This window comes from Phragmites australis, chromosome 3 (genome assembly GCF_958298935.1).
Source record: "Phragmites australis chromosome 3, lpPhrAust1.1, whole genome shotgun sequence".
Lineage (NCBI taxonomy): Eukaryota > Viridiplantae > Streptophyta > Magnoliopsida > Poales > Poaceae > Phragmites > Phragmites australis.
The window spans coordinates 5,341,169-5,479,954 of record NC_084923.1 but is presented as its reverse complement, the minus strand read 5'-3'; the positions used below and the strand labels follow the sequence as shown (position 1 = coordinate 5,479,954).

General features: G+C 43.7%; 15 protein-coding genes and 3 pseudogenes across 20 annotated transcripts in view; 10 read left to right on the top strand and 8 right to left on the bottom strand.

Annotated features, from left to right (window-relative positions):
• Positions 1-4,135, bottom strand: part of LOC133911758 (uncharacterized) — an 8,219-nt gene extending 4,084 nt beyond the window's left edge. Inside the window, exons 1-2 of one of the 3 annotated variants that reach the window (XM_062354148.1) lie at positions 3,679-4,135; positions 3,030-3,158 (exon numbers count right to left, since the gene is read on the bottom strand). In XM_062354148.1, the coding sequence (XP_062210132.1) occupies positions 3,030-3,158; positions 3,679-3,936 (387 nt within the window). In that variant the 5' untranslated portion in view covers positions 3,937-4,135. The remainder of the gene's footprint in view (positions 1-3,029; positions 3,159-3,678) is intronic. The other 2 variants (XM_062354145.1, XM_062354147.1) reach the window with 2 other exon arrangements.
• An 8,009-nt stretch (positions 4,136-12,144) lies between these two features.
• LOC133910919 (B3 domain-containing protein Os03g0184500-like) lies at positions 12,145-13,990 on the top strand. Its single transcript, XM_062353156.1, has 6 exons — positions 12,145-12,379; positions 12,504-12,605; positions 13,097-13,128; positions 13,219-13,393; positions 13,480-13,686; positions 13,756-13,990. The coding sequence occupies exons 1-6, from the start codon at positions 12,233-12,235 to the stop codon at positions 13,804-13,806; spliced, it is 714 nt and encodes a 237-aa protein (XP_062209140.1). The 5' UTR covers positions 12,145-12,232; the 3' UTR covers positions 13,807-13,990.
• Positions 13,991-14,122: 132 nt separating this feature from the next.
• Positions 14,123-19,693, bottom strand: LOC133910458 (putative leucine-rich repeat receptor-like serine/threonine-protein kinase At2g04300; annotated as a pseudogene).
• A 6,834-nt stretch (positions 19,694-26,527) lies between these two features.
• Positions 26,528-30,690, top strand: LOC133911754 (UDP-glucuronate:xylan alpha-glucuronosyltransferase 2-like). 2 transcript variants are annotated; one of them, XM_062354142.1, is made up of 3 exons: positions 26,528-26,884; positions 27,003-27,615; positions 29,552-30,690. In XM_062354142.1, exons 1-3 carry the CDS (start codon positions 26,672-26,674, stop codon positions 30,487-30,489), a joined length of 1,764 nt encoding a protein of 587 aa, XP_062210126.1. In that variant the 5' UTR covers positions 26,528-26,671; the 3' UTR covers positions 30,490-30,690. The 2 variants fall into 2 exon arrangements, with proteins under 2 accessions (XP_062210126.1, XP_062210127.1); XM_062354143.1 differs by having other exon boundaries at positions 26,765-26,889.
• Positions 30,691-44,095: 13,405 nt separating this feature from the next.
• On the bottom strand, positions 44,096-47,721 carry LOC133910457 (protein WEAK CHLOROPLAST MOVEMENT UNDER BLUE LIGHT 1-like). The gene is made up of 2 exons (XM_062352850.1): positions 46,717-47,721; positions 44,096-45,922 (listed from the first exon to the last, which is right to left on the bottom strand). Exons 1-2 carry the CDS (start codon positions 47,719-47,721, stop codon positions 44,096-44,098), a joined length of 2,832 nt encoding a protein of 943 aa, XP_062208834.1.
• Positions 47,722-49,667: 1,946 nt separating this feature from the next.
• Positions 49,668-52,599, bottom strand: LOC133910455 (pentatricopeptide repeat-containing protein At3g16610-like; annotated as a pseudogene).
• A 2,434-nt stretch (positions 52,600-55,033) lies between these two features.
• LOC133911753 (cold-regulated protein 27-like) lies at positions 55,034-57,415 on the bottom strand. Its single transcript, XM_062354141.1, has 3 exons — positions 56,834-57,415; positions 55,969-56,380; positions 55,034-55,548 (listed from the first exon to the last, which is right to left on the bottom strand). The coding sequence occupies exons 1-3, from the start codon at positions 56,894-56,896 to the stop codon at positions 55,436-55,438; spliced, it is 588 nt and encodes a 195-aa protein (XP_062210125.1). The 5' UTR covers positions 56,897-57,415; the 3' UTR covers positions 55,034-55,435.
• Positions 57,416-60,309: 2,894 nt separating this feature from the next.
• On the bottom strand, positions 60,310-66,357 carry LOC133911752 (15-cis-phytoene desaturase, chloroplastic/chromoplastic). Of its 3 annotated transcripts, none has more exons than XM_062354140.1 (15): positions 66,021-66,357; positions 65,246-65,488; positions 65,029-65,161; positions 64,823-64,911; positions 64,668-64,725; positions 63,869-64,024; positions 63,080-63,228; positions 62,440-62,559; positions 62,036-62,249; positions 61,861-61,963; positions 61,703-61,750; positions 61,470-61,515; positions 60,866-61,053; positions 60,600-60,762; positions 60,310-60,509 (listed from the first exon to the last, which is right to left on the bottom strand). In XM_062354140.1, exons 2-15 carry the CDS (start codon positions 65,423-65,425, stop codon positions 60,444-60,446), a joined length of 1,713 nt encoding a protein of 570 aa, XP_062210124.1. In that variant the 5' UTR covers positions 65,426-65,488; positions 66,021-66,357; the 3' UTR covers positions 60,310-60,443. The 3 variants fall into 3 exon arrangements, with proteins under 3 accessions (XP_062210124.1, XP_062210123.1, XP_062210122.1); XM_062354139.1 differs by having other exon boundaries at positions 66,079-66,357; XM_062354138.1 differs by having other exon boundaries at positions 66,139-66,357.
• Positions 66,358-67,054: 697 nt separating this feature from the next.
• LOC133910918 (ATPase 10, plasma membrane-type-like) lies at positions 67,055-71,831 on the top strand. The gene is made up of 20 exons (XM_062353155.1): positions 67,055-67,120; positions 67,203-67,322; positions 67,429-67,527; positions 67,620-67,757; positions 67,834-67,968; positions 68,063-68,242; positions 68,449-68,655; positions 68,738-68,857; positions 68,949-69,068; positions 69,165-69,287; positions 69,424-69,528; positions 69,634-69,778; positions 69,852-70,252; positions 70,343-70,375; positions 70,455-70,536; positions 70,630-70,790; positions 70,873-71,046; positions 71,170-71,352; positions 71,423-71,595; positions 71,691-71,831. The coding sequence occupies exons 1-20, from the start codon at positions 67,055-67,057 to the stop codon at positions 71,785-71,787; spliced, it is 2,862 nt and encodes a 953-aa protein (XP_062209139.1). The 3' UTR covers positions 71,788-71,831.
• A 301-nt stretch (positions 71,832-72,132) lies between these two features.
• On the bottom strand, positions 72,133-76,140 carry LOC133910454 (protein STRUBBELIG-RECEPTOR FAMILY 6-like; annotated as a pseudogene).
• A 3,692-nt stretch (positions 76,141-79,832) lies between these two features.
• Positions 79,833-80,811, top strand: LOC133911751 (FCS-Like Zinc finger 17-like). The gene is made up of 2 exons (XM_062354137.1): positions 79,833-80,257; positions 80,381-80,811. Exons 1-2 carry the CDS (start codon positions 79,977-79,979, stop codon positions 80,556-80,558), a joined length of 459 nt encoding a protein of 152 aa, XP_062210121.1. The 5' UTR covers positions 79,833-79,976; the 3' UTR covers positions 80,559-80,811.
• Positions 80,812-88,353: 7,542 nt separating this feature from the next.
• LOC133911750 (ethylene-responsive transcription factor ERF021-like) lies at positions 88,354-89,566 on the top strand. Its single transcript, XM_062354136.1, has one exon. It carries the CDS (start codon positions 88,439-88,441, stop codon positions 89,414-89,416), a length of 978 nt encoding a protein of 325 aa, XP_062210120.1. The 5' UTR covers positions 88,354-88,438; the 3' UTR covers positions 89,417-89,566.
• Positions 89,567-100,594: 11,028 nt separating this feature from the next.
• On the top strand, positions 100,595-102,277 carry LOC133911749 (ethylene-responsive transcription factor ERF073-like). The gene has a single exon (XM_062354135.1). The coding sequence runs from the start codon at positions 100,864-100,866 to the stop codon at positions 101,800-101,802; it is 939 nt and encodes a 312-aa protein (XP_062210119.1). The 5' UTR covers positions 100,595-100,863; the 3' UTR covers positions 101,803-102,277.
• A 4,792-nt stretch (positions 102,278-107,069) lies between these two features.
• Positions 107,070-113,092, top strand: LOC133910453 (uncharacterized). The gene is made up of 7 exons (XM_062352849.1): positions 107,070-107,436; positions 107,570-108,257; positions 108,377-108,447; positions 111,202-111,257; positions 111,599-112,052; positions 112,155-112,526; positions 112,609-113,092. The coding sequence occupies exons 1-7, from the start codon at positions 107,157-107,159 to the stop codon at positions 112,863-112,865; spliced, it is 2,178 nt and encodes a 725-aa protein (XP_062208833.1). The 5' UTR covers positions 107,070-107,156; the 3' UTR covers positions 112,866-113,092.
• Positions 113,093-114,587: 1,495 nt separating this feature from the next.
• On the top strand, positions 114,588-117,873 carry LOC133911748 (eukaryotic translation initiation factor 3 subunit K). The gene is made up of 8 exons (XM_062354133.1): positions 114,588-114,842; positions 115,630-115,686; positions 115,780-115,830; positions 115,928-115,990; positions 116,336-116,386; positions 116,476-116,542; positions 117,128-117,210; positions 117,471-117,873. Exons 1-8 carry the CDS (start codon positions 114,735-114,737, stop codon positions 117,669-117,671), a joined length of 681 nt encoding a protein of 226 aa, XP_062210117.1. The 5' UTR covers positions 114,588-114,734; the 3' UTR covers positions 117,672-117,873.
• Positions 117,874-118,330: 457 nt separating this feature from the next.
• LOC133911747 (uncharacterized) lies at positions 118,331-121,371 on the top strand. Its single transcript, XM_062354132.1, has 4 exons — positions 118,331-118,629; positions 120,296-120,559; positions 120,641-120,812; positions 120,976-121,371. The coding sequence occupies exons 1-4, from the start codon at positions 118,385-118,387 to the stop codon at positions 121,132-121,134; spliced, it is 840 nt and encodes a 279-aa protein (XP_062210116.1). The 5' UTR covers positions 118,331-118,384; the 3' UTR covers positions 121,135-121,371.
• Positions 121,372-121,749: 378 nt separating this feature from the next.
• On the bottom strand, positions 121,750-129,593 carry LOC133911746 (phosphoinositide phosphatase SAC2-like). Its single transcript, XM_062354131.1, has 16 exons — positions 128,947-129,593; positions 128,057-128,261; positions 127,798-127,963; positions 126,954-127,176; positions 126,252-126,328; positions 125,923-126,110; positions 125,745-125,839; positions 125,460-125,593; positions 125,247-125,360; positions 124,511-124,826; positions 123,562-123,683; positions 123,337-123,447; positions 122,947-123,129; positions 122,699-122,857; positions 122,446-122,527; positions 121,750-122,308 (listed from the first exon to the last, which is right to left on the bottom strand). The coding sequence occupies exons 1-16, from the start codon at positions 129,007-129,009 to the stop codon at positions 122,198-122,200; spliced, it is 2,349 nt and encodes a 782-aa protein (XP_062210115.1). The 5' UTR covers positions 129,010-129,593; the 3' UTR covers positions 121,750-122,197.
• Positions 129,594-135,854: 6,261 nt separating this feature from the next.
• On the top strand, positions 135,855-137,521 carry LOC133911744 (uncharacterized). The gene is made up of 2 exons (XM_062354130.1): positions 135,855-136,436; positions 136,511-137,521. The coding sequence occupies exons 1-2, from the start codon at positions 135,874-135,876 to the stop codon at positions 136,656-136,658; spliced, it is 711 nt and encodes a 236-aa protein (XP_062210114.1). The 5' UTR covers positions 135,855-135,873; the 3' UTR covers positions 136,659-137,521.
• The last annotated feature ends 1,265 nt before the right edge of the window (positions 137,522-138,786 follow it).

Genomic DNA, 138,786 nt, shown 5'->3' with positions numbered 1-138,786 from the left:
ATCCACTTCCTATCATAGATGAATTATTAGATGAATTAGCAGGAGCTATATGGTTTACTTCTTTGGATTTGAGGGCTGGATGTCATCAAATCCTAGTTACTGCTGAAGATCAACATAAAACATCATTTCAAACCCATAATGGACAGTACCACTATAAGGTTATGCCTTATGGGCTTACTGGAGCACCAAGAACATTTCAGAGTGTTATGAATGCCTCATTAGCACCCTTGCTCAAAAAATGTGTTACTGTCTTCATGGATGATATTCTTATCTATAATCGGTCCTTGGATGAGCATCTCTCTCATATTCAGCAGGTGTTTGATATCTTGAGAGCTCAACAGTTCAAGATTAAGCTGTCCAAGTGTTCTTTTGGCCAACAAAGACTGAATTACCTTGGACATGTAATTAGTGCATCTGGAGTATCTACTGATCCTTCCAAGGTTGCATCTGTGCAGAATTGGCCTATTCCTGAAATGTCAAGCAAGTACTAAGTTCTTTGGGTTTGACAGGCTACTATAGAAAGTTTGTCAAAAACTATGGATTGATCACTAAGCCATTAACAAATCTATTGAAGAAAGGTGAACCATTTGTATGGACTCTTGTTGCCCAAGAAGCATTTCAAACTCTGAAATAGTCTTTGATCACTGCACCTGTTCTTGCATTACCCAATTTTAGTCAACCTTTTTCCATAGAGACTGATGCCTCTAATAAGGGTATTGGAGCAGTCCTTCAACAAAATGGTCACCCAAAAGCTTTTATTAGCAAAGCTCTTGGACCTAAAAATCAAGGACTCTCCACATATGAAAAGGAATGCTTAACCATACTATTTGCAGTTGATCACTGGCGTTCATATCTCCAACAATCTGAATTCATCATTTACACTGATCACAAAAGCCTTGTCCATTTAGATGATCAGCATTTGTCCATTCCTTGGCAGCATAAGGCTCTCTCTAAGTTGATGGGCTTGCAATATAGAATCTGTTATAAAAAGGGCCGAGATAATTGAGTGGCTGATGAGCTATCCAGGATAAATCTGGACCCAGATGTTGATTGTTTGATGATGTCTTCAGCTCAACCCTCTTGGATTGTGGAAGCGGTACAAAGATATCACAAGGACTCAAAAGACTCTCAGCTCTTAGCAAAACTGCCAATACATTCTTCTCAAGGTCATTTCAGATTAGTGAATGGGTTGATCAGGTACAATGACAGATTGTGGGTTGGAAAGAAACAATCCCACTGTACAGAACAAGATTCTGCAAGCATTGCATACCAGTCCTATAGGAGGACACTCTAGGTTTCTCCCTACTTATATATACATCAAATCTTTGTTTGCTTGGCCTAATATGAAGACTTGTATCAAAGATTATGTGGCCCAGTGTTCCATCTGTCAGCAGGCAAAGCATGAGAGAGTAGCTTATCCAGGCCTTCTTCAGCCTTTACCTGTCCCTGAGCAGGCATGGCAAATCATATCAATAGATTTCATTGAAGGCTTGCCTAGATCATCCCACTACAATTGCATCTTAGTGGTTGTTGACAAATTTTCTAGGTACTCACTTCATCCCTTTATCTCATCCCTTTACCGCTTTGAAAGTAGCAACTACATTCATCAACCATGTGTATAAACTACATGGACTCCCTCAAGTGATAATTTCTGATAGGGATAAAATCTTCACAAGTGCATTGTGGCAAGAGTTGTTCAAATTATCTGGAACTAAATTGCACATGAGCATGGCCTACCATCCTCAAACGGATGGGCAAACGGAGAGAGTCAATCAATGTCTAGAGACTTACTTAAGATGCTTTGTTCATGCTTGTCCTCACAAGTGGTCTCAATGGCTGTCCTTAGCTGAGTTTTGGTACGACACATGTTATCACTCTACTTTGGACAAGACTCCTTTTCAGATTCTCTATGGGCAGGAGCCACGTCATTTTGGCATTAATCCAGCTGAAGCCTGTGCTATCCCTGATTTGGATCTTTGGCTCAAGGAGCGTCACTTGATGACTCAATTGTTGCAGCAACATTTATCTCGAGCCCAGAATAGAATGAAGATGCAAGCAGATAAGAAGAGGTCTGAAAGATCATTCTCTGTTGGAGACATGGTCTACTTAAAACTTCAGCCCTTTGTACAGACTTCAGTTGCTCACAGAGCATATCACAAGCTGTCATTCAGATATTTCGGACCTTATCAGATTGAAGCTGCAGTTGGTGCTATTGCTTATCATTTGAAATTACCTCCATCCAGCTCATTTCACCCTGTGTTTCATGTCTCTCAATTGAAGCGTGCAGTTGATTCTTCTGATCAGCACAACTGGGAGCTTCCTGCTGATTCAAGCGCTTATCAGGTACCTCAAAGTATTCTTGACCATCGAACACATAAGGTTGGCTCTTCTATATCTTCGCAGGTGCTCGTCCAATGGTCGGGATGGCCCAATTCCATGGCGACATGGGAGGATGAACTACAGCTTCAGCAAGATTTTCCGGCTGCACCGGCTTGGGGTCAAGCCGGTTCTCAAAGAGGGAGGATTGTCAAGAATCTTGGCACGGGTGGCGTGAGCTCTTCAGAGGATGCTGGTCGAGCGCAGTCTTCCAAAGAGGTGGCAAGGCACTTGGATGAGTTCGAGAGCTGGCCGATATCCAGAAGGCACGTCCAACGCATAAGGAAGCCCAACCCGAGAGTAGCCAGCCCAGAGTGGGCATGAGAGTGGCCCGAGCCTATGTGGCTTGTAATTTCAGACTGCTAACAGTATTAGAGGAGGGGAATTCTTCTTGGGAAAGGGGGGCGGAGAGAATAGAACAGAAGGCTGGCGGCGACGCCGGCGAGTGAGACTCGAGGGTGGCCGGAACTTCACCAGAATTTCTGAGTTGTAGAACAAATATACACTTCCTCGAATCAAGTTCTTAACACTATGTGATGAGGCCGTAGAGCCAATATGGTTCTTGAGGAACATCATCAGTTTAATTTCATGGTAATCTTTCAAGACTGAAAATAGCAAAAATATAAGACAGAAATTCAAGAATTCTGTTTTACCTGTGTCTCATCTGCAACATAACCATCAGTTGGGCCGATTGCAAAGAACGACGATGTGTAAACTATCTTCTTCACAGTTGGTGTCCTCTTGGCAGCCTTCAACACATTTTCAAGTCCTCCCACATTAACCTGCACCACAGCAGAAAATGCAAATATCTGTTACACGCATTTCTCAAGGCAATCCTATTTAATATGCATTCCAGTTTCGTGCACTGTCTCCTCAGATATTTCTTGCCTTATTTAGTATCTAAAAACAGTACTAAGATGAGGAGAATCTCCACAGTGCCCTGAAAGATAGACTAACTTGAGAATGGCACCACAGTGCCCTGAAACCGCCAAGAGAACAGTTTGGCATATCATATGTTTCGCTAGCAATAAACGCGTCTTTTATGCTAAGCACTGGCAGAATCTCCCGTCTCCAACAGGAATTGGTCTGAGGCTTGTAGATTGTGACCATATCCCAATTGAATTAGAATTACTAAGATTATATCAGAACTGAACAGTTCTCAACAGATTTTCTTCCAATTTGGTGTCCCTCGATTCCAGGCAGCTTAAGCAAATAAGCAGTTGCCCAAAAACTCAGCGATTTGCATATGCTGAACTGAAAAATCAAGCGCCCAAAACTCTTGTTCCTAAGCAATTGCCTTACTTTGAGGAAAACGGAGGGATCGGGGAGCCACGGCTCGACTGCCGCGGCGACGTGGAACACGGCTTCGCAGCCGTCGAAGGCGGCGGCGAGGGAGTCCGCGTTGGTGACGTCGCCGTAGGCCAGCTCGACGCCGGGGGGCAGGCCGGAGACGTCGCTGGAGCGGCGGACGAGCGCGCGCACGGCGTGACCGGCGTCCGCCAGCGCCGCGCACAGGCGGCCGCCCAGGTACCCCGTCGCGCCCGTCACCACCACCCTCATGCCGCCGGCAATCGCAGCAGCGCACCAGCCGCTGATCCGATCCAACTAGCACCACACTCTCTCCTGCTCGAAGCCAAACCCAACAGCTCGGGTGAAGTCAACGACACGAGGCCAGGAGAATGATGCGATTAAAACGAGGATTTTTAGGGATTTGGTAGGACATTATCATCGTTTTAAATGGGATTCGGATTCTCTCAGCCGAGCCAGTTTGTCAGTCTAGCACTCCAGTTCATGTCGGATCACGATCCTCTATTTGACTTCATAAGTTGCGATTTCATTCTAAGGGTCGTCTAATCTATAATGGACGTTTAAGATTAAATCTCAATTTCATAACAGTTAAATATTTTTCATTTAACTATTCAATATTTTTTGGTTTTATAATTAGTTTAACGTTTTTTATTAATTATACAACGTTTTTTATTTAAAGTAAAGTCATGGTGACTCTAAAAGAGTGAAGTAAGATAATTCTGATCTATTTCATGAAAGGAAACCCAACTAGAAATATTTCAGTTTTTGTCACTCAAAAAATAGCTCTCATCTCGCCACTCTCTATCAGTTGCTCTATAATATTTACCACTAATTTCTCATGATAATTTTAAGATTTGCCATTTTCATCAGTTAGCTATATTAATTTACTATTTTTTTATTCACCTAAAACGCAAAATGTTGAACCGCTCGCCCCTCTCCTTGTTTCTCTCATCCCTTTTCTCCTATTTCTTCTTCTATCTTCCACCCTGCTCAATGTGTGTATCTCAATGTTCACACCCACCATCGCCTCCTGGAATGTTGTGGCGGGGTTCAAGACCAGCCATCCTTACTCTATACCATGCGACAAGGAGGCACGGGAGGGAATTGGGCATGAACCCGATGCTCACAGCGCCATGTCGAAGAGGTGGAGGTTAGGGACTCTGGCAAAGCATGTGGCGATGAGGTGCACGTCCTACAACTCCCGTTCAGGGGAGTTCGGGTAGAGACCCGCCACCGCCAGCGTTACATACCTCCATCTCTAATCACTCAATCACTTAGCACCAGGTGCAATAAACTTCACAAATGGAGAGTACTCTATCCTGGGATACAAATCTAGAAGAGACTAGAAGGTTCTAGAAGAAGAAGGGAATGGATTCGGGAAGAAGAATAGAGGAGCCGAGGTAGAAGAAAGGAGTCGTCTCTTTTCTGGTCTGTTTTCAATTCGTCGATCCCTTCTACTGTCAGTGCTTCCTTTCTTGTATTGCTCCCACCAGGAGTTACATTGGCCTAGAGCCCGCCCACTGGCTGCCACGGTCCCTCAAATCCAGTGCCACATCGCCCCACATATCCATGTACATGACAATAAGCCCTATGCCTAGCACCGCGGCGCAGCTAAGGAGGACGCCACCGTGGCCTCCAGGCCCACGGCGCATTGCTACCGGAGCTGGTAATCGATGCACCACAGTCACAACCCAACCGTGCAGCCACACATTGCGGCATCCGAATCCTCCCTGAGCGTCCGGCTCACCGCGCACACCTGCGACGTGATCACGTCCCGCAGACGCCAAAACTGTCACAAGATGGTGCGCAGCGCCAGCGCCCTGTACGTATGTGCCGACCCAGCTGTCTCGAACGACGACACCACCTGCATCTGCATGTGGTACTACTGGTACTGCTGCTCCACCTACCATCCATGACATCGGTTAATCATTAACCAGTTTGACTAATAAATTGATCAACTAATCCGGACCCCCTCACCCGGCCCTGCCGCCTGAGCCCCTGGCGCGATAGGCAACACTTGCCCTGAGTGCACCCCATGGTTGGCCATGGCGACATCCGTGACAAGAAAGAGGCGGCCAGTCATGGCAGTGGTGGCAAGGAGCAACTCAGGGATGGAGAACATAGAAGGAAGGAGAACAAAGAGCAAAATGACCTCGCTACCGTCGGGTTAAATGGTGAAAATGGCAAATCCTAAAGGATCAAGTGGAAATTGTTGGAGAGTAGTGACTCGAGAGTGACTATGGGACGTGAGCCATTTTAGGAGGGACAGAAGCTGAAATTTCCCGACTCAACCACACAGTCATACAGACCATGGCGACTCGAAAGCTTAGGGCTAAAATAAATTCGTCTTTCTTTGCTGGGCTGACCCATTTAAATCTGTTCCTCTTTTTTCTGACTCTTTCACGGAGAAACGCTACATAGCAATTTCATAGTTCCTCATGTGTCTCGAGTGTCAATATGGTAATTACCATTTCACCTCGTGGCATCTCCAACAGTTGGTCAGTTCCCTCTGCCCCCTTCCAGACTTCAAAACCCCGCACTGGCGATCGAGGATCAGGGGTTCAGCGTATGAGGTAGTACGGGAGAAGACGATAAAAGAGAGCAAGCGCCAGATGGAGGCGCTCGATCCGCGCCACCTCTTCGTCGTCATCAAGGAGGCACCCAAGACCTCCTCGCCCATGGTGATGTAGTGATGCCATACCATACTGCCGCTGCTACCCACAACCTTTTGTCTCGGCTTGCTACGTGTAGCCATAATTTAATTTCCTCGTGGTGCACACGAGGCTCCTTCCCTCCCTTCCGCGGAGGTCCTACAACTGATGAAAGGATCGAATGGTCCTAGATGGTGCGAGTTGAATTGGACGCTAATTAAAATTATTTTAACTGAACTCTAGAACAAGTAAACAACATTATCCTACATAAATAGTAAAGTAACTATAACAACAAAATTTGATAAAATACTAAGCAAGAAAACATGCAAGATGCTCAAAGTAAATGCGGGAAAGAAAAGAGATGGACAAAAAGACATCAATTTTTTTCCCGAGTTATCAAGAAGTTGATACTCACCCTAATCCTCGTTGAAGCATCCACTAAGGATATCACTCTTCCTTAAGTCATCAAGACTCCCCTTGAGTCACCAATACTCAAGTGCTCACTATTGATAGCCACTTCTATATCTCTAGATCAACGAGCTTTAAACCAAGCACAGATCTCTTGGGACTCCCATAAGAACTCTAAAAGCTCACTAAGATACCTCCAATCATCAAGACCGGCTAGGTGTTAACAACCACCAAGAATAATAAGCTAATAGCTTCACTTGATCCAAATCAATACTACACTACAACTAGATGCACACTTGCTACTCTTCTTGCACTAATGATATTTTTAATCTTCAATTAAGAACTTTACAAATCACTCTAGTGCACTTCCTACCTCTTGATCACACACTAAGTGTTTCTGCTCTACTGGCTCGCAAGAGATGCTATTGAGACAAAATGAGGGGGTATTTACAGGCTAGAGGTCAAAAACTAGTCGTTGCCTAACCATCCATATTTTTCGTGAACGCTAGATGATCCAGCGTGCACAGGCTCCAGACACCGGACCATCTAGTGTGAATTGTCCACCCATGACTAGCTGTTACAGCCACTAAATCCTCCGACGAATCCTCCGATGCATACGTCGAACCATCCGATGTGTGTAAGATCACCTTCCACTGAACCAAAGTAAATCCCTCTGGACTTTACTCCGGCAATACCTTTGATCATCTTCTGAAAAATACTCCGATGCAGTCAACTTAACCTCGTTGGATCATCAAATGTGTACAAGTATTAAGGCCCACTTCTGAACAAATACTCCAGTGCAGCAAACTTAATATCGTCGGATCATCTGACGTGTACAAGCTCATTAGTGCTAGACCGTCCGACGTATAGTTTTTTTTTTCAGAATTTGTCCAATTCAAACTTCTTTAAGTTCTATCTTCTTTAAAGAGTGTGCATTTATGACTAGTGCTAGAATTTTTAACTCATACATGGGCTTTTCTGAGCTACCTAGTAATTTTACGAGTGTGCATCCAATCAAATCTAGACTCAATTATATCAAAGTACTACTTTTAGCCTCTCTTTATAGTACGATCAAAGAACAAAAGAGAGCATATGCTACTCTAAGTGTACATCATCTTCTTATGACACTTAGAACTAGAAAGTCATTAATCTTGACATTCACATCCTTTGATCGTTCAACCATTCAATTAAGAGATCAAGATCACCCAATAATATTGTGAACTAATATTTTAATTGCCCTTTAAACCAAACTTATTAGTCACAATGATATAATTATCATAATAAAAAACACTTACTACTTACCTATAGGCCTAAATGCTATAGTAGAAGTCAAGTAAGTGGAGCTATCTATCTCTTTTTTACCTCATGATATTTCCTTCCTAGGCTTAAAAGTTGAAATGCACCTATTTGATCATTTCATTTCATTCCTAGTTATTAGGAGTGCAGGTTGTCTATTTTAAGGTGTGTTTGGTTTATAGTATAACATTAGGGCGTGGATAGGATATGATCATCCTAGTTTTTAGATGTATTTAGTTAGATGGATAGGGTGGATGAGGTGGCCAACAGGGAATATTCACTGAGATATTGGATGGGGAGATCCTGGCAAAAAGAGCTGGACCAAGCCATCCAAGATTTGCTCGTCCGTGCTCTTAGTTCTTGTGTGTGTTGTGTGTGTTCATGTTATTTATTTAACTCAATTTTATTTAGGATTATAAGAGTGGTAAGAAATTCTAAATATTTTCAAAGCAAACTAGAGCTCACTAGAAACCTGTTTTAATTGGTTTGATAAAAAAGCTGAGCCAATATTTAATTAAAATTCTCCAAAGAAACCTATTTTTATAATTTCTAGCAATTTTTAATGCCTCAAATAAATTTTCAAAAATTTAGAAAAAAATCACTAATATTCTTCCCATGTGATATAATAATTTATAAAAAATATTTTCAACCCTAGATTATTTGATGAAAAAGTGAGTTCTTTTGTAATGCTCCATTTATATGTATTTTTATCATTTCATATGATATTCTCTTTTTAATTCAATTTGAACTCAAACAAATTCAAATGTACATAAATTCATCTAAATACTGCACAATTAAAGGGTAAATTCACCAGCAAATCATCATAATCAACTCAGCTCATCCAATTCATCTAATCAAACATAAAACTGACTAATTCTATCCATTCAAACCTAATAGAAAATGGTATCATCCCATCTAAAAAAATAAAGATGACCTTATACAATTCAATATTACTCTTCAACCAAACACACCCTTAGCTATCCCAAAATGACCATCCTTTTAACTTTGGTGACATCTGGAAGCAACTTTGTCTACAGTATATATCAACCCGTGCAGCGAAAACACATTCGGTTCACTTTTCGATCGGTTAACTGTACCAATTCCTGTGATTTTGGTAAGAATTGTTAAGAGTCGGAAATTTGTCGGGCACAATAAATTATCTTATGAAATGCTTTTTTTAGGGATCATGTAATCGTGTAAAATGACTGAGACAAAGGGCATTTTACATCGTGCTGTTATGCCTAGAGTCCATGTTATCATCGATCAGAATACATATGTTTTCAGACTTCAGTGACCAAGTAACAACAGGTGGCACCAGATAGCACGGAGAGAATAAAAAGGTTTGTGGATATGTGCAACATTTGGTATTCTGTGAAACTAGTGCTACAGTCACAAGTGATGCTGGTTTCGATTGGTGAGTATTGTCGGCTCCAGCCTGATTGCCACCATTTAATCCAAAAACTAAAGTCATATTCTGAGACAGGGAGTTTCTAAGGCCAATTCGAGTTATCTTGGCTATCTCGGTGAACTTAAGCTTGCTGAAGAGTTCATCATAAATTAATGTATCATAACTTGGTGACTCTGTAATGTTCGAGATCTTCACTTCAAATATGCTATGATCAAGAGTATAGAGAAGTTTGATCATCCTCTCATGGTTAGAGTATGGCAAAACACTAGTGGATCTAAGATTGCTCATAATTTCATCAAAACAAGCAAACATAGCATTAAAAGATTCACCAGATCCTTGTATAAACATTTGGTATTCTTGATTGTAAGTACTTTAGTGTTTAGTCTTAATTTGATTAGTGTCTTTATGGAAGATACTCAGAGTAGTTCAGATCTCTCAGGTAGTACGAATGTACTGAACCCTGTCAAACTCATTTCGACTCAGGCTAATGAATAAAATATTTTTGTCCTTGTTGTTGGCCTCATACTATTCGATGAACTTGAGTCGTGCGAGCAGTAGGGATCTCGTAGTTGGAATCAACTACTTCCTATATTGCACTTTCATAACTTAGAAGATAAGCTTTCATACGCACCTTCCAGTATGAAAAGTCTTTTCCATCGAAAAATGAAATCTTCTCACTTCTCTCCATGTCACATACGGATCACAAAGCTGGTTAAGATCAACAAGTGATTGAATCGACTCTGATACCAATTGTAGGAGCGAGAACGACAAGTAGAGAAAGGTGAATAGGCTACTTATAAATTTTCTATAAAATAGATGACCTACTCTTTGTTCACGTAACGCTCCTCAAAACGCATAAATGGAAGCATAAACTTTAGAGAGAGAAATCGAGAAAGAAAGTTTCGAGACAATATGACTCCATGGATGGAATATGAACCATAAACTCTATTTAAGACCATTTCATGTGTCTTTGAGTACAAAAGCTTAAAACTTGAATAAAGAATAAAACAACACGACAGACACTGAAAGAATCAACTCTAGAGACAAGGGGATTCAAGTCCCTCTCAAATACATGAATATATGAACATTTATGCCTCTAGCAATAAGAAGAACAACCTCCCAAGATTAAAAAAACACAACTCAAAAGCAAAAATGATAATCACAAGAAAATCACAACCGAAAAAAGAAAACTTGCAAACTTGCAAGGGAACCAATAGAGAGACTAAAAGGAGTGAAATTCAAGCATATGTAAAAATATAACTTTATTACTGAAAAAGATCAACCCTATTTTACACAGATGACAAGGAGTTTTCTCTTAAAAAACTCTCACCTATTACATATACTAAACACTCATCTTTCTCTTCTCTAAACCCTAGCATTAGGCTCCCAAATAGGTGGCATAAGAGACTCAAGTGGCTGGTTCTAAAATACACCTCTATTTATATATAGAAAACTTGACACCTAAGTTTTCTAATTTGTTATCAAAATACCTCTCTCTTGTAGTACACTCCTACCTACCACCGAGGATATTTTGGTATATTTCTTGCTCCATCCATCGAACGGCCGCGATGTCTTCACGACTTAGTTTTGTCTCGATGCAAGCTTCATGATGATACCACATACTCCTCGAGTCCTCCCACGGTTTTGAGGCCCAACCGTGAAACCCTCTGCACGTTCTCAAAGTGTTACTTCCCATGTGCTTACACGTTAATCAAGCGTTCTGATATCAACACGTGTACTCCGTCTTACGATCCTAACTGCTGACAAGTCGTCTCCTATTCCCGATCCCTCGGGTCGTATTGTCACTTGCACCGACATCCCTTTCACTTTATCAACACGTCGTCTTCATCTTCTGTTCATATTTTGCTTGACCTCTACGTGTATAGCTAGGATCAACCTTGACTCCGTTCGGCCTCCTTGATCATCCGACACCAAACACCCGCTTAGTCCCAATCACCCGCGTCGACCGCCAAGTTGCATCCGTTAACTACATACTATGAGATAAGCAAGCACATTTCTTCAACTACAACTCTAGTTAATCCATAATTAAAATACTCAAACCAAATTTAAATAATTCAAAACTTAAGAAATCAAATCGATAAACTTATTAATCACTCATCACATATAAAACAAAACATATTTCAACTTGATTTCTCAACTCTGTTTTTTTAGCCTTTCCCAGAAAAACACGGCCAAAAAAATTCCACCCATACTGTCCTACCAATTTTTTAAATATTTTTTAATTAAATTATAAATATATACATCTGGTAGAGATCTATACTCTCGTCGTTACGCCGCTCTTCCGCCAAACAATAAATTTAAAAATTAAAAAATGTCACGTTTCAATACTTTTGAAATTCAAAACACTATTACAATTATTATGAAAAATTTAAAAAAATTATGTGATGTAGATAATACTATCATCTAGCTCTTCAAATATTTTCAACTCAATATAGCTTGTTGCCATTGCAACGAATGACAGAAATCTAGATCTACAATTTTTTAAAACAGATATATATATATATATATATATATATTATTTAAAAATATAAAAATAAAAGTTCCGACTATACCGTGCCCCGCAAATTTACCGTCTTACCCCGCAGCGCCTCCAACGGTCAATTTCCTCTGCTGTCTGCTCCGTCCCGGCCTTCAAAACCCCACGCCGTCCTCCCATAAACCCTCCCCAACCTCGCACTTGCTGTCGTGCTGCTCCAGCTCCTCTTTGCTCCACGTACGGCACGCTTCGTTGAAGGAATCGAGTGGAAGAAAGGGGGAGAGGGAGATGGCGGCGGTTGCGGAGCAGGGGATGTCGCCGTACGAGGCGGCGCGGGAGCGGACGGTGCAGGAGAACAAGCGCAAGATGGAGGCGCTCAACCTGCGTCACCTCTCCGCCGCCATCAAGGAGGCGCCCAAGACCCCCTCCCCCATGGTGATGCCAAGGCCTTCTTTGTTGGTTTCGGCCTGCTATGCACAGTGTCTTATTTGACAGTTTGTTGGTCGCTTAACCTACTGACTAAGGCGCCTTTTTTTTAATTTGGTTTCGGGCTGAGCAGAAGCAGAAGAGGCGCAGGATCATCGAGGAGGCAGTCGTGGCTCCCTCGCCACCCAGGAGGTCCCGGCGGCTGGCTAACCTCCCTGAGGTCAAGTATGCAGAGGTATCTGTTCTTTTTCTTCTTCTTCTTTTTTACCTGAGCTGTTTTCTTTTTAGGCTTAAATAAATGCACCTGTTCGGCTAATTCTAGATATTTGCATTGGTGTGTGCATTCGCTCCATGCATTTTACAAGGTTGTTAAGCATGGAAATTTTGTTGTTAGCTTATAAGATTGTCCAGATTTGCTATGTGAAAGCTCAGCTCTTACAGCAATTTTGTGTGCATCAACCTTTGCTCAGCTCTGTTCATATTATCTTTCAACTGCCTCTTCAAAAAAGAAAGAAAGAAAGAAACTTTCAGCTGTGCCAAATCATGCGAATTTGTTAGAAACTAGGAGTACTAGAATTTAGGAAATTTGACTGACACAATTAATGTGACTACAAAATTCTTCTTTTGGTAATAAGCCTATGGTCATTCTGTATGCCAGTGCTTAGCATCCATGTTATCACCAGTTGAATCTATGTGTTTTTACTGACAAGTAAAATCTGTCAACAGATAGCGCCACATAATGCAGAGAGAATGACAAGGTATGTGGATATGTGCTAGCATTACCACAGGAGCTTGAAACATTTACTTCTCTTGTTAAGTAACGATCCTATTCTTTTATTTTTCTGCAGGTCTCCTTGGAAACCAACTAACAGGATCTACTCGGCAAGGCCTGGATCAATTTCCATGAAAGCTAGGTTGGAGGCAGCAAGAAAAGCTGAGGAGTTGGAATCAGAACTTGACCCTTCATTCCCATCTTTTGTGAAAGCAATGTTGCACTCACATGTGGTGCGAGGATTTTGGCTGGTGAGTATTATACCATTATATGCTCTCCCAAGCAATTTCTTTAGCTCATGTCATATGTATTAATTTTGTTGGTACATGATCAAAAGGGTCTCCCTAGCCATTTCTGTGACACCTACATGCCAAAACAAGATGCCATTGTCACTCTGGTGGATGAGAAAGATGAAGAATTTGACACCAACTACCTTGCCTACAAGAAGGGGCTAAGCGGTGGCTGGGCTGGTTTCGCTTTATGCCATGGATTGCAGGATGGAGATGCAACAGTTTTTCAGTTGATCAAGCCTACAACCTTCAAGGTACAATCTACTGAAACATGGTATCTGAATAATGTTTAATGCTAACTCACCAAAGAATTGCTTTCCCAGGTGCATATAATCCGAGCAACTTCTGATGATGACGATGAGGTAACTGAGTGACTGCACCACGCTACAGCTCTACTACTAACTTATCAAGAACGGAAAGGAGGATTTTGGGTGTGCTTTGGGCTTTATTTGTCAGGACTGGCTGTCTAGCTGTTAATTGTTATGTACTATGTATTTATGTCTATCGGTATTACTAATGAGATTCCAGAGCTGCAGAAATCAAAACTTCAAAAATTCGAGTAATCAACTTTTTTTTTGCCGTTGCATGTTACTATCCTAAAGCAAGTTTCAGAACATGAACGTTAATCTGACTTTTAGATAGATTAAGGAATGATTCATCAACTAAAACGTATCCCTAAACTGATGATATTTGATGCAACATGTACAAAAGGACACAAATGGCTCAAAGGAATGCTAAATTTAACATCTATACCTCACCCGGGTGATTTAGAAGAAAATCTCACCTGTATTTCTAACCATTAGATCTAAGATCTATGGCTTAAACTTGCATCGGATGATAGCAGTAACAAAAATTCAGGTGAGAGTGAGGTGGTTCTCACCCGAATTTTTTCGCTACACCATTATTACTTAAAAATTACATAAAAATATGACTGTAATTTCCGTGTAAAGTAGTTATAACTTTAATATAAGCTAACTGTAATTGATATAAAATTTGTATGTGTGAGTAGTATTAAAAATTAGGGTGAGGAGAGAGAGGCTGAATTGCCTGAATTTTGCAAAAGACTAACTATCCAACACAAATCTTGGTACATATCCAATAAATGAAAATTCAGGTGAGAGCACCCCTTGATTTGCCCAGGTGAGATATAGCAAAGCTGTTCAGCTAACATAAATCAGACATCAATGTTGTCTTCACTCCTCTCCCTTCATCATCAAATAGTGTCGTCGGTATCTATGAATGCAGCATCAGATTGAAATTAGCATCGGTGTATTTCCTCCTTGTCAGCCTCATTCAAATCTGTTCCCCTTAGTCCTGTAAATTATTCTTGAAAATTATATCATGAGGATAAAAGGACCCAAATGAATATTCTCTTACTCTTCAATACCTCAAATTAAGTCCAGCTTTGTTTTTCAGACTGTCTGGTATCTGTCCCGAGAGATTGTTGTTGTTCAGGTATCTGCCGTCGTCCAGACAAAATGCATTAGGCAAAGAAATTAAGGGGGTATTATCTAACAGACATTACAAAAATGAAAAATCGAGTGCTTACAGCTCTTTAAGATTGCTGAGTTTTCCCAATGATGGTTTGATCGTTCCGCTCAACTGATTGCCATCAAGATGCCTTCTCAATGTAGAAAAGTTAGCATAATGAGAAGACTCCTGGGATGAATGGTTCAAGAAGTCAAGCCTGCTTGAACTTACAAGGCAGATAAGGTGTGCATGCTGCTCAAGTCAGATATAGAGCCTAAGAGTTTGTCAGATAGTTGTTGTCAAATTTTCAATTAGAAGGATTGTACATCCTTTTGTTCATACTATTGGCCGCTTATTTTTGTCAATCTTACCTGGTTTTCATCGCAGACAAATTTCCAATGCTGTCGGGAAGCGATCCTGAAAGACCGTGATTTTTTAGATCCCTGTATTACAGAAAAAGGTCATATTATCACACCAACGATCAACATTTTGCTTTTATACGTCATTCTTCCATCCGTACAAGAAGTAGAGCACCAATAATCGACCAAATTTAGCCCCAAAAAAATACACTTTAAAATACTGATGACAACTGATTGAATAGGGCAATCATGGTAATCTGAATTCTTATAGTGACAAGACGCGCGCGGGAGATCCCTCAGAGCACTCAACCCCAGTCCATAAGTTCTGCCGCGGCAAGCAAGGGTCGCCGGCCCAGTCTGGAAGTGGGTTCTTGAAGCTCCTTGCAAGATCTTCCATTGCAACCACTGCGCAATTGGAAGGCCTAGAGGTTCTCATCACCCAAACATTGCACACAAGTCACAAGTCACAAGCTTGCTTCTGAAAATTGCGTACCATCTCTAGTTGCCGTCCTGCTAGGGATGAAAATGGAACGGGAAAATCCCGTTCCATCCCGGTACCATATCCCGTTTTTTTCAGTCTGTTTTTGTTTTTTTTCGTTCCCGTCTATCCTATTTTCGTTTTCGTCCGGCTGAGAAAATATGAAAGTGAAAACGGTAGGGGAGTTTTCCGACCGTTTCCGTCCGTTTTCACCCCTACGCTCACTTATGTCTTTGGTTGAGACTTATCACTTATGTTTATTATATGCTCGAGTATCGAGTTAAGGTTTATGTGGTTCTTTTTTAAGGGTACAAAACATGACGTACATAACCCACTTACATCACACTCACACCTAACGCACGCACACACGTGCATGTCCTAAGCATACACGTTACAGATATATTCTCGCTAAACGGGCACGTGTGTGCATACCCCTAACTACTAAGAAAAAAACCCCGATGAGGCTCGTGGGTCGATCCTAGGGATCGAACCCACGACTGGCCGTCCCTGTCAGTTTGCCACGGGGAGCAAACCAACCGAGCTACTGCTCGGTCCTAAGGCTTATATTATTGTATCTTCGTATCTTGTATTATTTGAGTCAAATATTGATAAAAAAAAATGATATATCATGTGAATCGAAAAATCATATGACATTTTTTTTACTTTAATGCGACTTGCTGATTGGATTGGTTCATTAAACTTATTAATTCAGTATTATCTGAAGATAATGTGAAACTTATACATGTTGACATGTCTTGATGGTTCTATAGGTCGGTGTTTCCATTTTGTGTTTTCGAATCCCGACCGATACCGGTATTTTCCCGATAGGATTGGTTCGTTTTCGACCCTTCGATTATGTCCGACCGTTTTTGTTTTTTCCCGTTCCCGCCTATCCCGTTTTCTTTTCCGTCCGGCAGAGAAAATATGAAAATAAAAACGGTTAAAGAGTTTTTTCGACCGTTCCCGTCCGTTTTCATCCCTACGTCCTGCCACCGAGTGGGACGATCTGGAAGATCTCGCCGGCGTTTATCAGCGGCCGACAGGAGACGTCTCGTTCGGCGTGAGGACGATCTCCGTTTTCCTGGACAGCTGCATCATGCTGGAGTACACCATGACACCGGATGCCGAGGCGTTGAACCCCCTGAAGAACTCCTGCCCGTTCACGGCCACGTCGAACACGCGCCAGCTGTATGGGCTCGCCGTGCGCGAGTCCTGGAAGTAGAGCGCCACGTAGTAGCTCGCCGCGGGCAGCTCCGCCTGCGGCCACTGCACGGTCAGCTTCTTCCCCCGGCTCGTGGTGACCCCGGCCTTGAGCGCCTTGGGCGGCGGCTGGTTCCAGAAGTCGTCCGGTGAGATCTCCGAATGTCTCTCCACCGATGGGTTGCCGTCGTCCGCGAACGGCGCGCAGTACCGGTTGTACTGGTCATCTGGATAGCTAGAATGCCAGCCAGGTCACGTCAGGATTCCCCTCACGCACGCGCGCGGCGCGCACAAACACGTACGCATTTCGGACGTGCGCGCGTACCTGACGATCTCGCCCTTGCTGCCGAACCGGCTGCGAGCCACGGTGCTCATGGCGTACTTGCCGAAGTCCGTGGTGTTGTACATGGAGTCCTCGAGGTCGACGACCTCCAGCGACGAGATGAAGGGGCTCGACGCCGTGTCGGGCCGCCGCGCCAGGCACACACTCATGACCTTCCCCTGCGCCTGCGCCACTATCTCGAAGTAGGTGGACATGCCGCGGCGGAAGTTTTCGGTGGTGTTCACGGCACTCCATCGGGTGCCGTCGACGATCTGGTCGAACACCGCGGGCTCCTTACCGCCGTCGAAGCCGCCATAGAAGTAGGTGGTGCGGAGAAGGTAGCGCGTGCCCTTGACCGCGGGGAGCTCGTAGCAGTACTTGCTCGCGGTCTTGTCGGGAAAGTAGCGCACGGTGGCGAGGATCGGAAGGATGTTCGGCTTGTCGATGGCGGAGACGCTGCCGACGGCGATGAAGCCCTCATCCTGAATCCACTTGATGCTCCCTACCTGAAGCTCCTTGTCCGACCCACATTTATGTAGAACCCTGTCGTCATACACACCAATCAGTGCACGTACTACTATGCTCCATGCATTATTTCACCAACGAGGCCAGGTGAGGACGACAAGAAGAGGAGGGACGTGCATCAATTACTTACCTCTGGGTTGTGGAGCGGCGGGTTGGGGGCGACGAGTAGAGGAAGGCGGCGGCGGCAGCGACAAGGAGGAAGAAATTCGTTTCCTCTAATTCATCTCCTCCTCTTGTAAAAGGAGAAAAAATTCGTTTGAAGTCTCAGACTTAAAAGAGATTCAAACCCACCTCCCCTAATCAGGTAATGACATCTGTCTTTCATCTCCCAACCTCGCGCCCGCTCCACCCGCGCCCACGACCCGAGCAATCGCATCTGTCCGAGCCCTCTCATGCGCACAAATCTCAGAGGAACGCGGATTTTTTCAAAGGGACCTAAGCACAGTAGAGTACCTGGTCTATCGGTTCGTGCTCTGAGATTCGTAGCAGTATTGAGTGAGGTGAGAGATGGAATTTGTAAAATAAATTTCTGAATGGGCCATGCACATTGGTACACCATCCCATTAAGGACAATGGTACACAATTTTTTTTCGATAGAACATGGAGCCTTTTCGTTTATGTGTTTTCATTGTAACCCTTTTCTGTTGAACATAATTTTATTTCTTCATCTTTACATCTGTATTTTTTCATGTAATATACACTTAATAATAGAGTATTTTTCATGTAATATACACTCATATGATAAGTGTGCCATGAATAAAAATAATAAGTTAATTAGATAACATTGGAAATGAATGAACACATGTGCAATGTGCACTAGTCTCAGGTAAAATTTGTTATGAAATCGTAATGTACAATTTTATGTAGACCTCTCCGAAATTCGAATAAAACGTGCATATTAAATTTAACAAGAGCGCTAATTCATATATAATAATTGAAATAAATACCCGCTGACTGTATATATTTCTTCGAATCATACATGAACTTTCATACAACTTCATTTGTTCATCTCAAAAACTTTCTAACAAATTTCAGTGTACATGAACTAAATATTTTATTTAGTGTACAATGAGTTACTCAAAGTGTATTACATTGCATACAAATACATGTCACATGAACTTCCCCTAGGTTCATTTTTTGAGCTAGGTCTGCACCCCAGTTACACGAGGCATGCAGATGAACATGGACAACACCATCTGCATACGAAGATCAAAAGAAACAAGAACAAAATACATAAGAATTTGTGTGTCATGTACTTGATACTTATGAAGACATCAGATGAACAAATGCATCTACACATAGTTGTTCCTTCGCACCACAATCACATGTGTCTCATCTTGTACATATGACATTCAAAAACAATAAAAATTCTAAATCTGCAGACATGAACAAAAAATAAATTCAAATATTTTGATCTGGCACTAGATTCAAACATCATAGGAACTAAATTGATGTTAGATACAATCAAAATTCACAAGATCAGTCCATGATATACCCTTTTGCATTCAAAATCATGAACGAGCATATACAATACACACATGTTTCATCATCACGATTATTTTTCAAACAACCTATTCTCAGTATCTTGCACACGAACAAATAAGAACACAAGAAAATTTATATATGAACACTCTAGATCTGCACAATTGGAGGAAACTATATGAACAAGACCATTTTTTTATGCAGACAATTTTTTTGAACAAACTAAAACATAGGAGCGTTTGGTTGGGGGTGGTCAGATCGGGCCACGCCGAGTGGAGAGCGCTCGGATCTATCTTACCAACTGTTGCTGCTGTTGTCCAACCTCAACTTGCTGTCGCCATTGCCGAGCCTCCGCTCGTTATGTTGCTGAGGTAACCTCGCTGCAGTCGTTCTCACCTGTGCACCGAGCCACCGACCTCCCCCATGCGGTGCCCCAGCTGCGCGGACTCCGCTGCACTGAGACGCAGTTGTAGGCTGTCCTCCACCAACGACAGATTGATGGGCACACCTTAGGTGCGGATGCAGGATTCTCCATTGACAGTCTCGTGTTCGATGGTAGTGGCAGTGGCGGTGGGGACCTCCATTGATGGCTGCTCGATAGCCTCAGCATTGTCGGTGTAGGTGGGGGTAGGTCTAGCCGACATCAAGGTCATGGTCCCTAGATCCGGAGGAGAGGAGACTAGCTAGATCCGACGGCCGATGTCGAGGTCATTGTCCCTAGATTCGATGGGGTTTCTCCGCTCTAATGACACACTACCAGTGCATATTGGATCAATGCGGAAGAGGAGACAGAGCGAGCATGAGAAAAATGAGATGGGAGAGAAGTTCGGCTGACCAATTAATGGCAGCCGCCGTGTCCACCTGAACAAGGCCACCCATGGGCGGCAGATTGCGTGCTACAGCTGTATTAACTCCACCTTCCAGCCTAGGGGCAAATAAAACGGAAAATGTGTCGGCTATGTTCTCTCAAAATGACGAACACGAATCTCAAAAGCATTCAGGATAAGCCGCTGTGGTCAGGGCCTCAGGGGCAGTGGGAAAGTATTTATCGAATCTCAGAGCGCGCTGTCCGTGAGCCCTTTTTCGAAACTGCTACTTAACGAAGTCCGCAGCTGCCCGTGTGCACGGCACAGCGGAGGCCCGCCGCCCGTGTTGGCCCATGAGAGAATACAGGCTAGCCAGCGCGCGGGTGGGCAAGCGGCAGAGGGCGTCGCGGCTTGGGCTTGGCTCGTAGGCCGTGGCTGCCTGCCCACTCGAAACCGCGTCGGCCCATGGGAGAAGGAGAATACTGTTGCTGTACAGGAGGACGTGGTGACCGGTGAAAAAGCGTCGCAGCCGCTCATCCCGAACCCGACACACGGCCTGGTCGGTACTCGATCAGTTCTAGCCTTGTAGGCGCGGCACCACCCCTGTTCATCTCCAGCGCGACAAAACCCATCAAATCGAGCCGTTGATCACATGCTTTTTTCTAATGAAACGACACGCTTCACAGATGGCGTTTTTAGCCGGCTCGATCGTCGGTTGCTGCGTCTGGGCCAGCTGGCGCGGGCGGCAGGTACGCCGTCGGCAGGTGAACTCACACCCATCCATCCATCGGTCGGTCAATCGGTATTCCTTTCCCCTCGAACCCGCTGCCGCAGAGATGCCGAAAGCAATCTGCCGGCGCACCTCGCCGTCGCCGTCCGACACGAGCCATCTAATCTAACAATTGATGCCAGCTCGGAGGGACGGACGCCTCCTTCCAGTTCAGGTTCTCCCATCCTGCACACAAGGGTCACTAGCTAGGTTGCACATTGGAAAAAGGCAGCAACAGAGGAAGACTTGCAGTTCACCCTGAAGATAACCTTTGAGCCACGCAGGCACAGCAGGTCAAGTCATGCATCCATTTCCTTCCTTTCCCTGGAGTGATGTTGCAAGAACCGGTGAACTTTTCATCAAAACTTTCTTAACTGAAAGACAAAGAAATCCATCATCAGAGATTTGGTGAGAAACAGATGTTCAGGTGAGCATCATATCCATGGAACGCAACTACGTAAGAACAGGAAGAATGCCCTGGATCAGGAAAACAAACGAAAAAAAGGCTAGGGGGTTAGGGTAGGTTTGCCCATGGAGTTGTTTTCAGGCTTTGTAACTGTAAGGATCAGTGACATCTTAAAAGTGAATAATTTAGGATTATTTAAAACTAAGCTCAAAACTACAAGATAAACATATTTTAATTTCTATCTAAATATGATCTAGGTTTATCTAGTGCTTCTACTCCACCTAAATAAAATTTTGCACTCTAAAAACCAATCCTACCAACTACTCATGCAAATTCTAGAAAAGTTAAACATGGAAAGTTAAGTGCAAGAAATAAGTGTGAATATAAAGGGTAGAGAGAATACAAACACTTGTTAGACGACTTTTTCTCGTGGTACCGACGAATTGTCGTCCACCCCTAATCCATATTGAAGCCCCACGCAAGGATCTAGCTCCCCGGTTGGATAACTTTGTGGATAGCTGTTAGAGCCCCTCACTCGTAAATGGGACCCCTACTAGGTCTCTCATGTATGCTCACCGTCATCATCACTGTGGTAGTATTTCGCCACTTTGATACGGGTCACTCCTCCCGCTCACAAAACTTACGAATGCTCCACAAACTTCTTGAAAGGTCTCACAAGACAAGAACATTACCAAGCTGTTTAAGTACTAGCAAGCACTAAGAGTAGTAAGTGTGGATCACTCACTTATTCCAAACTTAGCTAATTATCTATCTAGATTCACACTAAGCTTAAACTAACACTAATCATGACATTAATCTTATACTAATTGCCTTGGTCTTCAATGTGCTCAACTTTGTTGGCAAGAACTCCTCTCAAGTGTATGTGTATGCTCCTGAACTCTAGCACACTTAAATGACTAAGTCAAATATATATATCTATAGCCCCAACTTCCATAACTAGCCACTATCTCTCGAACCTAGAAAACTATAAACACTGGATGATCCAATGAACATATTTTTCTTAGCACCGGAATATCCAGGGAGTGAGACAGAAATTAGCCGTTGGAGTCCCCTATCACGTCCTCGGATCATCTAATGGTGTCCAATCTTTATCACTGGAACATTCGGTGAGTGTATCTTGCAATCTCTAAGCTGAGCAACCTCTCTGCATAAACCTTCGGTGTGCTTATCAGAACATCCAATAAATGTACTATTTTTATCTTTCGGTGAGAACAATGAATCATCCAATGAGTGTTGGTGTCTTGACTTCTTTACTTCATCCTTCTCTGGAAACTTGTTCCGGTGCAATCTTCTGGTGCACATCGGAACTTCCGATGAACCTTTCGGTGTTCACATCAGATCATTCGGCGAGTGTAATGCGATAGAGACTTTGTCTAATTCAATCTAACTTTGTCCTAGCTTTAATGACTTTTCTTCTTTGATGTCTTGGATCTTCTTCTGGTCTATTAGGTAACTTTTCTAAAGACACTAGGTCAAGTTACTAAATTCAAACTCTTTTTTGCAGTACAACCAAAAAGAAATAAATCTATCTACATAAGTGATGCTCTTAACGCTATAATCACTTATCTAAATGATAGGTTTTTATATCTTTATGAAGCTCTTCTTTAATATTGATGTTGAATCCTTTGAGGTGTTTGCAACCCGAAGTCCGTTTTCTATATCCATAAGACTAAACATTTATATACTAGCAAACCTTGTTAGTTTTGTTGAACATATTATATTAATCATCAAAACATATTAATCCTATACTAGGGTCATTTGTTTCTCAATAACCCTACTGCTTTTAATCTCACTTTTGTTGCTAAATCTTGTGGGCTCTAGAACTCTTTTATTTTCTTGTACACTGGCGCTAAAAGAACTCTTTAACTGTAGCCTAATAATTCCAAACGCCTGCGACATGTCGTCAGGAAACATACGATTAAAGGACGCAACCACCTTTTCCCGTTCTTCAGCTGTTTCTAGTAATTGTACAAAAGCTAGTGGAATTAGACCTGTAGATTTGATCAAGCGCTACTCTGAAATTCACCTGGTGGCTAAGCTAAGCTAGGTTTCTTTTCTTCAAAACTTTTCTGAAAGATATTGTCGGCCATTATATTTACCAAGGTTGATGGAAAGGAACAGTACATCAAGACCCAAAAAAAAAAGAACTAAAGAATCAGCAGGATATGGAGTAGGAGAACGTCATATGCTCATATGTGAAGTGCAAGTAAAGAAGAACATACTTTCACCAAACAGTACTGGTAGTTTCTTAATTGGTAAAAGGATATGAACTAAGTGGTGCCTAAGCAGTTTTACAAGACGTAGCTAGCACTTCAGACTTCAGAGTCTTTCTCTCATGCTCCAAATCATTTATTAAACCACCCTTTTTAGGTGAGATGTAACATCACTAGATCGAATTCCAAAACGGCTCTTCGATGTTCAGTAGATTGGTTTCACAAATCCTCTGACATTACAGTGGAGTAAAGTTACTGAAAGTGTCGTCGGATACCGAAAGGCGAAAAAATTGAAAGAAGGAAAAATCAAAGTGGAAAAAGGGATCAAAGGAGGCATTCTTTGAAGCATTGGTTCCAACTAATAGGTTGCTTTTGCCCATTGCTGAATCTGTATTCCTTTCTACCAACACTGCGATCCGGGCGTCGTCGTCTTTCCACGTATGAAAATCACGTAGGACTCGCTCGAGCACGACGTGCATGTACGACCCGAATCATCACTCATATAATTCAATTCACCTGTAGCATGGATGGGAGCTTCGTATCAGATGCGATTTGAACCCGCAATTTTAAAACTAAACATAATTTTAATTCGGTTTTGTGTTTAACGCACTTCTCCAGCCATTGCTCATTCATTGCACCGGGATCAGAACAAGAAATTCATCAGGATAATATATTTCCTTTAAGCTTTTGCTGCAGAGACGACGGCACAAGAGACTGAACACCATCATCACAAAATCAAATCGAATCAACAACAGTCTGCCTATGCTTGTAGATTACGTGCAGATGGGATCCAGCTTATCCGGATCCTTTAAGGCCAAGGGATAAACTCAGGTTGGTCCGTGAGATGAAACGTTCCATGCAGAACATAGCTGGATGGATGGGATCAGCTAGGATATATGAGCATTCATTTGAGATGGAGCACTTGAGGACCAGTGAATTTTCGCCTTAACTACAATGTTTACATGTGGCCGGCTAGACATAGATTCGATCTTCAGTTGCAGGCATGCACATCGAAGACAATTAAGATGTTAAAATCAGTTGCTTTTTGTTCATTCTCGGATGCACAGTGTGAAGTACTAATAGTAGCACAGCGGTCACTGTCAGGTCCCTCCTTTTCATTTCCTTAGTTTTGGAGGTCATGCTGGTACCATTTAATCCGAGGCGTTCTTCAGACAGGGACGAACGCCCGAGACTGCACCGACTCGATCAGGGTTACGCGGAAGGACGGGGAAGAGGAAGTGCAGGTGTCCTTGCCGCTGGTCCTTCCTGATCGAGCTCGGGCAACCAATCCGTACCTTGGTGTACAAGTGCCAACAGGGACACCCGGCAACAGCGATCATATCGCAGCTGAAGAGTTCCTGTCAAGAACAGCACCCAAATCACAGGACACGGGTGCAATCGAATTGAGATATGGCTTCTCTGGAGGATGCACCAACCCCAACAAACAGATCATATGGAATGCCTGAATATGTGGCTGTGACCGGCCTGAAGCAAATTATATATGCAGAATGGTGGTTAATTGTCTTGGGTTACAGTATTTTATTGGAGTACTTATGCGTGAAGCTTACCGATAGAAATTGGAAATCTGGAATAGCTCCACCACAAGGTACGAAGGGCATGTCATACTACTTGCAGTTGCAGCTAGCTACATTTCGACCATAATGATTTAGCAATATAATGAATCGCTAAAGCTAACAATAGCAACAAAACAATAACAAGCTGTGTGCATCACATGGTGCAGAAGCTGGACACTCTTTTTCATTATTAAAAAAACAATAGCAGCAAAAAATAATGAGGCAAACCAAAATTCCTCTGAACAAGGTCATAAAGCATGCAGGTAAAGCCACAGTATTTTTTTCTTTCTGAATCATAAAGCATGCAGGTAAAGCCACAGCTAACTTGGCGATTGATGTAGGGTCGGTGCAGAGCTGCAGACTTGATGGTCGAAGTGCTCCTACTTCGTGTACCACTTGAACCATAAACAATGGGAGTAGTTTGTAGTCCGCCATCAACAACATGTACTGAGGTACATGTCGTAGCTGGAGCCGCGCAGTAGCAATTTGTACTCGTGGCCAACTGCTAGCACTTGTTCCATTGCCTCGGTTCCTCTGTCTAGTAATTCTGAAATTTCAATCGAACAAAATGAAATCACCTGTACATTATCCAGTATTAACTGTGGTTACAACTTGATCATTATACAGTGCCAACTAATAGTGTAGTATTGACTAAGAACCTGTAAACAAGTACTTGAAGCACTTCTGATAGGGAATTGCTAGCCCATGCAGATGCACAGGTTGATAACTAGTCCTCCTAATCACTCTTGCGCTCTTGACCATATGAGGAAGTTTAATTTAATTAGCACGTTTCTTAGAGTTCAACGTCTGATTTTGCATTGTAAGCGACAGTGTAAACACAGTGAAGGTGGGGTGGTTAGAGATCCGGCGGATTTCTAACGGGAATTTGTCGACTGTCTAGCTTATTAGAGAGAGGTCGACGAGTGGCGGGGAGGCTGGCGGGGTGAGGGAGTCTCGCGTTAGTGTGCAAGTCGAAGCACAGTGCATCCAGTTCAGAGGAAGAGAAAGAAGATGCACCCTAAAGTCGGACAAACTATGTTTGTTGTCAGAGATTTAGTCCACTTTAAGGCATCTAAAGTATAGCATCATCCTTAATTTAGTTAGTAGAGTAGCGATCGTACGAAAAGCACTCGATTAATCATGCACGGGCAATTAAGCTAGGTGAAAGCTTGTCATCATAGAAGGGTAGTACTTATTAGTCACAAACAGTACTTAGCTAGATGGTGAAAAATCATGACCGTAACTGCACATCACGAAGTACGTCATAAATTAAAGAGAACTCTTGCAACTAGTTCGTGAAACTAAGGTAGCTGGACTGCTGGGACTGAAGTGACAAGTGGTAGCTAGTCTTTGGGGCCGAATGAACCGTGACACGTGGCCCTTGCGTTCGTTACAGCCACCCCCACCTCCAACCACCGCTGATCGGCCGGCCTTACAGCCTTCCCGCGCACTCACACCTCAAGTTAACTCGATCCGTCTCCACGCCACTCCTATATATCCCTCGCATGCAACGCGCCTCGGCTTAGCCAGCTCGATCGATCAACGCCGCCGCGCACGGGGTGTATTGTGTATACGCCGGCTAGTGATCGGTGGTCACTGTACGTAGTGCGTGGCATGGGGGTGACCACCGCCGGGGAGGCGGTCAAGTCTCCGGTGCGGGCCTCGGTCATCGTCAAGCTCAACGCGGCCTTCCTCGCCTTCTTCCTCTTCGCCTACATGGCGCTCCTCCTCCACCCCAAGTACTCTTACCTCCTCGACCGCGGCGCCACGTCCCTCGTCCGCTGCACCTTCCGCGACGCCTGCCCGTCGGCCCAGCTCCCACGGAAGGTAAGGTGAGCCCACCGGTACGTGTGGCGTTCTTGCTCCTGCCGCGTCGGTAAGACTTGGTATAGTCCCGCTTGATGAGCTGACGACAAGCTGCGCTCGTCCGTACGTGTGCATGCAGCTGGGAGGCGTGCCGGCGAACAAGGTGGCGGCTGAGCGGACCGTGAACGCGGGGCGCGCGCCGGTCATGTTCGATGAGCTCCGCGGTCGGCTGCGGATGGGCCTTGTCAACATCGGCCACGACGAGCTTCTGGCGCTGGGCGTGGAGGGCGACGCGGTGCGCGTGGACTTCGAGCGCGTGTCCGACGTGTTCCAATGGTCGGACCTGTTCCCGGAGTGGATCGACGAGGAGGAGGACGACGAGGGTCCGTCCTGCCCGGAGCTCCCGATGCCGGACTTCTCCCTGTACGGCGACGTGGACGTGGTGGTGGCGTCCCTGCCGTGCAACCGCACCGCGAGGGACGGGTGGAACCGCGACGTGTTCAGGCTGCAGGTGCACCTGGTGGCGGCGCAGATGGCGGCGCGGAAGGGCCGGCGCATCGGCAGTGGCGGGGTCGTGCGCGTGGTGCTGCGGAGCGAGTGCGAGCCCATGATGGACCTGTTCCGGTGCGACGAGGCGGTGGGGAGGGAGGGGGAGTGGTGGATGTACAGGGTGGACGTGCCGCGCCTGGAGGAGAAGCTCCGGCTGCCCGTCGGATCGTGCAACCTCGCGCTGCCGCTCTGGGGATCAGGAGGTACGTGCATGCGTGAGCTCATCACCGATTTGCTTGTTCCGGCCTCCGTGCATGCGCGTTCGGTTCGGTCTCGATCTCTCTGCTTCGTGCTTACAATTTTTTGCACCACATGCAAGTCAAAATCAAGCATCTAGTTTTTCCGATACTAACATGCCAGGCAGCAGCAGTAGTACCAACCAAGATAGATATGAACGAGAGACCCGGTCTATTATTTTCTGACCTGTACATGGTGCACCTGCAAATTAATAAAAGAAGACCGACACAACAATATAATGGGGAAATGCTAGGCGCAAACAAATTATTCTGTGCAAATATTGATTATCGTCCGTTTAATCCTAATTGGAATACAAACTTCTTCCCACCTGATCTGCATTGATCTCTAATAAGGGCACACATTTTATTTTATTTTTGTTTGCAAAATGATCTTGGTGGTATGGTGGGAAAAAGAGCTATCTTGGAAGGACGGATGTGAATCAATGTTCGTATCTTTGCACTGTATAGTTTGTTGCACCGAAAATTTTCCCAAAGATAATCTACGTGCAATACAAGAACAAATTTGTGTAGAGTAGTGTTACTTTAAAATTTCACCAAAATATTTACTGATGAAATTAAACAGGTTTATAATGCTTGGTTAATTTTTCATAGTAAATAACAGACAAAAACTATTGCTTGTGTATGGCAAGGCATCTAGAAGAAAATGGGGAATCTTGTCGGGAAATGTTGGAAAAGGCCACGATCGAGTTGATAATGCATGGATTCTCATCATCACTCAGCTCTCCTTTAGTAGAAAAATGCTAATCAGTAGTCCCCATTTATTCTCAACTACCTGACGAATCTGATCGATAGGTCGAGCTAGGCGACGACTGAGGCTAGAAAGAAATCTTCGAACCGAAGCCTCGTACTACCTCATCATCTATCGATAATACAGGTCGATGATTAACATACACTGTTCATGTATGCTCATGGTGATGATATCAACAGCTATTTTTCATAACCAACAAATAAAATTTGCCACCGTTGCTTTCGAAATTAAATTGGAACGGGTTAGATTATAGCCAAAAGGTGGCTAGTAGCCTCAGCACAATAGCGTCGCACCAAAATGGAACTTCTTGTAGTCATGGATCTATCACTGTCAATGCTATCAAAAACGAGAGCCAGTCAGCCAGATCGAACCTGTCCTTGCAAGAAGCAGATAGATGTAGGTGTACCTTCCAATATATATACTGTCATGGCCAATTTCAGCTTCTGGAAGAATCTGACAAGAGGATGAACAGCAGATACATGCGTACGAACTCACAGTACACAGACAGACAGACAACAAGTACTGGTAGTATCTTAAGCAATAAAATGAATTAAGCTAGCCTGAGAAAAAAAGAAATAATGCTGGAGACTGGGGACCCTTCACCTAACATGCTGGGAAGTATTTCACTTCCATCCATCTGATCGATGGATCGAGCACTATGAAGGCATGGCAAATTAATACGTCGACACGACTGGTTAAACTAGATTCGGTTGGTGAGCTGCACCTGCACGCTCGCACCAAATAATACTATCTCCGATTTCCGTTTATTTTATCACCAATAATTTACTAGTAAATTTGAACTTGTATTTTTTGTATCAGTAGATTCATCATGTAATATACTTTTTTAATATTGTATATTTATAAGTATTCGTAATTTTCTATTAAAAACGTACTGCTAAAATTGCTACAGTAAATTATTAGTTAATAGTAAATGAAAACGGAGATAATAATTCGTGCGACTGCATTCTACCAGGTGAGGTGGATGACCAACCGTACTGTACGCAACATCTGGCAAAGTTTATTTTTTCGTGCATGGTTACTTTTTAATTCGACATCTGTGGGTTTGACTTGGCGAACACTTGAGTCTTCCCCCGCTAGCTTTCGGAACTAACTGACGTACGATGACATACGCAGGGATCCACGAGGTGTTCAACGTGTCGGACCTGACGGCCGGCGGCGGCGGGCGGCCGCGGCGCGAGGCGTACGCGACGGTGCTGCACTCGTCGGACACGTACCTGTGCGGCGCGATCGTGCTGGCGCAGAGCATCCGGCGCGCGGGGTCCACGCGGGACCTGATCCTCCTCCACGACCACACGGTGTCGAAGGCGGCCCTGCGCGCGCTGTCGGCGGCCGGGTGGAGCCCGCGCAAGATCAAGCGCATCCGCAACCCGCGCGCGGCGCGGGGCACGTACAACGAGTACAACTACAGCAAGTTCCGGCTGTGGCAGCTGTCGGAGTACGACCGCGTGGTGTTCATGGACGCCGACATCCTGGTGCTCCGCAACCTGGACGCGCTGTTCCGGTTCCCGCAGCTGACGGCGGTGGGCAACGACGGGTCCCTGTTCAACTCGGGGGTCATGGTGATCGAGCCGTCGGCGTGCACGTTCGACGCGCTCATCCGGAACCGGCGCACGATCCGGTCGTACAACGGCGGCGACCAGGGGTTCCTGAACGAGGTGTTCGTGTGGTGGCACCGCCTGCCGCGGCGCGTCAACTACCTCAAGAACTTCTGGGCCAACACGACGGGGGAGCGCGCGCTCAAGGAGCGGCTGTTCCGGGCGGACCCGGCGGAGGTGTCGTCGATCCACTACCTGGGGATGAAGCCCTGGACGTGCTACCGGGACTACGACTGCAACTGGAACGTGGCGGACCAGCGGGTGTACGCCAGCGACGAGGCGCACGCGCGGTGGTGGCAGGTGTACGACCAGATGGGGGAGCTCATGCGGGGGCCCTGCCGGTTGTCGGAGCGGAGGAAGGTCGAGATCGCCTGGGACAGGCACGTCGCCGAGGACATCGGGTTCGCCGACCACCACTGGAAGATCAACATCACCGACCCCAGGAAGTGGGACTGATCGATCACTGGCCTGGTAAATAAGCTCGTGCGCCGTGCTACGTAGATGAGCGTGAGAGCTAGGCAGCAGCTGAGATCGAGCTCGTCACATTTTGATTTGTAATTCGGACCAGGCTAAAGCATGTGTATGCTAATGCTCATCTATCTGCACATCTTTAATTAGAAAACTATACTTAATTATTTATGTTTCTTATTAGACAAACTACCTAGATCAGGTATCGCGCGTTCCCTAGCTCCCTTCCCTCTCTTATGCCTCCATCAATTTTACAACGTGTTACCATTTCTATTTCCCTATAATTTCATAGAGCAAATTGCCACAATTTACAAAAGTAAAATCTATAAGACACAAAGAACAAATTTGAATAAATTTATAAACAAATCAGTACCAACTCTGAAAGCAAGTTTTTTCTAATTTACAAGCATATCCATACATATTCAGAGAGCAAAATTATTCTAATTTATAGGCAAAATACATGCTAACTCAGAGAGAAAATTCATATAAAAACTCAAAAGTAAATTTGTTTATTTTACAAGCAAATCCAAACAAAAAAAGAGCCGAATTATTCCAATTTACAAAAGCGAATTCATATAAAACCATAAAGCAAATTTATTTCTGCCCACGAAGCAAATTCAAGTGCAAATTTGTTTCAATCGATAAGCAAGTCTAGTGAACTCGTGACCAAGGATGAGGTTGCTGCTCCAAATAGGCACCATCAAAGCCTAGGTCGATCTGCATCACCAAGATACACGTGGGACCATGTAGACCACTTACACACCACAAAATGATGATGTTGTTGAAGCTCTATGATCTATAGGAACACTCGTCGTGTATGCTGCAACAACAACTGAGCTTCCTCTTAGGGTGCCTCCTAATGCGCCCTAGCCACTAGTAATCGAACTGTAGAACAAAATTGAAAAGCAATTCAATGTATTTACTCGCCATATTTGAAGCATTGTATAGGAAAATTTCGTACAAATGTAAAAGGCAAATCGATCGAAAATTATAAGCAATTTGTTGCATCTCTGCAAGCAAAAAAGCAATTCGGTGATCTAATATGTAGCTGCACCGGTGTACGAGAATCAGGTCATCGCGTCGTGAGGTCACATGCTAGGGTCAAGGCATGGGCGAAGGAGCGTGGCCGCTGTGGACGAGGAGGTGGCCGCCTGATCCATGACCTCCAGCTCTCATGTCAGGATCTCGTAGACCACGGTCGCTGGGATGACAAGGGCTACCTCCTCCGCAGTTGGCACCACTGAGGCTGTGAAGGCGGACACCAGCTATCTCTCTGTGTCCACTATGGGCAACGGGCAAATCGCTACGGATAGGGCTGCAGCCACCTCCTGCCTCCCGGGCGCTCGCACGAAAGTGATGGCGGGGTCACCTAGGGGTGCACGCGCGAGACGGTGGAAGTGCCGAGGCAGCACTGAGGCACGAAAGCAGTCGGATTTAGCGAATTGGATGCGGGGGGACGGCCGACGAGCCCCCATGAGTCTGGATCTGTTGGGGGGGGGGGGGGGAGAGAGAGAGAGCGAGTCGAGGGTGCGCGCGAGACGGTGAAAGCATCGAAGTAGCACAGAGGCATGAGAGTAGCGAGATCCAGCAAACTGGATGGGGGTGGCCGCGAGCTCCCATGCGCTTGGATCTATTGGGGGGAGAGAGAGCACATGAAGAGCTTAGGTAGCACCGCACCGCAAGGGTGGCCGGATCCAGCTATTCCACGCCGGGGGGATGGCCAGTGAGTCCTCATACTCTTTAATTTGTTGCACAGAGGGGGGGGGGGAGGGATTGATGAGGGAGAGGATGAGTCGATGTCTTTTGCAGAGAGAAATGATGAGTCTATGTGATGAGGAGGAGATTATATATATGTAACGAGATGGATCAGATAGATACACGTGCAGGTGTGTGAGCAAATGCATGCACATTTGGAACGAAGTCTTTACCTTGTAATTTTTATCTCTTCTGTTCATATATACATAAGAGATGGGAGGAGTACGCAAAACTCGGATCGATTGAATAATGAGAAATCTCATCATATGATGTAAGCTGTTCATGTCGTGTAGGTAGATAAGGCTATAATTCGGCCTGGGATACACTGCTGGGCCCATATGGAACAAAGTATCCGGTCGCAGGCTGACCGTTCAGTGCGAGCAGCGTTTGGGCTGCTTTTCCTTTTCCTTTACCTTTTCGTCTCTGAGTCAATTTGGGCTCGGTTTGATATATCATTTGTTTGCAACTGATTTTTTTTTCTGTTTTCTTAAGACTCTGTATCAAACCTCTATTCTTCTTTCTCCTTAATTCATAGGCAGCGCTCTCCTGCCTTTTTTTTAAAAAAAAAATATTTGCAACTGGAACGTTAGAAAACTGCTTCTGGTGTCGACAGGAAAGCACCCAAGCCTACAAAGACCGGCGTCGTGACTCGTGAGGGCTGCGCGTACCACGCTGTGCAAAGCCAGCTTTCACGCGGAGGCTCGCGGAGTCAGCGGTGCGGCGCTGTACTGTACGTGTCAGCGGTGTGACATGTGAGCACGTCCATGGTGGGGTTTTTAGCCATTTTCGAAAATAATTTTTACAAATAAGTCCTTAAAAAGCATTGCATTCATACTATGCCACAATATTTAACGTCCTCGCTTCATCCTACGGCGTATCTAGTATATGTCTAAAAGGACTATATTCGCTATAATCACTAAAAATAAAGAGATTGTAACGAGTATGTTTTTTTTATGTATGTAATTTTAATAATTAATAACAACATAATCAAAGTAAGTGCCAAAATATAAATAAAATTAAATATAAAATACACAAATAATGAATGTCAACAATTTTAAAGTGCACAATAACTTACTTAATGCTGCCTAAATAGGTCGTGCATACTAGGCCGGTCTAAGCCCCATCACTGTAGGTACGATCTATGCATGGTATGATGCCACAAGTCATGCCTGGGCCGAGCACACGGCACGACACGACCCGACTTAGTAGGGCTGGTATGGGCATGACATGGGCATAGCCTGACATGCTTGGGCCTGTCCAGGCACGGTCGGTTCGTTAGGCATGGCACTGTAGTGGTCCCGCTCGGGCCGGTCGGCCCGCTAAGAGCCGTGTGTGTGGGGTCGGCCCGGTGGGCACGGTCGGTGTGAGTGGACCGACTGGGCACGTGGAGGCACGACCGGTGAACAAGTTGAATGATCATCAGTCGACCCATTTAACCTGTTTATTTTGAATTTTGTAGCCATTTTGTGACCGTTTAGATTAAAAAATTGATTTTTTTTGTAAAAGCCGCCAATTTTTAGCTATAAATAGAGAACCACCATGCCCTTACATTCCGTACCAGTAACAACATTTACTTTCTTGTTTCCTCCTCTCATTCTTGTCTCAAAGTTCCTAAGAATTTACAATAATTTGGCAAAATTAGTTTGAATTATTGTCAAAAATCTGAGAAATTCTAACACCCTCATCCTACTGTCTTGAAGAAATCTTGGTAATTTTTTGAATCGTTGTTTTTCTTGTTTCTTCTATTCTTTGTTTGTTATTTGATTATTTTTGACTTTGAATATTTGATTTTTTTAGTGTCATTCGACATTAAGCATGGACGTCAGTGGTCGTGATCATGATAATACGTCCATCAATCCTGATTTTTTTCTTCTAGGACTCAAAGGGGACTACGACTCCTTTGATAGCGGTGCTACAAGTTACAGACCCAACGATGACTCCCTAGCAACACCTACATCGTCAGGCTCTACAAGTGCATAAACGTCAGCAAGCACCGGCTCTAAAAGATCAAGAGCCACTACTTCTGAAGTTTGGTAAGACTCCAAAAAGATCTACAAAGAGTAAGGCAAGGTAAATATCTGGTATGCTAAGTGTTATATTTGCAACAATGAATTATCTGCAAAGCCCTCAGGTGAAATGGAGCAGTCGTGAAGCAAACGATGCTATAGTACACCCCGTTAACTATGTTCGTCATTGAGAGTATGATTTCATCAATGCTTGAAAATAGCCATGCCGCTTCAATGCAAGAGTGGACCTACCACTCAACATCAGTACGTCTGCTACATTTGAAGATTACATTAATCAAGCTCATAATCCTAGATTCACGTATGTTTCTAGATGGACAAGTAGTATGAATATGGTAAAGTACTACAATACGTGTCGTAGCAAGCTTAAATAAATATTGCAAATATATACATTTTTAGTTGTGTAGGACCGAGAATGGCGACTAGAGGGGGTGAATAGGTGCCGAAACAAATTTCTTACAATATTAATGATCTTCTCCTATTCTTTAACCTAACGCACCTCAAAAACACATGCAGAAGCAAGAGATATAAGAACAGATTACAAAACTTCCAAAACTAATGTTCCTTTTTGATGGATGAGAACTCTAGGTTCCATTTAAGACCATATCTAAATTCATAACGCAAGAAAAGCAGTCAATTAGAAGAAAAGCTTCTAAACACAAGAGAATTAATCACCAAAAAAAGAGATTTTTCCAGTTGATGGATCCAGATGGTTGAGATGATTTAAGACCAATTCATATAAGAATATTAACCCTCTAGCAATAAGAAGAACACCTTTTACATGACCCAAAAGGAGCAGCTCTCAAGAAAAACGGAAATCAACAAGAAAACAACAAAAACTTATACCAAAACACGAGAGCCAAAAGCAAGAGACTAGAAGAAGATTAACTCAAGCACATGCAAAAACACTCTCTTCATTAAGCTAAGAGGAACACCCTCTTTTGGCATATTACAAAGTATTTCTCTCACAAAATCTCTCACCTAAATATAGGCTAATCACCCATCTCTCCCTCTCCACACAACACAAGTGAAAAACTATCAAAAGTCTATAAAAAAAACTCTCTAAGGCTACTTCCTCAACCACCAGTCATACTCCTCTATTTATAGGCCAAAGGGGCTTGCTTAACTCTTAAGCAATCCTGTCCCTAAATTACTCTTCCCTAACAATGCACTCTCACCTACCACTTGGGGTAGTTTCGTCTAAAATTTTCTCTATCCATCGGATAGTCATGACGCATTCATAACTTAGCTTTGCCTTGATACTAGCTTCACGATGTTTCCACATGCACTCCATCATTCCACGGTTTTAAAGTAAAACCACGAAACCACCTTACACGCTTCTTAAAGCGTGACTCATTGTCGCTAGCTCTGACCCTATGCAAGTATCCCGATATCGACGCGTGTAATCTGTCTTGCGATCTTGACTATCGGCAAGTCTCTCTCGCTCCCGATCCATCCGGGCCACTTTGTCACTTGCGTCGGTATCCCTTTCGTTTGACTTTGCCAACATGCCATCTTCATCCTTCCTTCGATGCTTTGCCTGACCTCTATTTGCATAAATAGGATCACCCTTGACTTCGTTCAGCCTCCTCAATCGTCCAGCAGCAAGCACCCCGCTTAGCCCCGATCATCCCATCGTTAGCTGTCAAATTACATCTATCACCTGCACAACACAAGACAAGCAAACTCATATCTCCAAACCATCTCTAATTATTTCCAAATCAATATCCTCAGCTTAAGATAAATCCCAGAAAAAATCTTGAACGCCGGACCACAACTCCTTAGCGCCGAACCATCCGGCGTGTTCAACTCCCTAGATTGGTCGTCTTGAATCCTCTCTACAAGAAATAGTCTGACGTACACAATTTCTCATCGCCAGACCATCTGTCATGCTCATTTCCACTAGAAAACCATTTTGCAATCTCTCTACAATAAATGTTCTGGTGTATTTTTCGACGTTCACATCTTTCATCACCAGACCATCCAGTGCATGTAAGTCCACTAAAGCTGATTTTCAACCTCTCTATAAGAAATGCTCTAGCATTCACAGTGCCCATCGTTGGACTATCCGGTGTGCACTTTAGCTTTTTCTTCTGAATTGAAATGCTCCGGTGTGTACACCATCTGAACGCCGGACCATATGGCGCGTTCATTTTCCACAACGCCGGATCATCCGGTGTGTACAATTTTCCTGGACTCGAAAATAAACACATCAACTCCATTTTCTCTACAACTTTAGTTAGTCATGATCATAATTAGTACATATACATGCTCATACAATCCAAAAATTCTTAAACCAAATCAATGCACTTGTCAATCATTCGTCACATATAAACCAAGACATATTTCAACTTGGTTTCTCAAATTACTTTGACCTCAAACATATGGGCAGGTAGAGGTAGAGAGGATTATCTTAGTATGTTTGCTTATTTTGTTAATAATGAATGAGAACTGAAAAGAGAATAATAGATTTTCGGTTGATTGACAACATGCATGCTGGTAAAAATATTGCTGAAAAAAATATCTCAAGTAGTTGAAGACTTTGGTCTCACAAATAAAATATTTTCTATCACTTTAGATAATGTCGATGTAAACTCTAGAGCAATTGATATTCTTACTCCGTTGTTTAGTACACATGTTAAAACTTTTGTGAACTCTGTTGTCTAGAGCAATAGATATTCTTACGTCAACGTTGTGTTTGTCATATTATCAATCTTATAGTAAAATCCAATTTAAATAGGTTATCACAATACCTAGATAATTTTCGTACTGCAATATTTTATGTGCTCTAACCAACGAATAGCAGCAAAAAAAGTAATATTGTGTTGCGATTGGTGTGCATTCACGTAAGTTTACTGTGGATATACCGATAAGATGGAACTCTACTTTCTTGATGTTAAAAAATATTATACCATATAAGAACACATTTGGTGTGTTTATTAATACACATTATTATTAGCATGGGGGTCACACTTTACTCACCGAAGCGCATTGGTATATTACCAAATGGATATTAGAGTTTCTTGATTTTTTTATGATTCAACCGTGAGTTTATCAGGAGTTTATTATCTAATATCTTATTTAGTAGTGCATAGTATTGTTAAAATTGCTACTCATTTAAATAATTATGAAAATGACAATCCTCTAAGAGATTGTGTAGTTCCTATGAAATCTAAATTCTTAAAGTATTAGAAAAAATTCTTTTGTTGTACACCTTTGCGTTTATTTTAGATCATAGAGCTAAATTTGTAGGTTTTTGTAGGTTTCTCTCAATTCTAGTGATGCTCTTAGCCATAATATTCTAATTATTATACTAATATTTATTCTAAGTTACTCAAAGTTTATATTAAATATGAAACAAAATATGACGGAGTTCGCCTGCAACGACCTCCACTAGCACCCACAATAAGTAAGAAGATGAAAACATAGGAAAAAAATATTAGGTGGAGGTTCTTCATCAAGAAGTTCAGACTCTTCGTCACAATCATCTACGAGCGCTGGAATTCCAACATCCAGAGGGAGCTAACTTCCTTCATCAACAATGACATTATCAATCATGAACAAGAAAATTTCAACATACTTCAATTGTGGCATGAGTATAAGATGAATTATCTAATATTTTCACTGTTAGCACGAGATTTATTAACGGTTCCCATATCTACAGTTTTTTCTAATGTTACCTTCAGTCCTACTGAAAGGATAATCGAAGAGAGAAAACAAGTCTGTCAAGTGAAATAGTGAAAATACTCTTCATAGTAAAAGACTACGAACAAGCTGAAGCACGAATGCAACACACTGCAGAGAACACTGAACTTGAAGCTTCATTCAAAAATTTGTATCTAAATGTTGATGATAATGTGTAATTTCTAATTTTCTAAGCTAGGTTGTACTCTTTTTTCCTTTGCTAGAAAGATTTTTAATGAGGCAATCTATCAATAAAGCTCATTTTTTAGAATGAATTATGCGTCCCTATTATTTCTGATTTTTTTTATTTTTCATAATTTTTATTTTTTGTCGAAAATGATCAGGACCTGCCACTCATCTCTCAATCTCTCATCTTGGCCTATAAATAGGCACGAACCATGCATGGAGCCACCATCCCAAACTCCCTCCCAGTGAACAACAAAGCCACTTGCCCACTTCAACAAAATAATTTCATATTTCTATTCATAGATCAAGACACCGAGAACTCAGGTGGATGGTCATAGGTGTGAAAACATTTTGGAGATGTCTTTAAAGAAATTAACAGGGAACAAGTAAGATTTGCTAAGTGTAATATATGCTGTCATGAATTAGGTGTCAGGTCTACAAATGGAATGAGACACTTGAGTAAACATATTAAATATTGGCCAACCTCGACAGTGCGAGACTGATAGCTTGCAATACAGGCAGACGGCCATTGTATGGTACTGGACACGATGTGCTCAGGACAGACCTAGCTGAGAAAGTGAGTTGGAGCATTACCTCTATTAAATACAGAAAATTTCTTGTACAAAAATATGACACATACAGTTTTTAAAAAGAATAATTAGGTGTATTTAACATGTATGTTAGGATCAATTTTATTATGCATGCGGTGATATTATAAGTGATATATAGTTCTATATTGAATAAAGTAATTTTATTGAAATAAATACCAGAGCCTACAAGACAGCGGCGGAAGAACAGAAGAGAACTCCTATGGATCTTCTGGGTACACCACAAGCAATCGACTGGGGGTAATATGACATGGAATGCTCTATCTTCAGTCAACGGTCTTTAGCTTTCTTGAACTCCTTGTAGTCTTCTCTAACTGAGTAGCATTTATTATTAGAAAAAGCAAGCATGAGTACATATCATATTCTGCAAGTGTAGAAAAATATGACATGAGACTTAAGTCAAGAAAAAGTTAGACACTGATTTACTGCACTAATCAACCTTAACCTATAACTCCAAGAATTAGACATCCTATTTACTAAGTATGAAGACACAACTTAAACAAGAGAAACAACTCATCGGATTCTATCTGACTACCAAACTCACTAGATATTCCATATTTGGGCTACCATAAATCACCAGGTAATCCCATTACTTGGCTACTCGATCATTCATACTAGAACCCTGATCCCAATTAATCAAGAAGAAGTCCAAGCTGCTCTTGACCGTGAGCACGGTTGATCGATCAGTTTTATACTTTGCAAAGGTTGCTCATCTTTCCCCACGGGTTATGATTTCATCACCCGTATTACTAGGTGACAGTCTCCATATTACTGTGCCGGCCAAGCACTTACACAATTCCTATGGTGTGTCGCCAAGAGATCACTACAAGACCTTTACAAAGCTCCCGCTGACCCGTAAGCACCCACTGATATTTCACCGTTAATAGTGATTCTATCACTGCAGAAGGCTATCTTGTGCCACTCAACCGTTCAATAGTGCCCACAGAATCAGAGGGGTGGCTAATTAATTGGTTAGACGTTACCCATATAGGCCCTATGGATGGTTACAATTTAGCTTGGTTACATGCTTCAAGAACCAGTCCTTAGGACTCCACATAGGAACAGACACATTCCCATCGCGCAGCACAACACATGCGTCTTCTTGCATCATCCTCAAACCAACCATCTTATTAGGATCCCTATATCATGTTGCTACAAAATTATCATTCCTGGTTCATGGTGCAATAGACATTATTCATGTTCAAATTATAACCCGACCAGACGGTGACTAGCATATCTACCCTTTAACCTAAGGACTCATCAATGGCGACAAGGAAGATGATACAAATACTAATAAACCCTAATCATAGGATTCTAATTTAGACAAGCATATATGAAGGATAAACAACTAACTTAAAATCCTAGAGTAGGTGCAAGATGTTCAAGGACACTTGCCTGGATGCTGCTCATGATCTTCGTAAACTCGGTTCTGGCATATCTCGAAGTCTCAACTTTGTAGCTCATCAAATCTCTAGAAACACCATATTCTGCTCACAAGATCTACCGACAAAAGAGAGAGCACAAAACAACTAAGAAACAATACACTAAACAGAGATAACATATCATAAAAACTTTATGGTTGGATAGGTCATGAGATTAGATGAACCAAGGAGTGCTGTTTGGATTTGAATGAAATTTGTTGAACAAGATTTGAAAAGATGAATTCTATTTGAATCATAAGGGCTAGAACAGAATTAACTATAGCAAGGTTTAACGTGTAAATATCCTAAATAGGAAAGTAAAGATACAAATAAGGGATCGCTAGAGGGGTTGTTTGGGATTCTTACCAAGAGAGAGATTAGAGAGCAGAGCAGGGGAGTTCAGCGTGAAGGAGTCGGCCGACGGTGGGCTCTCGGCATCGCCAGTGGGGAAAAGGCATGGGGTTGATGGAGATGGCGCAGACGGGGTCATCGCGCAGCCATGAACTTGTGGAGAGCTCAGTTTGACCTGAGGTACAGAAGGACACGCACACCGACGAGTTGAAGGCGACGAAGTGTACGATTAGATGGCGACAACAATGGCAATCACCGATGTTGATGTTGGGCAGCAATGGTGTTTCAACAAATCAAGGAGAGCACGGGTGTAAAACGCAAGAAGACAAGCTCGGTTTTATGGTTGGTCTTGTCAGAGAAGTTTCAAGGTAGCGGTCAAAACAGAGATGAACGTTACCATCTTCGATGGTGACCGCACACAGACATAGCAAAGAAGATGCGCGTGTTCTCGTAGATTGGCTGAGAACTTTGAGAAACTAACTGAATATAAACGTTCATATTTCTTGAGAACACAATGCTAGGGCAGAGTTTTGGATAAAAATTTACCTAAAAATGAGATCAAACAGCGGAGATGGGAAGGGTGATGGTTGTGGCATGCTTCGATTAGCAACCATGTTTCGGTTGTGTCGCTACACAACAGGTGAAGAGCTCCTGGGGTCACGTAGAAGACTCTATGGGACACTCCATGACGTAGTCGGTGCACCCATAGGGTCGCTAGATCAACAGGAAACATGGACTAAACCCGCAATGCATGTGCATAACTTATCCAGACAGGGGCAACAGCAACACCGATCGCGATCCCAGTGGCTTCAGGGCTCAAATAGCTGATCTGGTTGGTGAGGGCATGGGGAACATCTAGGGACACATGCTTATCAAAGGGTATGGCGATCCGAGCTCTGCCGTCCAGGGAACACCGATGCCATTAGCGATGGCGCGCCTATCCGCGACGGCGAAGACCATGGCAGCGTGACGATAGATCTGAGGGGATGAGGGTTTGCCTAGGGATCACATGGGACAATAACACAGGGGAAAGGATATGGGGAAGGGGTGGTCCTCACCTTGCTGCGATGGTCGGGGAGGTGGTCGTCGGGGTGCTGAACGGCAGCATCGGCGACAAACATGGCATTGGAGGTTTGGCTCGTGTTTCCATTGCATTGCTGCCGATACGAGTGAACCCTCCTATGTTTGCATATAAGAGATGATGGGACACACCATGACATGGGTGGCACGGCTGGATCTTCCCTGAATCATCAGGAACGCCGATGGATTTTTTGGTTCGTGCCCTGGACGGGAGTAGATGTAGAGCAGCGTAGACGACAACATAGATCCCGGTGTCATATGTCCTCCTCTGGACAAACTATCTTGGAACATGGTGGGGAACAACTTGGGGCACATTTTGGCAAAAGATCAAGGTATTTGGCTGGATGTATCGCCAGGAACGTGGATGCCAACTGATGATGACATGGCTATCCGTGACAATGAACGGTGCCTAGGCAGGGCAGCAACGGTGGATAGGATTTGGGGGAATGAGAAAGGGCAGGGGAGGCATGCTGGACCTATTTATAGAGCTAGGGGAGCCTGGCCACGAAGTGGGGAGAGGAAACGACCGGAGTTGGAAGACGAAATGAACAGGTGGAAGACAAAATGAACAGCTCAGGTTCGAGGATGGTATCTTCACCGTCTGGACTCTAAATTGGACTTTGTTTGACTCTATCTTGTAGTACTCGAAAAGACTACAACTTTGGTATTTATTGGAACTTCTGAAAATGCTATTTTGATTTCCAAAAATGCATCACAAGATAAACTATTCGAATTCAGCCTTATCTGCGCAACAATGATCTTTTGGGCAATAACTCCTAGATCCATTATCCAAATGCGGACTTCCTTATGTGCAAATGGAAGCTCTCGACGAGGCATACAACTTTGTTATTGTCAAGATTTGCATTTGAGCCAGTATTAAACTCCGAAACTATGTGAGAAGATAACGCTGAGCGATAAGGAGTAACTGGCAGCTGGAGTAATAACCATTAGAGACAATTGAAGCGTCGGTTATGACCTTGAATTGAGGAAAATAAAGAGGGAATTGATGAGGGGATTGAATGAGAACAACAACATATTTATTATTGGCAAATAAACAGCTGGTACACCTTAAATTTATCGGTTTTGGGAGCTCCAATGAGCAGCCATAGAGTCAAAAAGGTGAACGGCGTTGTTCATGTCCTCCTCTTAATCTGGAGATGGACGGAGGGACAGGACAGCTTAGACCATCTTTGGTATGGGAAGGAATTAGGGTGAAATAATGATATAAAAATTTAGAGCTTTGGAGAAATGGTAATAAGATATAAAATAAAAGAAATTGATATAGAAATTTTGGATAATATTGGAAAAATGGAACAATGATTTATCCAACATTGAAATTTCTTAACCTATTCTAATATTTTATAAATACATTTTTCATCACACAAAACAAATTCTTTTTAAACTATATAAAAATTAGAAAAACTTTCAATTTTTTTTTAAATATTTTATTATTTTAAAATAGTCATAACCCAAAATCAGAAATTTAGAGTGTGGCAGAGGAGGCGTCGTATGGTGCCATCGAAACCTGGTCAGAAGCATCATGCACTGTCCACAGTATCACGAGATGTCTCCAAGAGACTGAAACAAACTTGTGCACAAGACAGCAAACAAACTTGAGAGATAGGCTCAATTCCACAAATTTTGTCAGAAGAAAGCACTTCAGAATTGAGGGTAATGATTACATATGTGTCCTATGCAATCAAGATGTGGAAGAGACTACCTATCATCAGTTTTTCAGTGTCTATTCAGTGAGATGTCGGACCTACATTGGCGTTAACTGGAATCACTCCATCGATTTTTTTTTAACATGATACAAGAAATGAGAAACATCTTTCGACACTCCTTCATGGAAGTCTTCACAATCGCGGCCTGGAAAATTTAGAAGCAGAGAAATTTGAAGATCTTCCAGAGAACTACACCTGACTTTAGCAATTGGAAAGCTTGGTTCATACATAACCTTTCTTTACATCAGAATAGAATGAATAGTGATCTAAACACCTCGGTCTCCACTTGGCTGGATGGCCTTGTATAGTTTCTTCTTTGCTTCCTCCTGAGCTTTGGCTACTTCTGTTGTACAGGAACTCTCTCTTCTGATGACTCCTTTATATTCATAATTTTTTTTCCTAACAGTAGGGGCATCCCTTACTGTCTCCCTTAAAAAAACAGAGAGAGCAAACAAACTATGCATCGTGCTGTTCAAAATGTCAGCAGCAGAAACCAGATCCAATTGTTTTACAGAAGCATCTTGTCCAGCAAACAAAATACACCCGCAATTTCACTACATAGTTACATACAACACAACAACACGTCATCGAATAAATTACAACTTTTCAAATTTCCCCCTCGCACCACCATAAAAAAACGAAAAAAAATTCACAGCACAAGAGCGAAACATCTTGGAAGATCTGCAGTACGCCACCTTACTGTAAATTTACACACCTCGCTCACGTTACTAACACATCACCAAAAAGGAATGCACATTTTGTTATTTCGCAGCTTTATGCCTCCTCCTGCCCAGGAACGTGATGATGCGCAGGAAGAACGACACCTTCTTTACTTTCGTCGTCTTCGCATGCAAGGCCAAGTCGTTAGGGCTGCTCCTCCCGGACACGTCCGACAGCGGATGAACCAAGGCACAACTGTCTTCTTTGCTTGCGCACTTCGTGTCTCCACTGCACTTGACGATGATCTCCACGGCGTTTGAAGGTTTGGTTTCCGATTTTGAAGCTTCACCAGCCTTGCGGCGCTTACCATTTTCCTCTCTCCATTTCCTCAGTTCTTGCTCCATAGCCAGCTTGCCTTCGGTGGCTCTGTCGGCCTGCTCTGTGGCAGCGAGCAATACCTGCTTTTGTTCTTCCAAGGCCATGGAGATTTCGTTCAGTCCTGATAAGGTGCATGACTCGGACGCCTTGGCCGCCTCAACTTGTGCAATTGCAGCAGCTGTCCTCTCGTGCACAAGCTCTTCTGCCCGATGGGACTTCTCAATCAGAGATGTGTACTCATCTAAGTCAAGCGTGATCATCTCAGGAGAGCTTTGCTGTTCGATGTTTACTGCAGCATTGGTGTCCTCCAATCCTCTAAGAGCATTACGTGCCAAACTCTCGGACTCTTTCGCTGCTTCTGTCTCCCTCAGAACTGCCTCAAGCCTGAATTCCATAGTGCTCAGACTAGCCTTCGCTTGCTCCACTTCTTCCTTGGTCTTTCTTAGTTTCTCCTGTGCCTTGGTAGCAATAGACTTAGCCTTGTCAGCTTCCTGGGCTGCATCTTGCAGAACCTTGGGCAACCCAACCATTCTATCTCGACGCTCCTTCTCCTTGGCCTCAACTGCTTCAAGTTCCTGCTGTGACAGTTTAATCTCCAGCTTGAGAGAGGAAATAGTTATGGATGCCATCGCTTCCTTCTGCTGCATGGTGGCAAGTGTTGCTTTCTCTTTGTTCAACTCTGATTTGAGCGATGCAACAGTAACTTTCAGAGCACATACTTCATCTCTCATCTCAGCTATGCTTCTCTTGTGCTCCTCGAGCTCAATTCTCGATAAAATGTTTTCTTCTTGCATGGATTTATGAGTTTCACTTTCTTGTTCTCGTGCTTTCTCAATTAGGTTTGCCTCCATACAAGTGGCCAGCTCATTCTTGAGATTGAGCAACAAGCTGGATGCTGTATCAAGCTTTGATTTCAGTTGTTCAAAAGAAGAAAACTTCTTGTTGAATTGATTCAACTCCGCTTCTGCTTGCCTAAGATCCTTATCCCATGTAAAGCAATCCTCATCTTGCACCATGGACGTGCCTTTCTTGCGTTCTTCAGCATCATGGCATGAGGCATGAGCCAAATCCAACACGCCCTTCAGTTGTTTGAGCTGTACAGTGAGATCCTCAACTTGTCTCTCAGCCTCTTTGAACAATATGAAGGCTGCCCGAGCTTTTCTAATGAAAATATCCCGTTCGATCAATAAAGATTCATAATCTTCTTGTACTTTCCTTGACTCATCCTCCACAAACTTCAGTTTGGCCACCAATGCTCCGTGCCATTCTTGGATAATCTCCAATTTCTCCTTTACCACAACATTATCATCACTGGTAGCTCCCTCATCCATATCTTTTAAAATAAATTGAAACAACTCCAAGTCCTCCTTGGCATCCACCTCTTCAGCTTGTTGCCTCGCCAGGACATGTTCCAGCTCCTCAATAAGCTTCCTTGTTCTCTCAAGCTCATTGAATACTGACAACTTTGCAGCCTCTACAGCTTCTGCTTGACATTTACATTCTGAAATTTCGTTCTTCATCTTATCAAGCTCAAGTGCGATATGGCCACTCTCCTGGATATACCAAGATTGCTAATCTTAGATAGAGATCATACAGGAAAGGAAGTTAAACCGATGTTTGAAAAAGAAAATAAAAAAATCGACTGGTCATTGACAGTGATGAAAAAAATCGGTTGATCAGTCGATTAATCGAGGATCGGCAGGGCAACGAGTAGATTAGCCTGTTATCAGCTCTAAAATCAGTAGGGCAGCGAGCAGGGCGGCGGAGGTGAGGTTGAGGGAGCAGGCAAAGGCATGACGGTGGGGAGGAGGGAGGAGGCGCGGCGACAGGGAGCAGGCGGAGGCGCGGCGGCTGGGTAGGAGGCGGAGGCGGCGTGGAGGGCTCAGGAGGCGGATAGGGATGGGCGGTGTGAGACTGAGTATGAGTAATAGGAGAGGGTTGAAACCCTAGTGGGTTGGTGGGCTGGGCCAACCCAATTCCTTTCCTTTTTCTCTTGTTTCTTTTTCTTTTCTATTTTTCTGTAGTTTTTATTGTTTACACATCCTTTATACCTACAAAGCTACAACCAAATATTTTGATGTGTATTAATCACAAATTAATGTGCTATTTCATAAATACTGTTATTATTTATTTTATACCAATCGATTAATAATCAACCGATTAATTCAGTTAATCCCCAATTGGAATTAACCGATTAATCCCTACTCCCCGGCTGGCTGAGCAGCTACCGATCACTGATTTTTTGAACAATGGTCATTGATACAAATTAGAGCATGCTCATAGAGTTGTAACAGATACAATCCATATAAATAAAATAAAAGGAAGGGAAAGAATTCTAAGTTACCTGGGCTGGCTGTGTTCTGCGAGTTTTCCAGTTGATGCTGCCACCAAATTTTGAGGCAGCGACCTTTACTGATGCAATGTGGGTCGTAGTATCAACAATAGTTTTATCTGTTCTCAAGTACTTCCCGGTGCTCGATCTGCTCACAGGTGCAGGCACCTTTTGTCGTGTGTCTGCTAGGCTCATTTGGCGCTTATGCAATCTATGCACAACCAGTGGCTTATCTTCTTTCACCTTTTTCAGGATGGCAGGTGGTGTTTCGCAAGTAACCTTATCAAAATCAGTACAAGAAGTATCATCTTGGACCCCTTCACTTAACCTAAGCAAAGACTGTGACGCTGCACAGACGTTTACTTCTGAAGATTCCATTGTGATAGGATCACCTTGAGCTTCCTTTGATTCATAAGCCTCGCTAGAGGGTGATGGAAAACCTTCAGGAACTTCATTGGTGGATGGATGTTCACTATTGTCCGCTTTTAGTGAAAGGGTGACAGTATCACCAACAGGGACCTTTTGTTCCACTAAAATTTCTTGCAAATTGCTTTTGTTGTCAGTCAATATGAGACTCATTAACTGTTCTTGCTGCATTGATGCCTGAAAATTGGCACTCACTGTGTTCGATTTCATTGTGACAGAATCACCTTGGGCTTCCTTTGATTCATAAGCTTCAAGAGAGGAAGATGGAAAACCATCAGGAACTTCAATGGTAGATGGCAATTCACTGTTTTCTACGTTTGGTCGAAGGATGATAGAATCACCAACATGAACCTTTTCTTCAAATGAAATTACTTGCAAATTGCTTTTGTTGTCAGTCAACATGAGGCTCATAGGACGTTCTTGCTGCATCGACGCCTCAAAATTGGCAGTCGCTGTATTCTGAAGGTTGCTATGATCATTTTCATCAGTACCTTCAATTAGCTTAGGCTTTACCAAACTTTGCAAAGATTTTGGTGAGGATAAAGCTACAATTTGAGATGAGTCAGCCTCTTCGATATTCTTTTCTGCCATTCTTCCAAGCCGCAATTCAACAAATTCTATATCAACTGAAGAAGAAACATTGAAGATGAGAATTAGGATGGACAACAAAACAGTCAAAGCCTACACTTGAGTTAATTTTGATTTTACTAAAAGGAAATAACAGATATGTGCACGAACACAAGCTTAAACTGATAAAATGGGTTCATGAATGAAAATATTGATATGTCAGTCTACTGATCAAACTGATGCTGATCCCGAATTAACAAAGGAGTAGTCTTCATCTATGTACACAAGAACATTCAGAAATGATGGGAATTTGATAAAATTTAATTCACAGTGCATAATCATCTTGATAAGCCACAACCATTGACCTGATTGTTTCTCAGGTCAAAGCTCCTTTGAGCTAACTATTTTGGCTCCACAATGGGTATTCAATTATGGGAACATATGAATACCCCCACGATCTTTTTTATCTTTACATGTAAGCAAATTCCATGGTCAAACACAAGAACCCAAGACTCACAAAAGAACTTGAGAACTCTGAACTCATGAAACGAGATAATCAGATCAACTAAAAGAGAGGTGATCAATGTAACAGAAAACAACACATGAAAGGGTGGTATCTAGAAGACAAGTACATCAATCAGAAAGTGAACCAAAATCTAAAGACACAAGCATGAGCCAAAACTTACACAAGAAACACGCACCTCGGTACTTTATCTCGATGATGACTTGTATGTTTTTATCAAAGGAGATTTTGGCAATTAATGCTCGTTCTTGCAGGGAGAAGACTGGAGGCAGGACAGAATGAATTGAAGCGATGGAGAGCCACGTGGGAAGGGGACAAATACCCATATAATAATCACAGGACAAGACTTGGAACTGTTCCATAATCTAATATTTGTTTTGAGTTATATCTGTATTTTTTAAACATTATTTACTCCTTTTTATTGGTGTTATTTGCGCTAGCTGGATACCTAAGGAAATTGTGTGCCACTATGAATAGGAGCAGCTATATTGGCAGATATGCGCATATAACCTCATGATAGTTGGAAATTGTACAGATTTTTGGGCTTCAAGTTTTCCCCTATTGCAGTTTATTGAAGGTTGACATTTTGTTGGATGAATTATACTTCATACAACATATGTGATTTGTGCCCGTAGTTGGTTCAAATCATTGCAAATATGTATGTAAAGAAATTATGTGCAAAATAGGAGCACTTTCTACGTAAGCTAACATGTCTCAAGAAATTAGTTGAATATTCCCTATTTTTGTGAAAAAGCCAAGCCGGAAGTAAATACAGATTGTCTTGATTTCCACGGTAACAAATCACTGCATACCTAGCAAATGAAAAATAGGGAAGTTCATATGTTAAGTAGTAAAAATACTAATTTTTTAGGGATAAGAAAATAATGTTGGAAAGGGCTATTACAGAATAGCAGAACAGTTTTTACTGGCAATAAATGTTGAGGTGTGCCTGGGACGCCTCTCGGGACATTTGACATTTCTACCCCTCCTCTGTCTCTGTCCTACACTCCTACCAATTTGTCAGTACCATGAACCAAGCATTGTTTCTACGTTGCTTTCGGGGAAACAAAAACGAATACTTCATCTGGTTTGATGAATATTAGACCCTTTTGAATAATTCAATGCTACAAAATTAATATGTTCTGTCAGTCTTGTTTTCCTTATAAAAATGAGATACTTTGCAGGAAGAGAGAAGAGTGTTTGTTGCAGTAGAGTCTTCATCGCAGCATGCCCACCTGGACCACGAAAGTAATAACCTGCTAAGGTGAAGTATAGTTTTAAGAGTAACAAGAAAGTGGTGAATCCATACCTGATATGTAGTGGCGCAGCCCCAGCAGAAGCTTGGGGGGGTGCTACTTCTTCCACCTCAAAAGGGTCTAATATTCATCAAATCAGATGGAGTATTCGCTTTTTTCCCAAACTCTGGAGCTTAGTGGCAGCAGGGCTACTATGTTATCCCAATTAAGCTGACTCCCACATCTTTTGGCAATCCTTCTGATTCCATGTCCGATCGTAGCTGCTCATAAAAACTCCAGTTGCCAGCTGAAGCGTAAATGTTAGAGAGCATGACATAAGATCTTGACTTGCCATGCTCAGATTCGATGAGCATTTTCCCTATATATTCGCCAATTTTAGAATTACCATGGAATCTACATGCTCCAAGCAATGATTCAAGCAAACTCTCTAAGGGCCTGAATGGAATTGACCTAACAATATCATATGTTTCATCCAAGTGGCCAGTACGGCCCAATAGATCCACTATGCATGCATAATGCTCCATTCGTGGTGTGATGCCATGGTTTGTCTGTAGTGATTTTGAACAATGCTCGTCCTTGCTCTACATAGCCACTATGACTGCAGGCCGATAAGATACTAACAAAAGTTATGTCATCTGGATCCACTCCTGAGTCTATCATCATTGAGAAAAGATCAAGGGCAGCCTCACCATCCCCATACATGCTGTATGCGTTGATCATTGCACCCCAAGTGACTGAATCTTTTTCCACTGATCTATCAAAGAGCTCCCTTGCAAACGATATGCTTCCGCACATTGAATGCATGTCAATAAGAGCATTGAGAACCGAAATGGTTGCACTAAAACCCTTCTGAAGTATGAAAGACGTAACACATGCTGCGAAATCTGCATTTCCAAACTGTGAACATGCTGAGATGACTGCCAGCATGGTTACTCAATCAGGTTTGACATTACAGAAGAGCATATGCCTAAAGAAATCAAATGCCATATGAGCCTGATTGCATTGATCACATGCAGTCATTCCATACTATAATGTTTCCTTCACTCACCAAACTGAAAATTTTGCTGCAGTATTCTATATTGTTAAACCTGCTGTACATACTCATTGCTGATGTCAAGATGGATGTTTCCAGCCTGGTGAAATTTCGTACTGCATAGCTGTGTATAGACTTCCCTTGCAACTTACAAGATTTAGCTTCTAATCATTCTTAACCATGTGGTAAAACAAAGGCAATATCCTCTCAAATACATTGTTTTTGTGATATCCACTCATCAGAGCATTATAAGTGATCGTGTTCCTAGAACACAAGCTGTCAAAGAGTTGCTGACCTGCTTCAACAATACCACATTTGGTGTACATAGTAATGAGGCATTTGTAAGAGAAACATCTGAATTACACCCACTTTTGATTGCCAAACAATGAACAGATTCTCCAGCTGTGGCATCCTCAGACACAGAGAGGCTGCTGACGAGGCTAATCAGAGTAACTATATCATACTGCATGCCTTCTTGACGCATCTGGCAGAATAGCCTTACAGAAGCCTCTGAGTCTCAGATTTCAGCAAAACCAGATATTATAATGTTCCAAGATATGAACATCCGCAGTTCCATTTTCTGGAATAAGGTGTAGGAAGTTGAGATATCTCTGCAGTCAGCGTACATAGCTACGAGTGCATTCATCACACTCGGGTTGGACTCAAATCTGTTTCTAACAGCATATGCATGCATCAACTTTGCCACATCCAGATTTTTGGCGTGTCTGCATCACGAGATCACATTAATGACAGTTGTTGCATCTGGAGCAACACCTTCGACTTGCATCTTGCAGAACGTATCAAGAGCTGTGTCCCACTCATTGTTCACAAGGTACCCATAAATCATAGAGTTCCACAAGAGAAAGTTTTTCTCGGTAAAACAATGGAAAAGGAAGACAGCTGAATCCAATTCACCAAGCTTCGAATACATGGAAACAAGAGCACTGACAACAGAAACTTGCTCTGTAAGGCCAAACTTGATAGTCATACCATGCACAGATTCACCATGTTTTATACCAAAGGAATGACTGCAAGATGGAAGAACAGACACCACTGTGACCAGATTAGGCCCTAGGCCTGCACAATGCATCAATTTAAAAACCTCAAATGCTTCCTTGCAGTTGCCATGCTGCATGTATGCTGAGATCATGGAATTGCAAGATACCAATTCTTTCACAGGTTGCAGATTAAACACCAATCAAGATGGTGAAAGATCATCCAATGCAGCATACATTGAGATGAATGCAGATGTTAGGGACTCATCAGCAATCAACGCACATTTCAGTGCAAATGTGTGCAGCAAATGGCCGATATATCTTGCTCCAACACCACTGCACATACTACCGACAATACCAACAAGAGTGCTTGCATTCGCCCTCATGCCATTTTGTTGCATCTCCTGCAATGCCTCGACTGCTTCTCGGAAACACCCATTGCACGAGTAACCCGATACCATCGTGTTCCAGGAAATCAAGTCCCTCTGCACCATGCCATCGAACACTCTCCTTGACACATCAATCTGGCCAGCCTGAGCATACATGTCAAGGAGCGCAGTCTGCACACCAACATTGCCCCCATGCCCCGTCCTCAGAACCCTGCAGTGCACCTCTCTCCCCAACCGAAGTGCACGCCTTGATGACCGGAGGGAACGTGAAGTTGTCCGACCCGAAGCCACACAGCTCCCGATAAAGATCAAGAAGCTCTCGGTGGAACCCATGATCCGAGAAGCACTCCAGCGAACACCAACGCCGCGGACACGGGCTTGTCAAAGGAAAGATACCTCTAGACGAGGCCCGTGATGACGGAGGCGTCCCGGGTCGCGCCCGCCACGGCGAGCAGCGCGTGGAGCTCGCAGAGGCATTTCAGCGAACGGGTGTCGTGCAAGAAGCGGGTGAGGGCATCGAGCTGCGGAGCCGCCCTCGTTGGAGCTGATGATGCGAAGGATTTGGCGCGCGATTGCTTGGATTTGTGTAGGAGGCTCGAGATTTTGAGGAATTTGGAGACATAGCTGTGGTGCGTGACCATGCCATGGAGGGAAGGAGCATGGTCTGTATCCTAGGCGGGAAGGGAACCACATGTTCAACCGTTGTTTCTGGGTGTCGCCCTCTTACATAGGGAAAGGGACAAAAGGACTAGAGGGGTAACATGGGGAAATTTCTTGCCAGTTATACTGCATCAAATTCTTATAAAACTCATTTTTTTTCTAGAATACGTAGAAAAGATGTGTAACTTTGAATTAAGAAGAATTTAAGAGAATAAAGTTCAAATACAACAACCTTAGAGTTCAGAGATCCGATCTCAAGCAGCCTGAAATCACTAGGAAGATATTAAAAAAAGAAAGCAACAAGTTCCACATAGGTGATATTGAATCATATGATTGATTCGTAGCTATGCAGGCGCTCCATTGTGATAGATAGGCTCTTAGCACCGGTGTGGCACCACCAAACCATATCCTCCTTGATGAGAGCTATCAAGATATACGGAGGAACGCGCTAATTATTGAAAATGATGGCGTTACGTGAGAGGCATAGTCTCCAATAGGTAAGAAGGATTAGCAAGTCGAATCCCTTGCGTAGCCCGAAGGCCACTTGGTTACGGAGCTGCAACCACTAATCACCCAGAGAAATTTATGTCACAAGCACTTGAATCCCCAAGATCTGGCACCAAGCCTCGTGTGCCAGAGTGCAATGGAGGAACAAATGGTCAATGGTTTCTAGCTAGTGCGAGCAATGTAAGTAGGAATCATCGGACTGGAGACTGTGGCGCCTCCTACGTGTCGCCATCCATAGCCGGTCATGTGGACAAAGCTAGGCGAAGAACTTGACTTTGTAGAGGGCAGATTTTCCAAACAAGATTAGCACCATCCAAAGGGATGGAACCTAGGAACATGGCAAGGTACGCCGACTTGGAAGAGTAAATCCCAGAGCTAGTCCCCTTCCAAACAATTTGATCGCCGTCGTTGGTCAGAGTGGTAGTTTCAAGTTGGTGCTAAATCTTCAGATATTGAAACAGTGCAGCAGGGTTCGGAGGTCTTGAGATGTCACGAACCCAACGCCTATTGTCCAGGTTGTCCTTGATGGTCCTCTTTTTGGCGATTGATGGATCCACACAACTAAACAACTCAGGCGTAGAATTCTTGATTGACTATCCATTAATCCATGGGTCCGACCAAAAGAAGGTGGAACTGCCAGAGCTGACAATGAAAGAGGTTGAGGATTCAAACAAGGCTAAGACCAGACTATCATGATGCAAGGGGAGGTTAGCCCATGGCTTGGAAGGATCAGTGTGTTACCACCATAGCCAACGGAGTCAAGGAGCAATGCCGGCCAGTCTTAAGTCTTGGATGCCAAGGCATCTGTAGCGTAAGGGCCAGCAAACACGAGGCCAAGATAGAGAACTTTTGCCTCTCATCATCTGTTTGTCACCTGCCCAAAGGTAACTCTTTATAAGCTTATCAACTTCCTTGATAACCCAGATAGGCACCGTGACGGATATTAGAGTATGAAGCAGGTTCGACGAGAGGACATACCGCACTAGAGTGGCTCGCCCTGGCTTAGAGATCAGCTGAGCCTGCCAAGTAGGCAATTTGGCGGTAATCTTATCAACTAGCGGCTGCAAATGGGCTTTGCGAAGGCGCCCAGTGGTAAGAGGAATTCCCATGTATTGAATAGGAAAAGAAGTCAACCCGTATGAAAGATTCACTTGAATATTGCTGATCTCTTCCTCAGTGTAGCAAATGGGAACTGCAACACTCTTATCCAAGTTGGTTTTAAGGCCCGAGACTACCCCAAAAAAGTTGAGCATTGCAAGATGTGCTTGGATGTTTTGCTGCGCCGGTGATAAGAATATGACAGCGTCATCCGCATAAAGCGAGCAAAGGTGAAGGATAGAGCTGCGCCCCAAAAGCTCGATGATAGCAGCTTCTCCACCCAGAGACAACATACAAGGAAGAACGTCCATGACCATTATGAAAAAAGGGGGGGGAGGGAATCCACTTGATGAACACCTCTGACATGAAAAATGGTAGGGTCAGAAATAAAATTAAAGAGAATTCGAGTAGACGAATAACTCAAAATACCCTCAATCTAGGCACACCAGCGTTGTCCAAAACCACAAGCTCAAAGGACCTCCAAGAGAAAGGCCCAACTAACTAAATCTAATGTCTTACAAATGTTAAGCTTGAACAAGATCGTTGGTCGGCTCATCTTCTTCAGTAGTCTTACGATAGAGTACACAATCTTGAAGCTGACATAAAATTCCTGTTATAAAAAGTGTTCTTAAAGTGGTAGGAAAATTAAAAATTCTTGAAAAATTAAGGGGAGTAATGTATATGAGATTTTCAAATTGTTGACATTTATACACCCAGAATAGTTTCATGATTTCGACATGAACACGAGATTCATGGTCATTCTACCTTCTTTTTCTACAAAAGAATATGGTTCACCTTCCAGGAAAATGAACATGTGTGCGACCGCGACATCCATGGAGTTTCTGAATTTGGTAATTAGGATGACTCTCAACTCGTGGCAAACTTGTGCATTTCACTCATATTGGAAACAGAAGCTGGCCCAAAGCAGCAGCTAAAAGCATTACATTCATAAGATCAAACTATATATCTCTACCAATAAGTGAGCTCTATTATTCTTCTGACAAGAGTGAGGCACTAAAACAGTACTACTGACAAATAGTAGCAATATACAAAGATACATAACTAGAACCTAATCTTCTAAAATGCCGACACTAATTGCTCCAGTACTAATCAATTACAAAATCACTAATAACTACTATTCAACGCCTTCCTTCGGAGTATCTTGGCTTCCAACAGCTTTTGTGGCTGCAGAAATTTTTTTAGACTTGTCCCATCATCTTAGCACCTTTTAGGATAGTTATCTCAATACCTGCAACAGACTAAGCTAATTTACTTTATCATTCATCACGGTAGCGGGAAATGCTGCTGCTTAATCTCCTTCTCTTGCATGCTTTACTTGATTCTGCTTCAACTTCCACCTCATCGTCAGCAAAATTCTGATCAGAGACCTCTGTAGAGGGAGAAAAGATAAAAAAAAATGGCATTAGAAACAAGTTTATCGCATGATGCTGCTCCTGAGCAGGAGCAGTGTCAGTTGAATTCAACACCATCAATATCTAACAGTTACAAGCTTATGGCTACCATAAGATGAATCAGAAAGAAACAGAACATACAAGTTCTTGGAGCTTAAGCACAATTGATCTTGTTTATTCTTCATGTCTCTTCCATAAAATATATTAGTGCTACGAGTGAATTTTGATGGACCAGACGTCAAATCTCAGGAAGAGCCATGGAATAGATGGACTGTATTAAACTATGAACTGCTAGCTGCATAGCTATTGGGAACACCTTATATCTGAATTGTGATACTTAGTATGGATGATCAGACAACAACAGCAAGCTGGAATGAGATAATAATCAAGATAGCTACCTGTACTTTCATCAAGAAGCTGTTTTTCTCCTTTACAAGCTTCCCATTCCCTTCCATGAGACACTGAAAGCCTCACCCGGTTTGTCTGAGTACCTGATTCATGATCACCCTCCGAAACCTCCAGCCCATCACTTTGCGCATTGCTACCACAGTTACGCTGTCTGAAATGCTGGATCCAGGGGTTTGCAGGTAGGCAGTATTTTTTCCTGCTTTGCGCACAAGAATTAGTCTTCTTCTCATACTTGATGTACTCCCACACACCACCCCGGTGAACCTTGAAGCCTTCACCATTTGCATTGTGTGCATGGTGATTGTACAGTTGATCTACAAAAGATGCCTCCATGGAGCTTATATACATCATGTGTCTCTCATCTGTCCACCCGGGTGACATCGTGTCTAGAATTCGATTGCTCTGTCAAAGAATCAAATGAAACATTTAATTTACAGTGTATAGAAATTGGCTAACATAGTGAAGTAAAAAAAAAGACCCAAAAGTCATGTTTAGGAGCACAGCGGTACTATACTATATCCATGATTAATCATAAGTGAAACACGATAGAGTATATTGTTATTCTACAAAGACATCAGTCCTAAAAAAGACGTTTTCTTGATTCAGACACGCAGCAGTTCATGAAGTTAGTGAATATCATTTTCTGACTTGGAAAAGTGCATGATATGCAACAGCAGTTCGTGCAGTTATTGAATAGTAGTTAACAATATCCTAGCAAATTGCCTCCTAAAATAATTATTAAGAGAAATGGAAACATGAAATTACATACACAACAGTTTAGAAGATTGTAAGGTGATTATAGAAACTATGAACTAACACTATATGCCAACAAAAAAACACTTTCTTCCTTAGTACCTTGGCAATGCCACCGGCGGCTGGCTCGGCATTAATGGGTCGATTCAACGACACATCCCCCATTCGATTCTTTCAATGAGAGAAGGAACAAGCAACGGGAGGAAATAAACCAAGGATTTGCTTCTATTTTCCTGAAACTTTGTCAGATATAAAACGAATTTTTTTGTTCTCTGTTCTGCGATGAACAGATTTCTTCCTTCTGAAATTTTGGAGAAGCCGCAGAAAGCCAGGAGATCAACAAAAAAGCAATTCGGAGTAAGAAATAAACGTGATTATCTTAGAGGCCGGGTGATTATGGATGGACAAAAACAAAGGTGGAGAAGATTGCAACTCCAAGAACCAAGAAATCACAAGAATGACTCCACCTAGGTACGGAAATGACAAATTGTCTTCAGAATTCAGGTGAACTCTTAACCACGCCCCACAAATCAAACAATCCTCGCAAAAGAGAACAAGAAAGATTCCAGATTTAGCCTAGGCTCTGGGCAAACGGCACAGAAGGAAGACGGGCAGAGAGAGGGAGAGAGAGCAGCAGAGAGAAGACGGTGTTGAAGAGATCGGACCCTGGCTCGTCTTTTTCACACTATATACATGCCGGCGCTTTTACACGTGGGACGGGCAGGAAAAATATCTGGGCTCAGATATTTGTTGGCCTCTCTTGGCTCTTGCCGCCAGAAATGGTGAAGAGAAAAGATCTGCACCGGGGGCCCGCCGCCGCAGCCGGGAGAAGAGTGGAAAAAGATCTGCTGGCGCCGCCTTCAACTCGCAAGAAAACGTTGGCCGGCACCGGCAAGCAGGCATGGGCTCAGAGCCTCACATAGTCATCTAGGCTGCCCTTTCGTCGCTGTCGTGTGATTTGATTCTGGATTTAATCTGCCATGCTTTATTCAGTTATTATCCGAAGCAAGCAAGGCGCCGAATGACTCTGGGGTAGCACAAATCTGCAAGATTTCTTGTATATATATTTTTTGGTTTTGGTGCTCTTGTTGAGATTCCCAGGAAGCATTCAGCTAGATGGAATATAAAGGAAAGCATCCGTATGCAATACATATACAGACAGGAGAAGTATGACCTGTGACCATTTCTAATATCTGGCTTAAAGTAAAATTATTGAGACCTAAGAATATACAAGAACAACAACAAAGTTTTTGTTAGTTAGAATAGGCTAAAGATGGAACTCACGATATTTAATTAAAAAGATATGAGAACAATGATAATTAATATATTAATAATGGTAAAAGATAAAATAATAATAGTATAAAGAGACTGAAGTATAAGTTATGGTTTTAATATGTAGATTGTTAACTTCAATACGTTTCTATCCGTGAATAGTTTTTTAAATATTAAATTACTTCAAGTCTCTTTAACTCCTCTCTTATCAAGTTTGATCCACTCCTATCTAACTTCAATTAATATTGAACAAGCTTTTTTTCAATTAGCGCTACTCTTACCCTATCACGTATATCATCATTTTGAATATGATCCTTTCTTGTATGGATATAAATTTATCGTAACATATGTGTCTCTACTATACTAAACTGTTAAACATATCATCTTTTAGTTAACCAATATTCGACACCGTACAACATCACAAGATCGAATCGCTGCTATATAAAACTTATCTTTCACCTTTTATAATACCCTCTTGTCATATAAGATATAAAAACTTAATACTATTCATTAACCCAGTTTTGATTCTACAACTAACCCCTGCCCCTAAAAATATCTCAAGACCAAGTAGACAAACGGTACACAGCTTCAAGATTATCTATGTCCTTTTCATTTCTTTTTGGGAAAACTGCAAACCCCCCCCCCCCCCACAAAGTCACTTGGATTTTGACTTTTCCCCCTCAAAAATTGTTTTGTTGCAACCCCCAAAGTTTGACTTTGTTGCAAAAAAAAAACCCTAAAAATTCAAAAAAAATAAAAAAAATCATTAAAAAATCTAAAAAAACTAGAGACAATTCTAAGACCTTCTGTGAAATTTGTTTTCAAAAATAATATCCTTTGCATCGTATTTCATGAAGAGAAAGTTTGGAAAAAAAAAGATAAATGTGCAACTCATTTATTAACTCATGTTATTTTAACTTTTTCATGTCTACCATTATTTTTCCTACACAAATAATTGTTTAAGTAAACTAATAAAAGTGGTTTCACTAATTTTGGGGGTGTTATGGATTAGTTATGAATTAATCTATCTGTAACACATTTACTCAATCCTGCACGTTACAATAACTATTTCAAGATTTCATGTATTTTTACAAGATAGAGGATCATGTAAGAAGACTAAAAAATTTTGTTTCATGATTTTTGGATTAGTAAATAATTAACTATGCATTTAACTCGAATTAATAAATGAGTTGCACGTTTTTCTTTTTTTTTCAAACTTACTCTCCATGAAATATGATGCAAAGAATATTATTTTTTAAAACAAATTTCTCAAAAGGTCTTATAATTGTCTCTAGTTTTTTTTAGAATTTTGTGTGATTTTTTTAATTTTTTTTGAATTTTTGAGGGTGTTTTTGCAACAAAATCAAACTTTGAGAGGTTTTTTTCAACAAAACAACTTTTAGGGAGGAAAGTCAAAATCTAAGTGACTTTTGGGGTTTTTTTTCATTTATCCCTTTCTTTTTTCTAACACAGAACCTAAGAATATATTCAACGAATGGTACAGCAGCTCAAATAAAAAAGTCTAGGGAGCAGGGCCAGCGGTGGCTTGCTGATTCAGCTTAACTGAAGTACAATGGACAACTCTTCCCACGTGGAATAGAAGCCACTATCTGAAGTACTACAAGATAATATCTGAGATCTCTTTATCACTTCCCCTTTTGCAAAGGTCCAAGAAAGGGTTTCCTTCAAAAAAATGTCCAAGAATGGCTATGCAGGTCGTTTTACATATAACCCTTTTCCAATGTGATATCAGCTCAGTCACAGTTCAACTCTACGGAATTGTCAACGACGAATAGTTGGTGGGCGCCCACTAAATAGAAAATGGCTAGGCGATGGTACACCCCTAGTGAGAAGCGCTCCGTCAGGCTCGCTAGAAACGCAAATGATATTGTTTCTGACAAGCTAGCCCGACGAATGCAACACGGGTTGTACGTATGTTTGTTTTTTTATTTAACTCTAAATTTTATTTAGAAGTAAAAAACGATCTAAAAAATCTAAATATTTTCATAAGCAAACTAAAGCTATCCAAAAAATCTAAATCAATATTTAATTAAAATTCTTCAAAGGAGCCTATTTTATAACTTCTAGCAATTTTTTTTTATCTCAGATACATTATTAAAATCAGAAAGAATTCACTAATATTCTTATCATATGATATACTAATTTATAAAAATATTTTCAACTCTAAGATATTTGATGAAAAAAATAAGTTTATTTAAAATACTCTATTTATATGTATTTTTATCATTTCTTATGATATTATCTTTTTAATTCAGTTTGAATTAAACAAATTCAAACATACAAAATTCATCTAAATGCTCTATTTATACGTTTTAATTTGTTTGAATCTCATACAACATATACTTGTACAAACAACCAATCTCTTCAATCTCTTTCTAGTTAGTCTGAGCACATGCAACCGGGCCCTTACTAACTAGAACTAAGATGCAACAGGAACTTCGGATCGCAGGCTTTTCTGGGCCCCGAGAGATAGCCTGTTATAATCCTGAAAACAGCAAATGTTAAATCATTAGACTGCAAAAATGTATCATATCTGATTCTTTTATGTACAACCAGAACCATGCTCGGTATTTACCTGCACTATAGACTGAGCACAAAGCTTCCCAGATAAAACTGCGCCCTCCATGGAAGCCAAGTATTTCTGTTTCGTGTAATCGCCAGCCAGATAGAACCCTTCAATCGGTGATCTTTGGAGAGGTCGGCAAGGCTCACAATTTGGGACAGTTTTGTAAACAGATCTGTAACAAGCCAGAAAAGTACGAGCATAAGGAAAGAACACATAAAAGTATCAGAGCTACTTATGATTTACTATCAGAAAAGGTCTTTGAAAAATATCCTCACCTCGGTGTCTTCACAATATGATATTTAAGAATCTTTGCTTTACTCTGATCGGCAGCAATTTCATCAGGAAATAACTTGGCTAGCTCTTCCATAGTTGCACGGATGATTTCAGTGTCATTTCGTCCAATCCATTCTTCTGCAGGAGCAAAGACCAACTCCAGCATTGAACGGTTTGGATCATAGTATTCCTGTAAAAGTAACAAAACAGAAGGAAGGAAAAATGTTGAGTGTACATTCATGCCCTCAGCTACCTGACATATCGTTCATGAAACATACACTTGGTTTCCTGACCTATCTTGATTCATCAAATCTACAACACAGCCTCTACTGACATGTCAGCAATGACAAAATTGCTACACTTCAATACATATACGCACTCAGATGACTAAAATTTTCAAGTGCAAGATATCTATATTTGCATTTAATAATGAATTCCTTTTGCGTCGCGTGCACCTTTGGACCTTCTATTGTAGTTAATAAAGTAAATCTAAGGTAGCTATTGTATGACACATCGTGGGGCCCCCAGAAACAACACAAGAGGCCATGGCTCATGCATTCATATGCTAGTGTTTGTGGAATACTTATAAGGTCCTCAAGTTAGTACCTTGCAGGTTACTGACATGTCTGCATAGACACTTAAAAGTGAACTCCTGAAAAGAAAATGGAACAAGAGCAATATAAGGGGCATATGGTATTTAATATCAAAAAGGACATATTCAAACATGCAAGATAGAATGTGCGTAATTTGAATAAGACATGAAACATTTTGATTAAATATCATTACACAGAAAAATGCACGAGCAATAACAGGAAGTGCAATATTATCGAGAGGCGAACCTGCTGAAAAGAAGGTGGTCATATGTGTTTTTCAGTTTTCTGTCAAACCTGGTAATATTCAAAACAACAGAAATACTCAAATGCATGAGAAAGAAGTATACACACAAAACATTATGAAGACATTTCCAACTCAGAACCAGATATTTCAATCAACTAACCATATATGAACATTGATAACAGGAACTCCCACCAACTTCTCCAGCTTCTTGAAATAAGAAATTTCTTTCCATTCTTGAGGTACAAGAAGCTTCAAGATATCAACTAAATCCACAGGCTAGTCAGTTAAATTGAATAGCTGAACAGGAAACAAGAATTCATGGAAATAAATCACACCTGGTGTCGCAAAAACATAAGCATCTCCAGTTATTTGAGATCCGTCACTAAGTGCAAAGTGTTTCACAGTTCCATCAGGATTCAGCTCTATTTTTTTAATACGAGAATTCAGGCGGACCTCACCACCCCTAGACCGAATGTGATCAACAATAGGCATGCATAGCCTTTCAGGTGGATTTCCATCCAAAAATGCCATTTTTGAACCATGCGTCTCCTGCACATTTACATAACGTAATCTTTTTCAGAAGACCCACATGTGATCTTCATGGTGCAAATACATATTAGCCTTTTCCTCAATTGAACAAAGAATATAGGCAAGAAAGAAAAGAAGAATTGACATATGTAAGCTATTTCTCCAAACGGAATAGGTATTAGACAATTACATAGAGCAACAAAAGGTGTACCTGAAGAAATCGGTTCAAAGCAATCAAAATGCACTGCATCGATAGCTCATCAGGATTTATGAAATTGAGTGCCTTGGACATTGCAATAAAAACCTCATCGTTCACTCGATCAGGAACACCCTGTGCTGATCAAATAATTGTATCAGGCATCATATGACTCAACATAAATAAAAGATATCAACATCTGATACCAAATGAGAAAAGGTGAAACCAAATTTGAAGAACACCTGCTATATGTATCAGTTAACAAAGAAACTCTGCTGTACACTTGTGCATTTTGTTCAATTTACACTGTCGCCAAAATTGTGCAACAGACTTTCCCAGCTGGGGGATCATCAAACATTGCCGGACTTCTTTTTTTTCAAGGAATGAGCATTCCTGGATTTTAACTGGAACAGCTAATACATCTATAAGCATTGCTCAAGCCTAAACTTGCACAGAAACAGGCTTAGGACAAAATATAAGATAAGAACTTGAGCGTATGAAGCATTTTTATTATGGACCTAGCTATGCTTATTCTCAAAGAATATGACAAGAAAAGGCAGCAATTTATTGGCAAACAACAAGTTCTCTAGTATTGATGAGATGGTGGCATGTCTTGCACACAGAGAAGAGTCTAACTGATACACTGAACTCATACCTGCTTTTTCATCCACTCTGAAACAGTTAAGCCATCTTGAGCTTCAACATAAGGTTGGCCACCAACCATTGCTGGCAAAAGTCCAATAGCAAACTTCACCTTCTCCGGCCAGGTAAGCATTTCACTGTTTCTCAGTATGGCCCATACTCCTGTTAAAAGTATGTATGGTGAATGATTATCTGGCATCCATTAGCAGAGTAATGCTCAATGATCATGATTTATGATATATACTGAATTTGGGTAAGGGTCCGAAGACCAGGGTGGAGGTGAATTCACCCTCCAAGCTCGCTGGACTTGTTCCAGACGAAACCAGGAGGCTCTGAACAGTTTGCTCTCATCAACGGCTAGGACTCCACAGTAGCTTTTATAACTTGGGCACCGGCTATCCTCTTGAAGAGATAACACAACCGAACTAAACAAAAGAGCTAACAAATCTTATCCCCATCTAACCAAGAGCTAACAAGCCAAACCTTATCTCTTATATCCTAAACAGTGGACTAACAAACTAACCCTTCCTAGGAACATGAGGCTCTGGCCTTTCCTCACGTACAGCTGCTGCTCTGCGCTGGTGCTGCAGGGACGTGCGCCGTGTGCTGCTGTTGTCTTGCCGTAGGGCTGCACACTGTTCTCAGCCCAATGCCCATAACATTTATTAGTGTTATTTCTTCCACTAACAAACCCCCTAATAACATTTATGTATTTGCGAAATGAGAGAACAAACACTATAATGCATTTCTGAATTCTCTAGGGAATCTTTCACAATAACTCTAGTGTTGCATATACTCTTACCATTTAAAGGTGCTGGTAAAGTTTCTGGGAAATCAAACCGGCTGAATTCTCCTGGCTTGTTCGGCATGGCAAATATCATGGAGTGTTCCTTCCATTGCAAACGATCTTCAATACCAAGCTCACCAAACAAATTCTGTATGTTGGGATAAGCTCCAACTTAAACCAAAAAGGTACATGGTTACATACACGCACACGATACAACAACAACAACAACAAAAGCCTTTGTCCCAAGCAAGTTGGGGTAGGCTAGAGATGAAACCCACAAGATCCAACTAAAAAGATGATGTGAAAACAATAATGATAATAAAGGTACTAGTAATAGTAACAAAATAAAAGTAATAAGGTAATACACGCACACAATGAAATGTCAAATATATGCTAGGAAGGGAATGGTAGCAGTCCACTGCTCTTGTGAACAAAAGAACATATATTCAACTATGGCATTATATTATGGGTCAACAATGTTGTAGATAACATTACAATTTGTACTACTGTCTGTGTTAGTAGTCTGCAAATTTTCAGGCTTGAAGAGTTTGGCACTTTTAGTAGTTCAATGAAAAATTCCTTTCAATAATGGTTCTGTAGAATCCATCTAAAAGAAACTCAAGCAACATTAAAAAAAAAAACATGAAAATCACAAGAAAACTGTGATTTTCCTTAGAAGTTTTTGTAATGGTATGCCTTAACAGTTTGTAAATATTAGTACAAAACATCATATTACCTAAAGCACTTCTTATAGAAATAACCTAAATAATGAATACCACGAAGAGAACCTCAGAGGACCAGAACTATAACTTACAAAAAATATGAAGCCCAGTCTCGTACCAATCTCCATCCTCATCCTTCCAAGCAGCTATCTGTTCAATGCATAAACCAAAAAGAATCGTAAAAGGAACAAACAATGAAAATAGTGACTGTGAGCTATGTGATAAGAAATCAAGTAACTTATCTGACCTTTCCGCCCAAAACATCTCTTGCCTCAAGCAATATGGGTTTATGGCCGGCGTCTGCCAGATATTTTGCCGTTGATAGACCAGCTAATCCTGCAAAAATCAAGTCACAAACTACTAAGCTAACAGCCAATTATGGTTGGCCTCGAAGTTAACTAATTTCCTAAAGTTTTTCATCTGTTAGAACATTAATCATGAATTACATCAGACCTGCACCAGCAATCACGACCTGTAATGGTTTACTGGGGCGTTCACTGTTTCTGAAAAATGAAGAGAGCTGTCCAGCTTCCAGAAAGTTTATTGTGCTTTCTAGTGGAGGTCTTGGAAAATCCTGGCAGACAACCTGCAGAAAAGCCAACCAATCATATTTTCACATGAAATACTATGAAAAATATGAAGAAGAAAAAACGGAGAACAAAATCTGAACCTGCAAAGCACCAGATCCACGACATGATCTCTTTCCTTTATTCCTTAAGACTACAGATTTCGAGGCAAAGCTCGTATGGTGACTACTTGTGAAGCATCTCTGAGTAGAAATTTGTCCAGCAAAAGATCTAGCTTGGTTAGCCCCATTAATGTTCATAGATGACAGACAGCCAGTATCCATACTGAAGCAACTCTTAGTAAACAGTTGTCAGCTCAGCTTTAACCAATAAGCGCAGGATGAAGACTGCATAATCAAGAGGAGACATTAAACACACAGTCTATGAGGTTCTTTGTATCAATGTTAGCCAAGTATCATAAGTAAATTGATCTGAGTTGATAGCATAGCCATCCTTTGCTGACAACAATTAACAATGAGGCAAAGAAAGCAGGAAACGCAATTCGGACCTACTTCTAGGTCATTTCGTAGCATCACCACACCACCACCACATATTGAGCTAATACAAACTCCCTCTGAACTCTAAAGCTGGACCAAGAGTTCCAACATATTTTACCACTGCCGGAAGTTCAGAAAAAGTTGATGCGTGCAATTTCTCTATTCTCCTACAGTATCTCAAGTCTCCACCAGACCACCACTAAACCACTGCCCCCACCAAGTGCACTCTTCCGTGCAACTGCAGTCTACCGGTTCCCAATCAATTGCAAATTCCAAGAGCATTTGAAATCCAAACCCTACGAATTTTCCCAACTCTACGGCGTATTGTTTTTTTTACTACCGGCCGGCAGCGCATAAAAAGAAAAAGAGAAAACCATCCCACCCCCAGGAGGAACCGGATCGCTCCGTCGCGCAGGAGTAATCACGACGCAAGGGTGTACCGTTCAGCTACTTCGATGGGTCCGGTAGGGGTGGAGAGAAGCGGGGAGGGGACTACCCACCGGAGGGGAGGAGAGGAGAGGGAGGCAGCGGAGGTGGCTAGGCGAGGCGGGCGGAGTGGCGTGGAGGCAGGGGGAGCCCAAGTGCGAGGAGCTCGTCGGGCTTTAACGCGGGGGGTGATAATGGGCGAGGTGGCGGCTCCCATTTGCATTTGGGGCGGTGGAAAGGGACAAGAGCACGGCGGGGCGAGGGTGAGGAGGATGTGGTGGTAGAGGATGCCTTTTGGCGCCTGGTGCGCGCTGCGTTTCCGTGGTATATACCGTCGGCGTCACGCCAGCCACTCTAAAAAAAAATTGTCCATAACTACTGTTTTAATTTGATCTTATGGATGTAAATATGCACTTTGTTTGATCATCGAGCTCACTTTTTAGTTTGAGCTAATGAATAAGTGTACTGATCAGTATCATAAAATCATCTTTATATGAACAATCAATTATAATCTTAACTTTAAATCCGCATATAAGACCTAAAATTTAATTAGCTAAATAGAAACACACTCAATTACATGTAGAACTAACCAAATATTACTGTTGGAGATGACCTAACACACCCTAACAGAACGGAACGGACTCCGCACGAAGCCTGCCTGAGCCTATAGCCTCGTCAGAAGGAAGGCGACTGTTTGGTTTGAAGTGTCAGTCAGCTGCCTGCCGGGGAAGTTTGAACGGTGGTTGGAGCAGTCAATATGGCGGGTAAAAACGGATGGCAGCCAACTGCCAGCTCCCTCACTTTTAACACCTCAAGATTCAAGAACCGCTGTGCCAATGCTCTGCCCTTCAGATTCTTGAACGGTAAGTTCATTGATCCGTCTTCACATTACATTTTCCCCGTTTCCATGAAGGTGTGATTCAGTTACATGAAGAGCCTACCATGTTCTGCTTGATGAACCGCAGATCCTCGCTCGCGTGGAGACCAGCAATGGGTGATGAACTAGCCAATCCTTTGCTTGGGCTTGAGAAATTCAGCAGCCAAGAGATTGATTTGGTAAGTGCGTCAGTTACGAGAATGCAAAATCCTATTCCACGGATTCTCTGAAGAATATAATGCGTGCATTGTGTGGATACAGGAAAGTCTGCCCCTGGAAGACGTTCTTGAGCAGCTCAACACATCTCGCAACGGGCTCTCATCGGCGGATGCTGAAGAACGCTTGCAGCTGTTTGGCGCAAACAAATTGGAGGAGAAGCGTGTGAGTTGACCATTTTGATTCCCCACTATTTTCCTGGAAGATGTACGTATTCTGAATTCCTGAGTTTCTGTTCTTGTTTTTCTGTTTTTTTTTTTTTTTCTGGCAGGAGAACAAGATTATGAAGTTCCTTAGTTTTATGTGGAACCCTTTGTCATGGGTGATGGAGGCAGCGGCAGTGATGGCATTGGTCTTAGCAAATGGTGGTGTAAGTTTATGCATGGATATTTTTACTGAAATACTAACTTCAATAACGGCAACAAAAAGGAGATCTTTGGTATTTTTTCCCCCTTTGTTCAGAGTCAAGGTCCTGACTGGGAGGATTTTCTTGGAATCGTCTGTCTTCTGGTTATCAACTCAACCATCAGCTTCATTGAGGAAAACAATGCTGGCAATGCTGCTGCAGCTCTCATGGCGCACTTGGCGCCGAAAACAAAGGTTTTGAATGAGTAGAAAAAGGATATACTATTTTTCAGTCTCATCTTGCTGTCTTCATACATTGTTGTCTCTTCAGGTTCTTAGAGATGGGCAATGGCAAGAGTTAGATGCATCTATTTTGGTACCAGGAGATATTATCAGCATCAGACTTGGTGATATTATTCCAGCGGATGCACGCTTGCTAGAGGGAGATCCTCTGAAAGTTGACCAGGTAATTACCTAATTCCATCAATGTAGCAGTTGTTAGCATGCTCAGATCAACATGATTGATATGTCCAAGTAATCTGGTTTTCTTCATCATGCAGTCAGCTCTAACTGGTGAATCCCTTCCGGCCACCAAAAGGACCGGCGACCTAGTGTTCACCGGTTCAACGTGCAAACATGGAGAAATTGAAGCTGTTGTCATCGCAACCGGCATCCACTCTTTCTTCGGAAAGGCAGCTTATTTGGTGGACTCCACAGAGGTTGTTGGCCATTTTCAGAAGGTAATAAATCATCAAAATGTTCAGAATGTGATTTTTTTTAAAAGAACTCCAGTAGGGGAAGCATTATATTAAAGAAAAGAAAACGCACTGTACAGATCCTGCAAAACGGCTAGCCTCTAACAAACAGAATGTGATTTAGTGTGTTTTAAACTTTAATTGCACATGATTCCCAGTGGTTTATGATAATCTTCCTACTGAAATTTCAGGTTCTGACCTGCATAGGGAATTTCTGTATATGCTCGATCGTGGCAGGGGTCATTCTTGAGGTTATCATCATGTTCCCAGTGCAACATCGGTCATACCGAGATGGAATCAACAATGTGCTTGTTCTTCTGATCGGAGGGATACCGATCGCGATGCCTACTGTTCTGTCAGTCACTCTTGCAATAGGTTCTCATCACCTATCTCATCAGGTGTTCTAGGGCATTGTTGTCATATTTCTTCAGATAATAGTTAATGCATCATGCATCCTTAAGTTTGTTCTAATCTTTGCAGGGTGCAATAACTAAACGGATGACAGCCATTGAGGAAATGGCAGGAATGGATGTTCTGTGCTGTGACAAAACTGGAACTCTTACTCTCAACCATCTTACTGTCGACAAAAACCTAATCGAGGTTTTTTAAAAAAAATAAAGAAAAGGAATATCGTGTATTCTTTTTAGGGACTATTGCTGTGCAAGCTGATCCATCCTTTTGGTAACTTCAGGTTTTCAGAAGAGAAATGGACAAGGACATGGTTATCCTTTTGGCTGCAAGAGCATCAAGAGTGGAGAATCAAGATGCAATTGATATGGCCATCATAAACATGCTAGCTGACTCCAAAGAGGTTCTGAACTTCTTTGACTTCTACGCATTCAGAATGGTTCATGTATGCTATCTATACTCATTCTCTCGAAGAAGAATTATACCTTTTCTTTTTCAGGCACGCACCAACATCACCGAAGTTCACTTTTTTCCGTTCAATCCTGTTGATAAGAGAACAGCTATAACATACCTTGATTCCAATGGCAATTGGTTCCGGGTCAGCAAAGGTGCTCCGGAGCAGGTGCTCCTGTATCTTGGATTCTTAGTGCATTTGCCCTCTTTCAGTATAGGCCGTTCTTTTCAGAACTACTATGATGCTGTGGTGACTAAATGCAACTCCTCAAAGATCTGAACTTCTCATGCTGTTCATCTTTCAGATATTAAATTTGTGCTACAACAAAGTTGACATCGCTGAAAGGGTGCAGATGGTAGTCGACAGATTTGCCGAGAGGGGACTCCGTTCACTAGCAGTTGCTTACCAGGTGCCACATCAAATCCAAACTAGCTGATTTGTTGGTCATTACTGCATTCTGAACTCTGGAGTATCCCTAGTTGCTACCTAGCAATCACTCGATGACTTGTACCAGGAGATCCCAGAAAGATCAAGGCACAGCCCCGGTGGACCATGGATCATCTGTGGCTTGCTGCCGTTGTTCGATCCGCCGCGGCACGACAGCGCCGACACCATACGCAGAGCGCTCGATCTTGGCGTCTGTGTGAAGATGATCACTGGTGGGCACGGGCATGAATTTGTGCTCGTCTCTGCAGCATGCCAAGAACTTGATCGGTGGCTCCGTTTGTGCAGGTGATCACCTGGCCATCGCAAAGGAGACCGGCCGGCGCCTGGGGATGGGCACGAACATGCACCCGTCGGCTTCACTGTTCGGCCGTCACAACGGCGAGAGCGCGGCGGTTCCGGTCGACGAGCTCGTCGAGAACGCCGACGGGTTCGCCGGCGTGTTCCCGGAGCACAAGTACGAGATCGTGAGGATCCTGCAGGGGGAGGGCCACGTCTGCGGGATGACGGGAGACGGCGTGAACGACGCGCCGGCGCTCAAGAAGGCGGACATCGGCATCGCGGTGTCCGACGCGACGGACGCCGCGAGGGGCGCCGCCGACATCGTGCTCACTGAGCCCGGCCTTAGCGTGATCGTCAGCGCCGTCCTGACCAGCCGCGCCATATTCCAGCGCATGAAGAACTACACGGTCCAGTTCTTCTTTACATTCAGTACTACACGACACAGTAAAATTCAGTGGTAAAATTGGCTTCCTCTAACTGCTGCTTCATCCCTCCAGATTTATGCCGTTTCCATCACCATACGGATAGTGGTAAGAACCAAATGAATTTTTAATACACGATTCTTCCATTGCAAAGTAGTATCAAATTAATCTTTTTTCAATGATACAGCTAGGTTTTGTTCTTCTGGCCTCAATATGGGAGTACGACTTCCCTCCGTTTATGGTTCTGATCATAGCCGTACTGAATGACGGTGATGCATCTCTGAACTTCTCATCTCATCTCTTTCTGAAATGGCTGCATGATTACACACCAGGTTGATTTATTTGGCGTGTACTCTGAACAGGGACCATCATGGCGATATCGAAGGATCGCGTGAAGCCGTCGCGAAGACCGGATAGGTGGAAGCTGAACGAGATCTTTGCAACTGGAGTTGTCATGGGAACCTACCTTGCATTGGTCACCGTCCTCTTCTACTGGGCAGTCACAAGGACCACGTTCTTTGAGGTAACATCGGTTGCAGCATCAAGGTCTCAACAATATGTTTGATAGATCAACCGACCAAAGCATCGTGTTTCTGAAATTGCAGTCACATTTCAAGGTGAGATCCCTCAAGCAAGACGTCGAAAAGATCTCGTCGGCTATGTACCTGCAGATCAGCATCATCAGCCAGGCTCTGATATTCGTCACACGCAGCCGGGGCTTATCCTACCTCGACAGACCTGGAGCTCTGCTGATCTGTGCTTTCGTCGTAGCACAATTGGTGAGTTTCTGAGTCAATCAAGATGAAGAGTAAACTGCATCGGAGTTCAGCGAGTTCTTGTTTGTCACCTTCTACTGAAGTTTCAGTAAAGATGTGCTTCTAACTGAAGTTCTTGATCTGCAGGTGGCTACCCTTGTTGCCGTCTATGCCACCATCGGCTTCGCGTCGATCAGCGCGATCGGATGGCGCTGGGCCGGCGCCATATGGCTGTACAGCCTGGTGTTCTATGTGCCACTTGATCTGATCAAGATCGCCGTCCGATACATCCTAAGCGGTAAAGCATGGAACTTGCTCTTCGACAGAAAGGTACAGCACAGTAGTTCTTCTTGCTTCCCTCCTTCAGAGTTTGCTCATGCTTGCATCGTTCATGCTTCAGACTGCATTTACAAGGAGGAGAGACTTCGGCAAGGAGGACCGGGAGGCCAGGTGGGCGCTTTCCCAGACTCAGAGAGATGTTCAGCGGAGGGCCTTCTCTGATCATCTTCTCGCCAGTGCAACACCGTCCTCTCTGATCGTAGATCAAGCGAGGCGGCGCGCCGATATCTCCAGGTGAAAAAGCTGTGGGGATTGGAAGGTTTCTTCTTCTTACTTGGGAAATGCCATGGCAGGATACTGAAGAAGAATAAGAGTTTTTTTTTTCGCAGGTTGGGAGAAAGGCACGCACTGAGAGCGCATGTGGAGTCTGTGATGAGGTTGAAGCGTGTGGATTCTCACATCATTCGGACGGCTCAAACGGTCTGATGATCTGCTTGAGCCTTGAGGTGGTGTGGTGTTTTCAGAGTAATAAAGCGGCAACTTCTCCTGAAACACTGCTTTCAAGTTGCACCCTCAGTATGAACCATATTTGCATCCTTATAATAAGGGGATGCTAAATAAAAGAGATTTGGTAGAGCAGATTCATTATCATACCCACCAGAGTTCTCAGCTGATGCAGCACTACTGAGGCTACTTGAAAACTTCATATTCAGCAAACTTGACGCCATCGTTTTGTACTTTTATTTGTCATGTCATTTGCATATGATCTAGCCAAAGAATCTAACAGAATCGAACTAATGTAAGATCAAGGTGCTGCTTTATAGACACAATACAATCATAGAACACCAATCCTTTGTTATCAAGCGAAACCTGTGATTATGTACTGATGAAACCGAAAACTTTTCTGCTTTCCTCTTCCATTTCTCTCCGCAAGGCGCTAGGCAAACAAAATGAAAGCAACGTGAGATGCCACATAAAGGCAAGGGATTTGCTTCTATCATATGAAATCTTGGTCCTGGTCATCTGCTGGCCGAGAAGTGTCTCCGTCGAGCATTCTCTTCGTCATGTTAGCCCTCTGAACAAGCCGAACCAATGCTTGCACCACCTCTGACATTGGTGGCCTGAATTCTGGTTCAGACTGCAACAAGAATTTGGTCCACAAGGTTCAGACGTTATTTAGATGGATACGTTTGTTTCATGTGACTAGTTTCCATAGATGGAGAATGGAACTCCTACCTGGACACAAAGGGCGAGAACGTCAGCAAATCGGGATAGAGATTTGGCTGGGTACAAACCCTTAAGTCCGGGATCGACCATCCTGCCCAATGCATCAATGTCGTGCAGCTGCGGAGTCACCCACCGCACGAGTGACTGCTCTGACCTGGGTCTAGAGCTGTGATGCAAACAGTCACGTAATGACAGATAGGAACATCAATCACCAAATTTATAACTATTCAAAAGCTGAAAATTGGTGATGAGAGATTGAGTGTGTACCCATCGAAAGGCCTACGTCCCGTCAATAGCTCAAGCATGACAACTCCAAAGCCGTAGACATCACTCTTGAGGGTGTACTGACCAGTCATGTCCACCTCTGGGGCTGTGTATCCGGCACTTTGTTCTGCTGCCTGTCGAAGTTTGTTTGACTGTATACATTAAGAGGATGTTTAGTGAGCCATAGTATGTAAAATGCTAGGTTAGAATGACTAGCTCATGCATACCTAAATAACCAAGAACATAAACAAGATGTTTGTTTTTTCTCATCAGTGTAGGTTGGTGTAAATCATCGCAGCAGCTTTTATAGTCTCGTTAAACTGATTTTTTTATAGCTTAGCAACCCAAGAATACTCCATGTAATTAATTTCTTTTACATGCAACTGTGCAATCAGTCCTCTTAAAATGGACGCAAGAGTATATTGATCAGAGCTTACCTGGAATTCAGCACCAGGAATGAAGCTTGCAAGTCCAGCATCTGAAAGGTGTGGATTGAATTCTGAGTCCAGTAAAATGTTGGATGACTTGAAATTCTTATGGACAATGGATGGAGAACATATTTCATGAAGGTACCTACGAATTATATTTCAGGGTCTACATATTTCAAAAGGAACACATAATGTTGCAGTAGATCATGTAATGAACAAATAATCATTGAAGCAAGTCCTGAAATCATTCAGTGAGTATATTTTTGTCAATGTTTAGCCAATAATCCGAGCGAAAGACATGCATAAAAAAAGCCTACGCATGATACGCAAAGATGCCCCCAGCTCAGAGATTCAGACAGCATGATAACTGCAACACAATTAATTTGATTGTCACTAGCAGTAAGATAATAAATTTAAGTTGTGAAGTTAGCAATAAGTTATTTATGCAACTATGTATGGATCAAATAAACAAGGCCCTTTTCCTGTCCAGTTGGATTGGGACACACACGACATGGAAACTTGCACAGTATTCAAAATCATGTACAATGCTAGAACAGCATGTTGACTCAATATCATACCATCCAGAATGACACAGAGTTCATTTTCCACTTACTCCAGTGCACGGGCAGAGCCTAGTGCGATCTTGACACGAGAGTTCCAGCTGAGTGGCTTGCTGTATTCGTCTGAAAGGTGGAGTAGACCATGAAGCGATCCATTCCTGTTGAAATCGTACACAAGCAAGTGTTGTCCATGTTCCATGCAATAGCCCACAAGCTCATTGAGATTTGGATGGTGCAATTTTGAAATGTTTGAGACCAGTTCAGCAAAGTCATCAGATGATTGGAATGGCATCACAGTACTGTCTAGTTTCTTGATGGCCAGAACCTGAATAGAGTAAACAAGAAAAGTGGCATATATTCATTTTATTCAAATGGATATTACTGCATCCATTGTCCGAATCCAGCAAGCCAGGATCATGGACAAGATATGCGCCAGGAGTGTTGCAAACAATCAGTTTTTCTTTCTACATAGAGCCATATACACCTATAAAAGCAAAAGTACAAATATTAGGAGTTAATAGAAGATATGGTACTGCATATGCAAATAAAGCACCAATGAATCGCAAAGTTGATTACTTACAGAGCATCAAGGGGGAGATTAGCTAGGACATTGATATAACCTGTAAATTGATTGTTCTGCAAACATCTGAGAACAAAAGGAATGAGTTAATGCAAGACACTCTAACAACACATGTCTAGGAGATGAAAATGAATCCACATGTGTCCTTTCTTACAAATGTTTCAGGCTTGATAATCCAGTGAAACTTTGTGGTAGGTCACCTGTGAGAGAATTGAAGGAGAGATCCCTGCATCAAATTAGATAAAAAATGATAAGATAATAAAAACACAATGAGTATGAACAAAGATGAGGGATTTTACTAGACACCTTAAGACACTTCTGACAATGCCCACAAAGAAGTACTCACAGTTCTGTCAAACTATAAAGGTTGGAAAATACGTCGGTCATCTTCCTTGTAATTGGTTATGATTAGGGTTTCTGCATATAGAAAGAAAAACTGATTTAGACCTTCTAGATTATATACATTTCAAGGCAAAATGAACTCCTGATAGCAAAGATACTCACAAATACTTAAGATTAGACATTAAGAAAATCGAGTAGGGTATATTTCCACCAAACTGGTTTCCTGCAAGATCGCTGCAAAACAAGAATCATCTAAACAGCCATGCAAACAGAATAGTTTAGAGAAAATTTCAAATGCATGATATCATTCTAGGAGCTTACAGCCTCTCAAGCTTATTAGTGGGAAGATTGTACGGTATCTAGCTTCCACCACCAAGGCTGTTTTGGCTCGTGTCACTGCAACGTTAATTGATATAGGATGATTATCAACCGAACTCCCACACCAAACAAGGTTGAGTGAATGATAGAATTGGGCACTCACAGCTCAACTAACGAGTCAAAGTTATTCATATTGTAGGTCAAATTGCGGACGATCTTGTAGCCCAGTAACAAAACTCTATAGATAAAGGGAGCTGACAGGAGTTCGACTCCTATTCCGCACCCCAAGTCTTCAAAATAGATCGTGCAGTGAAAATGCACATGTAAAAAAAATGTAGGCTAAATTTCCGGAGAATCCGGAATATGCTACAGCATCAAACAAAGGGAAATATAATAAGAGGGAGTACAAAATGAAAAGGAAAGTGCTTTCTTGCCTCGGAGAGTACGCCCTCCAAATCCAATTGATTTATTCCCCCTTTTTTCAGATTTTGCTGCTGCTTTTTTCAACTCTGAATTGTGCGTTGGAAACTAGCACAGCTACAGCAGCAGCTGGCAACAGAGAGCCGAGACAAGAACTCGGGACCCGGGTCAGCTGCTGGTGTCCCTTTCAGGGGCAATTTTGTGATTTGCTTGGCCGTAAAGGGTTAGTTAGGTAGAAAATCGAGAATTTTTTAAAAAAACTACTAACTGCACACATATTTTACACAGTTAAATCAAACATTATAAATCTATATATAGAAGATAAATATTAGACGTCTAAATATAAAAGACAAATGATAAAAGATTGAATGTATTTTCAAAATTTATAGAAAGTAAATATTAGACATTTAGGTATGAAAAATAAATAATAAGAGATTAAATATATTTTTAAAGAGGAAATGAAGTTTAATTTTATATGGTAACTATTTGATCAACGATGCAGTTGAATATGATATAACTCGTATATTTTATAAAATTATAATATGTATTTTATAAAGTATAGATAAAAAAAGAAAATTCCGGCCATTTATCATCACGAATGCAACTCATAGGACAATCAACGTAGGATGGCAATTATTGGAATCGACAAAGGTCATTACCCTTGAACATTCTCTGAACGTGCCAAGTGCCTTCCAGCCATATCCGTTGTGGTCAGCGCCAGAGGAATTTTGGCTTGGCCCCTGCTTCCCAACTGTAACAGAGGTTAGAATACAAAAAACATTAGCGACACGAAGCTTCAGATTATTCCGTTATTTATCAGCACGATGGGCGGTGCATTGATTCGTCGTACCAGACTACCAGTACAGCGCTCCAGGCTGAATCCTTCGAAAGAAAGAAAAAAAGTAAAAGGATAAAACCATTTGGCATCGCATGGAATGGCATGTGCTCGTTTGTCATATTCATGCAATGGTGCGATGCGAGTGTTTTTTCTTCCTTCAGCCCTACAAGGTAGGGAAATTTTCACAAGGAAAAAACCATGTGGCATGTGAAAAAAATATATATATATATAAATTTATAAAATATGTGAGAGAATCAATAGATAAATAAGTATCAAGTAAAAGAAATAAACGATCGAAATAGATCATATATGTATAATATATTATGGAGTTGCATTTTTCAATGCTACAATGATGACCCAATGGCACAAGACGCGTTCTAGTTTCAATCTACGTGCGGTAGACAGAAGCCATAACATGTAGGAGATTGAAATGTGCTTGCCGTTTCCATCGTGGCAACAAGCTGGACCCTACAGTGCTAGAGTTCTTTCTCTTTTTAAAGGTCATGTTTGATATAAACATGAGCTAATTCATATAAAGATAGCCCTAGTATTAGACAACTCATAAGAGCGGAAATACGTAGATATGCTGATGTTCGGTAACGCTATCAGATGAGATTGAAGAGCATGATCGTGTCGGTGTAGACGTACACGATGATATAAATGGTCGCTGGCTTGATAGTGCAGCACCTGTGGAGATCGTATTGACTAGAGATGTGGGAGGAGTTTAACCTAACACGAATTGTCAAGTAGGTGTCGGCTCCCCTCCTCACGTATTTATGTGGCGCTAGCTGAGATGGGACCGGAACCAAGAGTTTGTTGCGCTCCTGATCAAAGCACATGGGGGAGATTGGACTCCCCCTCTTTCTCAGCCTCTTTTTGTTAGGGTGCATTAAAGACTATCGAGATCAATTTCAACATCCCACTTGATCGTAAGACTAACATCATAAGTCCACTCTTAATGAAATAGCACACTAAGGCAAAACGTTGAAGTGGCTAATGAGATACCACTGAAACCTAAATAGCATACTACTCCATCTCAAAATAAAAATTTATTATTCTTAATGGGAGTTGATTTGTATCATTGTCCTCTTATCCAAAATCATAGGTTTTCTAACAACTCCATGACGACAACATTGTCATGAAAAATATGGGGTGGTAAACCTTTAGTTAGCGGATCCATAAGCATTGATTTAGTACTTATACGCTTGATACTAATTGCTTGATCCTAGATTCTATCTTTCACAATATGATACTTAATGTCGATATGTTTAGCAACACCACTTAACTTGTTGTTACTCGTATAGAAAACTACGAGTTAATTATCGTAGTATAACGTAAGTGGTTTTGAAATGCTATCTACCACTCTTAATCCCGGGATAAAGTTATTTAGTCATACAGCCTAACTGTTAGACTCATAACATGCTACAAACTCATCTTGCATCGTTGATGATGCCGTAAATGTCTGTTTGAAGCCTTTTCACAAGATAGCTCCTCCAGCTAGGATGAAGATATAACCTGACGTGGATTTCTTAGTATCCACACACCCTGCAAAGTCTACATCTAAACAACCAACAACTTTGAGGTTATCAGTTTTTCTAAATATGAGCATGTAACTCATAGTGCCTTGAAAAATAGCAAATGACTTTCTTAATGGCTTTCCAGTGATTCGATCCTGAATTTGACTGGTATCTGCCAAGCATCCTAGTCACAAAATCTAAATCAGGGCGAATATATACTTGAGTATACATAATTCTTCCAACAGCTGAAGCATAGAGAACTAACTTTATTTGATCAACTTATATTGGTTCCTCGAGCATTGAAATGTCCCAAACTTATCGCACTTAACAATAAGAGCAGACGTGGTAGAGCACTTATGCATATTGTATTTCTTCAGTACTCTATCAATGTATGCCTTTCAAAACAAACTTAATACTCCTTTGGACCGATCTCGGTGAATCTCAATGCAAATAACGTAAGAAACTTCACCGGGATCCTTCATATCGAAATTAGTGGGGAAAAATCTCTTGATCTCAAACAACATATCCTTATCGCTATTGACTAATAAGATACCATCCACGTAAAGAACTAAGATGGTGAATTTTCACTTTTAAACTTTACATAAATGCAGTCATCAACTTTATTTTCTTTAAAACCTTAATTTCTAATGACTTCATCAAACTTGAGATACTACAACCTAGATGCTTGTTTTAGACCATAAATTGATTTCTTAAGATGACATCCCAAAGTTCCTTACTTTTCACGACAAAACCTTCCGATTAAGTCATGTAAACATTTTATTCCAAGTCACTATTAAGGAATATTGTCTTTATGTCCATCTGATACAGCTATAAATTATAATATGCTACAAGCGTCATAATTATTCTGAAAAAATCTTTACTTGATACAGGAGAGAAAGTTTCATTATAGTCGATCCCTTCTCTTTGCGAGAAGCCTTTAGCTACGAGCCTCGCTTTGAATCTTTCGATGTTCCCCTTATACTCATGCTTGGTTTTGTAGACCCATTAACAGCCTACTATTTTTGCACCGTCGGGATTTTTACTAGGTCACATACATCATTATCGCTCATAGACGTTAATTCATCATTTGTGGCATTAAGCCACTCAGACGAATGCTCACTTATCGTGACCTCTTTATATGAGTTGGAATTTTTTGCCTTCCCTATGTCATTAACATCCTCATTCATGTAGATAACGTAATCGTTTGAGATAGCAGGTGTCAGGACCCTGACCTCGGGTTCCCCTGTGCCTCCTGTATCAGTCTCTGGATTAAGTAGATGATACGCACAGAATTCTCGAGAATAGTATCAAATACATACTTCGAATAAAATAAAATAAAACAATTTACCTGAAAAGCGAAAAGATGATCTCGTGGACAAGAATCCACAACAGACCAGCCAGACAGAAGAGCCTATAGCACAGCGGAGCGAAACGACGATGCAACCTAATACCACAGACAACTCAGGTGCGGACGCAACTTTAGACTTCATCTCTTTAGCTTGTTTTCTATAATAATGATAGGTCGAATTCATAGTGTCACGAAGATGACATAATATTTTCATTAGCTTAATAAAATAAGAATCCTTTTATGTTAAAAAAAGTATACAGTGAGTTATCAAATAAATAAATAAAAGGTCGGTGTGCAGTGTGAAATATAGACCGCATATATGCAGTAGGCGCTTCCAGTAGTCAGCGGGAGCGTTGCAGGACAGTGACGTTGATACGGTTTTATAAGAAGCGAAAGGACATTTTGTTGTCTTCTGAAACGGCAGAGATAACACCCACATGACACTGCGATGTTTTATCTGTACTATGTGGCACCCACAAAGCCAACACTGCAGGCCAGCCCAATCGCACGATCCACACGCTGCGAGAAAAAACAAAAACTACTCGAGCTTGTGCGCCATGTGTAGCATGTGCGAGTATCGTGGCTACAAAACAAATCTTTCTTTCTCAGGACGGAAACTTTTCATGGCCCCAACGAACTAAACTATAGCCACAACTACTGTAACGCGTGTACGCGCGCTGCAAATGATGCGCTATATATGAGCACCTTGGCAGCTCACCCCTCACGACATTCCTCTCTTGCAACCAACTTCTCTTGCAATCAGTTGATATCCCTTCTCCATCTCTCCAAGCTAGTAGACAGACACTTGAAGAAGCAGATATCGGGAGCGCAGCATGATCCCAAGAGCTCCAAGCCTCTTCCACCTCGAAGAGGGAATGGGTGCCTCAACGCCGATGGTGGCCTCCGGCGAGCTCGTCGGGCTTCGGCTGATCATACAACCGTCGCCTAGGGAACAGCCGCCGACGGTCCTCAGGAGGTCGGAGGTGAGGACTCCGGCGACGAGCGCATCGAAGTGCCATGAGAATGGCCGAGTGTTTGTGGGCCTCGAGTTCTTGAAGTGCTGCTTCTGCTGCCGCAAGACGCTGGACGCCACCATGGACGTCTTCGTGTACAAGTAAAGATGCGCCCCTAACCTTCCTCACTCTGATCAGATGCTCGTGTCAGTCTTTTTATTGCCTCACTACTGGTGCAGTCAACCGTGAGATACTCATGTGGGTTTTGGGTGATTTTTTTACAGAGGAGATCAAGCGTTTTGCAGCGCTGAATGCCGATGCCAGCAGATAGCGAAAGAGGAGCGGCGAGAGATGGAAATCCTGGTCAGGAAACGCCGCGACGCGTTCCACAGTCGGCACGCAGCAGCGGCTAAGATGCAAGGATCGAACCGGCATATGAGACTGCAAACTGCTGCACGATGATATACATGTGTTTGGGACAATTTGTAGTCCTAGTTTTTGTTTCCCTCTTCCATTTTACATGGCCGGAGGGAGGGGTCCTTCTGCTGTTTTTCTTTTCTTGAGGGGTGGAGGGACAGGGGCAGTAGCTGTGGATGGTACAGCGGCCATTGACGGTAGCTGCTGTCTCCTCCATTCCGCTGGTTGACCTTTGGCTGGTGTGCCTGGAGAGACAACTTATGGTTAATCTATAGATTCAGACGGCGTCATGCATACATATTGCAGCATATGGATCCATAATTACCTGCTTGTTTAGAGTGTCACTTGCCCAGGAAATAGCAAACTGACTTCCATCCATTATACGCAGGGCTTTCTCAGCTGATGGCATGAAGAATAGCAATCAACACACAGTTAAATCCAATATCTCAAATACGAAAATCTGAAAACCTGTAGAGGAACTGGACCGACGCATACTGCCGGTGTGCAGGAATGTGCAGGTCAAGAAGTTCTCCAAACGAACTGAAGCGTTTCCGTAGCTGGTCTTCCGTATCACAAGGATCTAAACCACGCACGAGGATCTGGCACAGCAATATGCATGTAACAGGGAAATCAAGCGGCAGCCAGCGATTATTCCCAAAGGGAAAGAATACGATCGGGTTACTTATTGTTGTGTCGAATGGATCATACTCGGGACCGCACCATCGCTTTCTTTGATCTGGTAACCAATAACTGCAATGGCACGAAGAAATCCATTAGCTCACACCCACCATGGTCGATCATAAGCAAGGTTTTATATATTTCATAACCAACTAGCAAGGTTACAGGTTACCCTAAGGTAAAAAAAATGTTAATCAAGGAGCTAGGGAAATTAAGACTATGTTCATAAAAGGTCTTTATTTTTATTTATTTTTAAAAGAGGCAGTTCATACAAGTAATCGATCACGTCATAATTAAGTACCTTCACAATCATGTGGAGCCATGTTCATATATTTTGAGTCTTTCGACAGCAAACGAGGCCACATCTTGCAACGTTTTCTTCCTAAAGTTGATTGCCATTACCTATGGAGTTTTTTCTACCTTGGACATCATATAAATGACGTCAGCATTATTGAGCTTCATACACCAACCAGTTCATCTAAAAATTTAATTTGACGGGAATATAAACTATTCACTTCTATACTTCAACACGAACTGAGACATCTAATCATGATACTATATTAAGCTGCATACACCAATCAATTAAAAAAAAACCTAAATTGGTGAGAAAAAAATACACAATTCATTTATATACTTCAACACTCCTCCTCACGTGGAGGTTTACTTAGACATCAGACGTGAAAATATAAGTTGACTGTAATTTTTTTGTTTAATTACCTCCACCAAGACTTAACTCGAGACCTCTGATCCTGATACTATATTGAGCTACATGCACCAATTAATTTATTTAAAAATCTAAACTAATAAAAAATAGATAATTCACTTACACTCCAATAATCGCCAGCATGCAAGCATGCATACTCAAGTTGGGGTATGTCGGTGTAAGGTTCTTGTCCAATGTCGATTTCCCGGAATGGTTGTCCCCCAGCGCAGGCGCGTGTCGAGAAGCCTCAGGTTGCCGATTGAAATGCCATCGACGTCGATGTCGCAGTCCCTCAGCCAATGATCCGAGTTGATCACCCTGGTCCATGTGACGGCGCTCCAACCTTCATAGACGTCCTTGGCGTCAGTGGTGCCGCCCGTGCTGTCGGCCGACACCAAGTCTGAATCGTATAGTATACGGGCGTTGTGGCTGAGGGGTTTTGGTCTTTCACGTACGACCCCGTCTGTCTATGTGCTATCTCGACGAACTTGACCAGACCATTGCTGCAGGTAACCCCGGATCGCCGCGGCACCATTCATCATGCCGATGTTGCTGTTCATCGGCGGAGGTAGCCGGATGGGGCTCGGAATGGGGTGTCATCGAATACCCGGCAGTGCAGGATGCCATTCAGACATCGACAAAGGCCAGCGTGTCCCCTTGGAGCGTGATCACCTTGTCAGCTAGGTGGACCAGGCCGAACTTGCAATCCATGGCCGACTTGGGCGCCCGTGCAATCCAACAGCGCCAGCTTGGTGCTCCATGTCCGCGTCTTGGACGAGAAGATGTTGAGGGCAGCATGCCGATCTCGCGGGGGTACTACGTAGGTGAGCAGAGGTGGCAGGTGGATCAGGTCGAGCGACGGGTGCTCGGGGTGGGCTCGGTAGACGAAGAAGCCGCGGAGCCGGCAGTCGAGCGACGGGTTCTGCGTGGGGTCGAAGGAGAAGTCGACTTGCAGCACGGCAACTTTCTTGTTCGAGTAGAGGACGGTCGGGTTCTGGGCGACGTCGGTCCTTTTCAGGCCGGCGCAGTGGACGCACAGGTGGGAGCGGCAAGACAGAAGGAGACCTTGACGACGTGGCCGGAATCGAATAAGACCCTCCCGAGCGAGTCCTTTCGTGAATGAGAGTTCTTTCAATTCTTTTGTAAAAGGATTTTTTCTTTCAGCGTTCTACTTAGTTTCTGTTACGAATAAATTTTCAAGCCCATTATTTTTTAAATAAGATTATTTTTTTTCCTTTACGAATTTCTTCGAAGTAAAGTTATTAAAAATGAGAGAAAATAAAAAAAACGATAACGGAGAGAAGAATCTGAAATAAAACTAAATAAATGGAATATAGTTGTGAATGATCTAAGAATCGGAAGTTGAGCGACAGGAGACAGTCCACCGGTGATCAGTTAAAGTTTGTAAGACACAGGCCACAGACACGTTTCATCATAAAACAACAACCAGCCCTATATGATATGGGCCTCGAAGGCCCAATAGCAATGGAAAAGCAGAGTTTTTTATTTTTATATTTTTTAACTTAAATAATTAAATAAATAGACTTCGTATGAAAAGATTTTCAATAATAGATGCCTACCGTCCAACCCTCTTGGAGGACGGTAAGTATGTTACAGTAGCACGGTTAGATCTTACCACGCTCTTATTGGACGGTTAAACCTTAACACGCGTCACTCGTTGAGAGGGTGGACCCAGTCATAAACAATACCCGTGATGAACAATACTTAATGTTCAATTTTTCTCCTATCTTCGCTGTTTAAAATAAGAGTATTTTGTTGCTCTAAAAATTCTAATTTTTTTTATGTGTTTCATAATTCATGTGCTATATATTTTAATTGGATTCACCTAAAAATCATGTGAATAATTTAAACTAAATTTCTCAAAAAAATCTACTTTTATAACTTCTAGCAATTGTTAGTATATCAAATAAATTCTCAAAAATATGGAAAAAAATCACTAATATTTTTCTTATGTGATGAAATAATTTCTAAAATTATTTTTAGTATTATGTTACATGGTGAAAAAGTGAGTTCCTTTGTAATACTCAATTTATATGTATTTTTATAATTTCATGTGATATTCTTCTTTTAACTCAATTTGAATTCAAACATATATATAAAACTAGGGCTGAAAATAATTTTATAAATTATTCCATCACATAAGAAAAATATTAGTAAATCATTCTAGATTTTTTGAATTTATTTGATGACCTAACAACTGCTATAAGTTATAAAAGTAGATCTTTTGGAGAATTTTATTTTAAATTCTACACAACCTTTTTCAGTGAATTCAATTAAAATGGGTTGCATATGGATTATAAAACACGTATAATTTTTTTTTAAATTTTTTGAGCAACAAAAGATCACTGTTTTAAACGGAGGAGATACGATGAAAAATTAAACATCGAGTATTATTCATCATGTGGCATTGTTTATGATGAAGGCTACCCGCTCTCTCAACAGGTGATAGGTTTAACCGTCTAATAAGAGGATGGTAAAATTTGATTATGCTACTGTGGTATGCTTACTGTTATCTGAGAGAACTGCAGCTCTCTTAGAAGGCGGTGGACGTTTATTATTGTAAATTTTTTTCTCCGGAGTCAATTTATTTAATTATTTAAGTTACAAAATATAAAAAAAACTCTAAAAAAGGATGAAGACTGTCGTGAGTTGACCGTCGAGAGCCACACTCGACTACGTCACCAGACGTCTAGGCCCATGGAAAGGCCATCCAGCTCCCATGCGAGTGTATTGCCATTACGATTTACGACGCCCCGCCTCTCTCTCTCGTCGCCTCGCCGAACGTCTCGTGCGAGCATTCGCCGACAGAATTAAAAAAAGAAGAAGATGATGACCCTTGTGCAACGAAATTATTCTGTTTAATTATCTCACTCATTGTTCTTTAATAATATTGCCAACTTGGATAAGCTTTAGTGTGGGCCTCCGTCCTATGCTCAGTGATGACTCCGTTGGTTGCTTTTTTTTATTAGATTAATTTGATATTTATTTATTTTATATATTGTAGATAGATCGTGGCTACATATATGATTTTCGTACGATTCAAGAGTACTTGATGCTATGATGATTTTTTTGATAGTTGCTAAGGATAGTCGATTGGAGAAAGATGTTTAAATTTATATATTGTCCTTGTAACTATGTAGAAACGCTGATCTTGTTAGCTCTAATCCGTGTTAGCTCTAATCCTTGTTCTTATCAACAAAGCTTAACGCACTCGCTGAGTTTAGAAGAGAAAAAAATATACTTAACACGCTTGCTTAAAGGAAACTCCAAGCTGGCCACTTGACAATACAGCCTTCCCACAAACTGGGAGACGAAGGGGGATTCGGTTTGGGATAAGGATCACAGGCCAACCCTGAAGCGATCCGTGTGGCCGTATCGCGCCACGCCATCATTGGCTCCAAGGGTTCCAGCACGCGGCAACACGTAGGGCGGCAGAGTAGGACGTTGCGAGGAATCGTACAAAGGCTCAAAACCGCAAACCAGGCAGGCGCTGGCCCAACCCAAATCCAGCCAGCCGTCCGGGTCTACACGGCCAGCAGCTGTTGCCGTCGCTGTCCCCACCGCGCGACGCGATGCGAGATTTTACTTTATTTTTATATTTCGAAAATAAAAAATGCAAAAGCAAGCGTCGTTTGAAAAAAATTACAAAATAGACTAGTATCGCACATTAGACACAAAAATAAAAAAATAGATAACATATGTTACCGTATTTATAAATTTAATAAAAATAAAAAATAGATAATGTATGCCATCGTATTTATCAAAATAAATAATATATCGGCGTATTTATAAATTTAGCATATGTATTTAGCACTTCAAACACCAACAAATCGATTCTGATATCTGAGGTACCGAAAAACTTAGGTTGGACAGAAAGATTCGATTAAAATCACAATCCATTGAAAAATTGTCAAATTAAAATTTTCAATTAATAGTGGTGTTTCTATTTAATTAGTATTTTAATTCAATTTATTAAAATAACGATGTGCACCGAATGGCCGCATGACCTGAGAGGTGGTCAAGGATGTGATGCGATGTGAATGGTGGATGCATAATGGTGTAAGCTTGTTAAATTAATATTTTAATTCAATCTTAAATATTAATATTTCATTTGAATTCAATATTGATGATTTAATTGGTATTGTTAATTATTTAAATATTTAGTATTGTTAAGTGTTGTACATATTTAATTTATATTATTATTTTATTTATTATTTATTATTTATTGAGGGACGTAATTAGCTTCGAGGAGTCTTACAACTATGCTTCGAGACTATTACAGAATATTACCATGACGAATCTAGAGACTCAGTGGGCCATAACGGATGAGCCGATCAAGATAGAAGATAGATCATACAACACCACTGTTCGATACTTTATTAGGTTATTCTGTTCCTTTAGACAATGTATCGAAGTTTTCAGACATTGCAGGTCGGTTGTATGCGTGGATACCATATTTCTGAGCGATAAGTATCATAGTACACTTATGATAACGATAATGACAGATGCAAATAATCATATAATTCCTCTTACCTTTGCAATGTTTGAGAGTGAGAATAATGATAGCTGGTTGTGATTCATCATCTTGGTGAGGACACGTGTCGTGAACAACAAGAAATGAGTTTGTATAATCTCATACCATAATATTAACCTTTTGCATGTATTGGACGTGTTGGATGATAACACAAACTACTCTATTACGTAGTCTGATATAGAGAGAACATGGTGCATACAATATTAGGAAGCGAACATGTACATAAGGTACTATAACAAATCTCTTATAAAGAGATTCGATAAGTTGTATCTACAAAATTGGTAGGTGAAATTCAACGAGATACGGAGAGAGTTAAATGAGATCACTCGCAAGATAATGGTAGAGTAACAAGCACATGAGGACCATCTGCGAACGTAAATAGTTGAAGGACAAACTATCATTAGCCGTTCACATGCTATGTTTAGTCAGTGGATAGTGAAAAAGGCAGCGGAGCGTTGTCCTAATTCATAATACTCACGGTGCTAGGTTAGAACATAGAATGTTAATGATCATATTGTATCCTTATTTATGCAAATAGACATTCTAAAATTATTATATCCCATATTAGATATAACATCATGACAACGAACATAGTAGAGACGTTAAACAATATCCTAAAGGGAGTACGGGATCTCTCGCGGTGTGCCATCATTGATCTCACATTTTATAGAACGACGGACTAACTTCGAGACTGTATAATAATGTTATGAATTACAGCACGTGGTTCGTAAATAATGAAACTAAATACCGTTACAACGTACGGGTATAGTACTATAAAAAGAAAATAAACATAACTCAAATCTCACTTTAACTTGTCCCTAAGAAGTCCAGCGTGTTTGACCTTTTTTAGAGTTGGAGCCTTGAACAGCTTTTATTCGCCAATCTCAACTAAGATAGTTGGACTATATAACATTCGTGTTCGCACATTTGCTTGACTCTAGGGTTTGCTCACTTTATTTCTTTACTCCCTTTTCCCTTTGAAATTCATGTGTGTTTACATCTGTGTGCCATCCAAACACTACATTTCTATGTTTGTACCATGCATTACAAATCAACCACTAAAGAAACTTTAACGTCGTTCCTTGTCAAACACATAATGCACTATGTTAGTGTTATATCAAATGAAATTTTTGATAAAGATGAACAAGTGACGAATTAAGCCTTACTTTCACACTTCAATGGGAGGACTTGTGGCTTTTATTTCGTATGAACATACTGCTGTTAGTGTCAATATCATCTTTGCGCTCCAATTAGATCATAGAATCGTGCATATATTCAGCTCGTCCATAACTAATTTCATCGCTGTCTGTCTAACGGTACATTTTCAAATGATGAATTAACTAGCTATTGATGTGCAAGACTTTCAACGTGTGGAAATATTGTCTTATTTTTTCAATTTGATATATTAGACTGTTTAGTAACTTGAGCTATTAATTTTACTTGTACAATATAATGGAGAAATTGTGGTTAAAAATAAATATGCAAGCTACAATAAACTTACCGATCTAAACTTGTTAGACTATAGCATGCTCCAATTGTGTCCATGTGTCGTGGCAATCTGTAGATTTTTATTTAATAAAATTTTAACGTCTGTCGTAACGTATGGACAGAATCCTACTATAACAATTTAAAGAATCGCAATGCAAGCGGTAGCGGCAGTCGGCAGAGGGCCACACGCGACGCAAGTGGGCAGGAGCCATGAGGCAAGAAAAGGACGGGAAGAGGCAGATGCATTGCACCGGTCACGGAGTCCAACAGTGATGTGTCTCCGCCAGCCGCGTCGGCTTTATCTCCTCTACGCGGCCCTGCCAATCCCGCGAATTTTGGAGCCCCCACCCCTTCACTCCCACCATCCACCACTTGACCCCCGCGCTTTCCAGTTGCCTCCTCTTCCTCCTATTTAAGGGCGCCCCAGCGCAGCCGGATTCTCCAACCAAGCACCAAGAAGAACCAACAAGAAGAGGGGAGTAAGGGAAAGAAGAGAGCAAGATGTGTGGTGGTGCGATCCTTGCCAAGCTCATAACGAGCACGCCGGCGCGGCGCGTCACGGCGGGCCACCCCAGGCCCGCGGGCGAGGGCAAGCAGGGGAAGGCCGACGACTTCGAGGCGGCGTTCCGGAAGTTTGGTGAGGACTCCGAGGAGATGATGGAAGAGGAGATGGAGAGCAAGCCGTTCGTGTTCCGTGCTTCCTCCAAGAACAAGAAGCCGACGAGGCGGCAGCGGCAGGAGGAGGCCGCGCCGAGCAGGCGCGGGAAGCCGGCGCAGTACAGGGGCGTCCGGTGCCGCCCGTGGGGCAAGTGGGCGGCGGAGATCCGCGACCCCGTCAAGGGCGTCCGCGTCTGGCTCGGCACCTTCCCCTCCGCCGAGGCCGCCGCGCTCGCCTATGACGTCGCCGCGCGCGACATCCGCGGCAGCAGGGCCAAGCTCAACTTTCCCGAATCCTCTTCCGCTGTTCCGGCCAGCCGCAAGCGCGGCCACGCCATTCCCGCTGCCCAGGCGACGCCGGTAATCGACCTCGTCGACGAAGAGGAGAACACCACCGTGCACGCGGCGTCCCTCAAGCTCGACCCCGAGGCCAGCGAGAGCTCCGAGTCCGGCGCCCTCCCGGACTTCTCGTGGCAGGGCATGTCGGCGTTCGACGATTCCGCCTCGCACCCTGTCCTCGAGATCGAAGCCGATCAACAATCCGTCGACCTCGGCAGCGCCAACAAGCGTCTCAGGACCGAGCCGGCGAGCACCACCGACGAGGCTTCGCCCCGGGCCTCCGACTCTGAGGACGCGGACGCGCTGTTCGACGCGTTCCTCTTCGGCGACCAGTTCGCCCGCTTCAACGGCGGCGCGTACGAGTCCCTGGACAGCCTGTTCAGCGCGGACGCTGTGCAGGGCAATGCCCCCGGCGCGGCGGACGAGGGGATGGGCCTCTGGAGCTTCGATGACGGCTGCCTCGTCGAGGACAACTTGTTCTAAGCTTCGCCTGTGTTCATGTCTTGTAAATTTCGGTGGTTTTGTCTAGTTTGTAATTTTGTATCGAGGAAGAGCTGAAATTACCGTTCTGTCACAAAGATTTTGCCTTTGTGTTTATGCAAAGACCTGACTGCAGCGACTGCATTCCGTTGCCACATCGTAGTCTCATGGACTGGTTAATCAAACTTCACTGAAAAAAGTGATTTTTAATCAAACAAGCCGTGGAAGACAGGGAATGGGATGCCCCGACTTCACCAGTCGGTGATTTCATGTTACTGTAGGCGTTGGTCAATACGGGATCCTACCAAGCCAGAGAAATTATGGCCGAAACAAAATGTCTCGTCTAAATGAAATCCTAATTCTGTAGCTAGACATAAACGAGCTCTAAATTTGTTTAACTAAACCTCAGCTAACCCGGTCTAATAATAAAACTTAAATTCACTTATTTCAATCTAAAAACTTAAACAGTTCTTAGGATCTAGATACTCTATATTTTGAAGGAGTCAATTCAGAGAGCTACAATCCTGGACCTGATGTACCCTCCACACTAAAACAGTGATCTGCAGTTCAAGCAGTGCCTGTACGCTACTGCGGAGGGTCCGGATCCCTCGAGGATCACTGCAACTTTTGTTGCTTTCGGAAGCCATCCTGCTGCCAGCAATAGCAGAGGGCCAGAGGTCATTGGAGAGTCGTGACGAAAGAAAATGGATAAGATAAACTTGTTAGACCCAACTAGGCGCCCCAAAAGAGAGGGAAGATATTTCTCTTCTTTAATACAAGTAGTAATGTTTTGTTGTTTTGCTGGTGGCCCACGGGAGAGACATTGAACTTGGCTTCTTTGGTTCCAACGAGTTGCTCAAGTTGCAAATTATCGAAACAACAAGTTGCACCTCATCAACAAAACCAACGAGTTGCTCAAGTTGCAAATTATCAAACCAACAAGTTGCACCTCATCAACAAAGCCAGCTCGAAATGGTGACGAAATACAGGTTCCATCATTCAATCCAACACACACGGAAAATCCATAGGTAAATAATTAACTCAAAATGTTGCCATCGTAGCGCCCCATCAAGCATCCAGAGAATGCCTGCCCGTGTGTATGTACACCTCCGCCTTCAAAATTTGTTAGGTATATCCCGACCTCTATCTTAGTGAAAAAAATCTATTTGTTGGAGTATTAAGTAAGGAGGGATGTGACGATTTATGGGGATATTTTTTTTACTTTAGCCTATCGAGCGATCAGCTCTGGCCCGTACGACTAATACGAAGCTTGCATAAATAGTCTCCTAATATGTTTCTACGATCAGCCCTTGCTAGTTACGGAACGTCTATATCTAACCTATCTAATCATATTTATTGATATCTACTTAGTATTTTTTTTTTTATCTCGAAGCACTCCTTCAGCAAATAAAGTAGTGGCCGGCGTAAATGGGCAGTGCCTTGTATCGTAGCATTAATTGCTACGGAGTGGGGTATTGTGGATCGGCTTACGCCACATGACGGATGAGAAAGGATCTGCAGAACGACTAGTCAAGTGGATGATTTTACAGGTAGACTCGCGAGGCGCAGGAACATGACAGCTTGGCAGACGATCCTGCGACGCACGACGATGGGACAAGCTAGTTGACTAGAGGAGGTAGGTACAACGGCATGCCACGGATGGAACGGGCGTGCAGAGCTGTCAGGGCAAGTTGGGTTCACCAGATTATCCATGATGATGATCCAAAAGTAGAATATCTAGTCACACATGTGTGTGCTAAACAGAACTTACTTGTAAGTTCTCCTTTTCTGTAGTATATAAAGAGAAAAAGACTTGGTTTGTAGGGAGATGGGGGTAAGAGTCGGAAAGTTCATCTGTAACCAGTTCACAAACTCTGATAACAAAATACACAAGACGTAGGGTTGTTATCCTTCGGGAGGGCTGAACTTGGATACCCCTTCGTGCTCTTTAGTCTATCATAAGCACACGAACGCTGCAAGCATTGTTCATGCGTCCACCGACCGATACACCTCAGAATCATTGTTAGGTATTAACCCTTGATAGTTGGCATACCAGGTAGGGGGACGCGTTTCTACGTTTTGATATGTGTTAAAGATTAGATTGGGCTACACATGGTCGGATCCACGGTAACCACTAAGTCTCGTTTCAAGGACCCCAATCGCCGTGATGTGTTCATCATAGGATATGACCCATATGAGCCTGGTGTGCTCTAGGAATAGGACATCAAATCGGAGTTCGATGGCTCCGAGGCTCAACGGAAAGTTTGCATGACAGTTCATGCAATATGGGACAGTGAAAGCTCCCATATTTCGGGTGCCAGCGATGATCCCCAAACCACGCGCCCAGAGGGGAACCAGGTTGGAGCCGAACACGAAGATGCTCTAGCATAGTCCCAACTACCACAACGTCTCCTGGAGGAGCTATCGCAGAGGTACTGGTCTTTGATGGTGTCGTCACCAAGGCCGTTTTGACGCATGAATGCCGGGGGCTCCCCCCTCACGATATGCCACCATTTCGCGCTTGGTAGCTTGACTACAAGGCCACGACGTCTGCATAGAATCTGCAGACCGTGGAATGCTTCTTAGCCACCCACCGGTAGCAGTACTGTAGGGTTCGCTAGTTGCGTCATAGTTGCGTTAGTTCATGGCTGTCGTCCACTACACGTATCAAAAGATCAAGATCCCTGGTCCTATCGGGGCCATCACCATCCTTGGTAGCACAAAGACATCCCTGTCTTGCGACACAAGGAGTATCTACATGGTTGAGCTAACAAACAGGTCACAATTGGAGAAAGCCACACCTAGTCATTGCCCAGTGAAGGTTTACGTCGCCGCCAACCAAGATGAGTGACTCAAGGCAGTATGCCTTAACGACTCCAACCCGAATAGGACGGTCCAGATAGGGGCCAATCTGGACCCTAAATAGGAACTCGCGCTCATCACTTTCCTCCAGGTGAATATAGACGTCTTTTCATGTAGTCTGTTTGATATGCTCGGAGTCTCCAGGGATGTGATTGAGCACAAGTTGTCTATGCGACCTGATGTGCGACCAGTCAAACAAAAAGCGCGTCAGTTTGTAGCTGATCGAAAGGAAGCACTTCGTAAGGAGATCGATAAGCTCCGAGAAATACAGTACTGTCGGAGGATTAACTCCTGTCGCAGGGATCCCGAGAGACCCCTTTTTAGAGATTCGGCCGGAGGGATGATCCTGAATAAGTTCGTCAGAGAAATGAATGAGAGTAAATGCAATGACCGGTGGTGGGGGATGATGACCTAGTGCAGAAAGAAGTAAATGCACCGGAGTTTAGACAGGTTCGGGCCGTACGGGGGCGTAATACCCTACTCATGTATGGATGCAATAACTGTCTTGAGAAAGTCCCTCAAGGATGTGCTGGTTACAATAATATTTGTCTAACTAAGAGCTTGAGGCTCCTTGTTCTTGGGCAGGGACTGTACCTTGGGTTGGTCTATGGTTCGGTTCTTGAAGCTTGGGTGCTTGTGATTTCTTGTTCGGATTCTGGGATGTCTTGATGCTTCTGTATTCGATCCTCTATCGATTCAGCGATCTCCTCTCCTTCTTTGTGCCCCCGGCTCTTTTAAGCCCTCGCCGGCTGCGACATGCCCCGAACGGGAAGGAGAGGGGGCACAAGTTCCAAGACGCCATCACTGGGAAATGCGTCATCATTTCTTCTGGGTGAAGTGACCGGAGGGTGGAAAAACGTCGCATGCCCGGTCATCTGTCACCATAAAACGCCTTGGCAACGGGCGCCGTGAATAGGGCCCACCGGGCAGCCGCAGAGCAACCCGGCGTGCCCGCCCTGTCTTGGTCCTCTGCCACAGCAGGGCGGCAGACGGAACGCGATCCTTGCGATGACACGGGTGATACGGGACGGGACTCGTGCAATTAATAGCCCCACACCTCGCTGCCAAAGCATGTCAGGAACTGACGCTGCGGCGGGAGCAGTTGGATGTGTCAGGCCACGCACGCTCATTAAATGCGGCCTCGGATCTCTGACTGGTGGACACCTCATCGATGGGCCCCTCGGGAGCCTTTCTGAGTCGTCGGGGAACCGAGTGCTCGGGGATACTGTTCACCTCCCCGAGCACTCTCTCCCGAGAATGCCTATCCTTACCCTCGGGGTACCGGGTGCTCGGGGGTACTGTTCGCCTCCCCCGTGTAACCTCGGGGATCCGAGTGCTCGGGGGCTGCTGCACGCAGCCCCGAGCACTCTCTCCCGGAACTTTAGCTCTTCTGATCATCAGGGGACTAGGGTGCTCGGGGGCGACCAGACACCGGCCTGAGCACTTTCTTCCCGGTACTTAGACTCCGTGGATCATCGGGGAACTGGGGTGCTCGGGGACCACTGATTGTGGCCCCGAGCACCTTCTCCCGGGACTTGAACTTTTCGCATCCTTTATGAGGGACCTCGCGGAATGGCGTCATGTGGCGGATGGCTGGCCTGGCCTCGGGACTCAGGGACCCCCGGTTCTTGATACACCGACAGTAGCCCCCGGGCCTATTGGCAGGCGATGGAACGGAGACTGCGGATGGGCCCTTCGTCGCGAACGAGGTCGAGGCCGGCGCGAACGCCACGTGGCAAGTCTTCAGAGGGTGGCCCCTTCGATTCGGGCCTTTGGTACGGATCAACGGGGAGACGAGTGGATGCGCGTCCACACAACTCCCGAAAGGCATGACAACGGGACGGGCGGCACGCGCGGCTGCAGCGCAGATCGAGGAAAATGCTCCTGGCAACCGCTGGTATCGCACGACCTGTGGGAGATTCGCCTGGTAGTTTGCGTCGGTTGAGGAAATTGTCCCGCCGAGCGTGCCGTGGCAGGAGACGTCTGAATTCTCTTGAGACATAAAAAGGGGGAGGGGAGCGATCCGCCCCCCTCTTTACGCCATCTTGCGATCATACTCTTGTTTCCTTCACGCTCCTGAGCCCTTAGAATCCCTTAGGCGATCAGAGCGCTTTTCTCTCTTCCTCTCCACCACCCAGACAACCTCTCCTCCGACCAGATGCCGAGAGCCAGGGGAAGCCGCCGCGACAGGACTCCGGACAGCGTACTGCCGGAGTCTCGCTTGAGGAACGAGGAGGCGGCGGAGAAGGTCAGGAAGCTGCTGGTCCCCGAGGGCCAGCAGGGGGCCCTGAAGGTGACGCCTTCTAGCTTCCCGCCGGCGACGACCAACCCCGGGCGCATTGTCCTGTTTACGTCCTTCGTGGCGGCGGGACTGGTGCCGCCGTTTTCAACATTCTTCCTCCAAGTTCTCGACACCTACGGCGTGCAGTTGGTGCATCTGAGCCCCAACTCCGTCATCGTGCTGGCGGTGTTCGCACACTTCTGTGAGATATTCGTGGGAGTGGCGCCGTCAATGACGCTTCTTTGACACTTCTTCGTCCTGCGATCGGCCGGGAAGAAGAGAGGGTACTCCACGGCGGACGTCGCGGGATGCTGCAATCTTCGGCTGCGAGACGGCATGGGGGAGCGGTACATCCCCCAGGTGCTGCGAAGCAAATGGGAGGAGTGGCGGCGGGACTGGTTCTTCGTCGATGTCGTCCCCCACGACCGTCTCGCCCTGCCGGAGGTGGCGGCGGAGCCCCAAAAATCGACATGGGAGGCGCCGCCGCCGGAAGATGCGAGGTTGGAGCCGGTTTTCGAGCGCATCAGGTTCCTGCGCGACTCCGAGCTGACCTCGGTGATGGTGGTGGCGGACTTCCTGCGCCGCTGCCTGGCGCCCCTGCGGGAGCGGGCCCGGCCCTGCTGGCTCTACACCGGGCCCGAAGACATCACCCGGACCCAAATCGGCGCAAGCTGGGACCTAGGCCCGGCGGAGCTGAGCGGCATGATCCGGGTGGTGACCGGCGTGGAGGACGTGAGCCGGACGGAGCTTCCGTGGAAGGAAATGGCGCTCTGCGCTAACCCCGAGCGCACGACGATCCAGGCGAGGCTGCCGGAATTCGATGCCCAGGGGCTCGTCGACCGGCCGAGGAGCCGGAGCCCCGAGGCCCCCGAGCTCCCTGGGTTGGATGAGGCGGCCAGCGTGGGGGCCGCGAGTAGTCCGGTGCGGACCGGTGGCCTGGGCGCCGCGAGCGACGAGCCGCAGGCAAGCGGTGGGGCCGCTGCGGGCAGCAGCCATCGCACCGGAGAAGGAGGTACCGCCAGCAGTGGAGCGGCGGCGGTGGCACCGGAGGATCGGGGGAAGCGCCCCCATCTTTACATTCCCGCGCCGGAGTCCCCGCCGTTGCCATCGACCGCGACGGCGTTCCCGGTTCTGAGCCACGCCTCGTTCGGATGGGGCCCGATCCGGCGCCCGGAAACCGCGCGGCGGCCCCTCCGAGCCCCCGGCGGAAGAGGGGGAGGGAGGACTCCGAGCCGGCGCTATCGGGCCCGGAGTTCAGGATCCCGGCGGCCAAGTGGCAGTATCGGGGGACTACGACCGCGTAAGTTTTGCTTTTCATTCCTTCTTGGGCATGCTTCGCCCGAACTAAACTTTGATTTTGATCTTCGTCTTTCTCCTGCAGACCGCTTATGGGCGCCGCCGAGGTTCAAGAAGCGCCGGTGCCGGTGCCGGCGCCGGCCGGCGGAGCCGGGGCAGGCAGACGCGGCGATGGAGGCGGGGACGGCGGAAGCGGCGGCCGTGACGGGGACGGCGGATGCGGCGGCCGAGACGGGGGTAGCGGACGCGGCGGCCGTGACGGGGGCAGCGAACGCGGCGGTTGTGACGGGGCCGGCGGACGCGGCGGCCGAGGCGGGGACGCGGACGTCGCCCGAGCCCCCAGCGCCGGTCGAACCTACCCCGGGCGTGCCGAGCTCGGGGCGGATAATGGCGTTGCAACCTTCGGGGTCCCCGAATCCCCCGGAGCGGGCTCGCGGGGAACCCATCGCCCAACCGGCGCCCGGCTAGCCTGCCGACCCCCTCCCGGTCGCGATCGAGAGCGTCCGGGTGGCGGTCGAGCGGCTGGGCGCGGCGGTGGACGGGGAGGTGGCACAGCTCGAGGCGGAGCGTGCCAGGCTGGACACGGAGTGGGCGTAGCTCACGACTGCTGGCGCGCCTTCGAATCCCACATCGTCGCGCCGCGCGCCGCCAACGAGGAAGAACAAAGCGCCATGGAGGTGGCCCGCGCGGCGGCCGCGCGGGAGCAAAAGCTTTTGGAGGATACCCGCGCGGAGATCGCGCGGGAGCGGGAAGTTTTGGAGAGCGCCCGCGAAGAAGCTGCGTGGGAGCGAGAAGATGCCGCCCGCCTGGCTGAGGCGTCGCGGCAGCAGGCTGTCGAGGCCCTTGCCAGGGAGAGGCGGGCGCAGGAGCGGGAGGAGGCGGTCGCGAGCCGTGAGAGGGCGGCGGAGGCCCTCCAGGCTGAACTAACCCATCGGGGGGGGGCGAGGCCGACCGGGCTCACGCGGACCTCCAGCGTTGGGCAGCGGAGCTCCAGAACACCGAAGGGGATCTCCGACGCTGGGAGGAGGACATCTCCATTCGGGAGTTCGACACCGAGATCACGTCGGCTGACTTGGGCGCCCGGGAGGATTTGCTGACCCGCCGGGTGTCTGAGGCTGCCGAGGCGGCGGCGGCCGCCGTTGCCAGGGAGGAGCAGATCGCCAAGCGCGAGGCGGAACTGACCGCCCGCGAGCGGGCTCTGTCCGAGCTGGCGGCGTAGGCCAAGCTGAAAGTGCCTAGAGGGGGGGGGGTGAATAGGCTTGTCTGAAAATTAAAACTAAAAAACAGCAGATTAAACTGCCAGATATTCCAGTGAAGTCCGTATACTCCGGTATGGTCCGGAGTATCCGGTCTAGTCCGGAGTCTCCGGCCTGACAGGAATTTTCAGAATAAATTTGAACTAAAGGCCACAGCTAGATTCTAAGAGTTGCACTAGGTCAAGTAGATATTACTAAGCTAGAATAACAATTAAAACTAGCAAAATTGATACTATAGCAATTTAAATGACAAATTACCAAATGCACACGATAAAGTAAGTTTCGCAAGTAGGAACACGAGAATATATCCCGGAGTTTGGCCACCTCACAAAGAAGTGCCTACGTCTCCGTTGAGGAGCTCACAAAGAGCCGGGTCTTCTCCAACCCTATCCTCTTCTAGCGACCACAAAGATCAAGCTAGAAATTCTTACTCAATATGAAGATGCTTACAAACTTCCCGAGGCACACCACAAGTTTTGGGTGCTCTTCGGGCGACTCCTTTCCTTCTAGAAACCCAAAGCTTCAAAGGAGATGATCGCAGAAAATGCTCGATGAAGAAATCAATGCTCAAGTGGCTTGAACCCTCTCCAAACACACACTCTCAAATTTGTGCAAATTTGGCTCTAGAGATGATTGGAGGGGCTTTGAATGCTCTTAAAGTGCTCAAGAGGTCTCAAGGAAACCAGCCACAGCAAGCTCTAAATGCTATGGAGAGAGGGGGCATTTATAGCCCTCTCTCACAGACTAGCCGTTACTGTTTTTGTCAGAGCTTACCGGAGTATCCGGTGTACACCGGAGTCTCCGGTCCTGACAGATTTTCCAAAACAGACTAAGTCCGGAGACTAGCCGGATCCTCCGGCATCTCCAGGTACCGGAGTATCCGGTGAACACCGGAGACTCCGGTCTTTACTTCTTTTTATCAAAAAGATTAAAAGCTAACCGAGAGCCTCTGCCGGAGTCTACCTCGGAGACTCCGACTGCACACTAAACATTTTACCGGAGTATCCGGTGAACACCGGAGACTTCGGTCTTTTTCTTGAAAAGATTAAACCGTAACCAAGACTCTCTGCCGGAGGCTAACTCGGAGACTCCGGCTGAATGCTGAGTACCGGAGTATCCGGTGAACACCGGAGACTCCGGACTCTGAAGATATTCATAAAGAGTTTCGTGTCCATGAGTGAATGTGTCTCTCAATTGGGTGATTCTAAAGGATCTCTTGAGCATTGAGACACTAATCAAGCAAATGAATCCATCCATCTAGGAGAAAATCTATCCTAGACTCAATTTCAAAAGGTAAAAAGAATTTAAGCCCTATCTTGTATCCTTCGTTGATTCTTCAATTGTTTCGACGGACGTCAAACGTCATTTACCTTCACAACTAATGCTCATACCTGTTCAATACTCACAAAGCATGTTAGTTCTTTAATCGTTTTGTCATCAATAAGCCAAAACCCACTTAGGGGGCCTAGATGCACTTTCACAAGCAAGCCGCCGGCCATGCGCTCGGCACCGGCTCCTCTAGCGCGACCGGGGGCCAGGGACTCGAGGAGCAACTACGGATCGCGAAGGAGAAGCTCGAGGCCGCCTTTGTCGCGCAGGCTAACCTGCAGCAGATGTTGGAGGACACACTCCGGCGGATGCGGCGGTCCGTGGCGAGGGCCGACCTTGGGCGACTCGTCGTGGAGAAGAAGGGCGACGCCCCCGGACGATACGTCCTGGGACTCCAGCAAGCCTGTGAGCGCCTCGAGGCGCTGCCCTGGGCCGTCCAGGAGCTTGCCGTCCGGGAAGGACGCGGCTTAGCCCAAGCGGTGGCCGAGCACGTCCTGACCTGCTACCGGAGCAGAGACTCGAACTTCCCGCTGGAGCCAGCTCGGGAAGGAGTAGTCGAAGCCGAGGGAGAGGCCGCCCGGGAAGCGGTTCGGAGCACCGCTGCCGAGGTGGCGGCCGGCTTCACGCGGGAAACGCCTCCGCCGCCAGCCCCCGGGGGTGGCCGTGATGACTCCGACGTCGACTCTGATTAGGCTTTTTGTAGTTTCTTCTTCTTTCATTTGTCTTTAACTTGATGTAAATACGGGAGTGATCCCTTATCACGAAATAGCTCTAAATTTTTTAAAGCTAAACATATGCCAAACAAATCTAATAATAAAGTCCTAAACTATTCTATTTCAATCTACAAACTAAATCTGTCAATCAGAAATCTTACGCATTAAAGAAGATGCTACTATAATCCGCAACACTGTTCAAACAGTGCCTCTGCGCTACTGCAGAGGGTCCGGACCCATCACTGCAACTTTTGTTGCTTGCGGGATCCATCCTGCCGCCGAACCTGACGGTGCAAGTTTACCTTAACGCAGACCCACGGCAGAGACACTGAACTTGGCTTCTTTGGTTCCAACGAGTTGCTCAAGTTGCAAATTATCAAACCAACAAGTTGCACCTCATCAACAAAGCCAGCTCGAAATGGTGACGAAATACAGGTTCCATCATTCAATCCAACACACACGGAAAATCCATAGGTAAATAATGAACTCAAAATGTTGCCATCATAGCGCCCCATCAGGCGTCCAGAGAATGTCTGCCCGTGTGTATGTACACCTCTGCTTTCAAAATTTGTTAGGTATATCCTGACCTCTATCTTTAGGATAAAATCTATTGCGTAACTCCTCTGGCAGTCGAGCTAGTACAGTGCAGACTTCTAATTTCCAGTTTATTTTCCAGCAACAAAGCCAAGGAGTTGTTCGGGCTTGAGTGTGCAATACCGCTCTCTCTTGATACCTGGGCGTCAGCCATGGTTTCGTATGCTCGAACGGTATTGCATACGGACAGTAGTGAAGAGAAAAGCTGTCTAGCGGTAGCACTGCTGTTGAGTGTTGATGGAATAATTAGGTGATTAGATTAGATGGTCTGTATAAACAAGTAGAGGCTCAAGACTGTCTGCGGTAGAGACATAGGAGCTTATCAGGTAGGTAGAATGATGACTCCGGATATAAATATATTGTTTTGGATAAAATATGGTTTATACATAGTTTTTTAATCAATATTTTCTGTTTAAATATGTTATAAAATCCATTGAATTTATTATATTTTAAAAATTATTTTTTAAAATAAGTCTATACATATGATTTATAAGATTTTTAAACTAAATATTTTGAAAACTATGGTTAGTTAAAGTTTTAAAATTTAACTGAGCATATTTGAGAACCACGTATATATTTATTTATGACCTAAACGAGTACGTCCTATCGGCAAAGGGATCAGATGACTAGCTCCGATTGATGTATGTAGAACCCAGTTGCTGATATATAAATCTGTAGCAACATGAACCCTCCAGTAGCATGAACTTGCGTGCTTGATCTGATCTGAAAGGCCCTTCCTCGCCTGCCGTTCGTGTTGTGGCCCACAACTTGTGGGAGTGCAAATACAGCGCATGCTTTGTCGTCGTCTCCCACCAACTTTTCAGCCATGCGCCGCTGCGGCTAACCTAGTAAAACCTGCTGCCGACTTGGAGCACGGCTCTTTTCTTTCTCCCTTGTCGCTTGGGCCGTGGCCTCGCGGCGCTTTTCTTTCTCCTGCCATTGCCCTTGACTCCTCGCCCCCTCCAAGCGGCTCACGACCTCCCTATATAATCCGCTACCGCCGGCGTCCACGGTCCACCACCAAACGCAACCAAGTATTCACAGTCTTCGCTCCGCTTGAAGATAGCACGCAAGCCCTCAGAGCGAGAAGGCCAACGAGAGACAGGGGGAGCAATCAAGATGTGCGGCGGTGTGATCCTCGCCGAGCTCATACCGAGCGCGTCGGCGCGGAGCGTCACGCCGGGACACCTCCGGCCGGCGGGCAACGGCAGAAAGTGCCAGAGGGGAGCCCCCGCGGCCGGTGACGACTTCGAGGCGGCCTTCCGGGAGTTCGATGAGGACTTGGAGGAGGAGAAACAGGACGACGAGGTGCCGGAGCCGGAGCGCAAGACGTTTGGGAAGGCCTCGGACCGCCGCAGGAGGCCGAGACAGTACCAAGGCGTCCGGCGCCGGCCGTGGGGCAAGTGGGCGGCCGAGGTCCGCGACCCCGTCAAGGGCGTCCGCGTCTGGCTCGGCACCTTCCCCACCGCCGAGGCCGCCGCGCGCGCCTACGACCACGCCGCGCGCGACCTCCGCGGTGCCAACGCCAAGCTCAACTTCCCAACCTCCCCTGCCGCCGCGCCGCGCACCCGCAAGCGCCGCGCCGCTGCCAAGGCGACGCCGTGCGTTGACCTCGTCAACGAGGACCATGTTCTAGGCGCGCGAGCGCCGTCCGCCAAGAACGAGGCCGAGGACAGCGAGAGCTCCGGCGCTAGCAGCTGCAGCGCCCTGCCGGATTTCTCGTGGCAGGGCCTGTCCGCGTCCGACGACGCCGCGGTGCAGCCTGTTGATCTCGACTTCGAGCCATACCAGTCCATCGAGCTCGAATACGGCTCCAAGAAGCGGGCCCGGAGCGAGCGCCAGGAAGACGAGGAGGAGGCGCCACCAGCGGCGTCCGAGGAATCCCCCGACCTACTGTTCGACACTTTCATGCTCGGCGACCAGCTCGGTTTCTTCAACGGCGGCCCGTACGAGTCGCTGGAAAACCTGTTCGGCGTCGATGCTGTGCAGAGCAACGAGAGTATTGGGCTCTGGAGCTTTGACGACGGCCTTCTCGTTGATGACACCGTGTGCTTTTAGGCTTTGCTTCTTCCTTCTCCTTGTTCATCTTGTAAAAATGGAGAAGTTTTGGGTCCCTCGTGTTGCACTTCAGCTTGCTGGTTTCACAGGAGTCGATGGACTGGTGGGCAGTTCGGCCTCTTGGGCTTTTCTGTTCACTCAGATCGCTCAATAGGTCCGCTACCAACCCAAGTGCGATTTTGGGTTGAGGCAGCCTGCTGGACATCACTGTGATGCAGAGGAGCTCGTGTAGTCGTGTGTTGTCACTTGTCAGTATACGCGCCGCTGGTGCGATGTATAGTATGAATTCCACGGACAGATGAAACGCAAGTACTACAATGTACAAGTTCTTATTCAAACGCAACTTGGACTGCAAATTCCGTCGCCGCAGACAAGTTGCATCGTCACTGTGAACTCACGGAGTCGTGGGATGTTTTTCGAAGCAAATTCTATAATACTTGTTCAGAAAGATTATTGTAAAATTCTATTTATATTATTATCTCGTGATTTAATACTAAATTTAAAAGTAGATACGTATTATTATATGGGAGAAGATTTTTATAGGATAGGGTTATATAGAATTTGTTTCATATTTTTACTGTCGTGCGCCATCTGTCTATCTGATTGGTTGCACCGAGCTATATATTCCGTGGCTTTTCAGATAAAGTGAGCTTCATTTTATCTAGTTAATGAAAAATATTTTAGTCTTTACATTTTTATGATACATATAGCTGATAATTACTACAAATGTTCTCAGTATAACGTAGACGTACATCTACCACATAACCATCGTTCATCCTCCAACAAAAGAGCGTTTAACAAATATCAAAAACTCATTAAAGATCTACTTCCTCCATTTTCGATTAATTGGCACTAATGACCCTAGCACAAAGAACTAAGGCAATCATTTGTTTGCACATTTGTGATAAAATTGCTCCTAGCCAGTACAGTACAGAGTGAGTGTACGTGTGCAAGCCGTGCACCACACAAGCTGCCAGCGCTGCACGGTGCGATGGGCACCTATTGCCAGCTAGGAAAATCAAGAAAGAAGCCGAGAGAGGTTGCAGAACAGGCTGGTCTCTAGAAAATATCTGGACACACACGTCTTAGCAGTAAACCAAACGGAAGGGGAAAATGACCTGAGCCTGCAGTTGTGCTTGGTAGGAAAAGTAGAGGTAGAATTGAAAATTTTGTATTAGAAAGCGCGTAGTGACAAGTATTTGCAAATAATTGTTTTGGTCAATGGCGTCAATTATCCAAAAACAGTGAGTATTTTATTGCTAATTCTCCTTACATTCTTAGTGAAGATATCCGTAGAACGTGATCCAAAAGTCTACATAAAAGAATAAATCATTACCTTATCAAATACCATGTAATCCCGACAGAGCCATAATGCTCAATAAATAGCACTTGCTTCAATCAAATTTTGAGTTTTTAGCTTCTTCCCTATTCCTGCTGGCCCAATCAAAAGATGGCATGTGGTATTGTTGCCATAGGAGAAATGGGAAAGAAATAGGAAGTGTCAAAACAAATTCTAGACTACCTAGCACGGAATACCATCTTCAGTGACAAAACGGTTTATCACTGCGGTTTCGTGATACTTGCATGTGGTATTGTTGACATGGGAGAAATGGGAAAGAAATAGGAAGTGTCAAAACAAATTCTAGACTACCTAGCACGGCATACCATTTTTAATGACAAAATAGTTTATCGTTGCGGTTTCGTGATATTTGCATGTGACAATTGTTACGCAACATGACAAAAGAGGGTAACTTTTGTTGGTGTAAAATATGTTACCCTATGTAGAGTTCACAAAAATTGATGATTTAGGCATTTGGCTTTCCACCTCACCGTAAAGGCAAGCGTAGATACTATAATATCACCAATAATCCTTTCTTAAAATTGAGTGACCGTGCCGCCGTTTGCAATACCAAGGATGGAATCATTGGCGGCAGTTGTTTTGACGTATAGCAAGCACATTTGTACGTATGAACAGTACAGAGAGATGTTGAAAAAGGAATAATGTGCATCAAGTTTTGTCTCCCTAGAAGTGCGACATGGCAACACAAAAGTTTCCAGCATACCAAGCATGTGGTGGCGGCTACAGCGGTTTTGGGTTTTGGTAATCAAAAGGATTGTGTGGAGAGAGACATCTGTTAACTGCCCGTTACGTAATTGTGAATGAGGTAATTTGTTCTATAGATACCAACGCTTTTTCTCTTGAAGCTGACAGCATTTTTTATTTTTTTAGACGAAGGTTCCCTTAATCGGTGTTCTTTGGACGCCGCTGCAGGGGTGTGTGGGACGAGGGATTGAACCCCGCCGGCTTACTCCACCCTTCAAGGTTTTGTCACATGGTTACAAGCGCGTCCGCAGCTGACAACATTTTTTGTCCCTTTGGCAAAAAGAAAGAAAAAAGAATAGAAACTGGGTGCAAATTGTTACATATAAGAGTTTCCCCAAATATTGAAATAGGTATTCAAATGGAACCTTACTCTTATGATCCTATGCAGTGTGCAAGACTCCTGAAAGCCCACAAGTCACAACGAGTGATGTTTCACACATTGACATAACCTGAAGATGTAATACTATTTTAAGAACCTCCTAAAAGATATAAAACTACACATTTGTCTTTTTGGAAAGAAAATGCACACTTATTTGGCATCTAAGGATTCATACTACCAAACCACATAAATTTGATGGCCGCTTAGTTATGAGCAATGTGAACATATATGCCACTTTATTTTTCTATAATTCTTAAAGAGTAGTCCATTTCACTAACCATATTCTTTGCTTTGGTCAAGTAAGTGTCGCGTGGTGGCCACAAGCCTTAACCAAACATAGAAGCATTGAATCTGCCATTCGAGGAAGGCTTTCTCTTTAATCAAAAGAACAAAGTTCTTTATGAAGGGGACGTGCTTAAAAAAGGCGTTAGGCGGATAACATTGCCGTTTAGCTCATGTGTTCGTCTTAATCCTTTTTAGATATTTGTTGATCTGTCATCTGTCTACCTTAAAACTAAGTATTTTTGTGTTATGATGATTGTTGCTATCTGAGCCTCTGACATCATTGCTGAAGTAATCGGCTCAAGCCAGTGCATGGAACGAGACCCATCTTTTTGTAAGTTCATTATTGGTGCGGAACGTGACGGGCACAAGTTGCTCCGGATGGTTTGCCACAAGTCAGGCCTGGGGGGGGAGAGGGGGGCTGCACCGGCGGCTCAAGGCACACTCACCTAGATTTTTGCAGAACAAGTGGCATCAACTGACGAACAGCACAAGATGCTGCTCCTGTAATTATCCTTATCTTGGGGCACCCTGTGCAGTAGGACGATTCTCCAGCAAAATTTATCAGCAACAGTAATTCGTACTTTGCCCAAGCATTGGCCAGAGCTCTGAAGTGAGGTTGATTTGAACCACATCTAACAGGGCGACCTATCATCTATAACTGATGGATATTAAAAAATATTTTTTTTCACTTAGTTATTCTAAACCAGGTAATCATCATTCGTCATATGTCGTATACTATTTTTATATTATTTTTAAACTATGCAGAATCGAACTTGCGATCTCCGCTCACGTGCGTGGTTCTTCACCACCTCACCCTCACATGCGTTCTGAAGAAAGCCAAATATTTTATTCTTTAATATTTTTTACCGAATGTTATAAGCGATGAGTTATAACTGTGATTTATGATTTTTTTAATTGTAATTTGATAGGTGACTCAAAGTGACATTTGTTAAAATAAATATAAATTTTGCATACATACTCCAATTTTAACGATTTTACTCTACAGACATATAGAAAAAGTTATATTTGTTACTTCTCGACTTTATCGGGTTCAGTAAATTTTTTAAATTAAAAAATAGTCTGAAAGATTGAGTTCTCAACCTCTAAAGTTTTTGTACCATTTTCGAAACGCGCATCTATGTCTATAGCAACCACTTCTTACATCAAACTTAAGTAAAAATGTACAATTTTTCATATTATAGTACTGTTGTGGTGAGAAAAATAAGTGAAAAATATAATAAATAAAAAATTATAACATCATGCTATGTACATATTTACTGTATAAGAAAAAAAAATTAAGTTGAGATAAGAAGCCAATTGACTAATATATCTAATTATTGATTAATTAAAAACTACTCTGTTTTATCAAACTGATCATTAGTAACATGTCAAGTTGTGATCTATCACTAATGATTCTTTAGGATGACTCATTATTGATGAATTCATCATTAGTGACGGATTATAATTTGACCCGTTATTTATGACTAGTAATAAATGATGGGTCATAATCAAACCCATTATTAATGATTAATAAGAATGATTTGTTACTTATGAACTATCATTATTATCATAATTGATATGTTATATTATGATTTATTATTAATTTGTATTTTTTTAATCTGTTTTCACATAGTGATCCCTTGATTAGACTTGCAGAAGTATACAATACTCTCTGAAAGAGTCATGGTTCTGATTTCTGAAATGGTTCGTGACCGGGTATCTAACTTCGTGGCTATCGTTGTTTTCAAATTTGGTTGTATCAATTAGCATAGGCTATAACTGATTTTTTTAGACTAAATAAAAAGAGAAATTCCGAAAATTTTGGTTTAAAAAATTGTTAGCCTCATGTCACTAAGTTGAACCAAAGAAGGATTTCAGTCCAACCAGTGGCAAAGACCAAATAAGTTTTCGGAATAAGTGACATAAAACAAATAATTACAAAAGGCATGGTAAAAACCGAAACTGCAATTAACATGATGGCATAAACCTAAGTTTTCCAAATAAAAATTGTTCATGCAGCAATTAGCAAAGGCCATAACTGAATATATTGGGACAGGTTCATGTTCGGATTGAAATTGGCGATTTAGACTGATGCTGGTAAGATGTTAAGGGAAAGTATGTTTCTGATGAGAGTTTTCATTTTACTGAGTCCATCTCAGTTTCCGGCAAAGGATTTTCTAATCCAATGTATCAAAAGGATCTTAAAAGTATATCGTCTTCATTTCAATATGAATGAGCTGGGTCGCAATATATAATTTGCCAAGGGGTACCGAAGTTTGAGTTTTGCTCCTTCAAATTGTATCTGAAAATATGACCCTGAAAGAAAGGGAATGCCACGTGGCGTACCAGTTGGCACGTAGATGCACGATGTGATCCGCTGAGCTGAGCTGGGCGTGCCATGTGGCATGCCAGTCATCACGCCTTCCACGTAGAACAGACAAGACCAATGGCAACTCATCCACCATCGATCCTCGTTGGTTTATAAATCTCTTCCCTCCCTTGGCGACCTTCTCGGTTCTAGACAACACGAACAAACACACGTAAACAAGTCCAAGAAAAGTTTTGGAACACGCAAAGCTGTGAGCAATGTGCGGCGGCGCCATCCTCGCGGAGCTGATCCCGCAACCGCGGCGCGCGGCGTCGAAGCCGGTGACCGAAGGCCACCTCTGGCCGGCGAGCTCCAAGAAAGGCGGCGGCAGGAGCGAGAGGCGTCACCACAAGGACGACGCCAACATCGACGACTTTGAGGCCGCCTTCGAGGAGTTCGACGACGACTTGGACGAGGCGGTGGAGAACGAGGAGGAGGTTGAGGGCCACTTCGCGTCACGACCCTTCGTGTTCTCGTCCAAACCCGCGTTCTCCCTAGGTAATCAACATCGTTCTCATTCGAGGGTGCAAACCAACCTATATCAATGGAGTGTTCACGCGCGTCCTTGGGTTTGATCGTGACGTGCACATGGACTGTTAGTGTAATCTCAAGGGAAAGAACTCTTGTGCAGCCCACGACGGGCGCGCGGCACGGGCGGCTAGCCAGAAGAAGCGCGGCCGCCGCTTCCGCGGCATCCGGCAGCGCCCCTGGGGCAAGTGGGCGGCGGAGATCCGCGACCCGCACAAGGGCACCCGCGTCTGGCTCGGCACGTTCAACACCGCCGAGGACGCCGCCCGGGCGTACGACGTCGAGGCCCGCCGCCTCCGCGGCAGCAAGGCCAAGGTCAACTTCCCCGCGCCCAGCGCGCGCCCACGCCGCGCCGACGCAAGATCGGCGCCAAAACCGCAATCCCCTGCTGCAGCGCAGCCCGCTTCGCGTGGAGGACAGAACAAGCAGGAACATCTGGTCGTGAAGCCTGAAACGACGGCATCGTTCGACATGGACAGCTTCGTGGACCTGACCTACCACGCCGCGCCTCCGGCCATGGCGAGCTCCTTCACTGGCAGCGCTGAGTCGGAGTCCGGGAGCCCTGCAAAGAAGCTGAGGTACGACGACTCATCGGATGGGAGCTGCGGGGGCACCTCGCTGGAGCTCGCTGGCCAGCTGGAGTTCGATCCGTTCATGCTGTTTCAACTTCCCTACTCGGATGGGTACGAATCCATCGACAGCCTGTTCGCCGGCCAGGACGTGAACAATGACATGAACGGCGTCAGCCTGTGGAGCTTCGACGAGTTCCCCGTCGATGGCGCTGTCTTCTGATGTATCCGATCTGTTGCACTCAGTTGTAAGAATATAAAAGTTCGTCATGTAATCTTGTGTTCTGTTCCGTACGTTCATTTACTCGATCACCCTTGTCTGATTCTTATTCTTGGTTCAGGAGAGGCGGCGTTGATGTTCAACCAGACGATGCAGCTGAGGGCGACATGGATATTTCTTACTTGCTGATTGGTGTGATCATGTGAAATTGCTGTTCGAGTTTGCTCGTTAGATTACGTATCTGTAATGCCGGCCTCCTGATCAAACTGTACTGTATTATACTCTATGATAATGCGTACTACTCGTGTGGTGTTTCGCACTGTTGATCAATAGTCCTATGAATGGAACATGTCGGCAATATCGTCTATTTTGTGGTTGTGATCTTTAATGCCAAATAAGGTTGTGAACCTGGTTCAGGTTCAATCTGATTTATGTGTCAACCGAGCCATCCTTTCGGTGTCGAGTAATTTTCTGCGATCATAGTTTTCTGAATTTATTTGGATAGTAAAAACATTTGATTAATTGTACAACTACAAATTTGCTTCGTTGGGAACTAATACTGTCTATAGATTGTGGTGAATAGGGATTAAAATTTCGCCAAAATTTCATGAATTTCGAGAAATTTGGAGGGGAACAAAATATATAATTTTGGAATTTTTTTTATTGACATGTAAGACCCATAAAATAAATGATGAAAAATGACCGAAATTTAATGAATTCGTTCATTTTAGATGGTGAAAAAAAAATTGTAAAACGAAATTGAAATCTCTGATTGCCTTGCAAATTAGATGGCTCTTCATTCGTCAATGTTGACCGAAATTTCATGAATTCGTTCTTTTTAGATGGTGAACGAAAAAAATTGTAAAACGAAATTGAAATCTCTGATTGCCTTGCAAATTAGGTGGCTCTTCATTCGTCAATGTTGACAGTTCACGATAGAGCTCTTTTACTGTACCAATCAGCAGTCCTGAACGAGTTCAGAAAACACAACCATGGTATTCCTATCAACCGGCAATACTTCTTTGGTTCTTTGCTATGTTGTCTGATTCCATGACTCATATTCTAAACCTGCAAATAGTTGTCTCGTTTGCCAATGAATTCTTCCAGAAATCGTCTTGTGACGGATGTGGAAACCGCCTCGCAATCCGGTGGGCACCTAAACGCCACCGCTGGTTTCATCTGTTGCTGTATGATAAACTATGCTGCAATTTGCACATCTTGCTGTATCTTGCTTGCCTGGATATGGTTGCGACAACGACTTCGCTCAACTACATTCCAAATCAAGTTGGGTTGCAGGATTCTCAAGCAAAGACAGGAAAAAAATTTAGAAAAGGAAGCAAGAGTAAAGGCGAATGCCTCATGGGGAGAGGTCACCAAAGTCTTCAGACCTAGCATTGTTTGCCTGCAACTTGAGCACCATGCCATTATAACTCAAGAGTCAGGATACCTAATCTTTGCCTTCAGAAAACTACCAGTTGCGCCTCTTGTCATAGATTTCTATACATAATGGCCGTCATGATGGCTGATGGCCTAGTTTTGTGGTCCATGCATGATTCTTCACCAGGATTGGATCATCTGCTATCATAGCTGTTGGTAATAAAAGTTGTGTAGGTTTCAAATAAGGGTTGCGCTATTTATCAGATACCTGAAAAACCAGATCTCTTCCGGCAATAACTTTCAACCATTCGATTTCAATCGTGCGGCCACCCTTCTTTCTTTTTTCCTCTCTCCTGCAGCAACACACTTCTTCCTTTGACCGCGCTGAAGTCTCGCCTTGCTCCCCCGCCCCGCCCTCCTCCCGCCATCTCCGGCGGTGCCTCGCCGCTGGATCTGTGCCTACAGCCCACTACCGCGCTAACCTCTCCGTTTTGGAGCTCCCCCGCTCTGGCTCCGGTCCTCCCAGTGGTCTTCCGTCGCCCGCGGTCGCACCTCCACGCCTGCCTTCTCCGCCGGGCTTGCCTCCCTCCCCAAGAGCTCTTCTAAAATCGACGACAAAGGAAGCCCCCTAATCAACCCCCTACCCTAACCCTGTGGTCTCCTGCCGTTTTTTGTTGCCTGAGACATTGCTCTTGTTTCCAGACGCCTGATCATTGGGAGGTGTGTTCGAATAATCAGTATCATCAATTCCACTTGGGTAATAATTCCCCAAGCACATCACAGGAAATACTAGGATCTTCAATCCTCTTGAGATGGGTTTTTTTGGGCACAAAGTTGCTCAAAAGCTTACCCTTTTTTTGCACAGAAAGTTCAAGATCAATAGAACTATCTATGCCCACTAAGCACCTCTTGTATCCTCAGAGTACTGTTACTTGGCCTACTTGGCCACGCAAGTGGAGAATTGCGAATAACTCTTTCGAGTTTGCCTCTGGCTAAGGATTCTAGTCTCTAGAAGAGATCCTGAATTTGGTTCTGAAATTCGAAGACCGAAAGCCCTCTTATTGATCTTCCGTTCCTTCGAAAGCCTGGAAGAAACTGAGCAAGATAAACGAGTTCTCTGAAAGAAGTGGTTACTTCATGAACCAAAACTGATTTAAAACAACAGCATTTCCTAATTATAATAAGACATAAAAAAAGAGAGATGAAATGCAGATGATCACTTACATGTAACAAACAAGGGCACATGGGCCTTGCAAAATCACCTCTTGCTGCTGAAAACAATGCGGGTGATGGAGGAATTCAGTCCTTCAGAGTTCAGGCATTCACCTTACTCAGGGTAGCGTCAGACGAGCAAATGAGGATGCATATGAACTGGGTTGCTCTAAGTAGCAATGCCACGTCATGATGTTATGCGCATCAGTGTATGTTGCCTGAAACCGAAGGGTTCCCAGCACTTACTAAAATGAGGACAATGTGATCGTCTTATACAAGTGATGGATGATTACAGCTCATGACCCTATCCATCTACTAGTAGTTGTTGATCCAACTGGTGCAATTCTGTGGGAATAGAAAACCCAGGGGACTCTCAGACGGCCTTTGGCACCGTGGGCTCGAAAGAGCCCACGGTATTGTTATTAAACTGTCACCTAGTGGCTTATATGCTGAAAGATTTGTAAAGAGCGATTAAAGAAGATTAAAGAAGAAGCACGGACCTAGTACTGGCGGGAGCAAAGCATTTGGCCGGCGTCATGCCAAACTTATAGAGTTAGCTCTTAGTTTTCGTTGATGACCGGAGTGTGTGGTCTGCGGTGTGTACTTGCGATCGTGGCCCCACCAGCTCAAAGTTGGACTTGTTTTCTATACTTTGTATTTTGTTTTCCCCTGTTATATAATTAAAATCGGCAGATCTCCTACCGGTTCATTTAAAAAAATGGAGGGCAGATGAACTCTATTGCAGCAAAGCTAGTTCAGCCAAAATTCAGAAGGTGCTACATCGTCAGCTCGTCCGTTTAGGATCTGCGTGTTTTTGTCAAGATTGTTCGTAGCTTTGAGAATTCCACTTGAAGCCCGCAGAGTTGGCGCCCACAAGGTTGAGGACCCGGTGCGACGACGAGGAGGAGCCAACGGTCTTCGCCGGCCCATGTCACCGGCCGGGTTTCTCTATTTACGACTCCGGCGCGCGAGGCTCGGCTGCCCCTCTCCCGCGGAGCAGACTTGCAAACTTCGGCCAAGAACGGTGAAAGAAAGCCAAGACGACGATCGAGACGACGATATGTGCGGGGGAGCGATCCTCTTCGAGATCATCCACGCGCAGGCGGCGCAGCACCGGCTGCTTACGGCGGCCGACCTCGTCCCGAACGCGTCCCCGGCCGTTCCGTCTGAAGCTGGTGCCTCGAGGCCGGAAGCCCCTTCTCTTGCTGGTACGATGGATCGGACCACCAACTCCGGAACTGAGCTTCGTCCTGCAGAAAATTGCTAGCTTGATTTCCTCGTGTTTCCATGCATCGTACGTCCGGTTCCAGCTGCCTCCGTTCCTACGAGCTCGACGCTACGCGTGGCCGGCCCAAGCTACAAGAAGTACAGGGGCGTCCGCGAACGCCAGCCGGGCAAATGGACGGCAGAGATCAGGGACCCGCGGCAGGGGCGGCGCGTGTGGCTCGGCACGTACTGCAACGCCGAGGAGGCCGCCCGAGCGTACGACCGCGCGGCCCGCCGGATCCGCGGGAAGAGGGCGCATCTCAACTTCCCGCGTCACGAGGGCTCTAGTAGCCGTCGGACGCATCCGCCGGTGGTCATCGACCTGAACCTGCCGGCCGTCCCCGATGATCTCCACGGCGTGGCTGCTGATGAGACGATGGTTGTGGATTCAGTCGCAGGCAGCGTTAGCCATGCAGGTACACACAAGTTCGTGAAAGCATTACACTGACACCTGATGTGATAGCGTTGTCGACTTGTCGTCGCTGCATGTCTTCGCAGAGATGGGCGATGCGGCAGTGGGGAGCACACTACTGACGAGGATCAGGGAGCTGATCATGCAGGGTCCTCACGACGAGCAGATGGCGAGCATCGTGCGTGAACTGATGAACGGAGCTGACCAGGCCGGAGAGTTGCAGCATGCGGCGTTGATCTCTGAATGCTGCCGCCGGATGGAAGAGATCGCCGCCTTGAGGAGGGACGTTGAGAACCGCAAGAGGCAGCTTGTTCGGCTGGTTTCTTCTCATCTGCTTGGTTGATGTCTTGATCGTCGCGCTGAGACACTGGGGGTGTTTGCTAGATTATGTATGATAAATGGCGGATCCAGCAGGGTCATCATGTAAGATGATCCGTCGCTTCTTCTTCTTTCTCGTCTTCTTCTTCCGTGTTTAAAAATTAAAAGTGAGCTCAAGGGCTCCCAGCTACGCCCGGAGGTGCGAGGCTTGAGCCCCTTCACCCACGGTGGATCTACCCATGTGTATGATTGTGAAGTGTGAAAAATGCATTTGTGAGAAAGAGCTCTAGAAGAGCATGTACTCTACCAGCTAAAGTTTGGTTTTCAGTGGGAGGATTTTTCCAGGATAATGGGAGAACAGTTTCCAACTTCAAACAATGGCATTTACTGATATTTTCATAGGGAAACACTAGTCAACGTTCATGTGTAACCACCTCGCTTAAGTAAACTGTAACACGCCATAAGATTTTCACTAATCTGGTAAGCCTTAGAAACCACTGAAATGGCAGCATTATATATTTATATGCAAAGTTATAGCACGATACTTCCTTAAAGAATACACGATAAGTTGAACTTTTTCGGCCCAATGCAAAATAGAGCAGCTTTTTTTTATACTCCCCTCGTTATAAATACTTAGTTGCTTTGATTAAGATATGTTTAAACTTTTAAAACTTTAACCGTCAATAGTTTTCAGATATTTAGTTTAGAAACATCAAAAATATATATGTAGATTTATCTTAAAAAATATTTTTATAGAAGGAGACTATTTTTGGCCCTTGAACTATCATAAAATCCGATTTTAGTCCTTAAACTCTAAAAGCGGATATTTTACACCTCAAACTTTCAAAACCATTTACTTTTCACCTTTTTACTAGTTTTATAGGCTGTTATTGATGATGTGGTGGCGGTTTCACACACATAGCATACCAATCAGCAAAAAAATAAAAAAAATCAGAAAAAAATAAAAATATAATGGTCAAAGTTGCACATAAAAAATCGTGAAAAGTCAAATGACAAATATTTATGGCCAAAGGGAGTATATATTTGGCGTGGAACTTTAAGGCGTCGTATGCAACATATGTATTTCATAGAGAATTCATAGTAGTCCAATTATTACAGGAATAGGACGAAATTCTCGTGTTCCTAGTGGCACCTAAAAGTGTGTGAATGAAACATAAATATATTGGATTTTATCCATGATGATTTACAAAATTTATATCTCAATGTGGCACCTAAAAGTGTGTGAATGAAACATAAATATATTGGATTTTATCCATGATGATTTACAAAATTTATATCTCAAACAGTTGGATTGCTCAAATATATACTGGATTACCATTTTTTATGCTTTGAGGCACAAGAATTTCACATTGGCCAATGCCCATGCTCTCATTGTCCTATGCATTTTTCTTACCATTCCTAAGTTTTTAGGTTTGATTTGGCAGAGCTACAACTTTAAAAAATTTTTGAGCTAGGTATTCCTATTCTTAAAATTTATAGAGCTGAAGCTATAGTACACTAAGGATATTTAGATAAGCTATATTATTTTTATTTTGAACTAAAACTAATACTTAAAGCACTTTATTTTAATATATATTATCAAATTCTGACGTGATTTAAAAAGTGATCTCTACCAAATGTCTTACATCTAGCAGGGGTGCATATGCAATATCTAAACTCTAGTTGGCACCAACGCATTTGCCCTTGTTGTTTTCTGCAGCGTAGGTCTCCATATGCTGGACACGGATAATCGAGGGACCAAACTAACAAATTCACGCAACCCCGAAAACCCATTCCATCGCCTCTCCTCTGCGCCGCCACTTCCCCTCTCTCCCCTTCGGAAGTCCTTTCGCGCGAGATCTTCCTAGGGTTAGGGTTTTCGAGACCGCCGGCGATGGCGTCCGAGCAAGCGGCGGAGAACTACACGGTGGAGGACCTTGTGGCCCTTAATCCCTACAACCCCGACATCCTCAACGACCTCGAGAAGTTCGTCAACGAGCAGGTAAGCCCTATTCCTCGGATGATCTTCCCTCTGTTGGTTTCATTTGTGTGGTTTGGATTCTGTTACTGGTAATGCTGAAAAATAGCGCGTTCTCATGTTTACGTTTGAATGGTGGCGAAATCGCGGGCTAATCGGATGCTTTATTAAACCGCGCAGTTTTGGCACATGCAATGGTGGCTGTCGTTGTTACCCGATGATACTAGAAAGTTGGCAATATTTTCCATCTTTGCAGGCGGCTCATAGTGTATTTAGTTGCTGTAGAGTGGTGAATTTAGTGGATGCATTAAGCATGGCGATTGGCTGTGCTTATCTATGATTTATGGTCAGCTGGAGTTTCTATAATATAGGTGCAGTTTGTAGGAATACTATGTAAGTTCTACGGTGAGTGCAAAAGAGGCATATTCATATGATTAGAATATGCATGCTAGGAATGCCACTGCTGTTACAAGATGTTAATTGCGACACTCGTGCATCAATGTGTGCTCATCTCCCATCACCACCTTCAGGAATGGTGCATGGAGAGCGGTGCTCACTTTCTAAGATCTGTGGTCAAGGGTCATGCAGCAGTTGCAAAATGAAGTTTTCGGCAGATGATACCCATAGATTGAACTGCTTCTATTAATTCATTGGATCTATGGCTGTTGACTTAGTGAAGCATTGTTGAAAAAACTTTCTTTAGGTTCTAAGTTGGTTCATACATGTGTTATAGTTTTGGACTTAGTTTTATTGCAACATTAATTGCCTAATGGTTCGGTCCTTTAAAATTTAGTCTTTTGAACCTATTTAGGTCTCATCGCAAACATATAACTTGGATGCAAATCTCAGCCTTCTTCGCCTGTACCAGGTAACAATGCGTCTCCAGAAAAAAAAAAACCATTTTTTACCAATATTGTGGCTCAATTTATATTTCTTCTTAATGACTCGTTACTTTTTGCAGTTTGAGCCAGAAAGGATGAGCATACAGATTGTAGCCCGCATATTGATTAAGGTCAGAACAACCAATGGTTGCATCAATTTTTTTAATCTGCAACATTTCTTGGTCCACTTCTGACTGTTTGGCTTTGTCCATATTGTTCTGTTAACAGGCTCTCATGGCAATGCCAGCCCCTGACTTCAGTCTGTGCTTATTCTTAATCCCTGAGCATGTGGTATGCAAATTTGCATCCTGCCCTATTAGTTGAATATTATCAGATATGCTGTGTAGACCTGGGTTGTGCAGTATATAGTACTGGCTTGAACTTGACGAATGTGCATAGTATCCAATCTTTAATGTTCACTGAAGAAACCCCGCACCCAAGTTTGAAGTATATATTGTGATTACTGAGAGTTTGAAATTTTGCATGAAACAGATTAATCTTATAAATGTATCAGATGTCAGACCAGAGCTGTCTTGTTGCGTTCAATTATGTTTTTTTTGTTACATTCTCTTGCTGGCTCTCTTGACATGTTTTGCTAGTATGTTGAGTTCACTTGTCTGCTCCTTTTTTTTTCAGCAAATGGAGGAGCAATTCAAGACATTGATAGTTCTTTCTCACTACCTGGAGGTACACACTTGGTCTAACTTATGTACATATGTTCAAAAAAAGTAAAACTAGTGTGGAATCTATAGCTAACACAAGTACTTTGCTTAAAGACTGCTAGATTCAGTCAGTTTTGGGATGAAGCAGCAAAGAACCGCCACATATTGGAAGTTGTTCCAGGTAAATATATTTCTTGAGTCCTTGCGTTAAGCTCTGCATTATCTGTCATATATTGTAAAGTAATTTTGTTGCATCAATCTGAGTTTTAATGCCTAGAGGAATCCTCATGCATGTTCAAATTTAAATGTTGAAATGGGATTCCCAGTAGAAGTTTGAGATGATGTTGGTCTTGTGCTTCTTTTTGCTTTCTGTCACCAGACTTGGGTGCAAGTGTCTGTTGTTCAGGTTTTCTGGTTTGATGCTATTGCTAAGGAAGCTTTGTTTAATTGTTTCGGCAGAACCCTTTTCTTTCTCGGTAAAAAGGTTAACCTTGTCCTTTTCATTATTGGCGTTCACTGCTGTGTTTACATTGCATATTCATGCTCACGAAAATTATTTTATGTACCTTTCCTATTTGGCCACAATGTGCCTGGTATCTTTTTTTACCTAATCATTAAGGTGTCTTATGTTAACCTCATTTTATGTTGATTCTTTGAATGGGAAGAACACCTGCGAGCTAGTAACTTTATTTTTTATCCTATCATGAAATTGCTGTGGATTTTGACCTAAAGCCTAAGTTGTACTGAAGCTATGGATTATGTGCAGGTTTTGAGCAGGCAATTCAAGCCTATGCGATTCATGTGCTTTCCTTGACGTACCAGAAAGTTCCGAGGCCTGTTCTTGCAGAGGTAAAATATTTGCCCTGTTTAGTAAATGTTTCAAGTTCTTCGGGAAGCGCAGGTGTCATATGAGCTTGTTTTTTCTACATTTTTTTGACCCTGATAATGTAAGAATCATATTAAATGATAGGTGGGAATATGCTTTGTCAACTGTCAAATAAAAGCATGATCACCATAAAGATACCATCATCCAGATTGTGCTTCTTTTACGTGGGGTATACTACTTGGATAGTTTCGTCTTGATGTTACAACACCACTTTTCTTTTCAGGCAATCAACATCGAAGGTCTATCGTTGGACAAGTTTCTGGAGTACCATGCTGCAAACTCAGGGTGGGTGATTGAGAAGGGTGGGCAGTCTCAAGTGATTGTCCTTCCGCGCAACGAGTTCAATCACCCAGAGCTCAAGAAGAACACAGCTGACACAGTTCCGTTTGAGCATGTAACTCGCATATTCCCTGTCCTTAGCTGATTCAGGCATACTGAGAGCTTTATAAAGAACTCAGAGCGAGTGAAGCTTCTCTAAGCACTTGTATTTCCAATTTTATGGTGTAGCGTCGAGGTTTCAAGATTATCTTGATATACCTGTTTTGACTAAATGAGTACTCGCAACTGATAGTGCCTACTTTAATGAATGCTCAGTTGTGCATTTGTACGGAGAGCCAAAATTTGCACATCAGCTCTATATGGTCGCTGGCACAATTTGGTCTTTTAGTCTCGCAGTCTTGCCTGTCCCTTGGTGCCAAGTATGTGATGATTCCCCGGGTCTTGCAACGTCGTTATGATCAGCTGTAATCATGGTAGTGGGAAAGTAGATGGTTGATCACCACTGATGTTTATGAATTATGTTTCGGCAGAGGTGTTGTGTTCGTCGGAGAAAATTTAAGAGATTTCAAAATAAAGGATGACTTTATGGTATTGGTGTTTCCATTGTTGTCCATGAACTTGGGGAACTCATGGAAGCTGAAGAAACCTAGAACAATTTGTTCTTATTTTATGGTATAAAATATCTCTACTATATAATATAAAATACAAGTTGGTTTTCATAGCAGCTCTTCTTCTACTCTTTCCTATCTAATAAAAACTATTAAAATTTAAATAATATTTCCACTTTTATTATCCACTGTCGTGAGACTAGTTTTACTATTCATCTGCGCCGGCGAATGGATCGGCCCATATTCTATCATGGCCCAACGCGCACTTCGTCGTTGCAGAAGCTTCCCTAGCCCTCTCGTTCTTCCCTTCGCGTTGCCATCCCCAAGCACTCGCATCCACACTCAACATGGCGGCGGCGGGAGGCGGAGGCGCCACGCGGGCGCTGTCCCAGCGGGAGCAGGACATACAGATGATGCTCGCTGCCCACGTCCACCTGGGCACCAAGAACTGCGACTTCCAGATGGAGCGCTACGTCTACAAGCGCCGCACAGACGGTACGTGCCTGTCCCTGCAGATCCCCACCCTTCTGGGCCTTCTCTCCTCCGCCGCTTGTGCGTCCATGTATTCTGACAGACCACCCACTGGTGCTCCTGTGTTCTCGCCATGAAACGTCTTGCGTAGCTGGGCTGTGAACCGTGTCGCCGTGCGTGCGTTGTTTATGTTACGACGTTAGTACTAATCCAGGTTATGTTTTGTTCGTATTTAGTGTTGATCTGCATTGTAATTAGCTACTTAGCAGCGTAGTTATCTTGCAAGTAGTGCTTCTCTTCTCCGAGAGGAACTGTTGAGGGTGATATGTCCCTCCATTCAGTGGCGGACCAGGATTTCATCACTGGTTGTTCACGGACACTATAAAATTTCGAATCTAATATTTTTTTTTTGCTAAAAGTATAATATAAATATATTAAAATAAGTCCAAATATGAAAATATGAAATAAAGTCTTACATAAATAGAAGGTGTTTCTTGTTCTTGAGTTTGCACTTCAGCCGCATTATTTTTTTTACTTTGCTTCATGTTTTTGAAAAGGTGACGCAATGTCTCCGTTCCCCTTCGTGTCTTAACAATTCTACAATAATTTCACAAATTTGCAATCATAAAGTCTAAATCATATGCATCATGCAATTGTCAGAATAGAAGAAAACAAAATGTTGAAATACGAACATCTCAACTAGTTGAATCAGCTTCAATATTTGTACATTTGTTTGGGATTATGACCTTGGATGTAACATTACAATTGGAAACTAAAAAAGACATTCGAACATAATATAACCATTGTTGACCTTAACCGAGGGCAACTGCAGCAAATTTTGTACATTTGTACATTTGTTTTACACAATTTTTGCTGAAAAGAAGAGCCACAAAAACAGAGGGCAACTGCAGCATTGCAAAATTCAGAAGTGGTAACTAACAGCTAGCTCAGAGCCTCAGACTCAAGGTATGTTGCTGGCTGAAGGAAGCAAGTAATTTCAGCAGCATCCCTCGACACGATATGGTAATTAAAAAAGAAAAATCAAACCATTGAAACCCTGGTACCCAGCATTCGAACTCAGCTCTCCTGGCCGCTGCTAGCACTCTCCACAGGAGGAATGGTCTGCAGGAGTAGAAAATAAAAGGAAGAAATGAACAAGAAGATCCATGTAGGAATTCCGTCGAACAGGTTGTGGGAGTGGTAGGCTAACGGACCATGTTAGGCTTGTAGATGTTGTGGACGATGGAGGCGCCGGCGAGGAGTGAGACTACGATGACGACGTAAGACCACGCCGGCAAAGGAGTCCCCGTCGTGGTGCCGCCTGCAGCCTCCCACCGCTGTGCACCCACCAGCAGCCGCAGCGCCGGCCCGTTGCCCGCCGCGCGCCCGCCTGCCGCCCAGTGCACCGCATCGAGCTCGTCTGCCCGCCGCCGCCACCACCACCGCCGCGCGCTCTTCGCTCTCCTCGCCAGTTGGCCGTCGCCGTACGCTTAGGGCTAGTTGGCCAATCGGCTTCGGGCGTTCCGGCAATCATACACACTACATGGCAGGTAATATGGGCTTTTGCTTATTTCTTATTTGTGATGGGCCTAAAAATTTGTGGGCCAAAAAATCCGGGTAGTCGTAGGCCTACCCGGATTACCCACTGGGTCCGCCCATGCCTCCATTGTTGTGTGATTGTGTCCATTAGGCATCTACGTCATCAACCTTGGCAAGACATGGGAGAAGCTCCAGCTCGCGGCCAGGGTCATCGTTGCCATCGAGAACCTGCAGGACATCATCGTCCAAGTCCGCCCGCCCCTACGGCCAGCGCGCCGTCCTCAAGTTCGCGCAGTACACAGGCGCCCACACCATCGCTAGGAAGCACACCCCTGGTACCTTCACCAACCAGCTCTAGACATCCTTCAGCGAGCCACGCCTGCTCATCCTCACTGACCCAAGGACTGATCACCAGGTGACAAGAATTGCCATTTCAATGTTCGAAGCCATGGGTTAAGCGGATGGTTCAATGTTGCTGACGATGTGTTCCTTGCAGGTTGATTTGTTCTTCTACAGAGACCCTGAGGAAGCTGCTGCTGCGGCCCCTGATTTTGCCGCAATCACTGATTACCCATCAGCTGATCAATGGGGTAGTGACCAGTGGACCTCTGATGTTGTTGCGCCTGCTGCTATCGGTGCCGCTGGTACCGAATGGGGTGCTGCTCCAGGTATGTACTTTGTATTGTAATCCCCTTTTAATAAAATTTAATCACCTTTGGCAAGAAACTGCAATGTTGATCATTTGCTCTGCACTGAGTTACTGCTCTACAGATTTGCTGTGGTAACCTGAAATGAGTTGGTCTCATTTTTGTTTCAATTTTTTGGTGACAGCTCCGGTTGCTGCTGCTGATGGATGGGATCAAGCAGGGGCCCCTGTACCTGCACCAGTGGGTGGTGCTTTCCTCCTGTGGTTGCTCCTACTGGTTGGGACCCAGCGGCACAAACCGCAGCCCAGGGTTGGGAGTGAGTAGGCTTAGGCCGTCACTATGAGAAGTCTTCTTCAGCTTAAATTAAATATTTTCCGAAGCTTGAGTTTTAGGGCTTTCTAGCTGAACTTGTTGTGTCCCTGTTTTGAACACTGCTGCTACGAGGGGAGAGAGCTTGGGAAGATGTTGTATAAGTAGTTTTGCTTATATTCGGTGGATCGGTGCAATGTGATGGTTCTATGTAAACTCGTTCAGTTGAGAAGATCTGATTTCCATGGATCATATATGTTTACATTCCCAGTTAATGGAAGTTTGATTTAGTAGCAGAGATTGAAAAATGTCTTGCCGCTTCAGCAACATGAACCCTGGAACTGGAAACCTGGGCTATTTTGCCTGTTTCGCAATGTGCATGTCGTTTTTGTGTCCTCAACTTGCGTCTTCTAAGATGGTGCTCCATGGTCGATGAAGAGTGGTACCGTGTTGGTATGTACCTGATAACGAAGATGAAATTCTGTAGAACCCCAAAAATCTGCAATGCACCGACGCTGGCGCTTCCACCGCTCGTTCCGGTCGATACAAAGCACCGTAAGTGCCGCAAACTCACGAGCTGTCTGACGCGTGTTGATACGCCACCGCAAATGAATGTAGTACCGGAACAATACAAAGAAAAACAGAGCCCTCCGAAACAGAGCTATAAGTAGCAAATATTTACACTTCTGTAACATACTATTTACAGGACAGGTGCTTTTCTTTCACGATAGTTTTCTTTTTCTTTTTTCTTTAAATGCAAGTTTTTTTTATAATTATCTATTTAGAAGGAAAAGTAAACTAAGCTAAAAGAATCAGATATACTTTGCCTATTTATTGTCTGCGCTATGGTCAATTCTTCACCATAGCAAATTGCATCATGTACCCAACTGAGCCAATATCATCTCGTTCCTCCTCCGAATATCAACGCTTCCCAACTGTGCCGATGCGAGGTTTCTCCCATGGTTGCCATCGCTTCAGTCACGCCTCCTGCGCATCCAGATGAGCCTAGCCGTCAGCCATTTGATCTGCTCTAACTGTGAATCTTCCTGCTGGGGCAAAATTTCTACAGAGTTGCTTCCATGACAAAATTTCAGCGCCTAGTAGCAAAGCATGCCTCCATTAGCGACCCATTGAGCAAAGAGGTCGGAATAGTCCCGAACGTCTGAGAGTTGGCTGCTCGAGCGCGACAGATCTGTATCATCCCTTCCCTGGTAAAAGGAAGAAGGTTCATTTCATAAAATTCAGATATAAGGGAAGGCAGAGTTTCAGGTCGTTCAGTTGCATATAATCTTCATTGCCTTGTTAGATAGATAGCTTGAGGTAGAGTTTAGATAACTAGGCTAACCTCATCATGGTGTCCTTGATCGCTGTACAACGTAGATGACTCAACACTGATAACATCCATAGGCGAATTGATCAGCAACGACCTGCAAATTAGGATTTGAAACATCTTAACAAGGTCAACAATCTCAATACTTGGGACTGGGAGTACTATCACATCACTGGCCTAAATATCATAAATCCTAGGTTGCCAGATCAAGGGGATGAGAATGTAAAGGAAGTTGCGGGATATGTAAATTAGTGGCAGTGTATTCTACCTCTCGAAAATTTCCTCGTCACAAGAATTTCCCGAAGATGACAACAAATCAAGGTCAAGGAAATTTGAGGAATGAAGTTCAGGGTAACCTAATCTTTTCAAATAATTCTGCCGCTCTTCTGACATGGAGTGTCTTCCAGGCATTGTGCCATAGTTAGTACTGAATATCAGAAAATGCAGTTAGCTCATATTACATTCATGGAAAGGCTGTTGTTTTCCAGTAGAAATTTTGTGCAAGAATAAACAAACCTGGGGTACATGTTAGGTTCGCATATGGAGATCTCTGGTGCAGAATCAGAAGGCTCTCTAATATCATTCAGCTGTTGCATCGGGAGCAATTCTGCGTTGTTTTCTCCAACGTTGCAGTTAGATACAGCTACACTGTTCTCGCACAGAATATTACCGTCCGACAGCGACCTCTTTATGAATGATCTGATGAAACGAGATGTGTTGATCACTAAATTAGACATGGAAACCAAGCAGTTTAAAACTAATACAAGATGCTATTTTTGTGGAACAAACAACGCTATTCTCGCAGCTACAGAAAACAAAATGGTGCGGTAACCATCATATTCAGATGTAAAAGTTAAATATTAGATACAGCCTTTGCAAGAAATATTGGAAAAGTATAATTCGCACCTTCCAATCTCTTCATTTAAAGTTCCTTGCCTCCCAATGTTGTAATGCTGATCCGAGTCCAACTTCCACAGTGCAGGTTTGCCTTGATGAGGTTGGAAATGGCCCAGTAACCTGCAATTTTTGTAAGACAAATAAGCCTTTACTGGTATCCATACAAATATTGAGGCTTTCCATTGGTTCTGTCGTTCCTACAGAATATTATTTCGAAAATATTAAGAAACTTACAAGTTTATAGCATCCTGCTTCTCAGGATCTGTGTAGGCATTATTGTAGTAACGTTGAAGGGTACGAAGGAACTCCTGAGATTGTGTTGCTGCCTTCCATTGGCCTCTTTGCTCACAGAAGATCTGTGGCACATGTATATAACATGGAGAACTTAAGACTGATAATTCAAACAAGAAGTTTGGAATTGGAAGGGACACGTTTATGACTAGTTGTCTATAGACCTTACTGGCTATCAAGAAGACTAGAATCACTTTAAAAGAAACAAATTCAGAACTATTAACTATGGATTTGGCAGAGGCCATAAATGATAATATACTGGCATCAGTAAAAAAAATGGATGCTGTTTAGACAAGAATATTCAGCTGCAAACATTTGTTGATTGAATTTTGCTTCATACCTTTTCATAAAATACACTTAATATGATTGGATAGCTATGCATATCCTCGCCCTAATAACCACCTCTATTACTCTGCTTGGCAAGCAACATGTATTTTGAAGAACTTTATCCAATCATAGATCCGCGAGGGAAACGTGACATGTTTTGGAAGAAGTTGCCCCGGTATGTGCCATCTTGCTCAAATGATAAGTTTTTTGGAATAGAATAATGTGCTTTGATAATAACGACCTTTTTAAACTATACTTTCAGGTGACATATTACCTTTTGCGTGCTTTCAAATTAAACATGCCACTACAGATTTAACAAACTGATAGGAAAAGGGAGAGAAATGAATTAGGAAAAAGGGAGGAATAATGCAATGAAATAAAATCTATAACAAAGGGGGTAAAGAACAAATTGAGCCCATTGTACACATCCTGCAGAGTATTCAGATGCTATAAATTTAAGTGTGCTTACAGTTGGAAAAGAAAGCATGTTATTAAGAGTTGTATTATTCCATAGTGAAATGCAGATAATGTTCCCAGGAGTCAGCTAATATAACATTACATGTACCTTGTTGTGAGCAGCAGAACCACCATATTGAATAGCTAATGTATCACCCATCCGTTCATAGAAGTCCATCAGATCATCAGCCAAAGGAGCATGCAATTCAATTTTAGGTGCTTCCGTGAGCCCTAGAGCATGAAGTTGATGCCCTAAAGCAGCTAAGCCATATGCAAATTGTGCAACATTTGTGCGGTCCAAGCAGTCTATGCAGTTTGTCCTGAGGACACCCTTCTGTAGTAAAAGAGGTACCAACTTAGTTGCACAGATGTTTGGACCGTCGTTACTTTTGTCATCACATGGTTTGGTAACACTTCCTTGTCCACTGTAATGTATGCCAAGTACAGGCATTAGGACTGCAAATTGAGTACCAAAAAACAAGACCAACAGCACCCATCAAAGAAGATAATCCCTCTTTGTCCAAACGAAGGCTTTTTTTTTAATGTTACCTCGCAGAATCTCTAACGTATGGTTTTGACATAAATTTACCATAATATGTTGAAAATCAAATTTTGTGAAGGTACATTTCACAGGAAGTAAGAGCGCATGATTTTCCTTGAGACCAGTCTAGGTGTTTAACTAATTTTAGTTATATATATATGATCGAATTTAAAAAGTGAAATGTTTTCAGGAATTTGGTCTGGAGGGAGTGACTTCCTGTGATTTCCCAGCTGGAATTTATGGATTCTTAAATAAGGTTCTCTTAGTGAACTTTTAAATGGATCCCAAGTAGACCAGAAGCTACCTTGAGGCATCCTCAGGTTTTGTTGATGTAGTTATCTCACAGTGGAGGAATTCAGTTAGATCCAACACATCTGATGCTACCTTGGTCAACAAAGCAAGCACGTCCGTGCCTTTCCTGCAAATAGCATGTCACACTTAGCATTCTAGGTACTTTACAAGATGATCAACTTATATTGCAGGAGTGATCTTAGAAGATTCTCTTGGAACACAATACCTTCGAAAAAGCTTACTGAGATCCATGTGTAAAAACTTTAGACGCTTGTCATCTGTTAACCCCTTATTTATGCAATGAATAGCCTTTGCAAATTCTGCACGGAGCAATGATTCACGAGGCTTCTTCTCGCGAGTCTGAGTAGAAGACATTTAAGGTAACCAAAAGTTATATTCAGATTTATAACAAGGAGCAGCAAACCCTAAGATATATAAGTCATTGAGTATAAATGGAAGTCAAAACACATCATTCATGTCAAAGTACAAAAAAACATTATGTAACACTTACCTTTATTAAGTTCAAGATGATTATAGGGTTCCCGTATCTAAGTGCAAGATTTTCAAAATGAAGGCGAGTTGCCTTGTAGTCCACATCTGGTTTTACTGCAGCAGCAAGGCAATTGGAATATCAGAGGAGACAATCTGCAGAACAAATCATGACAAACTTAACGGCCGGCAGGACTTACATATGATATCTGGTTTAATATTGACTCTTGAAGTTTCCTGAAACCAGACGAGAGGTATCGATCCTCTATGTTGTACAACAGAAGTTATCTGATGTGGGATTTCATCAGATGTGTCCTCAAAAACAATCTGTTCGCTCTCAACATCATTGGCGACCCTACCCTTTTCGTTAACACCTCGTTTCAAAAATCTGTAATTCAAAATGACAAAAGAAGTCTTCAGAAAAGATAAACTGATACTGTTGAGACGAAAACAAAGTTAAATTGACATTTATTTCTTTTTATCCAAATTGAACCTCTAAATCTAAAGGCTTGAAAGTTGTAATACAAACCTGGTTCCAGCAAAATGGCGTGAACGCCTAGCTATAAGTGTCAACCAGAAATCCTTCCCGGATAATGAGAGCTTCGACTGAATGCATCAAAACAGGTGTATTAGCATGTCTTCGTATGGTACTTGGTTTTCATATACATTTAGGAATATCTTCAAATGGTACTTGGTTTTCATATACATTTAGGAATGTCAATTTCACAATACGTTTTTGTGGGTCATGAAAAAGGATCAGGAGACAGTACCCAATGCTTACTAGCTCTGAAACATTAAAATAACTAGAAAAAACAGTGCAACTTCATATCTAAGCATTGAAATGTTCAGAATGTATGATATTGTTATGTATCAGCAATTCAGCATTCAGCAATATACAAAAATTGGATTAAAAACGGAACAAAGACATTAGCAGTCTGCTGAGACTTACGAGCAAATGTTTCGACTCGGGAAAGCCTCAACCAGCTCAAACTGGAAAAAGTCAGCAGGTTATACAAAGCCATGCCTTTGCAAACCCTTTATTTCAAGCTTTCACTATATATGAGGTCACGAAGCGTGGAGTACAACGTGTAAGTTAGTGGGATGGCATTGAGTTAGCAGCAGCCCTAAGTACTAAGTACTGGTGATATGGATAAGCTCATTAATAAGGAATGATAAGGAGGAATAAAATAAAATGCTACCGAAAGATCTAATATGTTACAAAAGAGCCTACCTGTTTGAAAAATCCATGGATTAAGGCAACAGTCCAACTGGTATTCTTGAGATGGTTCCGAATTGCTCGTGTCAGATACTCATTCCATACGAACATTGTTTCATAAACAACCTGCCCAGTATTCTTCTCAGTTATGTTCTTCTGAAGGCTGCTCATGATGTTGTAAGAGTAGCTGAAGAAGAAATCCTTTGAAAGATCCACCGAGCAAAGTAGGCGTTTATATCTACAAAGTGAGAGAGAAGAACATAAATCTTGTCAGATAATGAAAACGAGAAAACAGTTGAAAATATACTTGTAATAGATACAAAAGAATGGATATTAGTAAGTAAGAATAATGGTATACTGCTGCGGCATGGAAATTTGAAACATTCCATGCTCAGAACTGTGAGAATTGCCATGACGTACTGGCTATAAAAGTTGGATGCACATTGTTCTCAACAAGCAAACTTTGTGGTTATAGTAAAAATGGCATTATGCGTACAAAGAACAAATATTACTATATCATTGTACAATCGGACAATCATCAAATGGAATTACCCATGTTCTACTGGGAACATGAATATATGAAGAAAACCTGATATGGCATTATGCAAATGAATTGAAACAGTGCAATTAGGGAAAAGATACATCAACACCAAAATCGCGTCTCAACACAACATAGCAACAAAATGAACTCAAATATGTGGAAAAGAAAGAGGCCAAGTGGCCAAGAATAAGATAAATGAATAACAAAACTACAAAATGTACGCAAGAAAGCAAGCTGGCAATTTTGGCACTGTTAAAAACCACTGATGTAATTACAACAGACAATACACAATATTTACATGTTGAAAAAACAAAAGACCTGTTCTCATCCCTAGAATAAGCCACGTTGGGCCAGACTATAACACTTGGCACTGCGATCATTTCACTCTTGCCAATAGAATAAATTTCATGGCCACATATTGTGCCAACTTTCCTTCTCCTGGTTATTAGAACCATGTAATAAGGGCCAAGAAACTTTACAAAACCTGAATAAGCAAAGAAGTAGTAAACGTTATAATTCGAACTGCTCCAAAGCTGTCACTGATACACTCAGAAAGTTTCAGTTGAAGTTGCATTACCAACTATTCCGTAGCATTTCGTGACAAATTTCAATCCACCAGTCAACCTATTCCCCTCATGAATCCGCCAAAGCAGTTCTTGGCATTCATTCTTCGTGTAACTAGTTGGATCTTCCTCAATGCCCAGCTCAGTAGACTCCAACCGGTCAATTTTTAGCACCCTCCAGAGAGTCCTGCTCCTGTCTCTTCCAATAAGATAAAATTTCTACACCAAAAAGGCGGACGCATGTTAACTACAACAAAATTGGACACTGAATGAAATGCATAAGAGCTTTCGATGTCAAACCTCATCTCCAGTAAATCAATAGAACAGTAAAAGGGGAACGAATATTAAACAACGCCTGTTGTCTATTGTATCAAAAGTGATCTTGATTTCTGAATCAAGAAGCTAACTATCCTCGAAACTTTGAAAAAGCTTATGCATAGAAATAAGTCAAGCTGAAGCCTAGTATTTTGGCACCGGTTTAAGACAACGAAAGGCGAAGGCTATCAGACAATAGAAGCCAGAAACACAACAGTAAAATATCTTTCCAGCCAACACTTAGTATGTCCGAAATAATTGCAGGGAAATAGCACAAAGAAACGTCCTTTTTGTTTTCATTCTCTTCCTTCCCCTGCAAAAGAAACAAAAAGAAGGATCTTTCCCCCACCTTTTTGCAGCCTTTTAACCTCCCGAACCAGTCATAATGGATATCCATCACGCGGTGAAAGCATTAGATCACACAAGAATCCAATCAACCGTAAACAAAAAAAAAGAGCACAAACCATTGTAGCAAAGTCAAAAACACGATGTTTACTGACATAGAAGAGATATTCAAGTTCACAGAACCCGCAATCCCAACCAAATCAAGCGACTAATAAAGGAAACATAATTGGCAAGAGATCCGTACTGATCTGGTCTCGTAGAGCCGAAACTTCTGAAGGAATTTTTTTCCACCCATCATAGCCTCCATCGGATCAGATCGACAGACGAACACAAGAGCTCTGAAAATCCTGACTGATAAATTGAGAAAAACCAAAGGACTCTCTGTCGTTCAGCTCCTCTTCGGCTGCTTCAAGTAGAGCATTTTGCAAACACAAATGCTCCACGAGAAAACCCAATCAAAGCTCCCACCTTTCGGATCACGAACGCCCAAACCGTCGGCAAATGGATCGAAATTCGATCCAATTCAACCGCCCAAGACGATAGAGTTCCAGTAAAGGTCGCACCTTTGGATCTGCACAGGTCACAAGACCCGGAGAGGAAACAAATCGACGCACAATCGGTGGCCTGACAACAAGAAGAAGAGATTTGCTTTCTCTTAGCTGGGCAAGAAGAGATTTCGGGTAGAGTGAAACAGGAGGATTCCACGCAAACAACGCGAGTTTTGGGCGCCACCGCGGGAGAGATGTGTCTGCAATAAGAGGGGCTAAATACTCCGAGTAAAAAAGAAGGGATTTTTCTGAAGGAACGGGAGGGAGGGAGGAAGGGGGCAGCCGAGAACCACATGAAGCTGGCGACGACGGCGTCGTCCACAAAAACACCACGCAAACGCAAGGGAGGAGTGAGTGGCAAAACCGTGTAATCATTGAAGGAACCGTATCTTTTTTTGTATCTCTAGGTGCTGGCTTTACAGTTTCCTTTACTCGGTTTGTTTCAGTTTATTACTCATTAACTAACTTTTCAAATAACTTATTTTATAGTGTGAGCTATTTTGTTTTATTACAGTATATATATATATATGGTTGCAGATGGATCTCTAATTGATTCAGGAATGCATCATTGCCCTTCTCCGTGCACAAATTAATCATCGTTAATTACTTGTGAAAACAGCATACACGAGAGAAATGACTGTGCAGTGCACCCAACGTCCCAACGGGGAAGATTCGCATGCCTCAAACGGTTGATTTTGTAAAAAGGTGAACTTCACACACTAAAAGAAAATAATATGAACTAGCTGTACATGCACTTAGCTACGAATAATACAATAGAAAACACAAAGGTGTAGTTAGCACTAATGTGGACTGACGTTGCTAGTTTATTTAAAAGCTGAGACCCGGACTAATCGACAACAAATTATTTTTATGTCCCCATTATGAATGCCAATGATGGCGAGTAAATTAGAAAAGAGAGGAAAATGCATGTCTATGACAAACTTCAGAACAGATTAGTAGCGGTACAATAGCATTAGCCTGGATTGAAACGGAATGAGATCCTCTACCTTCACAGTGAAGTGGATCCTATATAGATGGTACGTGGTGGTACAGTAATTTTGTGGACACCTTAAGTATTACATCACAGTTGCTACAGTGTTTGACGTTAGACTACTATTTACTTCTTACAAATCACTGTTTTTCTCTGATTTTACCAGGTGAAGTCGGAGGATTTAGATCCAATTGAACTGCAGGACATTGGATTTGGTACCTTCAGGTCCTGGAGGAGCAAACATCCCATATGGTACTGTTAATGCAACGCTGACAAAGACGAGAAGAGAGAACAGACGTGCAAGCAAGATGCCACTTTCCGAAAAAGGACCAAGAAACTTAAAGCTACTTCAGCTTAATTCCCTATGACAAGATGAGCATATACAATCACTGACCAATAAGATGTTATTCAAAATCAGTTGGTCAGCTTTTACTACAGAATTTTGCTAAGTCGTTGTACAGTTGCTAGTACAGGATAAGGATTTCATCGTTGTTACCATACAGTGCAATTCACAGTCAATCATCCAACTGCTTGAATTGAAAATGAAGTATTGTTCTCTTTACATGTGTGGCGTCAATAGCATCACCGGTCTATTTATTCTCTATGACCACTGAAAAATCATTTTCTCACTCAACCCTACAAAAATGGCAGCATATGTGCTTAATAAAACCAGCATCTAGAATAGTACATTTAACTAAGAAGCTAATAATTCTGAATGCAAATCTTTTTTTTTCAGTTAAAAGCATTGACACTGACGATAAGCAGGCGATGCAACAGTCCATAAAACACAGTGCTTATCTACAAGTTAATTAGCACATCAACATCCCCGTGTTTATATGATCCAAGCCCAACTTTAAAAAAAAAAAAAATACGTGGCTACTTTTCAGTTTAACCTCTCTGTCTCTGATAGATTCCAGATAGGTGTTGGTCTGTTGGATGCAGGGCAGATCGAGCACGAGCAGTGAATCACGTACATGCGTTCGCGAGAAGCCTTTTCGATGCGCCTTCTCCTTTTGGTTCTTGCTCTGTCCCTCTTTTGACCTGCTTTGCTGCATCTACGAACGCATTGTGGAGTGTTGCATGTGTGTCGCTCCCTTTTCCACATGGATTAGGAGGGGAACAAGTGACCGCGTGCATGGCCATGCAGCAGAGATTGATCGCTGATAGCCATCGTGCCGGGCACAGAGCTTCTTTTATGCATGTCTCTTTTTGGTAGGTGGCTCCGGAAGTAGCAAGCCTACAATTATTTATGGTACTTTTCACCTAATTCTAATATTCTTTTTTTTTTCGAGTTCAAGAGGTTGAGGCCTGAGGGGCAGTAGTGTTCTTGATAAGTTCATAAAGTGTTTCTCTACTAGTCTTGCAGCTTAACATCTGCAAATTCTGGAAGTTTCAAGAGAAAAAAAGGGGACCTTTGGTTAAGACTGACACAAGGCACTGAAGTGTGCAATCAGCAGTAGACAGTAGTACGTTCGCTTTGGTTTCTGTCAGCGAGGCTTTCGACACGGTGCTAATGGAGAAAGAAGAAGTCTACTGTTTGGTTAAATTCGAATGTATTTTTTTCCTGGAGTTTGTTCTGTAAAATAGAGATGTACTGTTCTCTGCTTTAATATAAATCCAACCCCTTGGCAAGAAAAAAAAATACATAAAGCAGTTGCTTGATGTGCATAACTTCGTGTTACTTACCAGTTAACTGGCAGGGTAGAGATTGTGCACGGGTTCCATGAGGTGGGGTGACGACGAGAAAGACGCTGATTTAGATGGTTCACCAAGTTGACACCAATCATAAGTCTCGTAGTTTACGCATAGAGCTATTTTAAAAAAGAATATCAACACTAGGGTATTAGTCACAGTTCACTTGTAATGGAGTTTCATTTGTTGCGAAAAAGTAGGGGTCACCCGGCCACCCGTTCCTTGGATCCGCCCCTGCTATCATCTTCGAGTCTCTCTTATTCAGACTTGCACGCTGATTTAGATGGTTCATCATGATGCTAACCTTGTTTTGTTGCAGTATATATATACATGGCTGCATCATTGCCATTTGCTGGCACAAATGAATCATCCTTAATTACATACTGCACTTGTGAAAACAGCGTAACAGCGTACACGAGAAAAACGAGTGCGGTAACCATTATTGTGCAACGCACCCAATGGAGAATATTTGCATGTTCCAAACCGTTCCAGACAAATAAAATGGTAAAGGTCAACCGTTTTATTATTGGCATACTACTAAAAAAAAAAAGGAACTAGCTGTGCATATACTTAGCTACGAAGAATACAATAGAAAACACAAATGTGCAGCTAGCACTAAATTTTTCTTTTTTTGAGAGGATGTAGCTACCACTAATGTGAACTGACGTTGCTAGTTTATATAAAAGCTGAGGAGCAATTTGGTTTTTGACCCTAACGGAACAAGCTAAAATTTGGCTAGACACTACCGGAGACGGCGTCTTTGCCGAGTGTCCCATGCTTTGCCGAGTGCTTTTTATCGGACACTCGGCAAAGAGGGTCTTTGCCGAGTTCCAGAGGTAAAGCACTCGGCAAACATCTGGCACTCGGCAAAGACCCTCTTTGCCGAGTGCCAGAAATAGGACACTCGGCAAAGGAGTATCTTTGCCGAGTTCCAGAGGTAAAGCACTCGGCAAACATCTGGCACTCGGCAAAGACCCTCTTTGCAGAGTGCCAGAAATAGGACACTCGGCAAAGGAGTATCTTTGCCGAGTGTCAGAGAGCAAGCACTCGGCAAACTCTAATTTTTTCCCCCCTTTTGGCCTCCAAATTTTTTCTACAGCCCTCATACAGTACCTGGTACTCCATGTTCCAATGTGGCATATTTATCGGACTTTTTCTATATTTCTTTAATTCATTTCAATTAATTGAATTTTCTTGGATAATTCAAATTATAACTGCTAGTCATTCGAATAATGGAAAAAAATGAATGGAAAAATGATATTCATGTTATTTAGTATATTGTGAGACCGTATCCAGGAACAGACCACCAATTTCGAATATCAAGGTCACGAAACATGACCACGAACTTGTGATCGAGTTGTTTTTAAATTGTATAAAAAGCAAATAAAGTCCGAAAATCTTGAAACTTGTCAAGATATCATGATTTCATATGTGGAGGCTGTCATAAAAATTTGAGAAGGTTTTAAGCAAGTTATCACGTACGATGCTTGCAAACCGAAGAATCTCAGCAAGGTTGTAAGCAACTTCTTCGGAGATTCTTCGGTTTGCAAGCATCGTACGTGATAACTTGCTTAAAACCTTCTCAAATTTTTATGACAGCCTCCACATATGATATCATGATATCTTGACAAGTTTCAAGATTTTCGGACTTTGTTTGCTTTTTATACAATTTAAAAACAACTCGATCGCAAGTTCGTGGTCATGTTTCGTGACCTTGATATTAGAAATTGGTGGTCTGTTCCTGGATACGGTCTCACAATATACTAAATAACATGAATATCATTTTTCCATTCATTTTTTTCCATTATTCGAATGACTAGCAGTTATAATTTGAATTATCCAAGAAAATTCAATTAATTGAAATGAATTAAAGAAATATAGAAAAAGTCCGAGAAATATGCCACATTGGAACATGGAGTACCAGGTACTGCATGAGGGCTGTAGAAAAAATTTGGAGGCCAAAAGGGGGAAAAAAATTAGGGTTTGCCGAGTGTTAAAAAATTACACTCGGCAAAGACCCTCTTTGCCGAGTGCCAGAAGTCTGGCACTCGGCAAATACCCTATTTGCCGAGTGCCAGAAGTCTGGCACTCGGCAAAGCCCCTGAATTTTTTTTAAAAAAATCCCTGTTTTCTTTGCCGAGTGCCAGATCTGGGGCACTCGGCAAAGAATTTGCACCTGTTTTTTAAAAAACCCCTCTTTGCCGAGTGCCAGATCGGGGGCACTCGGCAAAGCAGGGATTTAAGTACCCGGCCCAGCCGGCCCGCACGCACGCACGCACGCACGCGCACCCGCCGCCGCCGCCGCCCGCGCCCGCTCCCGCGCCCGCCGCTGCCGGCCCCTGCCGCCGCGCCCGCCAGCGCGCCCGCCGCCGCCGGCCCCTAACGCCGCGCCCGCCAGCGCGCCAGCGCCGCCCGCGCCCGCCGCCGCCGGCCCCTGCGCCGCCGGCCCCGCGCCGCCCGCGCCCGCCGCCGCCGGCCCCCGCGCCGCCCGCGCCCGCCGCCGCCGGCCCCTGCGCCCGCGCCAGCGCTGCCGCGCCCGCCGCCACGCGCCGCCGGAGGAGGAGGAGAAAGACAGGAGGAGGAGGAGAGGAGGAAGAAGGAGGAATGGAAGGAGAGGAGGAAGAAGGAGGAAGAAGAAGGAGGAAAGAGAGGAGGAGGAGGAGAGGAGGAAGAAGGAGGAAGGGAAGGAGAGGAGGAAGAAGGAGGGAGAGAAGGAGGAGGAGGAAGAAGGAGGAAGAGAAGAAGGAGGAGGAAGAAGGAGGAAGGAGGAAGAAGAAGGAGGAGGAGGAGGCGCTCCGGTCGTCGTTGTCACGTTCCCGACGTTTCCGTATCACTAGGTATGCCATACCGTCGTCGTCGTAGTATTACTAATGGTTGCGGTAGTAGTAGTGGTAAAGTAGTTGTGGTGGTAGTCAAAGTAGTCGTAGGAGTGATTGTGATATTGTTATATGTATGCGGTTGGATATAATCTTGTGGATGTCGGCCATCGTGCCGTTCATATATATGTGCATGTCGGCTATCGTGCCGTTGGTTTTGTTGCAGGTTTTGGAAACCTCACCGTGCAGGGGAGGTGCTGCCGAAATTTTGTATTAACAGTTTTATATTTCTTTTTTGGCAGAGAAGAGCCAGTCGGAGCGGCGCCGGAGTACCTCGGCGACCCCGATCGCCTTCCTTGGCGCTGCGAGACTGCCTGCACCACGTCGCCTGACTCCACCGCCCCCTAGGTATAACCCCTCTTTCCGTATCATGTTGTAGATCACGTAACCCAGTTAGGCGTCTCCCGTTCGAAAGAGATACGGTTAGAAATATGCAGAAGGGTGGCAAGTATTCATCGTTCGACAAACATCGGCAATTCCTCCCTCTTGACCATGCATTCAGACGAGACATCAAGAACTTTACGAAAGGTGTCGTAGTGACAGACCCTGCACCACCGATAATGACTGGTGCCACGGTTCGTGAACAGATAGATGGTCTCGTGGTCAATCCAGAAGGTGGTTTTGTGGGATATGGTGAGCAACATATGTGGACTCATAAGTCGGGCTTGACTCGGCTCCCCTATTTTGATGACCTTCTCCTTCCACACAACATTGATGTAATGCACACTGAAAAGAATGTTGCCGAGGCACTTTGGGCAACAATCATGGACATTCCTGACAAGTCAAAGGACAACGTTAAGGCTAGAGTGGATCTGGCAACGATATGCGATAGACCAAACCAACATATGAAGCCTCCTAGTCGCGGCAAGACATGGAGAAGGCCTAAGGCCGATTTTGTCTTGAGCAAGCCTCAAAGGAGGGAAGTACTAGAATGGATCCAGACGTTAATGTTCCCTGATGGGTATGCAGCTAATCTGAGGAGGGGAGTGAACTTATCTACTATGCGAGTCTTAGGGATGAAGAGTCATGACTACCATATATGGATTGAGCGGCTTCTTCCGGCGATGGTTCGGGGCTATGTCCCTGAGCATGTCTGGCTAGTGCTAGCAGAGTTGAGCTATTTCTTTCGCCAGCTTTGTGCCAAGGAGTTATCTCGGACCGTGATTGCTGACTTGGAAAAAATGGCACCTGTGTTGCTCTGTAAGTTGGAGAAGATCTTTCCACCCGGCTTCTTCAATCCGATGCAGCATTTGATTTTGCACCTCCCGTACGAGGCACGAATGGGGGGGCCCGTGCAGGGCCGTTGGTGCTATCCAATCGAGAGATGTCTAAAGGTTCTTCGAAAGAAATGTAGAAATAAATGCAAAATCGAGGCTTCCATTGCAGAGGCATACATTCTGGAGGAGGTGGCGAACTTCACAACAACATACTATGGTGACAACCTCCCTAGCGTGCATAATCCACCCCCTCGTTACAATGCTGGCGAAAATGAATCGAACCTCAGCCTTTTCCGAGGGCAACTCGGAAGCGCAAGTGCATCAACCCCCAAGACCTTGAATCATGAAGAGTGGCGCCATATCATGCTATACGTGTTGACCAACCTTGACGAAGTGGCGCCGTACATGCAGTAAGTTCTCAACGAACTTGTTAAATACGCCGTCACTATTCTGCATCTAACCCCCTTGTTTCTCGTTGGTACAGGGAATTTCTTCATGAATTCTGGCGTAAATCAAGGGATCCTACCCCGCAGCAGGTAGATACCCTTCTTAGACAGGGTGCGGGTAATGGAATGCCCGATTTCATTTCTTGGTTCAAACGGAAGGTACCGTCCAATTTAGCTCGTACTTAGTTTGACATTCCTAGTTACTCGTACGTGCGAATAATATAACAATGTATCCTGCTTGAGCTTGTAGGGCCAGAGGGATGCGTCTATGTGTGCCGAGTTGAGACAGGTTGCTGATGGCTTTGCCTATAGGGTCAGGTCATTTTCTAGTTATGACGTGAATGGATATCGCTTTCGCACAACAAGCTACGAGCAGAGTCGGCCCAATCGAAGAACCACAAGTTCCGGAGTTTTTACGCGCGGCGTTGATGAGGTCGAGTATTATGGAAGAATTGAAGAAATATACGAACTCAAGTTTCATGGTTCCGAACCTTTTAATCCCGTCATATTAAAATGCCATTGGTTTGATCCTGAAGTAACGAGACGGACATATTGTAATCTTGGCTTAGTCGAAATTCGACAGGATTCCGTCTTACCAGGAGACGATGTCTATATTGTGGCCCAACAGGCCACGCAAGTTTATTATCTCCCCTATGCGTGTCAAACCAGAAGGCATCTTAAGGGTTGGGATATTGTGCACAGGGTATCGCCACACGGTAAAGTGCCTGTCCCAAACGATGAAGATTACAACTTAGACCCAAACACATATGACGGAGAGTTCTTTCAAGAAGAGGGACTAGAAGGGAGGTTTGAGATAGACTTAACCGAAGCGATCGGAATGGAAGTAGACAATGAAACGGTTATTGAAGAGGACGTTGGAGATGAGGTGCAAAATGTGAAGGACTTACAAATGCTTGAGCGATTACATTTGGACAATGACAATGGCAACATTGCTCATTCGGATAGTGTTGATTATTTCGACATGATTGATAGTGATGATGAGACTTATGATCCAGCTAATCCCGATCATGAAGAATATTTCTAATACATGTAATACTATGTTATTTTGTAATTACGTTTTGTTTATTTTACATCTCTTTCTAAGGACTTCTTGTTTATATGTGCTTATTGGTTTACTCTTCTTAATTGCAGGTGATTGAACAAAGATGGTGGGCGGTGGGATGAGGAAGCTAACGTCCTTGTACCGAAGGACAATGACCGCTGCATCGGGGGAGAGTAGGAGGACGAGCAGCCGCAGGAAGGAGACGTCGCCTGCCGCCCCGTCGCGTGAGGAGGAGGAGGAGCAGGTGCCCCAGGAGGAGTCCGAGGAGGCACAGGAGGAGGACGAGGAGGCGCAGGAGGACGACGAGGAGGAGGCGACAGCAGGGGGTTCCGCTTCCTCTAGTTCGTCGAGCGTCTACTTGCGAGGTCCCGCAAGCCTCCCTCAGCGACCGATACCTCGTGAGAGACGCCCGCTGATTCGACCCGAGGGGGAAAAGTAAGTAACTTTAGATGTTATCACTACTTTATATGATATGTTGAAAATCAAAATAGAAATTAATAATTTTTCTTAATCACTTGGGCAGGAACTGGACGATTGTGGTGAGTGGAGGTGCTCACACACGCCAAGTCAATGGCATCCTCGGTCTTCTGTGCAAGGAGCACTTCCCTGGCCTGGTTGAGTACGCCGGAGTGACGGGGCCGGCCTACTCGTTTGACCACTACGCCGCCGCCCCCGATGCTGCAGATCGGGCCCGCAGGGTATTCAACAACAAGGCGGAGCGGGTGAAGCAAGAGCTGTGGGTAAGTCTTCCCCGCACTACATTGCTCAATACATCGTATTTATTGGACATTCTTGAAATAATGAATGGATACATCGTGTTTGTATGCAGGATTTCTTTAGATGCCAGGACGGACATGAGGCTAGGGCGGATGCGGTGGCTACCAAATGCTGCAAAAAACTCGTCGTGGACATGCATTACGAGGCGCGCATCCAGGCCGTCGTAACTTACCACGGGACCGTCGTTGGAACGAAGGTCACCAAAAGGGACGCAAGAACCATGACGCTGACCCGGGACCAGTACCTGCAGGTAAATACAGAACATTAATACTGATTCCTCTTGAGATTAAGAAGGCTTAATTTCATCTTCTGATATGTCATGTACTTAATGGCATGTAGATGATTCCTTATTGGTGCGCCGCGCATCCCCAGTGCTGGGAACAGATGGTGGACAAGTGGTGCTCACGCGAGTGGGAGGAGACGCACAACTTGTGCCGGGAGCGGCGTTTGATGATGCCAGGTGTCGCACACCAT

Coding starts and splice junctions, on each gene's coding strand:
- LOC133910457 (XM_062352850.1), bottom strand. CDS start 47,721: ATGGCAGAAAAGAATATCGAAGAGGCTGACTCATCTCAAATTGTAGCT. Junction 45,923..46,716: donor GCAGAACACAGCCAGCCCAG/GTAACTTAGAAT, acceptor TATATCCAGGAG/AGTGGCCATATCGCACTTGA.
- LOC133911754 (XM_062354142.1), top strand. CDS start 26,672: ATGGGGGTGACCACCGCCGGGGAGGCGGTCAAGTCTCCGGTGCGGGCC. Junction 26,885..27,002: donor CGGCCCAGCTCCCACGGAAG/GTAAGGTGAGCC, acceptor GTGTGCATGCAG/CTGGGAGGCGTGCCGGCGAA. Junction 27,616..29,551: donor GCCGCTCTGGGGATCAGGAG/GTACGTGCATGC, acceptor TGACATACGCAG/GGATCCACGAGGTGTTCAAC.
- LOC133910918 (XM_062353155.1), top strand. CDS start 67,055: ATGGGTGATGAACTAGCCAATCCTTTGCTTGGGCTTGAGAAATTCAGC. Junction 68,243..68,448: donor TTGTTGGCCATTTTCAGAAG/GTAATAAATCAT, acceptor CTGAAATTTCAG/GTTCTGACCTGCATAGGGAA. Junction 70,376..70,454: donor CCATCACCATACGGATAGTG/GTAAGAACCAAA, acceptor TCAATGATACAG/CTAGGTTTTGTTCTTCTGGC.
- LOC133910919 (XM_062353156.1), top strand. CDS start 12,233: ATGGCGGCGGTTGCGGAGCAGGGGATGTCGCCGTACGAGGCGGCGCGG. Junction 12,380..12,503: donor CCAAGACCCCCTCCCCCATG/GTGATGCCAAGG, acceptor CGGGCTGAGCAG/AAGCAGAAGAGGCGCAGGAT. Junction 12,606..13,096: donor CTGAGGTCAAGTATGCAGAG/GTATCTGTTCTT, acceptor ATCTGTCAACAG/ATAGCGCCACATAATGCAGA.
- LOC133911749 (XM_062354135.1), top strand. CDS start 100,864: ATGTGCGGCGGTGTGATCCTCGCCGAGCTCATACCGAGCGCGTCGGCG.
- LOC133911748 (XM_062354133.1), top strand. CDS start 114,735: ATGGCGTCCGAGCAAGCGGCGGAGAACTACACGGTGGAGGACCTTGTG. Junction 114,843..115,629: donor AGAAGTTCGTCAACGAGCAG/GTAAGCCCTATT, acceptor GAACCTATTTAG/GTCTCATCGCAAACATATAA. Junction 115,991..116,335: donor TCTTAATCCCTGAGCATGTG/GTATGCAAATTT, acceptor TTTTTTTTTCAG/CAAATGGAGGAGCAATTCAA.
- LOC133911752 (XM_062354140.1), bottom strand. CDS start 65,425: ATGGATACTGGCTGTCTGTCATCTATGAACATTAATGGGGCTAACCAA. Junction 61,516..61,702: donor GACCACCTTCTTTTCAGCAG/GTTCGCCTCTCG, acceptor TTTTCTTTTCAG/GAGTTCACTTTTAAGTGTCT. Junction 60,763..60,865: donor CATATTGTGAAGACACCGAG/GTGAGGATATTT, acceptor GGCTTGTTACAG/ATCTGTTTACAAAACTGTCC.
- LOC133910453 (XM_062352849.1), top strand. CDS start 107,157: ATGTGCGGCGGCGCCATCCTCGCGGAGCTGATCCCGCAACCGCGGCGC. Junction 107,437..107,569: donor CAAACCCGCGTTCTCCCTAG/GTAATCAACATC, acceptor ACTCTTGTGCAG/CCCACGACGGGCGCGCGGCA. Junction 108,448..111,201: donor TATTTCTTACTTGCTGATTG/GTGTGATCATGT, acceptor CTGTGGGAATAG/AAAACCCAGGGGACTCTCAG.
- LOC133911750 (XM_062354136.1), top strand. CDS start 88,439: ATGTGTGGTGGTGCGATCCTTGCCAAGCTCATAACGAGCACGCCGGCG.
- LOC133911744 (XM_062354130.1), top strand. CDS start 135,874: ATGGTTCGGGGCTATGTCCCTGAGCATGTCTGGCTAGTGCTAGCAGAG. Junction 136,437..136,510: donor GAAGTGGCGCCGTACATGCA/GTAAGTTCTCAA, acceptor TCGTTGGTACAG/GGAATTTCTTCATGAATTCT.
- LOC133911753 (XM_062354141.1), bottom strand. CDS start 56,896: ATGGGGGATGTGTCGTTGAATCGACCCATTAATGCCGAGCCAGCCGCC. Junction 56,381..56,833: donor CCGCCGGTGGCATTGCCAAG/GTACTAAGGAAG, acceptor ATTCTTTGACAG/AGCAATCGAATTCTAGACAC. Junction 55,549..55,968: donor GCTTCTTGATGAAAGTACAG/GTAGCTATCTTG, acceptor CTCCCTCTACAG/AGGTCTCTGATCAGAATTTT.
- LOC133911751 (XM_062354137.1), top strand. CDS start 79,977: ATGATCCCAAGAGCTCCAAGCCTCTTCCACCTCGAAGAGGGAATGGGT. Junction 80,258..80,380: donor ATGGACGTCTTCGTGTACAA/GTAAAGATGCGC, acceptor ATTTTTTTACAG/AGGAGATCAAGCGTTTTGCA.
- LOC133911746 (XM_062354131.1), bottom strand. CDS start 129,009: ATGGAGGCTATGATGGGTGGAAAAAAATTCCTTCAGAAGTTTCGGCTC. Junction 127,964..128,056: donor GAAATGCTACGGAATAGTTG/GTAATGCAACTT, acceptor TTGCTTATTCAG/GTTTTGTAAAGTTTCTTGGC. Junction 123,130..123,336: donor TTAAATGAAGAGATTGGAAG/GTGCGAATTATA, acceptor TCGTTTCATCAG/ATCATTCATAAAGAGGTCGC.
- LOC133911747 (XM_062354132.1), top strand. CDS start 118,385: ATGGCCCAACGCGCACTTCGTCGTTGCAGAAGCTTCCCTAGCCCTCTC. Junction 120,560..120,640: donor ACCCAAGGACTGATCACCAG/GTGACAAGAATT, acceptor TGTTCCTTGCAG/GTTGATTTGTTCTTCTACAG. Junction 120,813..120,975: donor CGAATGGGGTGCTGCTCCAG/GTATGTACTTTG, acceptor TTTTGGTGACAG/CTCCGGTTGCTGCTGCTGAT.